This window comes from Crinia signifera, chromosome 2, assembly GCF_055691185.1.
Source record: "Crinia signifera chromosome 2, ASM5569118v1, whole genome shotgun sequence".
Lineage (NCBI taxonomy): Eukaryota > Metazoa > Chordata > Amphibia > Anura > Myobatrachidae > Crinia > Crinia signifera.
Window position 1 is genome coordinate 62168335 of NC_139218.1, and position 144179 is coordinate 62312513.

The window sequence follows — 144179 nt, forward strand, 5'->3', positions numbered from 1 at the left end:
TCCTGCCCGGCTCCCTATGCAGCCTCCCCCTGCTCGGCTCTCTATAGCCGGCATCCCCCGCCCTCTGTCATCCCCCTGCACGGCTCCCTCCTCCTGCAGCTCCCCGGGGACCGCATATGATAAATCCATGCGATTTATCATATGCAAACCTTGGCACATCAAGTGCCTAATCGTGTGTCCCCCTCCCGGGGAGCTGCAGGGTGAAATCAGGTCCGACTTGTCCTTAGGACAAGTCAGACTAATGTATGGGGGCCTTTACACTTCCAACCTGGCACATCTTGGAAGCAGAGCGGCACTGCAGGGGCAGACAGGGTGGCAGTTTAATAAACTGTCCCAAAAAAAGAGAAATGCTAAAAAGAGCAAAAAATACAAAGAGGTATCGGCCTTGTCATGACTGGTGGTAGCAGCTTCAGCACTTCTATCAGGTTGCTGAGCTCCCACTATTTCCTCCTCCATCATCCTCCAAAAAATGTGTTTTTATTTTATTTATTACTTTTATTTATTTTTCTTACTTTACACTGGACACAGCCTGTCACACTGGACACAGCCCCTTGGACACTGGACACTGCCCCTGGACACAGCCTCTGGACACAGCTCATGTACACTGGACACAGCCGTCACACTGGACACAGCCCCTGGACAATGGACATAGCCTCTGGACACAGCTCCTGTACACTGGACACAGTCATCACACTGGACACAGCCTCTGGACACTGCCCCTGGACACAGCTCCTGTACACTGGACACACCCGTCACACTGGACACTGCCCCTGGACACTGCCCCTGGACACTGGACACAGCCCCTGGACAATGGACACAGCCTCTGGACACAGCTCCTGTACACTGGACACAGCCATCACACTGGACACAGCCTCTGGACACCGTCCCTGGACACAGCTCATGTACACTGGACACAGCCGTCACACTGGACACTGCCCCTGGACCTTGCCCCTGGACACTGGACACAGCCCATCACCCTGGACACAGCCCCTGGACAATGGACACAGCCTCTGGACACCGCCCCGGGACACAGCTCCTGTACACTGGACACAGCCGTCACACTGGACACTGCCCCTGGACACAGCCCCTGGACACTGGACACAGCTCCTGTACACAGCTCCTGTACACTGGACACAACCCCTGTACACAGCCCCTGTACACTGGACACAGCCCCATGTACACTGGACACAACCCCTGTACACAGCCCCTGTACACTGGACACAGCCCCTGTACACTGGACACAGCCCCTGTCACACTGGACACAGGCCCTGTCACACTGGACACAACCCCTGTACACAGCCCCTGTACACTGGACACTGCCCCTGGACACAGCTCCTGTACACAGCTCCTGTACACAGGACACAACCCCTGTATACTGGACACAGCCCCTGTACACAGCCCCTGTACACTGGACACCGCCCCTGTACACTGGACACAACCCCTGTACACTGGACACAAACCCTGTACACTGGACACAGACCCTGTCACACTGTACACAGGCCCTGTCACACTGGACACAAGCCCTGTCACACTGAACACAGCCCCTGTACAGCCCCTTGTACACTGGCCACTGCAGCCCCTGTACACTGGACTTGTGTACAGCAGCCCCTGCAGACCCTAATTGAGTGAGCAGCAGCAAAATAATATATTATTATTATAGCACAGCACACAGCACAGAGCATAACCACCCTCTTCCCTCTCCTATGCTGAGTAAAGATGGCGGGACGCGCGTGCGTCTTATATAGAATCCAGATCCCACGAGAATCCGACAGCACGATGATGACGTTTTGCCTCGTTTTCGGTCCGGAATTTAAGCGGGAACTTTCGAGCCGGCTCGGATCCAGACTCGGATTGCGATATTCGGATCTGTCGGATCCCGGAGATCCGGACCCGCTCATCTCTAATATATATATATATACAGTTGTGCTCATAATTTTACATACCCTATCAGAATTTTTGATTTTCTGCCCATTTGTCAGAGAATATGAATGATAATTCACAAACATTTATTTCACTCATGGTTAGTGGTTGGGTGAAGCCATTTAGGGGGACATTTACCAAAATGGATTCGTAGAAAAAAGGTGTATTCGTAGGGAGAAATACACCTTTTTTTTACGAATTTGTATTTTCGGGATTTACAATCCCAAAAATACAAAAATTCGTAGTCCTAAAGATGGAACATTCGTATTTGTATTTACAAATACGAATGTCTACACCATCGATAGAATACGACAGAAATCACCATTCAAAAGAATGGTGGTTTCTGATTTACTAAGCAGCCGTACTAATAATACGGCTGCTTAGTGGTGTAAAACACCCACGCAAATACGACAGGAAAATAGAACACCATTTTCATGTCGTATTTGCGTTTTAGCCTGCACGGATCAGTCAGATCCGTGCAGGCTACAGTGTAAAAAAATAGAAAAATTAAATAAATAAAAAAAAAAACGGCGTGGGGTCCCCCCCACAGCCGAAACCAGCACCAGGCTGACAGAGCCTGGAGCCGGTAATTAAAAATCAGGGAACCCGACAAATAGGGGTTCCCCGATTTTTAACAACCAGCCCCAGGCTCCTGCTCTGGGGCTGGTTCCCAAAATACGGGGGACAAAATGACTAGGGGTCCCCCGTATTTTAAGAACCAGCCCCAGGCAAAACCAGCCAGCAGGCTAATGCCACAGCCGGGGGGAGACTTTTTATGCAAGTCCCCCCGGCCAAAGCATTAACACTACCGACCAGTCAGCCTGGCCAGGGGCCCTGGGGGAGTGGGGACCCCCCCAATAAAGGGGTCCCCCCCCTCCAGGACTTACCTGACCAGGCTGAAGCCTGGTGCTGTCCTCGATGCCCCTGGGCGGTGGGCATCGAGCTGATGGTATGGTGTAAAAAATAGAATAAAAACCATTGTCTTTTACTGGTGAACTATGAGTCCCAGCAAGCCTCCCCCGCAAGCTGGGACTTGGAGAACCACAAGTCCCAGCCTGCGGGGCATTAAAGGGCCCGCTGGGTCTTGTAGTGCCACAGTAAAAGAAAGAGTTAAATAAACACACTGACACACGTGAAAAATAAAAGTTTAATACATACATAACACATACATACTGATACTTACCTTTCTTGATCCCGTAGGTAGCCCTGGTCCTGATGTCCTGTGTCGTCCATGTCGGCTGTCTGCGTCGTCCTCCAGGTCCATGTCGACGGTCCGTGTCGTCCTCCAGGTCCATGGCGGGGTCCGGGTCCGAAGAAATCCATGTTGGAGCTGTGGAAGGAAATCCTACTCACCTGTTCCTGCGCTGAAGAAGTCTTCTCTTGATCCGACGTAGTCCAGGTAATCTTCACAGCTGTCGCCGGTCCCCGCTGTCTGCGCTGTCTCTGCATCGCGCTGAGGAGAGATGCTGAGATGTTTCATATTCGGCGCCTCTCCTCAGACTGAATTCTATTGGCCGCCTAGCGGGCCAATCAGGAGCCGACTTTCTCGGCTCCTGATTGGCCCGCTAGGCGGCCAATAGAATTCAGTCTGAGGAGAGGCGCCGAATATGAAACTTCAGCATCTCTCCTCAGCGCGATGCAGAGACAGCGCAGACAGCGGGGACCGGCGACAGCATGAAGATTACCTGGACTACGTCGGATCAAGAGAAGACTTCTTCAGCGCAGGAACAGGTGAGTAGGATTTCCTTCCACAGCTCCAACATGGATTTCTTCGGACCCGGACCCCGCCATGGACCTGGAGGACGACACGGACCGTCGACATGGACCTGGAGGACGACGCAGACAGCCGACATGGACGACACAGGACATCAGGACCAGGGCTACCTACGGGATCAAGAAAGGTAAGTATCAGTATGTATGTGTTATGTATGTATTAAACTTTTATTTTTCACGTGTGTCAGTGTGTTTATTTAACTCTTTCTTTTACTGTGGAACTACAAGACCCAGCGGGCCCTTTAATGCCCCGCAGGCTGGGACTTGTGGTTCTCCAAGTCCCAGCTTGCGGAGGAGGCTTGCTGGGACTCATAGTTCACCAGTAAAAGACAATGGTTTTTATTCTATTTTTTACACCATACCATCAGCTCGATGCCCACCGCCCAGGGGCATCGAGGACAGCACCAGGCTTCAGCCTGGTCAGGTAAGTCCTGGAGGGGGGGGACCCCTTTATTGGGGGGGTCCCCACTCCCCCAGGGCCCCTGGCCAGGCTGACTGGTCGGTAGGGATGAATGCTTTGGCCGGGGGGACTTGCATAAAAAGTCTCCCCCCGGCTGTGGCATTACCCTGCTGGCTGGTTTTGCCTGGGGCTGGTTCTTAAAATACGGGGGACCCCTAGTCATTTTGCCCCCCGTATTTTGGGAACCAGCCCCAGAGCAGGAGCCTGGGGCTGGTTGTTAAAAATCGGGGAACCCCTATTTGTCGGGTTCCCTGATTTTTAATTACCGGCTCCAGGCTCTGTCAGCCTGGTGCTGGTTTCGGCTGTAGGGGGGACCCCACGCCGGTTTTTTTTTTTTATTTATTTATTTTTCTATTTTTTTTTACACATTGCAGCCTGCACGGATCTGACTGATCCGTGCAGACTGCTAGAAATAATTCGTATTAGCGGCCGTATATACGGCCGCTAATACGAATTCCTACGACATCGGTGGGTTACAAAGCAGTCGTATTTGACTGCTTTGTAAATCCCCCTCCGGAACACGACTTTGCATACGACTTAAACAGTCGTATGCAGTCGTAGGGAAAATACCAATACGAAAAACTAGGTTTTTCATATTGGTAAATTTCCCCCTTATTGTCAATCAACTGTGTTTACTCTTTTTAAATCGTAATGACCACCAAAAACAACCCAAATGAACCTGATCAAAAGTTTACATACTCCAGTTCTTAATACCGTGTATTGACCCTTTTTTTTTTTTTTTTTTTTTAAATACTTTTTATTGTATTTTCAATAAACAATAAACAAATGTGTACACCTCAAGATAGAGTTAACACAGCTTAATGAGAACAACATTCCTACAAGAGGGCTTAATCAGCTTCAAAATTATTCTGAATAAGAAGTATAGATAAGGCCCGATGTACTACATCTTTCAACAATACTAAATCAAACTAGAGGGGGAAGGGGAAGGGGGTGGAGAGGATGGAGGGGTAGAGGGGGAGAGTAGAGGGGGGGGGGGCATGTACTCCACACAATAGAATTTTAAGGGAGCCTGCCCTTGTTTGGAAAATACAGGTTTGGCATGTTATCTGAGAGGGGTTCACCTTCCATCACACCGAGTTTCCTGGCAAAGAGAATGTGGCGAGAAGGATACTGGAAATAACAATAACAATAAAGAGTCCGCGTGGGCGACCTCGCTAGATGCCTAGCCCAGCGGACTCAGACAGTCAGGGACATATGTAAAGTCTCATTAGCTAGGAGTGATTAAGGATTGGTCCTGGACGGTTTAGGTGGGGCTATAGAGTTCCATGTGAGTAAGTCATTAGAGCGTAGGATTTTATCTCTATCGAGTGGGGTCAGTGTTGAGATATAGTGATCCCATTTTTTATGGAATCTAGCGGGAGATCCCGCTGGTAGGGAAACAAGAGACCTCTTATCAAAATACAGTTGCTGTAGCATCATGATGTGTAGTTGTGAGATTAAGGGAGTGGTCTTGACAGTCCAGTGCTTCAATATTAATTTTTTGGCAACAGTAAATAGCATTGAGAGCAGGTAGAATAGTGGTTTGACAGTTAAGTCTGATTCCCATTCATTAAAAATTAAACATAGGCTAGCACTAGGAGATAGTTGCAGATTCACAGAGAAATGAGTGTTAACAAACAGATATATTTTATACCAAAACCTTCGAATCTTGGGACAGTCCCAAAGGCAGTGTAGGAAGTCGGCCCGAGATCTCCCGCATCTGGAACACTGCGCTTCCACAGAAGGGTCAAAATGAGCTCTTGTTGCAGGAGACATGTAAGCTCTGTGGGTGGTTTTTATGTGGACATCTTGTAAATAAGCTGAACCTAATAATTTTAATGTGGGGGCATAGTTGGTAAATAATAAGTCAGCTGAGGCTATGGATGGTATGTCTCTCTCCCAGGCGCTGACGAGTGTCTGAAAGGGTTGTCTAGCATGACTGTGGATAAGCGGGTCATAGATATGTTTCAATTTATATGTGGAAGATTTCCACCGCTGTAAGATTTTAAGGATTGGGTTAGAGTCCCCTGGGACAGGGTTAGCAAGACGTAGTGATAGGACATAATGTCTGGCTTGCAAAAACATGAAAAAATGTGAGTTAGGGAGTCCATATAAATCCCTTAGTGCTGCAAAGGTGGTTATAGAGCCCCCCGGGTCAAACATCTGACTCGCTGCACACAGCCCCCTCTCCTTCCACTGGTAAAAGAGGTTATTATTCAGTGAGGGGGGAAAGGAAGGGTTGCCCCAAAGGGAAACAGACGGGGAGGTGGTATGGTTCTGCCCTAGTTTTTTGTGAACAGTAATCCATGCCAAGAATGTGTCCCGGAACAGGGGGTGGTTGAGAATTTGTGTTGGGATGAGAGATTTTTTCGTGTGTAGAAGAGCATTGAGTGAGTATGGAAAAACTATATCTGAATCTAATGTGTAGTCCGTGTAGGTGCTATGGCCTAGTATCCAGTCAGCTGCGCAGCGGGTTAGAATGGCCAGGGAGTAGGTGGAAAAGTCGGGTGTACCAGTTCCTCCCTCTTCCTTGTGAAGCACCAACTTGTTGAATGCAATCTTAGGCTTCTTTCCTTGCCATAAAAAGCGAGTGGTAGCCCTCTTCAGACGTTTTTCCTCTGCTGTAGAGATGTTAAAAGGAAGGAGCTGCAGTACATAAAGCAGTTTGGGAAAAAGGATTGTTTTGACCACCGCGATTCTACCTAGTAGCGATAGGGGCAACTCCATCCAACCTTCCATTTTGGTAATTATTTTTGAGATTGTAGCTTTAAGATTAAGATCATAGATATCGTGGGGGTCCCTTGGTATCTGTACCCCTAGGTATTTAAAGTGGGAACTTGTAATTGTAAATGGAGAAATGGCGATTATTTGTGTAAGAAGGGAGGGAGAAAAATTTAGAGGGAGCAGCTCTGATTTAGTTATATTGATCCTGTATCCCGCCGTTGAGCCAAATTCGGCTATAAGTCTTAATATTTCTCTGATAGATGAAATTGGGTCTGAGACGAACAACAACATGTCGTCGGCGAATAGTGAAACTTTAAGTTCCACCTGTCTGATATGGATCCCCTTGTATAAGTGTGAAGCTCTCAAGGCCATCGCCAGCGGTTCCAGGGCAATGGCGAACAGAAGGGGGGACAGCGGGCACCCCTGTCTGGTTCCCTTCTCAATAACAAATGGGGCAGATAAAAAACCATTGCATGAGATCTGGGTATGGGGGCGGTGATACAGGACCTTCAGGATCTGGATAAAATTTGGGGGAAAGCCGAATCTGTGTAGGGAATAATAAAGGTGCGGCCACTCAATAAGGTCGAAAGCTTTTTCAGCATCTAATGAGATTATGGCTCGGGCAGATGGCGAGGGGTTGTGGGGGTTAGGAGATATTGCAGCGATGACCTTCCGAACATTTTGGTTGGAGTGTCGCCCTGCAATAAATCCTGTTTGATCTGGGTGTATGATTGAAGGTAAAATCAGTTTAAGCCTGTCAGCGATAATTTTTGCATATAGCTTATAATCAAGGTTCAACAGGGATATGGGGCGGTATGAACCTGGCAAAGATAAATCCCTCCCCGGTTTTGGTAAGATTTTTAATATTGCAGTGTTAAAGTGAGAGGGGGGGTTGGAAGTGGAGAGCAAGGCATTAAATACTTTGAGTAGAACTGGAGCTAGGAGGGGAGCCAAGAGTTTATAAAATTCCCCACTGTACCCATCTGGGCCTGGGGCTTTATTGGGCTTTAGATGCTTGATAGCTTTTTCTATTTCTTCCCGCATAATGGGAGATGTAAGAGTGGCAGACTGCTCTGAGGTAAGCGAGGGGAATATCAAGGAATCCCACATGGGGGAAGGGGAAGGGGGAGGGGCAGCACCACTGGGTCTGGAGGGGGAGGTATCAGATCCTAAGTTGGATGGAGTTATGGTGGAAGAATAGAGTTCTTTGTAAAAATTTTGCATAGTTTGGGCTATTTCCTTGTTATTCTTAGTCAGGTCCCCTGAGGGGGTCCGAAGAGGGTGAACCACGGCTGGTTTCTGGGAGCCCTTCAGCAGATTGGATAAAAGTTTGCCTGACTTATTGCCATAGCGATGATATTTATGAGAGACAGCAAAGAATTGCCTGTCACCCATTTCTGCTATATATCCTTCTAATTGTGTTTTGGCCATTAGATATTTCTGTTTAGCCAGGGGCGAGGGCTGTAGTTTAAAGTCATGGAAAGCATCAGTGACCGAAGATTGTAAAGATAAATAATTTTGAGTGTATTTTTTATTAGAGGCTGCCGTGAAGGACAACAACTCTCCCCTCAGAACTACCTTCAGGGACATCCAAAATAATATTGGGTCTGCAGTAAGGTGATCTGAATTGTTACCGAGATAGTCCTTCCAGGCCGTCTCCAAGAACTGTTTGAATTTGGGAGAATTAATGAAACGGGAGGGAAATCTCCATATTCTAGTACAGCCCTGCTCTTTGGGTAATTGAAGTGTTACTGAAACCAGAGCATGGTCTGATATTACGATAGGGGCTATGTGTGAGTCCTGGACCAGTGGAAAGAGGGAATGGGAGACAAATAGAAAGTCAATGCGAGAGAGGGAGCCGTGTGCAGCGGAAATACAGGTGAAGTCCCGGTCCACAGGGTGGAGGGTTCTCCACACGTCTATCAGCCTCAAGGACTTGATCAATAAATTTACCCCAATTTTAGGCAAGGGGGGAGGTGTTCCCCTAATAGTGGACTTGTCCAGCACCTGGGAGGAAACCATGTTAAAATCGCCGCCTACTATGAGATTCCCATCCATAAAGGGAGTGATAAGGGCTATTAAAGTACGAAAGAAGGGTTTTGAATATGGTGGAGGGGCGTAAACATTAACCAGTGTGAAAATTTGACCATTTAGTTTTACCGTGACCACCACATATCTGCCGTTAGCGTCCGCCTGTGAGCTTACAGTATCCAGTGCGAGAGATCGTCGGGCCAGGGTCACCACCCCTCGGGCTCTGGAAGAAAAAGAGGAGTGAGCAAGTACACACCAGCCTAGCATCTGCAATTTGAGTACCTCTTCAGACAAAAGATGGGTTTCTTGCAAAAAAGCAACATTCACATCATTTTTGGAAAGATATATCAGGAGTTTCCTCCGCTTAATCGGTGAGTTAATCCCACCTATGTTCCATGACCCAATTTTTAGTTCAGAAGTCATCCATTGTACCAGTGAAAGTGAAACCAGATGGGAGGTAAACCAATACAAAGCCCCTCAGCGGTCGTACTCAAAAGAGGTCTGACCACAGTAGGCATCATTTTGGCTGTCGTCATGCCCCCTGGAGGTTCGGCGGAATATATGGAGATACCAACAAGGCAAGTTAAAGGAAGGGGGGAAGGGAAAGAAGTTAAGGGAAAGAGGGACAGGAAAGTAAGTAGTATTAGAACATAGAGAGCCCCGCAGGTATAAGAACCTGGGGGCAGACTTCCTATAATGAACCACATGAATGCAAGTATGGGGTAATCTACCGGGACGTACCCAAAACCCTATCCCCCCACCCCACACCCACGCAACTTAATAAACATTGCATATTCATAACTTTTTCGAGTCCAGGCCTCCGACATCATCAGTCCTTTTCGGGAGCATGCTGCAGTGTGCGGCCATATGTGAGAAACAGCATATTAAATATATGTGCCCAAATGGTAAGATACGCCATTAATAGACTTTAGCCTTGTGTCATTGAAGCCTGGTAAGGAGCAAAAAGAAATACAAAAACAAAAACAATCTGGAGGAAACATGAACCAGGGCTTGTAATGAGACCTATGGACCACATGAGTGACCCAGTCCAGTAACGCGATATCCAAGCAGAGGCATCGTTCATATGTCACATGGTATGTCGACATCAGTAAAGGAACGGTTATTCTTGCGATAGTTCCCGAACTATTAAGTAATAATTGAGAGTATCGAATGACACGGTTATATAGTTCGTGAGGGCAGGGCGGCTGATCATAATGTTAAGAGTAGGGCTATAAGCCCGTCGCTGAGGGAGGAATCAGATAGCAATCCAAGTCAGGCTGGGTTATCCGAGATGTCTTCTGGAGAGGCTTTGGATATTTCCTTCAGATAGGCTGCAGCATCATTGGGGTTTGTAAAGTCTTTGTATGAGGTTCCCTCATATATACGGAGCTTGGCTGGGTATAATAGGCCGAATTTCCGACCGTCTGCGGCTAGGGCAGAACAAATGGGGGAAAACGCTTTCCTCGCACGTGATAGCTCCGCAGAAATATCTTGGAATATAAACAGCTTATTCCCCTCCCAAGTGAGGTTTTTGACTTTTCTTGAGGCGGACCATATTTCAGTTTTATGCAGATAGTTAAGACACTTAAATAGAGTGACCCGGGGTCTAGGTCTGTTGGGGGTAGGTGCCGGTCCCACCCTATGCACCCTCTCGATAACCATGTCCTGGCAAATTGCTTCAATCCCCAGTAGCGAGGGCAGGGTGTTTCTTACAAAATGAGCCAAGGCAGGGCCCTTAATTGATTCAGGCAGGCCGACCAATCGGATATTATTCCTGCGTGACCTGTTCTCGAGTTCTTCTACCCTGTTCCATAATTGATAACTGTCCTTAGACATTTTAATTATGTCTTGCTGGGCAATTGCCATGTCATGAGCTACAGCCCCAATTTGATTTTCAGTGGAAGTCACTCTCTGTGTCAGCTGATGTAACTGTGCCGTGATATCCTCAACTGCTCTGTTAAGGAGGGGAGTCATCGTGGCTGTAATAGCTTCCACTACCTCTCTGTAAGTCACTGGGGTGTCCAGCCCTTGTCTGGTGTGTGTCCCCTGGGCTGTACCTGAGGTTGTGGACTTCTTTGATGCTGGTAGTTGCGATTCTCCGGCATCGTCGGGCGCCATGTTGCCTGCTGCCCTCCTACGATCAGCGCGCGGTGTTTGCGGCGTCTGCGTGTTCTGTGGGGCTAGAAATCGCTCCATCGGGGTTCCCCCACAGCTGCGGGAGGTAAGGGTGTCGGGACCTGAGTCCGTGGAGGCTCCAGGAGCCGTTAAAATAGCGTAGGTGCGGGCGGGTGGACGGAGCTCAGGGAGGGAGCTGTTACTCCATCAAACCCGGAAGCGGAAGCCGTATTGACCCTTTTAACATCAATGAATGCTTGAAGTCTTTTGTGGTAGTTGTGGATGAGGCTCTTTATTTTCTCAGATGGTAAAGCTGCCCATTCTTCTTGGCAAAAAGCCTCCAGTTCCTGTAAATTTTTGGGCTGTCTTGCATGAACTCCACGTTTGAGATCTCCCCAGAGTGACTTAATAATATTGAGATCAGGAGACTGAGATGGCCACTCCAGAACCTTCACTTTATTCTGCTGTAGCCAATGACAGGTCGACTTGGCCTTGTGTTTTGGATCATTGTCATGTTGGAACGTCCAAGTACGTCCCATGCGCAGGTTCCGGGCTGATGAATTGCAAATTTGGGATTAGTGCCCATAATAATGTGCTTTCTATAGTTACTTTTAGCAATGTTGATTCAGACCTGCATGCACAGATCCCAAATCACCCCCTTCCGATGGTGGGGTTACTGCACATGCGCATTGTCGGCATTCCGGGGTGGACCTCTGACATTTCATGGGCATGCCCACAAAACTGGTGGGAGCATCCATAGAAATGTTGAGAGTATCCAGCTGAATGTAGGCTTTCCTTTGCCTGTTAGGGACGGGCACATGATGTCGGCACCCACCCTGAACTAGCTTATATGTATGCAGCCACCAAGCAACATCTGGGTCACACGGTGGCTGTGATTGCCGGGGAGTGGAGGAAAGATGATTCGATGGTAAGTAACCAAATGATTTCTTCTCTACGCTGGCGCTAGTGAACAGATGTGTACCCATCCGTTCGCAGCCTTGCACAGGCACAAGGACAGCAGGGGGGACATGCGATCACTCGGTTGCTGTTATCCCGCTCGCTGGGCTCCGAAAATATGCAGTTCAGTGAGCAGGTCTTAATTGGACCCATAGAGTAATGCACTGAGCTGGTACACGACACAACCAGCCTCTTAAAACATGCAAGGGATACAAAAACGTAAATGCAACCACATTTTTCTGCAGTTCAGTAAAGTGAATTTTTTATGAGCCACAGTTGGACTAATGTTCAGGCCTGGATTGGGAGTTGCCTCTCCGCAGGTTAATACAGGGTGGCCGATTCAGACAAGCTCATAGCAGTCCGAATTAACCGCTTCCCCGATGTTTGGGGTTTGCGCATGCACATCCAAGTTTATGCGCATGTGCAAACCCCTGGAGCGAATGGCTTTGGCGAGTTTCGCACTCGCCGAGCCGTTCACTCCAGAGGGGTCAAACATTAGAGGACACCAAGCCGGAGCAGGGGAATGCCCAACATTTTATGGGCAACCCCATTAAATTGCTGGGTTTTCCCCAGGCAACGCAGGCTGGCCAATGCCTGCTTGGGGCAGGTGGCTGATGTCAGTGCCCGCCCCCTTTTCAGCCATCTTCGTGTGAAATATATGTCAGTTTCGCCAAAGAGGGGGTGGCCACAGATGTCATGTGACATCATCCACACGCCCCCAGCAGGCATCAGCTCACCTGCATTCCCTGGACCTGAACTTCCAATGTTTCATGTCCCTTGTGACAATTTCTCATGGATACAGAACTAATACACGAAAGTAAACAAACATCTACTGTACATACCTTTATAGTTACTGAAGGCCATTCCGTCCAATTATATCACCAACACGTCCAATGATATCACCAACAATATTACTGGCTTCCCGATGCTCTTCTGGAACCCACTGAAGTACTCATTTTCATTCTGACAATCAAATGAAAACAATGCACAATGCCAGGGAATAAGCAAAATACATTACTGTAAAATATCTATGTAGGTCAATGGCTCTTCCATAGCTTAATAATGAAGATGCCAAACACCTGATTGCTGACCTCATCATATAATACACTCATCTAGCATTTTTTCAACATTACACTCATTTAAGCCTCAATAATTATAAGTAAGGTTAAATTCTAACTGATAATACTGTACTGTATCTGTTAACAAAGAATTATACAAATAAAAAGAGGTAAGCTGTTTATTTAACCATAAACAATGAACTGCTTGAGCTGGAGAATCCATTTGGATTCTTTCTGCAACAGTGTTTAAGCTCTAGGACCCCACAAGTTACCGGAGAATGGCTGCCACACATGTGTGGTCAGCAGTCCCACATGCATGGCAGCATTATGGAGGCAAAAAATATAATGCAAGTATACTGGAGTAACAGACAATTTTACTAACTCCTTGGACTCACTGACGGAGAGAACCAAGAAGTCATCAACCTGATGGTCAGCAACATGGAGTTGCGACCCCATGCTGAAATGGTTGCAACCCCCTTTGAGAATTTGAGAACCGCTGCTCTATAGGATGGTGGAACCCAATCAATCATTTTATATTTCAATCTAGAAAGTTATGTGTGTAACTTTCTGATGAAAACTACTAAGAAGTACCGGTAGTTGAAACAGCTGTCAGGTTACAGCTGTCTGTTTGTGCAACTATGTGTGTACAATAAACATATTTTTCTTCAACCAACAAATCCGTGTGCCGGTACCATCCTCGCTTGCAAGAGGGGAGTAAGTGCTTTTATATATATATATATATATATATATATATATATATATATATATATATGATGAAAGTAGTAATCAGCGTCCGGGGTGTCCTGTCCACATCATAGTATACATAGACCTTTTGCAATCAGCAAAAAAAGACGGCACTTCCAAATAGAAACTTTGTTAAAAATTGCAGTGATACATAATAACTCCATCAACGTTTCATGGCCCTTAGGCTTGTCACCTTCCCTGCACCTGCACTTTATACCTATACTGACCGCATCCTGACGAAATGTTAATGGAGTCACTTATTATTATTTATTTATCACTGCAATTTTTAACAAAGTTTCTATTTGGAATTACTGTGGAGTGCTGTCTTTTTTTGCTGATTGCAAAAGGTATATATATATATATATATATGTATATATATCTTTTTTTTTATATATATAGCAAGTTTGATGGCGGTAAATCAAATAAGTACACACAGCACCATGATTTAGCAACGTTTCAACTCTTTTATTCTGAGTTTTTTTCAAGCCATAGTGCATAGTACAAACCACACTGTTTAAATAGCAAAGGTGATTACACTTGACCCCTCCCATATCCGGAACGCAGCCGGTGGGAGTGACGTCATCCAACAGCCAAGACATAGTAATACAAAAGATACAATAAAACAAACAACATATACATACATAAAAAAGTGCAAAAATGTCAGCATATGCCGACCATATAAACGGACACATTTAATAAAGCATATATCAAAAATTACAAAAGCTAGAAATCCCGTCAATAGAAAAGATGCAGTCAGATAAATATAATCATCTGTAACAGATCACAGGATACTGGTACTGTTCGTTCCGTGTACACCTCTAAAAAAAAACCCTGATGAAGCCTCTGTAAAAGGCGAAACGCGTTGGGTTGTTTTTGGCATCTTGAAGGAACAAATGCTTCTATGAAATTTTAAAAATGAAATTTTAAATAAAATATTGTTGTTCAATCAGAAGCTGTACACATTATTTTATGCTGTGTATAATCACATGTCAACCAGGTGGTGGAATATAATTCAGCGCTCTCTATATTTCATTATCTACATTTCTCTTTTCGTCTCCCGCTAACAGGGGTGACTTATAGAGTAGCTGCTCTCATGTGGCGCACTTGGGGTCATCACAAATTTATATATATATGGAGAGTTCCCCAACCTGCCCTCAAAGGTTATAGAGCAGCACCTCTGAAGGAAAGGAGTTTCAGAGGGTGCTAAGAGATTATGCAACAACTGTATATAAGCAATGTTTAATACATTAAAAGATTACTTTCATAAAAAATAATAACATAAAAATTGCCCTTTGGGCAAGATGAAAAGCAAGTACAATTCACATTCACATATATAAGTAATGGGTATTCCAATGTCTTTTGGTAGATTGATATTGGGATGTAAGGAGTGCAACGCGTTTCGTCATTGTCATGACTTCCTCAGGGGCAAAGATGAACCGATAGACTGTAAATTTTGATATAGTGATGTAAATACAATATTCACAGTAGTTGATACATCAAAAACATTTAAAAATTCAAACAGAGCAAAAATCATGAGCACGAACAGGTTAGAGAGGGAGAAGAAGGCGAAAGACCAGCACATATTTCACCATGGAGGAGTATATTTGGGAACCATTCTGATTGAGATTTAATCAATAGGTGGCATGATTTCATTAAACATAATGCACCTTTATCTGTGTTATAAATCCAACGTGTAAACAAGAAGAGGAAGAAGATGCTGCCTGTAGAGCACAGGCAGGATATAACTTCCAGTGTCCAATAAATATATATGGAATCAACCTATGGTAAATTGTATATAAATCTTATAAAGTTCTTACATACCATTGATGAAAATCCTTCTGGGAAAGAGGTATATGCTCAAATGAGCTGAGGGTCTAGGACCTTATACACAGCCAACTGCTGTACCTATTAAATGAAATTGATGGCTATATTCAGTGTATGTACATATACTTGTAAGTGATGGAAAAATAGCCATAGACTAGCGAATATGAACTAGCTATAAAGCCAAATTGGGTAGATGGCTATAAGACCTTATAGGATACCACAGTATTAAAGATTGTTTACAAAATATCTGTGTATAGAAAAAATTATATTACGTTTTTATGCACCTGAGAATACAGTACTATTTTGTTCTAAGATTTAAAGGGCCGAGCATTATATCTATCAATAAAAAAAAAAAAAAATGACGATTTCCTAATGGCGCTCTTATCACCTGCTGTGGTTGGTGTAAATAGTAACAGTCCTCTTTATTGGATCCTCTTTCTTTCTCCTCTCTTCATGTTCTCCAGAGAATATATATGGAGAAAAATAACAAGAGAGAGACGAAAATAGTGTAGTAAATCCAAACAAAGTTCAATAAAGGATGTAAGTCCTCTCCCTATGGGTAGTGTAGATTCTCCTTTTTATGGGGTCACCACAGTGTCTAGACTTGAAGGGTGGTATACACGAAGCTTACATTCAATCATATGTTCAAAAGCTCATAAAGGTATCTTTATATTGCTTGCATACATCACAAACACAGATTATAAATAGGTGCTCATTCAATCGCTTACATCAACTAGTCGTGTATCCTCCTATAAGGGTTTCTTTGAAAAAATTCCTTCCAGCTCCAAACAGGTTTCTTTTTATGCAATGTTACCAATAAAAATGTTTAAAATACATAGAGAGGTACCACATAAGTTGAAAAAAACAGTATACAAAGGTTAACTACAAAGAGGTGAAAATACACACGCTCACCCCAAGCAGATCCTGAACTTTATATGTGGACCTCCTTAAAAACATGTACCAGCACCAACGCGTTTCAACATTACATAGTCTTTTTCAAGGTGAGTATACACAGCTAATCCTGGTCTCCTTTTATCCCATCCTAGGTAATTAGCCCGCCTCCAGAGGGAGGATCATTCTTCCATAGACCAGAAGTATCTTAAAACTTTATTTCTATACATAATATGGTATAAACAGTACCAACCTAATGAACCGATGTGCCCATAGTGGATAGAGCTCCTCACGAAATAATGAAAGTGGCTTAATAAGTGGAAGAAAAATGATAGAACAGTGGTATGCGTACCACACTAGTGAACCACATATTCCGGCAGATCTTATTTGTGGTCCAATGTTATTGTGTTTTCACAACATTGGCCAGGCCGCATGGGCATTTGATCACATAAATCATGTATTTATTGTAATAGCTCAAGACGTGTTTAATGGCTATTTTAGTCCCTAAGGAGGTTATTCTGGTTGGTGCGGTCCATTCCAAATTCTTTCAGAGCTAACCGAACGCCACGCTGTGCGGACATTGTAAGAAGAAACGCCCACAGGTCCTCCGCATTCGGACGGACTCACTCTGTAAGAAGAGGGTGTGTTTTCGGACAACATCCAAACCGTGCGTTGGGAACACAAAGATTCTGCATGGTCTTACAGCGTCAGAACGGACGGGAAGCTGCCCGTACGCACCGATGCGGGGTATTTCCGCAAAACTCACGACTGTTATCTGAACTCATACATCTGCCACATGACACACTTATGCAATTAGCCAACCTCATTGGTTGGAATGTTTTGGTTGGTCCCCCTGTTGCCCTCTTTCTGCTACCATTACTGGCTGCGGTTCTTGAAGTGTTGGTCCTATACTTTTCTTGTGAAGCCACCTGATGTGTTCCTAATGATTCTGCTGTGGCTATGTATGAAATGATAACAATTTTGTACATTTTTGTTTTCTTTTCTAATTATTATTATTATTATTTTACCTTTTTTTTTGGCATTTGCCAAATAACATGCTATAAAAATCATATGTTTTCCTCAAATTTAATAACTGTTATTTTTACCCCCAAATGTGTGCTGTTATTGCTGAATGTAAAAGTGACATGTACAATTAAATTAGTGGTACCAGTTTCTGGCCATTGCTTGCAGTGTAAATGTGGGTAAAATAGCAAGCATGCAGTGGTGTTTTCAGCTTATATTTGTGTATTGAGTGTCCATTTAGGCAGCAATGCTTCCAATTGAAGCTATGAAAAGAGTGTAATTAATCACTAATAAGTAGAGAAGTGTATGGTATTATGTTCAGCTGAGAGTGCTTCAGGTGCGGGCGTACTAATTGGGCGAACCGAATGCCTAGCACATGAACAAGTGGTCTCCGCAAAGTGAAACTTACTTATGAAGACCGCATATTTAATGCGTGTTGTTTCGTTTGCAGTCGGTGTGCTGTCTGAATGCATGCCTACCACAGTTAGTGCACTCCCTCGTGTACGCCCATATTTACGCCCAGTTTTCCCCATTTTGAATCCACGCCCTTGTGTAGGTCCGAATGATGCCCATATTACGCCCATATTTAAATTCGGTGCACATTTGTGGACGGTATTAGTGAGAATGAGTACGGAGACCATGCGTCGCACATGCGCATAGCGTTGCCTACGCAAGCGCAGACGGCGAAAACGCGTGCTCTGAAAGAATTCGGAACGGACCGCACCAACCAGAATAAGGCCCTTAGTGAGGATGGGTAATATAATGCCCTGTTTCTAGATGGTTACAGGCCGTACTACCAACACACCTATTATAACCCAGTTTTTTGCTTCAAATATGGCTCCGTGTTTCGGGATTTACTTTTGTCACATCATTCTTGACTAGCAAGTCCTTCAAGTTCCGGCCTATATTCTGACAATTTAAGTCTCTAGTATGTTGTAGGGTTGCCAAATGAGGGTCATTTTTAATGGTCAGCCAAAGTCTTTTCGCTACTTTTAAAAATGATTGACTAGCCATCGAATATTGTATCACAAAAGGTAATATCTCTTCCGTTTTTTTTATCTTTAGAAATCAGGCATTGTCCTCTAGAGATTGGTAATGCTAGTCCCCCCTGTCACTTGCTGAGCATGCCCCCAAAAGTGGCAAAATGGGGCATGGCCTCGCTGAATGATGTGAATTGCAGGTCACACCTCTTTCTGTCAGGTCACGCCCCCAAATTTCTGGTTACTTCTCTTTTAAGTAAGGCTCAGCTGGAAAACAGTTAAGCAAACTACAATATTGTTTTGTGCAAAGGGTAAAGAAACAATTAAAATATACATGTAAAATAAAATTTAGTAACTAAACATAGACTGGGATCACTAACTCTTCTAATTTCCGCTGAGAAAACAGCATTATATATTGATGGGCACTTTGGCAGAGTATTGTATGCAGGAGGGGAGGTAGTTGTGCAGCCTGCACCTGCTCCAGATGGAACATCTCTCCATATACAGTACTTTATAAACAATAGATATTATCATAAAAATGTTAGCGCTTTCTTTGATTTTATATTCAGTTTTCAAGTACTAAATATATGCTGCATTGAATATGGAATTTCTTTATAATCGATTTCTTTTACAAAAATCAATAGGGTGATTTGCTGTTCAGGGAACAAAATACATGTCTTTGAAACATTGTTGGCATGCTAAATTACCAGACATACTATGGCTCATTCGGCTGTAAGCCTGAATGTGCATAGGACTGCAATGATAAATGGTATTCCCTTCTGGTGAAAGTGAGTAAATTATAAATATGTTCTAGATAAGAGCTTGTGCCCACATGTGATCTTCCTTCCATGGGAGCTAGAAATTGCCTGAAGGTAACTTCATTAGAGACAGGGAATAGTGCTGCACCTGTGATTACCAACTCATAGACAAACATAGGTGGGGGGGTTCTGGTTGCCCAGAAACCCCCATCCTCTTGGCAGGTGGATCAAATTATGACAATAGCAGTGGTATATAATACAATTACTGGAGTTGTCACCACATCATGCAGTGTAAGGGACAGAGCGGAACTGCTGCACATGCCCAGTGGTAGTAACTGCTTCTGCCAAGTTTGCTGTGTCTTGCAAGAAAAAGGGAAGGGAAGAGGGGAGAGGCCGAGGGCACTGGGCTATAATGACGGAGGGTAAGAAGGCGTACTCCAATCAATGTAATAAAATATAATTGTGTATGATATAATTGTGGAGGTGCTCCCTGGGAGTGGGGTAATCGTAATAAAAAGTTTTGATATCCAAGAGAGGATATCGAAAAAAGACTCCCGGGTGGGGCACAGCCTTCTAGTGAAAATAGATTACTGTTAATACAAACTTTATTAGTTAAAACATGGCCCTAATAATGGGTCAAGAGAAAACAAAAGACAAAAGACAAACAGATAACACTAATGGACAATGTACATGAGAAGATGGTGAAATATTATTTCAAAATATATCTGTCTAAGGAAGGTTCCAATCAATCACGGTGTATACCTATACATATATGGAATCCTAATAGACAGTAAAAAGCCTCAAATACCAATATATATTGGAAATAAGGTCAACATTAGCTAGGTTCAGTAAGTAATAGTATTTCCTGTAAGTGACAAATCTGTCTAGATTGGATCGGTCTGAGTAACTGGACAATGACAGTATAATATAAATATAGAGACACCTGAGTATAGGTATGCTAAGGGAGTCGCTGCTGCCTGTGCATGTGATGTTAGTCAGTGAATGCGCAGTTGAGCGGACTCCGAGAGCGTCACAGGTGTCAGAATATAGATAAGGGAGTTTCTACTGTTTCCAGGGGTGACCTGTCTGGCTCTGTTATACAAAGTACAGCGCAGAGTCGGATCCAGGGTCCCCCAGAAATGAGAGAACCCTGAATAAGAATAGAGTGTAAGGCACTCCTCCCTGTCCCTGGTGTTTGCTGCTATCCTCTGTGTACAGAGTTATCTGTAGTGAACAGAAGTTGAGCGATACCACCCGGGTGGTGAAGTGTGGAAGGAAGTCGAATATGCACGTAAATGGGTGGTAACACGGTTGCTTGTGCAGGATACAATGAGATCAGAGACAGTTTTGTAAGAAGAAGGATGTCCAGCATACTCAGATTAATGGTACTGATGTAGATATTCAAAATATCATGACCAGACTATCAAATTCAAACAAAGTGTAAAATGCCTGCAAAGGAGGGTTAATAATAAATGTGTCCTAATTGGGCTGAAATTGGTTACACTAAGAAGATGTAACACAGAGCACAAGTTTGCTGTGTCCTCAGTCAGTGGACTGAACCAGAGAGCAGTTGCCAGGCAGAAGAGACAGGAAACTTACCATGAGGTGGGAGAGAATGAAAGTGCAGTACTAGTTCTATTAAGTTGTGTATTAATTCATTATGGTATGTTTAACCTTTTCCTGACAACTTATTTATATTATTTAAAAGTTTGATACATCCTATACTAAAGTATAGAGATATATAGTGTTAAATATTAGTATTGTATTCCATACAGTATCCAGTGTATTAAAAGACCAGTGTGTACATTATTGTCAAGGGGTCATAACTAGGTTCTACTAGCGCTCCCCAAGACTCTTGCTCAAATGTTCCAGTGGAACATTTGTGGACTGCATTTGGAAACCCCCCTCTAGAAATCCTGCATTTGCCACTGCAACTGCCTAATGAAAGGTACTTGTACTGCCCCTGCAATACCCAACTGCCCTGATCCACAAACTAAAGGTCTACAATAATGATTGTGTCCAACTTTCCCTTCAACTCCCCGGCAGTCCTTGGTGGTTTTTGGACACACAATGTACTCACAACCCATCATACAATCCAGCTGCTGCATATGATTGGTCATCTCACTGCCCCTTAATGGAAAAAGCTGTCACGATTGGTTGATATTTGCATTGGAATTGTGGATAAAATGATGCGATTAGCATAGAATTGCATAATTACAGCCTGCCCCCTCTTCTAGTTTCAGGAAATCCTCCATTTACTATTTAAAGTGATCTCTGCGGTCCAGGGGCAAAAGCAGGATTTTCAGAAGGGTGGAGCAAAGCACGGAGATGGACACTTAGGTGACCCCGTATATGCAGGGTCAGTTAAAGTATTATAGATAGACCAAATTTATATAAATAATAATAATAATTATAATAATATATATGACACACACACGTGTATATATATATATATATATATATATATATATATATATATAAAAAACAACAGTGTAGACCCCTGGGCATTGCAATGTATTGGGGCCCCTACCGATCCTCCAGCGGTAGGGGTGGGGGAAGCTTTGGTGTCCCGCGGGTGGTAGGGGGTATTATATCAACCGCTCAGCATGTAGGGCCTGAATCAGTAATTTCCACTAAATATCCCTTCACTGTACAGATGGTGGGAGATGGGGTGGGAGAAGGGGGCATTGGGATGAATGAAGGGGCCCTGATACATAACTTCCAGGGTGGTAGAGGATGTTTAATATGCAGAGGAGGGGTGTATAGTGGAGTGGGCTTATTATTCATAATTTTCTGGTGGGAGGACAGCTTGCTTGACTGTAGATATCTCCAGTTTTCGGAACTAGATTTCTTAGATTTTAATGGAATTAAAAACTAGAGAATTCCACCTACCAAATGGTACTGGGTACTAGGGGATCAGAGATCAGGAGGCAGATCAATCCACCAACGAGAATATAAAACTACATACCAGGTGTGTGGAGCTGAAGCAGTAAGCAGCTGCTGCAGTGGCGTAGCTAGGATTTTTGCGAGCCCGCCGTTATAGGAGGAGCCGCCCCCCCCGCTAGGTCTTCCAACCGCCCACGTAGAGTTTAACACCCCCCCTTACCCCTCTGCCGCCGCCGCATTCCCGCAGCACAGATCTCCTCCAGGCTCCGGACCGTCTCCTCCTGACGTACAGTGCTAATGAAATAATACCATCACAAAATGGCTGCCCCCTAATAGCAGACAGATTTTAAGGATGCTAGAGGAGGCCGCCGCCTCCTCTAGCATCCCTACAAAAACTGTCTGCTGTTAGGGGGCAGCCATATTCTGAGGGGCGGTTTTCAATAGCACTGTACGTCAGGAGGAGACGGTCCGGAGCCTGAAGGACTGGAGATCTGCACTGCGAGAATGTGGTGGCGGCAGCATGAGGAGGGGTAAGGGGGGTGATTAACTGTACGAGGGCGGGCGGATGGGAGGGCGAGGGGAGGGGGCCGCGCTGTCTGCCCACACGTCCCGGCCAGCCACACACAGCGTAACATAGCCCCGCAACGGAGACCGGCGCCCACAGTTACTCAGCGCCTCCCCGCCATGGCGGGGGCTGCGGGGATATAGTTACGCCACTGAGCTTCTGGAAGGCTGATATCTCTGGTTGTAGGAACAGTAGAGCCAAGCTCCTAGTGTCCATCAAAGGGAGAGAGTCCCAGCTTTTGGAATATACCCTCAGAAAAACTCTGTCAGACAGAACCTGAAATATCTGACTGGGAAGGGCAATTAACAGGCTTGGATGGGGACCACTATTTTGAAGTCAGATATCTCCGGTTCCCAAGGGCCGATTTTTAAAATTCTTGTACCCCTGGAAAGAGGGGACCCTCAGCTTTCAGCCTAGGGTCCTTAAACTCCTGGGGGGGTTTCTGGGTACTCAGAAACCCCCCTGCCTCTGCTACTGCGGTCCATATTGTTTATTGCTAACTTCAAAATCACTTACTCATTATATTTCCCGTGTCTGGAACACCTATTTAGTACATGGGGCCTGATTCAGAGATGTCTGTATATCTCTGATATTTTGTGTATTGCACAGCCACAGGATTTTTTCTGTACTGCACATCCACGTGTTCTGCTCATGTGCACAGTGCCTGCAAACCGCAGCCTGATTGTGTCATCGCAACAACAATGAATGATACAAGCATGTTGGAGTTGTCTATTACCACAAGACACGCCACACCTCTGGCAGCTAAGGCATATTTCCACACAGCAGTGAAGTCCATAGATGCAGCTGTTCTGCTACTGCATCCATCGGGTCCATAACAAAGTAGACTTCCCTTTCTGCATGGATAAACACAGCATAAACCAGAGGCTTAGCTGGGAGTTGTAAAGAAACTCAGGGATGTGCGGTAAGGTAAATGGCTGAGGAGTCCCAGGCACGTACCAGAGCCAGATTTGCACACAATATATGTGCCATTGAGTACATACCAGCATTATACACATGTGCAGCAGTATACACTGCTGGATATTCGATGAGTTTTGATAAGAGATGCCATAGACTTTTTACTCTTGAGTTTTGACTATAAAAAATATTAGAATAATAAAAATAAGAATTTTTCAATATTTTATTAGTATTTTTGACATATTTAAAAAATTCAAAACTCCGGCATATACGCTAGTATGACAGGAAAGGCTGTGCCTCACCCCACTGCACGCCACTGAAGAAACTGTATAAGCAGCTCATGTGATGAGCCCTCTATGGGATTAAATACAGTAGCTTAAAGGAAATGTTCAGAACCATCTTCATGTGTCACCTTTTCCCATGACTATGAGCCTAATTCAGATCTGATTGTTAAACGCCTTTTTTCTCAAATGGGCCATACCATGTTGCAGATGTGGCAGATGTAACATGTGCAGAGAAAACTCACTTAAATCTAACTCTCTCTGCACATGTTACAGTACATTTGCCCTACCTGCAGTGCTATATTGTTTTGTCCATTTGAAAAAAACGTGCCTACTGTATTAGACCCTACCAGGGGCGTAACTAGATATTCGTAGGCCCCATAGCAAAAGTTTGTAAGGGCCCCCTATTTAGCAACTGATGGTGATAAATGTATGTAAAACATATTACTTAGATAATAAACATGTGCCCCTTTCAGCTCCGGACCCCATAGCAGTCGCACCCCTTGCACCTATGGTAGTTACACCTTTGAACCCTACTGTATGTTTGTGTTCAGAGCTATCACTAGGTGGCAAATTGATTAAACAAGAACATACGTTTATAATGCTATATAACCCAGATTATGCATTTTTTTTAAAGCAAAAATAAATATTTTTTTCCACAGCTGATGTTGCTAAGACCTTTAAAAAAAATTAAAGGTACACAATTAACTTTCTAACTCATTTTCCTGGCTGTTGCTCCTTGATCATAATTTAATTAGATTCCAAATTCTCACATATTCTGAAATTGTTGGTATGGTTATTCTTGTGGATTTCATTGTTCTCTGTGTGATAACCAGCCTAATTTTCTGCCTTGCTTATTCTGCTTTCCAGACAGTCTGAACGATTTGTTCAGGCTGCCTACTATGTGTTATGCCTGGAATTCACAGGTCTCTATGCTACAGTCATTTGTCTGTTGCGACAGTATGAACGTGCTGGTTTAGGGAGTAAAATGAGGAAACCACTAGAAACTAGTGTTATATTAGGCACTAATAGAGAATTTATTATTATCAATAATCAATAAAAAAATGTAAGAAATATACCCATATATGCACATAAAAAAATTAGGACAATTCTATTCAAGCAGCAGACCTCTAATGTACAAGTGTATGTACAATAACTGGACCTTTGCTGTATCTCAATATATTGGACACAGGGTAGGGACAGGAAAAATGCAAATGGCCATTTATCAGCATTTTTTTCATGACACCCCTAGGATAAAAGTTCAATTAAATAAATGCTTAAGGAGGGCTCTCCAAAAAAACCTTTTTGATGAACATAGGGACCACCTCCATAGATGAGTGTGTTAACCAATGGGTTTATGGTAAAAAAAAAAACAGCAGATGATTCCTTAAAGTTGAAAGAAACCTTTATGTGAACACCACTCACTTTTGTGAGGGTACTTGTGTATTATCACGGCGCCCATTACGTAGTTTGCGTAGTGGTGTATTGAAAATACCAATACACCAGTACGCTGGCTACGTAACTTACGTAACTTGTTCAGGAGCTGTGATAATACACAATGGTTCATATCCCCACTCTCCACGTGGGGATACGCCTGCGCTCGCCACGCTTCGGGCTTGGTGGCTCACTGCGCTCGCCACACTTTATAAAATGAACTCCACGCCCTCGTGGATACTGGGGGTATGACGTGGATAGTGGGGAATATGATGTTGTTAGTGTGTGTGTTTGTGTGGTGCTTTATACTTACATGTCCCCTCCTGCAGCCCTTGTCACTCTGCCCCGCTGACCGGTCACTGTGCGCCGGTGCCAGATCCCCGCTCACCAATGTACGCAATTAGCGTGGTGCCGCTGGGGGAGCAGGGAAACCATGTGATGCTCCCCCAGCGGCAGTATGCTGAATTTCCTACAGTGCTGCCGCCTTAGCCCAGGACGCGTCTCCCCTCCGCCGGGTGCTGGTGTCTGCTGGGTGCTGGTGGTATCTCCCCCCTCTGCCCGCCCGACGCTCATTCCCGCCACCCACCCTTCCGCCCCAGTAATTATAATTGCACATATTAGCAGGGCGCCTGGCTACGCTACACTGACAACGTAGCCTAAGGTACGTTGTCAGCTTAGTGTAGCCAAGCGCCCTGCTAATACACAAGTACCAGAGAGTCATTTGGTTCCATCCTCCAGTTTAATCTAGAGATGTGACCAGACACTAATCAAGGATTTATTTTGTCTTCCTGGGACTCAAGTGATAGAATTTTGTGGAGGATCGTCTTCACCATATATGTGACAGAGCTAGTTGTGGAATATTTATTTGTAGTTTTAAGCGGATTTTAAGGGGGTGGTACCCCTACGTGTTCCATAGCTGCAGTCACTACGGCGCAGGTGGCATATTACCTTTTTTGTTGTTTGCTGATTATTCAAAATAATTGTCAGATTAATTTTTGGATTGACAATGTATAAATATTATGTATATTTAAAAAATATTTCATATCAAAATTCAAAATATGTACACACCCTAGTTTACAGTGCATTAATTACATTTAATGGACTTATAGATAGACATGAAACTTACATGGAAAACAAATATATGCAGGTAAATCGTAGAATTGAGAAATTTACAGCCTAATTGGCGTATTGATGACATATTTTCTGAAATATAATTATCCCTGAAAGTAGGCAGTGTTCATGCTTGATTTTTAGATCTACAGTTTTTTTTTTTTTTGGACATTTCATTCACAGCCAATAATTTGCAATGATTCTTTAAAGTGGCTGAACAGATGGCCTAGGAAATTGCTCTTTGTGTAGTAAGCTTATTAAAATGTGGTGCATAAGGATTGGAGAATTGAAAACAAACAGCGCTGTACTGTATGGACATATGCAAAGACAAAAAATTAATTGCTGTTGTTTTAACCAGACACAAAAACTTTAAATTACGAGCAAGTCTTATCATTGAAAGCTTGTTGCCTCTAATTGAAATGGTGCATGTCCCTTCTTTGTAATCAAGCCATTGAGCATCTGTTTACAGCAGACAATTTGATGTGTCTATAAATTCCATGGTTAGATGTTGCTAATGAATTTTGTTTATAGCTCTGCCACCCGGGAAATTAGCATTTTAAAACTGGTGCAACCTTTTTGAAACGATTAGTCCATTTTTCTGCGCTGATGTCAAGGGAGAGAATGTGTTCTGTAAAATGCTTGATGGCTTTACTACAGTTTTTATAATAAATACTTTGGATCTATTGAACACTACCTAGTACAGATGCCAATCAATGGCGGCTTTTTGTGTTGTTTTCTGAAATGTAACAAAAAAAAGAAAAAAGATAAATATTTTATTCGGAGCTAAGTAGAGGAGAATTGGAGAATAATTATTTTACATCTCAGGTGCGGGAGGCAGTTTATATTCGCTGATGTAATTGCATAGCATCAAGCTGGTTTGCATAATGGTTTGAGATAAATACAAACAGATTTGAAAAGAAATCAGAAAAATCTGCTCTAATAGAGCAATGTATCTTTAGAAAGCCTTCAGATTTAGGGCAGTATTCAATGCGAAAATTCTCCGTGCACGGCGAGCATTTTTTTTTGCTCGCCGTGCACTCTCCGTGTTCCGGAGGGCTCGTTGCCTCTCCTGCTGCCACTATTCAATGTTTATAAGACTCGCCGCCACTCGCGGCGAGTCTTAACCCCTGCAGCGGACGAGCGTCCGCAGCAGGGAGCTGACAGGGACGTGGCATCCAGGGAGATTAAAGTCTCCCTGGATGCCACAGAACATATGTGAGGGTAGGGGGCCCCCCTGGGACCCAGGCAGCACAGGCTGCCCCCCTCTATAGCCAGCGGGGGACCCAGTATTCACTGTACCCGAACGTGCTTCGGGTGCAGTGAATATATGAATATCTAATGAGCGGCTCGAGCGCTCTGGCCCCCTGCTGGCTGCACTGTGTAAAAAAAAGAAAAAAAAAAAAATGTAAAAAAATATTTTTTTAAAAATTAAATATATATTCATGTGCGAAAGGCACATGAATAAAAATAACATGGCCCTCCACAGAAAAAAAAACCTGATTTTTTGACACCAAAATTAAAAAAAACACCCTTTTAGTTTAAAAGTTCACATTCCTGCTCTCCATCAAAAGATGGAGAATTTCTTCACGGAGAGAGACGGCGAGAATCACTAAGAAAGACGGAGAATATTTCACATTGAATAGGGTGGCTCGCCTTTGGAGAAAAAAAACCTCTCTCCACGGCGAAAAAAGCACAAGTTCTCCACAAAAGACGGAGAACTTTTCTCATTGAATACTGCCCTAAATATAGTCACAGCTGAAGGCAAATTAACCATTTACTTTTTATAATTGCCTGGCTGTTTTTTAAACTTCTGCGCTGAGCAAGCACTTAAGAATATATAAAATCATCCAACCTTACAGGTTCCATGGGTAGGATACTGAAAAAGATATAAAGCAATAAGGATATGATCTTTGGAGAATAAGGTCCATTATACTCACAACTACTTTGCTGGACCTGGACGTAATATATGTTCAAGTATCTATAATGTCAGATTGTCTCTCTATATATTCACATACGAGTACTTGATCTTCTTAAAGATATAGGGCGGGATGCACAAATACTTATACAATAATGCAGAAAAATTGGGTTTTTACCGCATTTTGATATGCAGGAAACCCCGCTTCTATGATGTATCGCCATTTGCACCATCGGACCACTGAGTGACCCAGAATGACCATTGCAAATTAGAGAAGGGGGCCATAAGCACTGTGTCAGAAGATGCCGTTGCTATCTGCTACATGTCCCCAAAATGGTGGTGACATGCCTGTGTTTTAGTGCCACTCTATGTTCTGTGTATGAATGTGCATGTGCTCAGTGGGGTGCATCTCATGATATGACCAGCTAGGGAGCAGTAGCACATACAGTAAGTCAGGTTTACACCTGGAGCAATATTTGTAGCAGAGATAACATAGAGATGGCGTTGAATTTTTATTTGTATTACCCTATTTCTGAACACTATAAGAATATAATTGTGTTTTATACACACGAGATTATAGTGTAATTAATGTATGCAAATATTACATTCACAATGTCAATTTAATTAAATACAAACACGATTACAAGAGGCATATTCATTTGAAATGAAATCAGCTAAATAAGATTAAATACAAATATCAATTATTATCCTTTTATAAATTATATCCTGCCGCAGTCCAAATTAAAGTCTATATTAATTAATGAATATAAATGGCTGTGAATTCACCTAATATATCAGTCACACTATCATTTACTGAGGTCAATTGAATTGTCCACCCTAAAGGGTCTGCATACTGGCGCACTTCCTCACTGCTATCATCATCATTCACGCATCTTGTTGCACCAGTCCTTAAGCACATAAAAGAGCTAGGACAGATACACATGTGCCTCTCTGCAGGTAAGGCTCAATCACAATTACTTGAGCTTGTCTTTAGTGTATTCAATCAATGCTAGACCATGGGCGTAACCAGGGCCAGACTGGCCTTCTGGCACTTCTGGCAAATGCCAGAAGGACCGATGGCCTTGTGGGCCGATTTTGTGGAGACTGCAGTAGTGTCGCTGATGCCTTCTGGACTTTATTGTGCTCCACACCGCCCTACTGTGTCATTAGCATATTGACGCCATGACGTTGCAGCGTCATGACGTGGCCTCCCCTGAGCCCGCTGCCTCTGTCCTGGACTTATGGCCATCACTGTGTGCCGTGCCGCCCTGCATGTCTTTTGCATTTGACATTTGTCATGATGTGACTGCACCTGATCCACCGGCACCGCCAATGCCATCCATTCTGAGGGGGAGCTGAGGGGTTGGGAAAAGCTGCACGGCACCACGGCGGGGTGCTATTTAAGCAGAGGGACGGGCAGAGCCAGTCAGATGAGTGGTGTAGTCGAATCCTGTTGTGCTGCCAGTGCCACAGACTGCAAGACTAGCTGCTACTAGTAAGTGTCCTGCGCTCTTGTTTTGTATATGACAGTCCGTAATGGACATCACAGTGTGTACCATTCTGTGTAATGGTTATTACGGTGTGTGTCATAACATGTAATGGTCAATACAGTGTGCGGCAATGTGTAATGGGCATAATGGTGTGTTCCATAATGTGTAATATGCATAATGGTGTGTTCCATAATGTGTAATGGGTATTAAGGTGTGTGTGTGATAATATGTAATGGGCAATACAGTGTTTGGCAATGTGTAACAATGGTGTGTTCCATAATGTGTAACGGGCATTATGTCCTTTTTGTGATGCCATGCCTCCTTTCCATAAGGCCATGCCCCCTTATTGCCACGGAAGGGTCACGCCTTCTGCAGGTGGGCCTGTGAGCTCAAAATGCCAGGGCCGATTTCTGCTCACAGTACGGCCCTGGGCGTAACTATCAGAGGCAATGGAGGCACCAAGCCCTGAAGGGGCACCTGCATTCAAAGCAGCATCTGTGTGGTTCACCTGTAGTTAAGTGGGACAGGAGTCCAGCTAATATCTGCAATATGAGACAGGATGGCTACTGCCTGGTACCACTCAGCCTGTGCTGTAGCAAGCAATGCTGCTGGACTCTGAGATTATATGCATTGGAGAATTCTGAAACACAACATATTTGGGTAGGGGGGCATTAAACTCCAACTTGCCTCTGGGCGACACAGATAAACTTACGTCCCTGTGCTAGACCACCACTTCCTTCCTCTGACTTTCTGCACTTTGGGCCTAACATCATGGATCCATTGTTGCAGGATTGCTTTATGGCTTACGGCTGAAAAGATCATTATTCATTTTTTATTGTCTCTAGGTATGCCTGGTTGATCTGCTACATAGCCAAAGATTACCCAAGGTTACGTGCATCGAAATGTGATGCCCAGGACTGGGGTGCCATATATATGTAGGTCGGAACAGAATTGTCTAATATGAGGGCATTCCCAAAAATAATGTATTATGTCGGCCTCTGCGGCAAGACATTTGTGTAACCTGCAGTGTCAGATATGCCCATTAAATGTCTCCTTTTGGGGTATAATATCATATCAACTATCTGCTCTGGATGGAAGCAATCTGGAAAGCCCATTTGTGGTAGTTCAGTATCGGGATCAATCTAGACTCCGATTTTTGAATAAATTAGAGATGTAGAGTAGGAGCGTATACGTATGAGTCCATAGGATTGATAAAATCAGAGTCCTGTAATTTAGGCAATAATGTCTGTATATAATGAACGGCTTGGGCGTAGTAAAAAACGTGGTTAGGGCTAATGTTAAATTTCTACCTCGCCTTATCAAATGAGAGTGGCGTTTTAGAAGAATTCAAATGGTCACAGATACCCAAGATACTGTGTGAGCGCCAGGAAGTAAGCGGCAGTGCAGTGGTTCCTAGTTGAACCTCTAAGTTGCCAACTAGCGGAACAAAAGGGAAGTGCAAGAATTGGAGACCAAGAGATTTTCTAGACAGCCTCCATGCCTGGGCAGTACAGCTTAACAGGATATTATCTGCGTGAGGGATTTTTAGAGTCATGGGTAGAATAATCAGTGAGAAGAAAATGCATCATGGGGCCAAAAAAAAAAAATACCACCAAAAAATAAAAATATATTAATGTGACGCTTCTAAACAAAAAAAATATATAGATACTTCAAGTAATAAAAAAATAGACTTGTAGACACCTCCCCCCCCCCCCCCCAAAAAAAAAAATACCCTATTTATTTTATAAGTATGGTAGTTGAGTTGACCTAAAAAAAATGCAGAGCGCAAAACGGAGAGCCATACCAAAAAAAAAAAAACGTCGAGCAGTGTTCTCCATTTTTTCATTGAATACACAAATGGCGAGGTATAATAATAATAATAATAATAATAATGATATTTATATAGCGCTTTTCTCAAAGTGCTCAAAGCTTTTCTCAAAGTGCTTCACCATTGTCTTTACAGCTCGAAATCCAAAACACGCTTAACCGTAGATGTCAGTGAATTGCTTGAGTAAATAAGTACGTCTTTAGTCTATTTTTAAAGGATTCTACAGTGGGGGCTTCTCGCACTGTGCGAGGAAGAGAGTTCCACAGAGTTGAAGCAAGAAAGTTGAAAGCTTGACCCCCAGGTGAATGCAGGGAGATTCTGGGTACTGTTAGTAGTTCTTCTTTAGTGGATCGTAGTAATCGAGTAGGAGGTACACAAAATTTTCCATAAGAAAGCAACGGCGAACAATGGTGATGACCAGGCGGTGAACAGGGCAAAGCCCTGTTTTTGGCGAACCGGGAGCATTGAATAGGGCGAGGTACATTTTTTGAAAAAATATCCTTCTCGCCACAAAAAAGCGAACTTCGACGGAAAAACAAAACAAAATTGGAGCATTGAATACTGCCCTATGTGTATATGAAACATAAATGCATTTCATGCTTATACTTGGGTTCCATCACCAAGTATGGTATGTAAATATTTCAATATATGGAAAAGTCCAAAATAGTTCTGATCCCAAGGATTTCAGCTATGGAAGACTCAACCTGTAGAATAAAGAAATTAGCATGAGTTAATGTAAGGCCAAAAAGACACTGTCGAGCTAAAGATGTACAGTTTTGTTAAAATATACTTTTAAAATCATGTGCTTTTATTGAATTGTACTTCATACATGGACATATTAAATTTTTGTTCTATGGCCATGGAGCAACCACAGAATATTGCACACCCTTTCATTCATATAAGATATTTTTAAGATAGTATTTTCACTAATATTGAGCATGCTTTACACTATTGCTTATTACGTCAATTCAGCTGGGCTAATTGACCATCTGACCTGTCTATTTTAGTTTTATTACATGCAGCCTACTATATAATTCACTTTCTCTTGAATTACCTAGGTTTTAAAATCCACAATGGTATAGTTTGTGGAAGTAGAATAAGCACTGTTGCTGGGTTTTATAGAGGCTGAAGTCTTGATCCCTCTTATAGTTCCACCCCCATTGTTATAAAAGAAACATTTCAAAAGATTCAAAGGCTAGTGGATATCATGAAATTGTTAAACTGGTTGGAATACTAATTGCCATAGAATATGCTGACAATGTATAAATAAATGTTAATTACTAAAGAAATAATGAGACATGCATTTTGCTTTTAATACTGATGTATTGTAAAATTTTGATTAAATATAGCTGTACTATGATTATTTTCTAATGTTTTATGTAAATTTCCCCTCTATATAATTCTGCCCAAAGTTACCTTATATGTTATGTTGGCTATAGAACAGTTTCTGTAAACCAGAAAAAAACTATGAAGTGACAGAAATGTACAGTTGTCATCGGCAATGGTAAGATACAAAATGTGTTTAATGAAGACAATTGTGTACTGTAGCTGGCTTTCCAGATGGATACAAGAAATTACTTGTATAACCATCTCTTTTTCCCTAGAGAACATTATTAATTTAGCATTGTGTATACAGTATGCTCAGTTATTTTTATTATTTGCTATTTCTTTCCAGGTGGATTTTCTGCTTAACCCTTAACATTTACAGATATTAATATATAAATTATTCACATTTTACACAGTGCTGTATTCCTCCTGAGGTAAATATACACATACAATAAAGTGTCTAAATACTGTTTCATAGAATGTACTGCTTTAGAAAACAATGTTATGGATTTTAGATTTTTTATACATCTTGACCGTTTTTTAGTGCTGCCAGACCTGGGAAAAGGAATATAGCTGTTTCTGACAGTAGGAAGAATATTAACACTGGTAAATGTAATCTCTAATTATTAAAAAATCTCAAATTAGTGTACACCCCCCCCTACCCCTGAAAATTGGTCAACGCAAAAAAGCAAAGATATACAGTGCTGCTGTACCAAAATTATACGTGGGGGCAGTGGCTTAACTAGAAATTCACTGGATGCATCTCGGCACTGTAGGGAGTCACCAGGGGAACACTGACACACACCACCACACACATTGCACGGGCACACTAACACACATACACATTGCATGGGCACCAGGGGCACAATGACATACACAAACACACACATTGCATGGGCACCTGGGGCACACTGACACACACATTGCATGGTCGCCATGGGCACACTGATACACACATTATATGGGCACACTGACACACACATACATTGCATGAGCACCAGGGGTATACTGACACACACATTGCATGGGCACAAGGGGCACACTGACACACACACACACCCTCAAATGGCATAGGTACCAGGGGCACACTGACACACTCACACACACATTGTATGGGCACCAGGGGCACATTGAAAAACACAACTACATATTGCATGGACACCAGGGGCACACTGACATACACCCACACATTACATGGCCACACACATATAGTATGGATATAGAGGAACCAGGGGCATGCATCCCCCCTTCCTCCCAAGAAGAATACCTCCATTCTGAGCTGCCTTTCTGCCTATGTCTCCTCACAAGCAGCTCGACTGAGGAGTACCAGGAGCAGTCAGGCTGTCAGAGGGCACCGGAGCACTGCTTACCAGGAGGCGGCAGCGGGACTTGGAGACTGCGCCTTGCTGTTTTGTTGAGACGGCAGGTCAGCACGATGGAGCTTCGGAGCCGGGGGGGGGGGGGGTTTGGTGTTTTCTATCCTTTCTCTGGGACAGAAGGGGGGAGCGGTGCCAGCGGACTTTGTTAGCAGCTAGCCTCTGGCTTTTCACTGAGCCTAGTAGCTTGTGGATCCCAAAGATAATATTTGCTTTGTCCCTCTGCAACCAGGGGCGGATTGGAATGTAACACCAGCCCGGGAAATTTATGGAAGCAGCCCTGGGGGCGACGCACATCCCTCATATGCCCAGCACATGCCCCTACATCCCTCATATGTCCAGCACATGTCCCCACATCCCTCATATGTTCAGCACATGTCCCTATAACCCTCATATGTCCAGCACATGTCCCCACATCCCTCATATGTCCAGCACATGCCCCCACATCCCTCATATGTCCAGCACATGCCCCCACATCCCTCATATGTCCAGCACATGTCCCTATAACCCTCATATGTCCAGCACATGCCCCCACATCCCTCATATGTCCAGCACATGTCCCCACACCACTCATTTGTCCAGCACATGTCCCTATAACCCTCATATGTCCAGCACATGTCCCTATAACCCTCATATGTCCAGCACATGTCCCTATAACCCTCATATGTCCAGCACATGCCCTCACATCCCTCATATGTCCAGCACATGCCCCCACATCCCTCATATGTCCAGCACATGCCCCCACATCCCTCATATGCCCAGCACATGCCCCTACATCCCTCATATGTCCAGCACATGTCCCCACATCCCTCATATGTTCAGCACATGTCCCTATAACCCTCATTTGCCCAGAACATGTCCCCACACCACTCATATGCCCAGAACATCAATTGTTCACACACTCCCCATAACTTAATACATCCCCAATGTATATTAACTCAAATTGTGAGCAAGTTTAGAGATCTCCTCAACTTACTTTTTTTGTTTTGCTGCCTGGATCCCTCCCATACACAGCAGGGCAGACACGTTGGCCGCAGCAGGATGGGGTTGGAGCGCGCTGGGGACCTGGATGCTGGATGCCATGCCCATGCGACGCTCGTCGCTGAAGCAGCAGGGGGCGGGCGGCCGCGGCGTCGGACACTGTAAGGGAGGGGACTGAGTCTGACAGGGAGGACGGATGGAGAGACCCGGCGCAGCGGCGCCAGCGCGCATAGCACTGCAGGATATGTAGAGTGTAGAAAAGACCTCACACATACACCAAGACACAGACGGGCCCACGGTACTTTAGCGCCTCAGTAATTTTGGGGGCAAGCTGCCCCCTCGCCCCCCCCCCCGTTCCGGCGCCCATGGTGTGGACCCTAAATATCCCCCTACCGAGAACTCCTTCAGACAGGCACCTTATGTATCCTCCTCCCTCTGACACTAATAACAACTTTACAGCCCCCCCCCCCAAATCTCTCTCCACACACTGACAGCCTACAACCCACATGCATAACATACACAAAACCCCTTCTCCACACTAGTGCCTGGCCTCACCGTGGTCTCAGCAGAGCAGACGGCAGGCTCAGCTGACAGGCAGCATACGTTACACAGGCAGACCAGACGTCGGACCGTGGCTGACATACAGTAGCAGCCAGGCAAGTCATCTCTCTCCTCCGGGGGTGGGCTCAGTCTGGGAGGAAGCACTGCTGCAGCGTTTTCAGTTGTCAGCTGCACAGTGCTCCTCCGTCCTCTCCCAGAATGCCATACTCAGTGTACAGCAATCTGGGATACAGGAAGACTAAAAGCATCGCAGAGGGGAGCTGCTCTTCCGGTCTTGAAGCTTGTATTAACTACTGTGCAGCGCTGCGCTACTGTCACACCAAAGTAAGTACCGCGGGAGGAGCTGCTTGTGGCCGCGCACATGCGCAGAAGCCCTCCCGCGGCCATTTTGACTATTGAAAAAACGGGTCAGGTGCGCATGTTGCCATTTTTGATATGGGCAAAATGCCGCGGCCCAGTCAGAGGTTCCAGCAGCCTGTTTTGGTCGTTTACAGGCCGGCCCACCGGGAAATTGCCCGGTTTCCCGCCAGGCCAATCCGCCCCTGTCTGCAACCACCTACTGTATATTGTACTGCTACACTGATTCTATTTTATATTTATGGACCATGTAATCGCTTTTTGTTGAATGCAAATGAGACTGGAGCAAAAGTAATGTAATACTCCTTTATTTGTTTCTATATATAAATGTACTTTTTATTTGTACTTTATAAAAAATCAGTCTCCCAAAGGCCTTCAGCCCCACCAAGGTAAGTTTTGCCCCAAGATAAGAAAAAAAATAACACTCATACTGTACACGCAATGCTAAAATAAGCTTTAATTGAATAAAATAGTGTACATTTCTTTATTAACCCTTTGAGTGCCAAAATCTCTGTGAGAGATGCGCAAACATATCCGCTAAAAATGCCAACATCTATGTGAGAGATGCGCAACATATGAGTGCCAACAGCTCAGAGAAAGATATGCAAAATATCAGCTAAAAATAACAGTGTCCCTCACATATATACATATACGCTCTCTATATACAGTGCACACACTCTAGAGACCTCATTCAGACCGAGCGCTGAAACACCGCCCCCCCGCTGCCGCTGAATCCCCTTAGTAACATGCAAGAACATATATGTGAACACACCCTCTCAGATACGGCCGATGGGGAGAGAAATCATTGGATGGTCAACGACCATCCAATGATTTCTCTCCCTTTCCGAAATAAGAGTCAGTCTAAACTGACTTTTATTTCTACTGGAGTCCGCCCTGAGCAGGGAACACCAGGCCAGGGGGACGCCCATGAAATACTGGGAGCTCCCCTCCAGCTGCCCCCTTCCGTCCCTTTCCCTCCCCTACCTGTGCAAACGCCTCGGCAAGAGTGATATTCGCCAAAGGCATTCACACAGAGGGTTTGCATATGCGCAAATACACGCATGCTCAGATCCCCCACCACCATCGGAATGGGGCCAAATTCACCCCGTTCCGATCCAACGAGAATCACCCCCTAAATACAGTACTTCACTGTAAAATAGTGTCCTATGTGTTTACAAAAATCAATGACTAGGTCAGGTGACCTAAATAGATAAATGAAATGCTAAATGTTAAACACAAGTGAAGCAAAAGCACTAAAAAAGGTTAAAATGGTTAAGTCAATAACTATTGAAATAAAGTATAGTGCCAGTAATAACAAGCGCATCATAAAGAAGAGTCTACAGTTGGCAGCCGTTCCTGGCGCTTAGTGACAGTACCAGGTTATAATTGCTGTCCCTGGAAATATCCCTATCTTTTTATATAATAGCATTGCTCTTTTTCTGCATAAAAAAAATTACTTTTAACAATTATTCTTATCAGCTGGGTTTCAGACAGTACAATAATATCTATTGTAGAGAAGTATTTGAATTGTCTTTTAAACTATCTAATGACATAATGGGCATTGTCATGCTCTGAGATCCAGTGAGACTGATATAGTACAGGGGACATTTAGATACCTTGACTCAAGAGTGAAATGACCCTGGAAACTATTTGAAAATGTTAGCAACCATGACAAGCCATGATAAAACACAAGTTCTGAATACAGCTTGGTAATGCAGCGTAAATGAGAATGAGGAATAATTTATTGTACCAAGAAAATACTAGTAAATCCAAGGGAGCCATTATAACGCAAGAAAAAATAAAAAGTCTCAAGGTCACTGGGATATGAAAGGGTACACACATTTAATCATCTAGAAACATGACACTGAGTTATGTGAGTTTAGTCTTCAAGGTTGTGCAATCTGTAGTTCATGGATCCAAAGGCTTCTAATCGAACTAGTAGCATATTGTTGTCCCACCGCTAGGAGGTTTTGCTGTCTGCTCAATAATCATGCCCTTATGCTTGTGTACCTCATGTCTACAGTATCCCAAATGACTGGAGAAAACATACAGTACAGTATATGGGACTTTCACCCTTATTTGGCCCTAAACATGATCGTGGTGGAACCAAAACATATTTTGGTGATGTTTTAGTAAATATAAAGGTGAGCCTGATCTCCCTATAGCTGCTCTGCCCCTTGCTACTGTATACATTTGGATAATAAAAAAAAAATAAGGTTACACAAATGAGGGGGTCACACACTGGTGTGGATGGCCATACAGACATGGGGTAGGGTCATCAACATACACACTGACCATGTAATAGGAGCCTCGCATGCATCCCACTGAAGTTTAGGGACATTTCCTGGCTCTCCTTTCAAAGGAGACTTTGGGCCAGAAGTGATAAAATGGAGAGTGATAAACAGCCAACCAATCAACTCCTGCCTGACATTTTTCAAACACAATCTGTGACATAGCAGAGATGCTGCTCCAGATGACAGTGCAGCAAAAGGTGAGTCATTATTGGGTTAATTAAGCTTGTAAAATATACATTTCTCAATTAGTCATTAGGTGTGTGTGTGGGGTGCCATAGAAGGTCACAGTTTAATGCCCCTTTCCCACTGCAGCCTTTACACGGTAATTTGCTGTTTTTTTAGGCTTTTTAAATGGGTACAGCTGCAGTGGAAAAGCTCCAGGTTGCTGTACCCGTTTAAAAATACCGTGTTTTTTTAAACGGGTAAAAAGCAGTGTTTTACCCGCTTAAAAGCCGTTTTTTCGGCAGTGGGAAAGGGGTAGCCCTTTTACCCGTTAAAAAAAAATGGCATGGGCCCCCCCCCCCCACTGCCGTAACCAGCACCAGGCTGAAGGAGCCGGGGCTGGTATTAAAAAAATCAGGAAACCCGACAAATAGGTGTTCCCTGATTTTTTACAACCAGCCCCAGGCTCCAGGTCCGGAGCTGGTTCCCAAAATAGCGGCCAATCAGGAGCTGCTAGGCCGCAAGGCGGCCAATAGCGGCATTCAGGAGGCGGAGCCGCATGATGTACACAAACACCGTGCGGCACTCAGCTGTTCGCTTGGTTCGCTTGTCGGTTTGTTATTTTGCAAAGACCCCTTCCCTGGACTACGTCGCCCTGGGACAGGTGAGTATAGTTTCCTTCCACAGCTTCCACCATGGATTTCGTTGGATCGCGGATACCGGACCCCGGACCAGGACACCGGACCCCCGGACCAGGACCGAGGGCTACCTACGGGCTCAAGATAGGTAAGTATCAGTATGTGTGGGCTGTGGATGTATTCAACTTTTATTTTGTCAGTGTGTTTATTGTACTATTTATTTTACTGTGGAACTACAAGTTCCAGTGGACCCTTTAATGCCCCGCAGGCTGGGACTTGTGGTTCTCCAAGTCCCAGCTTGCGGGGGAGGCTTGCTGGGACTCATAGTTCCCCAGTATTAGACAATAGTTTATTCTATTTTTTTTACACTTTAATCAGCCTGATGCCCACCGCACAGGGGCATTGGGGACAGCACCAGGCTTCAGCCTGGTCAGGTAAGTCCTGGAGGGGGGGGCCCTTCATTGGGGGGACCCCACTCCCCCAGGGCCCCTGGCCAGGCTGACTGGTCAGTAGGGTGATGCTTTGGCCGCGGGAACTTATATCATAAGTGTCCCCAGGCTGTGGCATTACCCTGCTGGCTGGTTTGGCCTGGGGCTGGTTCTTAAAATACAGGGGACCCCTACTCATTTTGTCCCCCGTATTTTGGGAACCAGCCCTGGACCTGGAGCCTGGGGCTGGTTTTAAAAAATCAGGGAACCCCTATTTGCCGGGTTTCCTGATTTTTTATTACCAGCCCCGGCTCTTTCAGCCTGGTGCTGGTTACGGCAGTGGGGGGGGGGGGCCACGCCATTTTTTTTTAAATCCCCCCCCCCCATCTTTACACTGCTTAAACGGGTTTTTAAACGGGTAAGTGTGAATGTGACAAAAACAGCTTTTAAACGGTAATTTACTGTTTAAAAGCTGCAGTGGGAAAGGGTCTTTATGGCTCTTACCCGTTTAAAGACCCTTTTTTAAAAAAAAAATTGTGGTGCTCAAGACAATTGACCCCCCCCCCTTAATATAATAATTTGTTTTACTTTGAATGTGCACTATAACACAAATTATTAGATATACAAACCTAAACCCTGTACTGGTTGCTCCAATGCGAACAAATCCTTTTATTCTCTGCATTCCGTATGCCAACGTGTCAGCGCGAGGCAGATAATCACGTGTGCGGACTGACGCTGTGGATTGGACTTTGTACTGAGACAGTTCCCCTATAAATAGGCTCACTGTTACTACTACAGCCATACTCCTTGAAAAAGGACACATTGGTGTCCGAAACGCGTTGGAGCAGGCTGCACCTACGGACCAGGAACTTTGGAGGAGGAGTGTTTCTCTCTGTGGACTGACGCCGTGACCACCCGGGTCATAACATCTGTCACCGCTTAAGCCCATATAGAGAGCCTTTCATCTGGTTCTCCATCTTAAATGGTAAACTCCACCCCTTCTCCTTACTACTGGATCGGTGCATTTTTTTAATCTTGATTTGTCTGATTTGTGTGTACATAATAAAAGTGGTATTGCGCAATAGTTGTTCTCCTCTCTTCCTATGTGGAAATCCATGGGGATGGAGTGTGTGCTGACCTGGAGTATGAGAATGGTCCAGAGTTCCTAAAATCTATCTGTCGTTATTTTGGAGAAGAGGATCGCCACTGAATCCTAAGGGAAGTGTGGTAGAACCTTTCTGTGAGCGCTAATAGTGAGGACCAACACCCACCTGTATCCTTGTGATACTTACCTTTTTTCGTGTCAAGTCACCGCCATTGGGAAGGCGGCTAGGGGTTTGGACTTTACAACCAGCAGCCATTTACATCATTGTTGTTTTTGTAGTCTGCGCAGAACCGCGGTGTTCCGTTTGAATTCCTTCATTACAATACAGTATCTCCCCCTTTCACAATGAAATATATTAAAGTGACTCAACCAAACAACTTCCCAAAGCCTCTAATTAAACCCTTTAGTTAAGTACCAAAACTGTCATTATTTCAAAAAAATATAAATTGTAATATGGAACAGTTCAAAGCAAAAACAGATATGCCCAAATAATGTAACAATATGCCCAGCTGTGGTATATTATTTTGACATTGAAAATGTTGACCCCCGAATGCTGACATGGTCTTTTGAGATTCACAATGCCAACATGTGCACTACACTGTCAAGTGCCATGTTGACATTGTACATGTTGACAGTTAGCATGCCAACATAATGTTTTCTTAGAATGCTAACCCTATGCCTAATTGCAGCCTAACTCTAACCACCACTGTACCTAACCCTAATCATAAACTGAAGATTTAACATAACCCTAAATATGTAATGTTAACATTCCGACTGTCAACAATCAGACATTCAATATTCTGAATGTGGACATCCAGACCATGTTGACATTCTGGTGCTGATATTCCAAATGTCTACATAATGACTAAATACCATCTGTCCAAATTGTGACTGTTGTAGTCTACACCAGGGTTGGCCAAACCTGTCCTCAAGATCTAACAACAGTTCATGTTTTTCAGGCAACCTATGGATATATAGTAGGAATGAATGTAGCATTATTGAAAATGTGACCGTTAGTAAGGACTACAGCTGTGCACCAGCTAGGTGATTTGGAAAATGTGGACCCATAAGTACTGTAGATCTCGAGGACTGGTTTGGCCATCCCTGGTCTACACTCTATTTGCCTATATCTGTGACTGTAGAGCATAAAACAAGACTATTGGCAAGTGCACCCCAATATACCCAAGTACTGGGCTGCCAAGGAAGACTGTCCATGCCACCTTAATGTGTAGAAACACTCCTTCCAGAGATTATGGTGGCACAGATTCTCTGAAGGAACCAAATATACATATGATGGTGCTTGGCCATGCCCCCTTAAAAGTAATAGGCACTAGTGCTTCCATGGCACTCTTGAGTGGTCGAAGAGATAGATAAATAAACGGCTATGGTTGTAGCTACAACCTTCTGTATCTTTATCAAACCAAAGCAGTAAATAAATGTAAAACAAAGACAAGTTTAAAACAAAGCAACGGTGCTTTAAATAAAAAACAACAAAGTTTAATAAGATGTTTTAACCGACTAAAATTATTTTATGGTCTCATGATCATCTTTAATAGACTATGAACTCTTCAGTACTCAAATCAACTGCAATAATATCCAGACACTGTCAGATGCCAGCAGCATTATATGCAGCCCCTTGTGTTTTCAGTATTTGTGTGAAAATAATAATTAAAAAAGATGAATCTCTAGATGTTTCAGTATGGAAAGCTTTGATGAATGATTTAATTAACCTCTTGCATAAAATAGTGGCATGCTCACAATTCTCAGATGATGTTATCTCAGTGCTGTTTCCAATGTACTTTGAAACCACGTGGCAAAGCAATGTGTGACCATGATTAATTCTCTTTGATTTTTATGTAAGCAGGATTTCCTTATACGGGGGATCCAATGAAAAAATGTGCTACTGGAGAAACTCTTGAATCTTGTACTGTGTTCTTCCTCAGCCTCCTGGGTGGTATTTGCAAATTCAACAGCTGCTGTTTGCCAAAGGACAGTTTTTTTTTAATTAAAGCATTTATTTAAGTTTTACATTTGTATGCTCTAATCTGGATAGATGAAATATATGTAATAAATCAATTTAAAGGCCATGTTATACCTGACATTGTATATGTAAACAGCAGGATTATTACATTGTTTTATTTTTAATTAAAAGGAAACAACATATTGATGGGTTTAAAAAGAAAAACTTTGATAGAATTGCTTTTAAGGTACTGTAGGTAAAGAACAACAAGTGGGGCTGTAATAGAAATTAAATATGCAATTTATTAATGAATAAAACTGTAAAATATCACATAAAAGGTAGAGATAAAAAAATAATGTGTTGACTAATGACCGTAAACACAAGTTGCAGAAAGTTACTGGAAATGTTCTGTTCCTATACCGCAGCCAAGAATATTAGGATTTTATGCAACAAGCATGATAAGTTTTGGTTTAGCTCAAGTGGCTGAAATGTGCCCTGTGGGTATAGTTAACAAAAACTGCTAGAGGTGTTAATCCTGGTAGGATAGCATTGCAGCAATGAATCCTCAGTTGGTGCAGTGGTGGTGCCGTTGAAGAGGTACAATTGTAATCACATCTGGCATAATGGAAGACCCTGGGGGAGTGGGGAACCCTCAATAAAGGGGTCTCACCCTCCAGAAAAACCCCAACCCAGGCTGAAACCCGGGCTGTAGTCCGGTGCCCCAGGGCAGTGGGCAGCGGATTGATTTTATTGTGTAAATATAGACCAATAAACTATTGGGTTAAGCTGTGGAACTACAAGTCTTCCCCACATGCATGGCCTTGGTGAATCACAAGTACCAGGATGCTGGGCATTAAAGGGCCTGCTGATACTTGCAGTTCTTCAGCTTAACCAATAGTGAAATAAATCACACAAACACATTAGAAAAATTAAACTTTAATTCATACTACATTCACTCATCCATACTTACCTATGACATCCACCATAGACCTGTCCTCTTCTCCAGTAGAATCGAATAGGGTACCTGTGGACGGAAATTATCCTCACCAAACAATGCGATGTAGATTGAGTCCACATTGTTCCATGTAGCATCCAAGGGTTAAAAATAATAAACCGCTGTCCCATTACTATGGTGAACATGAGATGCCCCGAGTGTGTTTACACTTGGTGCTCCTCCCCCAAACAGGAGGAGCTCCAGGGGAGCTCCGCAGCTGATTGGCTAGTTGCAGCTCCATAGCAATCCCAAGTTAAACTTTAACATGGGCTTCTATGGAGCCTCTAAGAGCCAATCAGATGCAGATCTTCCACTAAGCCCACTGCTGATTGACTGGGGGAGGAGCCAGTGTGTGACATCACCAGCAAATCCCCCAGATCAGGGGAGGAGCCCCAAGTGTAAACACACACTTCTCAAATTTGTATGGACATGGGACATCTTTTTTTTAACCCCTGGATGCCTACATGGAACGAAGAGGACGCAATCTACTCCGGATTGGTTGGTGAGTATAAATTCCTTCCACAAGTACCCTAAGGATTTCTACTGGAGAAGAGGACGGTCTACATTACAACCTATATGTAAGTATAGTGATTGTAGTATGGATAAAAGTTTTATTTTTCTAATGTCTGTGTGTGGTTTCACTAATGGTTAAGATGTGGAACTACAGGTACCAGTGGGCTCCTTAATGCTCCGCACACTAGGACTTGTGGTTCTCCAAGTCCCTGCATGTGGCGGAGGATTGCTAGGCTTTTTGGTTCCACAGGTTAACCTAATAGTTTATTCATCTATTTTTTACACCATTCCAGCTATCAGCCTGGTGCCCACCACCCAGAAGCTCCGGGGACAGTCCCGAGCTTCAGGCTGGGCAGGGGTAGCCTCGAAGGGGGGACCCCTTTATTGGGGGTGGGACACTCCCCCAGGTCCCTGCCAAGGCTGATCAGTCAGGGGTTAATGCTTTGACCAGGGGAACTTGTATAAAAAGATTCCCTCGTCTGTGGCATTAGCCTGCTGGCCGTTTGGGCCTGGTGCCTGGTTGTCCAAATATGGGGGGAACCCTATTAATTAATTTTGTCCCCTGTATTTTGGGAACCAGGGCTAGCCCATGAGTCTGGTGCTGGTTTTAGAAATACGTGGGGACTCTCTTTGTTTTACACTGGGCAGCATTGCATGGATCTTACTGATCCGTATGATGCTGGCGTTTTGTTCTTATTTAGTGGCCATAAATACAAACACCAAATACACCAAATACGGATTGCTACAATGGCAAATACAGTATGAATATGGAGAATACGGCAGCTTTGTAATTTTGCTGTATACTCCATTTGTATTTGTGGGTCGTATAAGGCTGTTCCTGTTTGTACCCGTTAATTAATTTCCCCCTTAAAGTCAAATAGAATGCTAAGCGCATTGTTAAGCACATGTTCACCATAGGACACCCTCATAAGCTCTTACACTGGCAACTCCAGTCCCTTGCAGGACTTCTTGTGCACAGTTGTGTTCCATGTAACAAGCAATACGCATGGTTGAAATTCTCACCAATTCAGCACCAAACCAGCAGGCCTCTTCAGGAATCATTACAGCAGTCATTGAAATGCAGTAACTCTATGCACTGTACTCTGTTTCACATATCTCAGGTGTTTGGTACTTGTGGGAACTTGGCTTATTGCAATCGTGTGATTTGTATTTACTTAAGCAGCTGGCTTTGATGCATACAATATGCTTGTCTCTTCCTGTAGTTAATAAGACTAGGATGTTGCTCTGTCTAGAAAATATAGAAAAGCAATGCAATGGGGCCCCTAGTAAGTAAATGCTTCCATACATTTTACAGATAACACAGAGACATGTCACTCATGTCTGAACTTCCCCCAGCTCTAATTTCTATTACACAGAAATTAGAATTGAGGAAGAAGAAACTAATGTTTGAATTCATGTGAAATACTGTATGTAAAAGCAGGGGCCTAACTAGGGGTTATCAAGCAGTGCCGTTACACAGAGGTCCTTGCTTTTGGCTTGCAGGGTGCCTGGAACTGCACCCTGCTGATGCTATTGCTTCTTCATTGCTGCCATCCTTTGGATGCTTCATGCATGCACTCTGCAGTATATTGAGTTGCTGTGAGCATCTTTATGAGACGCTGACAGTGCTGCACTTCCTGTGCGGTCAGTCCCCACCCCCTTTGAGCAATGTAATGGCATCACGCATTTGGGGGTGGGGGGGTTGGGAGGCAGGGCTGTCAGATGTCATGCTGTATCTCTATTATCCCCCTGGCACAAATGGTCACATAGAAGAAGGCAAGTACTTGAGCAGAATGTGGCAATGGTCAGCAACTTAGAGGAGTCTTGAGCAAAGCTCATTGGTCACACATCTTAAAACCAAGCAATTGCAGTGAATCTAGAGATCAGCAAAGTTGCATTAGCATTTCACCACAATCAAATTTTGTGGCAGAAAAAGACTGCCTCAAAACAGTACAAAAGCCCTGGTGTTACATTCTGTAATTGTCTGTATTTCACAATACAAAATATTTGAGGATTCGTTTTTTTTCTCTATAGTCTATGAACAGAGCAGTGACAATGACAATCAACTGACATGGTGGGGGAAATTTACTAAAGGAAATTGGAAGAAAATTAGGTGTATTTGTATGCAGAAATACACTTATTTTTGATATTTACTATCCCGAAAATACGGCAAATCGTTTTCGTATTGATGTGCTATCAATACGAATACGAATTGCCGTATTTTCGGGATAGTAAATGTCAAAAATAAGTGTATTTCTAAATACAAATACACCTATTTTTTACAAATTTCCTTTAGTAAATTTCCCCCAAAATATCTGGGTTCTGTGGTTGGTGTTGGACTGTGGACACTAATGCCAAATTCACAATTTTTTGGGCCAATGCAAAATTCAATTCATATTTATTTTGATAATGTCTATACTATATCCAGATGTTCAGCATAAAAGGAAGGTGAATTGTTATTGGTATTACCAATATTTTCTAGCTGTCCTCTTGCCATCTGCGAAAGCTACAGTACTGTAGGTTATGTTTACACAGTTCTCTTAGGGAATTAGGATTATGGTACACTAATTTTGATGTGTACTGTTATCTAAATATTCACAGAGAGAAAAGGGCAATAAAATGTGTAATTGTTATCATCTTAAAGTTATCATGAAATGCTACTGCTATGTGGCATAAAAAATAGTTATGTTTTATAGAAAAAAAATAGTTATGGATCTGTCACTGTGTTTGCTGTTATTCTTAACAGATGAAACTGTAATTCAGATATAAAGGGGGGTATTTAATCTCCCGCCGCTGTTCCCGACGGGGGAAATACTGTAGCAGGGGGGCCCTATTCAATGATGTCTTTACCGACAGCATTGAACAGGGATCGAGGTAGAACAAGCCCGACTTTAGAAGCTGTTGGATTGTCGCAATCCCACCCACAGATCGACAACCCATGGCCGTTTATGAAGACACGCCCACTTTTTGCTGATCAGCAGGCGGCTCATTGAGTCTCGCCTGCCAATTTGATGTCGGGCAAAATGCAAACGGTCACGGATCACGGCTTTCGGGAGGGATCGACAGCTGTGATCCAGAATTGCATACCCCCCAAAATCAGTTCAACAAATGGTGTATTACCCCTGCAACATATATTGCAAAACAACACGAGTTGACATATTTTTGTCAGTGCTTTTCCATGTCACACTAGGTACATACCGTACAGTAACAGAATATAAAGTGACTTGCAAAACATTTAACTGCCTAAAAAAAAGTGTCTATTACAAATGACTTACAAATTGTTCCAGACAGTGTGTTTTATTGCAAACCAGTAGGCTCTTAATGAAAATTGTCATTATTTATCTGCAGTTTACTTTTACAAAACTATAATGTACAATTCCTGCTTGCATAAGCAATCAACTCTTGGGCTGTGGAACTGCCAGGTATACAGAGATGAAAGTTACTGCCCTAATACCGGGCTTTCAATAAACCACTAGCTGTAAATCATTCTAAAATGTCAGCTTACAAAAAGATCACCTAATTCAAATAAAGTTGATCATACTGTGAATCGGGAGGAAAGCAAAGAAAATGAAGACAAGAAAAATGCTACAAAATAATATTTGAGGGCTTTAATACATACTTGCCTTCTTTTGAAAACTAGTTTCAGGGAGATTATAGTTGGAAGTAGAATTTGGAACAGTGACACAATTAAGGGGGCGTGTCATGCTCAATCCAAAGGACGTGTCTACTTTCATATATGGACAGATTGTGAAAAGAGATTGTGAATGTGGCACCTAGAAGCTTGGGTGTGTACTGCTACATCTGAGAGGAATCTTTTAAAATGACTTACAGTATATACAAATGTGGATGAGCCCCAAAGCAGTTAGTAAGAGCTACTATACTTGCTGGGAAATGGAGCTGATGATTCAGTGTAAATATATCTGTCTCATTGCTTTTTTCCTAACAAATCTAACAAATGCAATTGTGAGGAAGCTGTACTATACAGTAAGAATTAGGCACAAGGCTTTCCCTCAAAACGCAGCATTAGAGAAAGAATGAGAGTTGTGAGGGAAGACACAGAGAGACTAACAATTACAATCTGAGATGAGGGTAAACCAGTCAACCATATAAAAGAGCTCTGCATACATCTAGCCTGTATGCAGGGCCGGCGCTACCCACTCAGTGGCTCCTGCAGTGCAGGGAGGCGCCGGACTGAAGAGGCGCTCAAGCCCAGGGCCGGCGCTACCCACTCAGCAGCTCCTGCAAAGCAGGGAGGCGCCATACTGAAAAGGCGCTGTCTCCCTCCCTGCTCTGCTAAAGCTGGCTCAGCCCTCACTGTCACTGCCTCCTGCACGCTGCCCGCAGTGCCTCTCTGACAGCAGGCGGAAGTATGGAGAGGCTGAGCAGCTCCCTAAACTGCGCACACACTGTCCTCCTCCTGCGACCTGCCCCCTCTTCCTCACGGACACTTGCGCTGAGGCATGCAGCGCTGTCTGTGAATGCATGGATGACATGTCATGTCTGGATCCGCCCCCTACCTATTGCTCCCTGTGCCTGTCAGCTGTTAACCAAATGACGAACAGGCAGCAGCACCGCCTCCCCTTCCTTCCCTCTTCTCAGTGTGCTATGCCAGTGCCACTGCCAGTACTCAACACTCTGCCCCCTCTATCTCCTCCCCTCTTCTTCCATCTCCTCCTTCTCTCCCCTCCTTTCCCCCTCAGTCACGAGTGCTGCACATACTTTTTGTACTGCTTTCGGATAGCACACACATTGCATGCATGCCGTGCGATGCGATCTAGCCCATAACGTATGCGATTCTCGCAGCGTGTATGGGCACCTTTAGTGCCTGCAACACAGCACTGAGATGGTGTATGCATGAATGTACATGCAACCGAGATCCTCCATAGGATCGCATGTTGCATACACTCCCACAATCGGGCTGCAGCTTTTTGCAATGGCAATGTGAAAGGGCGCAAAATGTATGGTTTGCAGGAGGGCGCCGGACACTCTAGCACCGGCCCTGCTCAAGCCTCTCCCTGCACTACCACTCTGCTTCTGCCGGGACACGGTGCCTCCTGTACTGTGCCTGTCATACAGACAGCAGTGCCGGAAGCACAGCACCAACGCATAGCTGACTACCGCATCGGCCATCGCTTAATCAGATCTTCCCCACCGCGAGTGTCCCATTTACCAGTATTTTCAGCAATAGCCTGGACACCGCTGGGGCAGCGTGACATGCGCAGGACATGCCTGGAGCTGCAGCTACAGCATGGACCAGCCCTGCTTTCTCGTTACTGCCTGGGGTAGGTGTACTGGGCTGGCTGCCACCAACCCCAAAACTGCTGGGAAAGGGGGAAGGGGTAGGTTGTCTGGTAATAAACACTTGCTGAGTGCTTTCAGCCTAGACCACCAGGGAAAGCAGAGTTATAATAGATAAACTGCTTATTTTAAAAGCAATTAAATATGCTTATCTAAAACCACACAAAGTAAATGTAAGACATCATTATATATATAAATTGCCTGACCCTAACCCCCTCCTTGCCTCAGTACTGACAAAACTGCTATCTACCTTTACCATATAAGTATTTAATGGTAACTCCGTGGCAACAAGCATGAAACCCCTAGTAAGGAGTATGTAACCCCTGTATTTGAGCAAGAAACCCCTGGCAACGAGCATGTAAATCCTGGCAATGAGCATGTAGGTAAGCGCCACTTATGTGGCATAATATATAACCGGCATTACGGTGTGTGGTATAATATGTATTAGGCATTATGGCGTATGTTATAATATGTAATAGGCATTACGGTTGTAGCATAATTAGTAATAGGCATTACAGTGGGTAATAACATGTAATAGGAATTTGGTGTGTGAAAATGTGTTATGGGCACTACGGTGTGTGGCAATCATGTGTAAGAGGATTTATGGTGTCAATTTTGCCGCGCGCCTAAGGCGCGCACTTTCACTGGTTTTAGTGTCTGTGTGTGTGTGTGTGTGTGAGGGGGGGGGGGTACCAATTCGTTTTCAAACACAGGGCACCAAAATGTCTACATATCTAAGCCCATTATGTGTTTTTTCATTGTGCACCTTCAGCAAGCATTGAGGGCACAAATTTTATAGTTTGCAGGGGGCGCCGAACGCCGTAGCACCTGCCCTGACTGTATGAATGATGTAAACATTACATTACATTACCGAAGAAACATACTGTACTTCAAAGGCTGAAAACATCAGAATGACCCAGCTAAAATGCAGGATAAGGTTTTTTGGTCCAATTAAAACTGCTTTTGAATTGTTCAGACTTAACATTGCCTATTCATCAGCAAACACCATTCCAGGATTGAAGTACAGTACTATGTGGCAAATAAATAAAAAAATATGTATGTACAGTATGTATGTACTGTATGTATGTATGTATGTATGTATGTATTTGTTGATAAATGGAAAAGGAATGAGGCAATAGTTCTGTCAATGTAGTTCTTTGGGTGTGTGCATGCACAAAGGGGTCAATTTACCACCATTCACATCTGAGGATGCAGATGTGCTGTGATAACATCGGCAAAACTTGCAATGTGACAATTGATTAAAAAGGGTTTGGTGTGGCTATACGCTTAGGAGTGCAGTGCAGAAATCTGTCCAAAATCTTACAGGGACTTCCTGAATAAATGTAAAAAATAAAAGGATAGTTGCATCAGGGGACAGGACACTGAAATAATTATTAGGGTGGCAGGTGACCTAGGGCATGCTCTGGTTTGATGAAGAAGTTAGCCTGTTTAAAGTTTCTTAGGCAGGTGGAGAGTCAGATGGGAAGGGGTAGAGAATTCCAGAGATAAGGAGTATAGCGGCCAAAATCTTGGAGGCAGGAATTGGAGGAAGTAACCAGTTGGCAGGAGAGGTGGCATGCATTTATGGAGAGTAAAGAGAGATAAATGCATAAGTAAGTGGGAAAGGAATAGTAGAGGGCTTTGTGAGTGTGAGGAGCTTGAATTGTATTTTGAAGGGGAAGGGAGCCAGTGTTGGACTTCTAGGAGAGACAGGTACACATAGTACATTTGGAGAGGAAGATGAGGAATGGAGCATTTAGGATGGATTGGAATGGAGAGAGAGAAATTTTGTGAGTGGATGAGGGTCTTTGTAGTATCTTGAGTGAGAAAGTGTTTGATCCTTGAAATATTATTGAGGTGGGAATGGCAGGACTGTGAGAAGTTCTGGATGTGTGATTTAAATGAGAGGAAGGAATCAAAAATAACACTGAGGCAGTTTACTTGGGTGTTAGAGGAGATAGTTCTTCCATTAATATATAGTGAAATTGTGGGAGGTGATGTTATGTTGAAGGTTTGGAAGATGGACTTAGACATTTTAAGTTTAGGAAAGAGCTGAGACAAGCAAAAAGAAATACAAATGAGGAGAGAGAGAGGTCAAGAAGAATAAACAGGGAGTAGTGTCCCTTAGAATCTGCAGCCTTAAGATTATTGCAAACCTTCGTGAGGGCAGTTTCAGTGGAGTGGATAGGATTGAAGCCAGTCTAGAATGGATCAAGCAAAGAGTGGGAGGAAGGAAAGGCAGTGAGGCAGTAATAGACAATGAACTCAAGGACTTTGGAGGCAAAAGGTAGGAGAGAGATGGGTTGGTAGTTGTAGAGCGTATTAGGATCAAAAGTAGATTTTGTTAATATTAGAGGGATAAGTGCATGCTTGAAAACAAAGTGGACAGTATCATATATGTAATGGAGGTATTTTATAGGAAAGTGGCTGGTTCAGGACAGGAGATAGAGAATAGTAGACAGAAGTGTGTCAAGCAGAGGGGATAAGGAATCTGTGTCAATGGCCTCAATGTTACACTTAGTGTTGGTAGCCTAGGGATGCAGAGGTGGAGAAGCAGAGAGGAATAAGTTAAAAGAGAGCAGGTGATAGTCAGAGAGGGGGAGTTGGATAAATCAGAAGTAGCACAACAGTGAGTAAAGACTAGATAATTTTTGTTCCCACTTACAAGGGAGGGTGAGGATGATTACTGGAAGAGACAATGAGAGAAATTTACTAAGATGTGTATTCTCACAGCTAAGTATACAATTTAATTGATGGGGGCGGGACCATGGCTGTGAGGGAGTGAGCAGGGGGAGAGAGAGCTCCCTGGCTGAACATCCGGGTGGAAAAAATCCATGCTATACCCATGACTGGAGCAAGGCACTCGGCGTCCACACCAGGAACTGACGTAGCCTTTGAGTGAGCGCAGCAGCAGCCCCGACCTCTCTTGTGAGAGGGGAGATGCCGGGTAACTGCACTAGAGATGTGCAGGTTTTGATTGACTCTGATTTACTCTGATTTCAAAGCAGGATCTTATTGGCTATCCCAAATCACATGACAGTTGTTGACAATTGATAGCCAATAAGATCCTGCTTTGAAATCAGAATAAATCAGAGTAAATGAGAACCTGCACATCTCTAAACTGCACTTGGGGACCAAGCGGTATCAGAGACTGAGGACGCAGCGGTATACAGGCAGCAGTAAACCGGAGCTAGAGGAGACTGCGGGGCAGCCGACTGGGCTGTTAATACTCAGCAGTGGTGACTGATCACTGAGAGGCAGAGAGTAGGAGCTGGACAGAAGGCTAGCTGAGGGCAGAATCGCACAAAGGAACCAAGAGCAAGCAGACAAGGACTGGAGTCAGGTGGTGCAATAAGGAGGCTGTGCATCTAGAGAATGGTGTAGTATTGAAATTTTTCATCCACTTTACATGCTTGAAAAAGTTTTTGTCTGTACCTGCTTACTAAGCTCTCTATACTGTAGAAAGCACCTGATTATCTAGTTTGAGTGTATACGCTTGTATCTTCCCATCAAGTCTCCTCGAGAAAAGCACTGGTATACTATATCCACATATTCTTGCCTATGCCTGCTTGTTAAGTCTCCCTAAGAATGCACCTGCATACTAAGTTTGGTCATACAGGCCTGTATTTGCTTATTAAGTCTGCTTGGGATAGCATTTAATTTATTAAGTTTGACTGAACCGGCCTGTATTTGCTCAACAAGTCTGCCCAGAAAATACCTGCTTATTGAACTGGCTTGGATCTGCATATTAAGTCCGCTTGAAAAAGTTCACACTTAATAAGGCCGCCCATACCTGCTGATATTTGTCTGTCAAGTCTGCCAGGGAAAGTTTCGGCCTATAACGTCATTCTGAATCGCCTTTTCCCAGCTTACTAAGTCTTACTGAGAAAGTACCTGTTTCCAAGTTTGCCGGTATTGGCCTGTATTTATATATTAAGTCTGTCTGAGGAAGCCCTTGACTATTAAAACTGCCTGCACCTGCCTATCAAATCGGCTTGAGAAAGCATTGGTTCACTGGGGCCTGTTGCTAGAGTGGACATGGAGGTGAGCTGGGCCCTATATGGACAGTGGTTGTGGGCAACTTGCAATTGCAATCTACCAGTAATATTGTATTCCAGGCCTTAACACCAGACAAAGGTATCAGGAGCAATGGAGTAGTAGTAGTACGTTTATTTATAAGGTGCCGCAAAGTGTCCACAGCGCCGTACATAGCAAACAAAAAAAACAAATTACAAAGTAACGTACAGGGTGTGTTGAAAGATACAGTATAAATAGGGGTATAGCTGGTAGAACTAAAATCAGCATCAGTTCAGAAGTAGGTGTCAAAATTGTCAAGGAGACTGAAGATGAAGTAGAGGAAGGGAAGAACAGGACAGGCGCACAGGTGAGGTAATGAGGTAGGGTGAGTACGTGAGGAAGGAGGGCCCTGCTCATAAGAGTTAACATACTAAAATTAGGTGGGTGGACGAACGAAATACAATAGGATAAGTAGGAACGGAGGGAAACGGAGGCAGGATAGGAGGATCAAAAGAGGTTAGGAGGAGGGATAGGCTAGTCGAAAAAAGTGGGTTTTGAGGGAGCGCTTGAAGGAGGTAAGGGAATCAGATAGCCTGATGGGTGGCGGGAGATTGTTCCAGTGCAGGGGGGCAGCACGAGAGAAATCTTGGCAGCGCGAGAGAGAAATGGAGTAGAGGCTGCATGAGTATATATCAAATTTCAAGATAAAGAACTGAATCTCTGTACTGTCCCTGGACCTATAAACAATAAAACTCTCTAGGCATATCATTTGCCCTGCTGTAAAAGTTGCCATCTTTACTTTGCTGTAATGATAATGGGCAAAACTGGCAACACATCGGCTGGAGAAATATGCCCGAACACAACTTGGAAACACTTCACAAACACCGAGCTCCACACCGTACTCCACCTGCTCAAAAGTAAGAGCCCTAAATTACACTTCAGCAGGTTTTGGAGGCAATAAGCAATAGCGAGCAGTGGCTATCTGAAAAAAATTAATGGAATACAAATAGAAATTCTATCGAGCTCAAAGTGACAAACGAAAGAATTTGTCACTCAAAGGGTTAAACCAGGAAGCAAAGTGATGAGGAATTTGATGAGAAATGAGATCTGCAAACTAAATACATGCGAATGAAAGGTTTGGAGCAGTTTTTCATGAAAATTGTCAAGTATTTTTATCTATTGGAATTTTAAAACTGTAGCATTAAACCTGTAATGCCATAAGATTAAGCTGTCTATATCACATGTTATACCTTCTGTAAGCTGCTTGATAGAAGTAATACATTACTCCAAGCGGTGGGCCAATTTAAAAGGTGGGCCAATAAAAGTTAATTCAATTCAATATAAATTCTGTTATATTACTTTTATATTTTTATTCATTATATACAGACTGCGCATCTGAAAAGCTACATAAGAAAATTGTAATTAAGGTTTCCTTTTACAATTAATAAATATTTGTACAAATGGGAAATTGATTAATAGTTTTACACTTTAAGCATTTACAAATTATTATTCAGGCCTAATTATTTTTACAAACAATAAGAAAAATTCTCCCGAACTTTAAAGAAAATAAATTGAATGAACTATTTTAATTATTTTAAGATATACTGTATGATTAAAGCAAAATGTACATCCTGCAATTAGCATTAAATAGTAGTATATTCAAAAGATCAATAATCTTTTTTAAAGTATTGAAGAGATAATATTTTATATAAAATGTGTTGATTGATTATATTAATTTAATGAAAAAGTTTATTACTTTCTAAACTCACAATCTCCAACGTCATGGTAAGGCTCCTGTCTCTTCCTCCTGGCAGCTACTCTCTGGTTGCATATTATGCTTCTCTAAAACATATTATTTAGAACTTAAAATTTTCACTTATGCTCTTTTGGGTCCACTTTTTCTTTCATCAATATCATTACTTTAGCAAGACTAATAAGTTTAATCACATATTTAAGGGTTAACTCTAGGCAAAATTATGACAACACAATAAAACATCATTCAGATGTTTGCATTTGTGTTCTTATCATTAGAACAACACTATCTTCAATTTGATTGGCTGCCATGGTCAAAATTTTATATTCACTTATTTATTTTATAGACACTTCATTTTCTCTGTTTTGTGTGGATAGATTTGGGGGGTTTCATGTCAGCAATGTTCTCTGGGGCAGAGCTGGATGAATCTTTTGCACATACCTGTATGGATGTTCTGATCTTATTGTAAATACAGCCAACTTGCATTCTAATTGGCAGGATCTTTAGGTCTCCTTGTGGTGGATACACCAGTATTTACATAAAATACAGAAACCTCAATGACCTGTGTTCTGTGACACTGTTTAATTCACAGTGCAAATCAAGGTTACTGGAAATATTTTGTTAAATTGTAAATTACATGTCACTATGTACTGCAATGTCTCATCAGCATTTGGTTCTTCTGCAGAGCCTTCAATTTCTGAAACATTTAATTTGTGAAACAAAACATGAGATTTTTTTTATCTCTACCCTCTCTTTACCAGATAACACTGAGAACATTTTAAATGTCTTTATATATAATATGACATATTCTCAATTATTCTTTACAGAATTCAAAATCCTTCATGCATGATTAATACAAGATATTTTCTTAAAGCTTTTCTCTAAAGATTTCATTTTTCTTAATAACAGCAAACAAAAGAAAAAGTAAGTGATTAAAAAATCTCTTTAACAATTTTTTTATCCTTTTAAGATATGCGGCTAAATGTAATAGCCTCCGAGTTTGGTCTTTGTGCGGGATGCCAACTGAATTCAGAGGTTTTTTTAAAGGGGCAATCATTTAAAAGACAGGCTTTTTTTTCCTTCTTAATGACTGCCCCTTTAAAAATCCTCCAAGTCCTGCTTGCATCCTGCACAGCCACCAAATTCAGAGATAAGATACTTTATCATGTCAAATAATTCCACACCTATTGATCAGAGAATACAATAAATCCGGTATATGTAAAAGGGTCTGAATTTTACAGAAGTGTGGGATGTTGGCCGATCGATTTTGTAAGCGGCAATCATTTACAAGGCATGGTTTAAAAAACATCAGCTCAACTCAACTCAAGCATGAAGTTAACCTGATCTGTAATTGTAGTACAATCAAAAATGTTGCATGTTTAATACTGTTTGGCATATTCAAGCATAATATATTGGGTCAACCAAAAAAACAACAAATGCCAAATCACAAATACAGATGGAGCCGGCTCCATCTGTTCCCGCGCCCGCCAGAACCCTTTCAATGGCGAGCGCCGGCGATAGGGACTGGGACGCGTGTGCTTCTCATGCGCGCGTGTGTCCGAGTATTACGGCAGCTGGGCAGCGTCTCCCTGTCTGTCTTCGCTTCAGGGAGACACTGCCCAGTTCGGGGGGGTCGGGCGGTGAGGGGGACCGGCGGCGAGTGGGACCGGCGGCGACGGCGGGGAGGCAGCGGGGACCGGCAGCAGGCTCCGTTGCCACGGGGTATGCAAGCGTCCCCTGGCAGTAGCCGGCCCCTGCAAAGATGTAGCCTGCTACAGTACATCTGTAATGAAACTATATAAATGCATCATAATGTTAATGCAAAAAAATTGTATGAAGTAAGATAATGAGAGTACAGTATCAGCAGCTACAGAAAACAGATACGGTGCAGGAGACTCAGGGGAAATGTACTTAGATTGAATTCATACCCATTTGATATATGGCCGGGAACCAGTGCCTGGCAAATTTAAAAACAGCTGAATTCGGTTGATTTGCCATTTTTATGAATGAATACACCATTGATAAACTCTGCCTTATATGGCCATAGAGTTCTATCTGATCAGCTAATTTACAATCATTCATACTGCTGACTTCGGCTAAAATAAGAAAAAAAAGGAGTGCAAAACACATCTAAAGTCGGAAATGGAGCCTAATGGAACATGAACGGAACCTGCATCAGCTGCATGTCAGCTGCATGACATCCGTCCCCCGTCCCCCACCACCACCCGCTGCCGCATCTCCTCGGTAACATGCTCAGGGATGTACGTGAACGCATCCCCTTGCATGCGGCCGAAAGGGAGAGAAATCATTAGATGGTCGCTGAACATCAAATGATTTCTCTCCCATTCAGAAATAAAAGTCAGTCTAAACTGACTTTTATTTCCATCTGTGTCCGCTGAAGATGGGGCGGGCGTTGATGTCATGTGATGTCAGCCGCCCGCCCCCAGCAGGCATTGGGCCATCTGCGTTTCCAGGGTAATGCCCAGTGTTTTCATGGGGATGCCCATAAAAAATGCTCCAGCCCTGTCTCCGCCCCCTGTCCACCTCTGGCCCTCCCTCCCCACAATGAATGGCAAGAAGAGTCTATAACTCACCAAAGCAGTTTGGTGTGGGGTTTGCACATGCTTAGAAATGCGCATGCGCAAATCCCAACCGTCGGGGCTGGGGCCGAATTTGAATTGCTATGAGCGATCCTGAATTGGCCCCAATGTACCTTTTATGGCGATCGCTTACAGTACTATCCCTTGTTTAGGAAACAACAAGAGATCCTTTTAACTGACAAAAATGCGAAGCATTGCTTATAGGTCATAAAGGTTTCTTACTGTAGATTTTCTTAACATATTACATAGTTTGAAAAATGACAGTAGTGAAAGGCTCCTAACATGTTCCATTAAGTGCACTTAAACATATTTTTTATTCAGTAGGTTTTAAAATGTTTTTATTTTTTACATTTTTAAGTATATTGAGTGTTCAAGGATAAGGCACCCTTAACACTGATATCCAGTGACAGCTAGTCAATGAAGGGAAAAAATCAGTGGTGCCTAAGTCTTTTCCCTCGCACTAAATTATAGAATTAATAGGCTTTTAGAGTAGACTGGCAGATAGTTACTGCGAATAAGACAATTAAATATGGGAAGGCACTTTTCTCAACACATTTCATTTTAACGAGAGGCTTTGAAACTCAATAAATCTTTTATTTTTTCTCTCCTTGCTTCGTTCTCTTAATTTTCTACAGGACATCATGCCTTTATGAGAATCACCTCAAAAGAAAATCATATTAGATGATGCTTCAGAATTTTCATTTAATCTTATGTAGGATCAAAATGAAAGTTTCCCTGTCTACGCAGAAGCCCATTTTCCTCTGTCTGCAAAGTATTTTCATCAAACTGTGAGTCACCTGAAATAGAAAATAAAATACAATATTGTGTTTAATATCAACCTGCTTTATTAGATATTGTGGCTCTAGAGTCATTTTACAGTATTCAATTGTTGTATATATAAAAGTGCTGCAGGTCACACTACCATATGGAGCAGGCTAGAGTCCCATTAACTGTGCCACAGAAAGTAGCAATAAGGGAAATGCAGCACGGACGGTGTAGTGGTTAGCATTACAGCCTCACAGCGCTGAGGTCATGGGTTCGATCCCCAAAATGGCACAACTGTGCGGAATTTATATATTCTCCCCGTGCTTGCGTGGGTTTACTCTGGGTACTCCGGTTTCCTCCCACAATCCAAAAATATACAGGTAGGTTAATTGGCTTCCAACAAAATTAACCCTAGAATGTCTGTGTGTACATGGGGTAGGGAATATAGATTGTAAGCTCCACTGGGGCAGGGACGGATGTTAATATTCAAATAATCTCTGTAAAGCGCTGCAGAATATGTATGCGCTATATAAGAAACTGTTAATAAATAATAAATAAATAAATGCTGCGAGCACACAGCTAGGTCTGTTTGTTGAATGGTCCTACAAATGAGGTATAACACCAACAAGATGGACTCTGTTATTCAAAATGGAGCACACCTACATACAGTATGATTGGCCATATCCTAGTACCACAGATAAGGGAGAAAGGGTTTACTTATCAATTCTGTGGGTAGCTTTGGTGCATTATTCACTTTAAAAAAAAGTATACTTGCTGTTTATGCAAATTAAAAGGATACTATAGGCTAACATTTGCATAGTGATAGCTGTGATGCTTAAAGAAGTCCTTTGTGAATAGATAACTATAAACATTAGGTAAGAATTGACATGTCCACAGATTTGTGCAATTAAGATATCCTTCCGGTAAAGAGCTTTAGGTAAAGGTTCATCTGTTTGCTTACTACTCATGGATGGCCTTCAGCCTGCAATAAGGAGGGATCCGAAGAGTACCACTTCGAAAGAATCACAGATGGCCCATAGGTTACTATATACTAACAACATCCTCAGGTGGCTTCAGCTATCAGGACCAATCAATGGAATAATAAACCTGACTGCTATAGCAGCCACCACACAAACCATCCACATGGCTATGCTCTTGAGTAGCATTCCTATTCCAACCATTCTTTTGGGAATAGTGAATTGAAGGGGGCAGTTGATATTTACAAATTCTATGCATTACAATCTGGCGGTTGATGTTCAAGTTGTTGGGTGTTGATTACTGCATGAATGATTTATCCATGCTACTGGTAGTTGAGGAAGGACTGTTTATTTCAACATACAGTATGAGATTACTCTTTCCATGAACCTCTTGAATGAACATGCTGCAAAAAACAAAACTGGGAGGATGTACTAAAAAGTTAAGGTCTTTAAGTCTACTTTGGCATAACGATGGCTACAGATGTTTTAACAAATGATTTGTGGACTGGGGTACAAATAATTCCACATAGAAAATTTGGAATTTTTTAACTCTTTTGTCCAGGCATGACAATGCTTTATCATCAGCATAAGATGGTGCTTGTGGTAGCTGTTTTACTTGAACACAATCAGGTGCATTATATTGTTAAACTCCAATACAATATTATTGTTATGTCATTATTGTCAGAGCAGCATTTATAGTTACTGTGTACATGATTTTCAATTTACATGTCTAACGCAGGGGTAGCCAACTCCAGTCCTCAAGATCTACCAACAGTTAACATTTTCAGGGTCTCACATAGGGCCTTATTTTGGTCTGTGCGGACGGAGCCGAATATGCGGACAGGACCGTGCGTCCTAAACCCCGCCTTTCGTACGGATCGCTCACTCCGTCCGAATGCGGTAAGAAGCTGTCCGAATGGACCGCAAGTGTATTACTCATGAATACACCTCCTCCATCTCAGGGAACCTCCCCCATCATTCGATGGTCGCAGACCGCATGCAGGACCGAGTGGTCAGGCAGCTTCCGCAACCTCAGACCACACGGGCATTTCTCCGTGCAAAAGCAGGGATCTGGGCGGGCAGCTGACATCCGGCAATGTCATATGTCCGCCCCCTACACGTGCGTCACGACCGCATTACCATACGTACGCCCAGCGTTTTCATGGGAACACCCATGAAACGCGGGGTGTAAACATATGGTAATAAGCCCAAACAGCCCTTCACGCCCCTCTCCACCCCCTGTTCGTAGTGTACACATTTCATGCGGAATTTGGACGTGCTTCCCGTTCGCACATGCCCAGAGACGCCTCTGCACATGCGCAGACACAAAACATCGGCGGACCGACCGCACGCGGACATTACCGCACCAACCAGAATAAGGGCCATAATCACACGTCATGTAATTATCTCTACCTGTGGATCTTTTGTAAAATGTCAGTGAGTAAAGAGTGCACCTGTGCACGTGCTAGGTGGTCTGGAAAACATAAACTGTAGGTAGCTCTTGAGGACTGGAGTTGACTACCCCTGGTCTAATGTACCATCTTTACAACTGTGTTAGACTCCTACATACAATGGACATCCTTAGAGTTTAGGATTCTCTGATTGCGCAAATTGTTATTCAGTCTAATTATACTTTTTTGTCCTGATGTGTCTTAGGTACACTAAGTAAAAATCTTCGGACAAGTACATGATTTCTTGAGGGAGATTCCAAAAGGAACAACTGTTCTTATACTTTCTTTCTAATATACAGAACATTATATTTACTACTAGAGTTTGCCTCAGTTGTCAGTCAAAAGCAGAAGAGTATATATAAGTTCCAGGTCCAGATGGCATACACCCAAGAGTTCTTATGGACCTAAACTCCTAAATAGCTAAACTGATATACTTAATTTTCAGAGATTTAATTTTATTAGGCTCAGTACCAAGGGATTGGTGAATAGCAGATGTGGTGCCATTGTTTAAAAAGGGAAATAAATCACAACCATAGAAGTATAGACCTTTAAGCCTGACATCACTAGTTTGAAGGGTATATTAAGTTTTATTATTCAGGATTACTTAGTGTGCAATCAGATTATTAGTGGGAACCATCATGAATTTGTGAGGGATAGGTCGTGTCAAACTCATCTAATTAGCTTCTATGAGGCAGATAATGGAAATTTAGACCATGGCAGCATCGTATACTGCATGTGGTCTATTTAAATTTTGCAAAGGCATTTGATATTGTGCCACACATGAAGTTGGTCTATAAATGAAGGGAGCTGGGTCTAGGAAACAACATTTGTACTTGGGTCAAAAACTGGTTGTAGCATTAGGAACAGAGGGGCAGATGTATTAAGCCTTAACAAGAGATACATTCAAGGGTGATAAGGAGAGATAAACGTCCAGCCAATCACCTGCTAACTGCCATGTTACAGGCTGTGTTTGAAAAAAGTCAGTAAGAAGGTGATTGGCTGGACGTTTATCTCTCTTTAGCACCCTTGCATTTATCTCTAGTTAAGGCTTAATACATCTGCCCCAGAGTGTTGTGGTAAATTGGTCAAAAGATTAAAATGGTGTAACGCAAGGATCTCTGTTAGGGCCACCCATTTATGTTATATATTTTAATGACCTTGGTGATGGTTTAGTGAGCAAAGTTTTCATTTTTGCAGATGACACTAAACCATGTAATGTTGCAAAATCAGTGCAGGATGTTGGGGACTTTAATAAACTGAAGGATTAGGTGGCCAAATAGAAAATTAGGTTTGCCATAGATAAATGTAAGGTTATGCATTTAGGGACCAAAAACAGGTATGCAATCTATAAATTAAACATAGTAAATATAGGGTAAATTGGAATCTTCAATGGAGAAGGATTTGTGGGTGCTTGGACCAATAAAGTATTAGCATGCATAAAAAGGGGCATACTGTAGATGCAAGGGAAGGCAATGTAATTTCCACTACATAAATATTGTACTCCATTAAAAAAATGGAACTAGAAAGGGTTCACAGAAAGGAAACATTTGATAAAGGGTGTGGAGTCATTGAATTATGAGGACACACTAGCTAATTTAGGCATGTTTACTTTAGAATTTGGATGTTACGCTGCCCACAAGGGCACAGGGAGCAACTGTTGGTAGATGAAGGCAGGACGTCAGGCGTGAGGCAGTAGCCGAGACCGCCGGTTAGGACGGCCACAGCGGATGCTACGCTAACTCTGTTGAGTCCCTGAGGCAGATGGTAAACCCCTGCAGAGCTAGGCTTCACCTGTGGCCGCCGCGTCCGAAGGAGCGAGTTAGGCCCGCTCCGACCCTGATGCAGTTAGGTCTTAGGGATTGACAAGGGGTAAACGATCGCCAAGGGGTACCCAAGAGGACCACCAACTACCGGGCCAAGCTGGAAACAGACCCCTGACTGCCGGCACCTGGCCAAACCGGGATGCGACCAGGTCTCAGACACAAGGAGACCAAAGAGGAGTCCCCAGCCAGATACGCCACAGGGACAGTGACTCCCCAAAACAAGGATTACTAAAGGGGACACTCCCTGCCTGAAAGACTCTACAAAGGACACTAAAGAGAGAAAGATCCAGAGGGAAAAGAGGGATACAGCCACGGCGGGCTACAGGATGTTGAAAGAAAGATAATAATGAACCCACGGAGGGGCATGGCCACGGCGGGCCACTGGATGTTGAAAGAAAGATAATAATGAGCCCACAGAGGGGCACGGCCACGGCCGGCCACTGGATGTTGAAAGAAAGATAATAATGAGCCCACGGAGGGGCACGGCCACGGCGGGCCACTGGATATTGAAAGAAAGACCAAGGCTCCACTGGAGCACTTACGTGACCCACGAGAAGATGAAGACTGTGGGCCAAGCGCAGGCTCAAGCTGAAGCAGGACTCAGGCAAAATACTCCAAGGAAAGCTGGGAGACGAGGAATACCCTGGAAACAGATGACAGGAACAAGGACCGAGGACTAGGTAGCCACGGGGACCGGAATAAGCTGGCTTACTGCTAACTGGGCAGAAAGCTATAACCGGCGTCTGTGCCCAGCAGACGCCGGCTATTTATTTGAAATTCGCGCCGCCTGACTGACGTCAGGAGCGCGCGTTCTCGGCGCCGCCGGGCGGAAGCTCGGGGAAGTTGCCTGTCAACGTCCGGACGCTCCGTCTCAGAGTGAGGCTTGGGACGCTGCCCGGCAACGTCCCCGGCCACGTCACTCTGTGCCGCATCTGCCGTCCGGGTGCATTGCAGCCCGGACGGTGGCGTGTAACAATAGGACTCTAAGAGAAGATATGATTACTAGAGGTTTTAACATTACTATATTCTATTTTTTCCACCAACCCTGATATGTTGTCTGCACCTTGGTTATCCCATTGCTTGATGATTTTGTTTTGTTGTTCTGACCTGTTTAATGACCCTTATCATGGATTCCCACTACTGTCACTGCTCACTTCCTAAAATGTTGAAAGCTTAAAAGAAGAATGCCAGATGTTTGCATAAAACAGACTACCTTCCATGGCATTTCACTATCCCCAGTGAGTTTTGTGCTAGTGTTCCATGACAGATACCAAGAACAATCCCTTTCAGCTGGATATAACCTTTCCAGCTGACAAACAATACAAAATTCATAACAAATAATTAAACTAACATGAGCGTAGAAGTGTATTACTTAAATTCTCAGAGTCATTTCAGTGAAATAAATACATCAAGCATTGAAGTCAGCAAAAAAACACGATCACAGAAACAGGCAAAGAAGGTGAAACTCAATTTTCCAATCCAATATCCCTGCAGCCTCTTTGGCTTTGATAACTAATGTTCTCTTGGTAAAACAAATACACTTTGCTTTATCAGTGGAAATAGGTTAGTAAATCAAATATTTTAAAAGGAACGCCTTAGGTTGAAATAGGAAAGTTTAATTGAACCAAACCAAATTTTTTTTACCGCTATCACCCACTCTAAATGCAATTTTCAGATTTCGTTTTGATGTTTAATCAATTCTGACTGCTAAAGTGCAACTTGATAAATTGTGGCTAATCTACTTTATTTCAGCAGGTTGCTCATATTTAGGTCTTTGGTTTTGTCTTTATGGCTTGTTTATAAAGTCACTGGAATGATATATTTCTTGATATGAAAGCTGATAGAATCAGATCTGCATTACTTGGATTTATTCTCTAATAAAGCATAGGAAGGAACACATCTCTATGTTTTCTCTGCCTACAAATGCATTTACAGGTTTCATTGTGTACAATTAATTAAGAGTGAGGACACGCTACTGTATATACAGAAGGCAATGCCAGGAAATGCATTCTGGATAGTGACAGGTATATACTTAGTACAGGAATCCTAGGCCAGCAGAAACAGACTCGGCCAGCTCAGATTGGAAATTGCAATCATAAGCATAAATATGGCAAACCTAAAGTGGCCTGTGTTTTAATAGGGCAGTAAAAGCTAATACATAGATTAGGTAAAGCATTGTGAAGTGGAACAAGTTATTTGCAAGTGATTGGTATACAGTAGTAGAAGTGATTTGCTAAATTGTTTCAAAAAATTGTTTTAAAAATGTAGTGCTTAGAACTACAGTAGTTATTTTACTCTGCTCAATTGGAAAATACATAAATAAACTTTATTCAAGGTGGACACATGACAGAGTGGATGTAAATCAGGCTTACTATATGCTATGCCAATGATGGGTTAATCTAACAAAAAGACATAAAGACACCTGTAGTGAGAGTTCTAATCATATTAAGAAGATCTCATGCTGATTTTTATGTCTGTTTTGATACCATTTGCACTTACCTAACACAAGGTGCAATAGATGCAATAGATAGGTACAATAGATAGGTCTCCAAACAGGCATCCAACAGTTTTACTGACATGCACCCATTGAACTTTTCCAAGGTGAGAAAGCGTTATTACAACACAGGTCTGTCTCTACAGATGTAAGTGTAAATGAAAGATCTGCTCAACAATCAGGGGCACACACAAACTATGACTGCCTGTGGGTGCTGAGAGTAGAGAGCAGAATTGCCGGAGCTTCCGGACATCAAAGCAGAATGTTGGGCCATGGAATGTGCGGCAGCTCCCCCTTGGCCACCAGTAAGCCTGCAGTGAGCAGAAAGCTTGGTATTTTATGTGTTAAAAAGAAGATATATTGATTATATCCCCAGAGACATAACCGGTCCAGCATAAAATAGTTCTATATAAAATATGAATTTATATTATATGAATATAATCAGTAGGTTAACAAACAGATGTTGTTAAATACACTTATTAAAAAAAAAAAATAGTTCGGCAAAACAGTGACACAAAACTGTGAAGACTAAAGAACACAAAGCAGAAGCAATATGGTGACATGGACTGCTAAGAACTCTGAAGGTACTTTTATGGGATGGACAGATTTCAAACCCCTAGGAGAGGGTCAATTTCAATGTAAAGGTACAATTTTTTTGCATGTGCGTAAGATACCTCAGACTTGCCATGGTGAAAGTCATAAATTGGCCCTTGCAAGTTGTGGTTATCATTTTGCTTAAGTCGAGTAGTCATTGAGAAGCTTCATCTTTCTTCGGCTACCATGATACATTTTCTGTATATGAAGTAGGGATGTGCACCGGACACTTTTCGCGTTTTGGGTTTTGAGTTCTGATTACCTTCAGGTTTTGGGTTCTACTGGGTTTTGCCAAAACACACAATCAACTTTTTGTTTTTTGGGGTTTTGGGTTCTGATTTTTTTATTAAAGCATAAAAAACACTAAATTTACAGAATGTAGGGTTTTTTTGCTCCTAAGTTATTATTTAACTCAATAGCATTCATCTCCACTCATTTCCAGTCTATTCTGAACACCTCACACCTCACAATATTGTTTTTAGGCCAAAAGGTTGCACCTAAGTAGCTGGATAACTATGATAAGCGACATAAGTGGGCGGTACAAACACTAGACTGATACGGCCCACTTAACATCACCCCTGGACTGATACGGCCCACTTAGCATCACCCCTGGACTGATACAGCACACTTAATAGCACCCCTGGACTGATATGGCACACTTAGCATCACCCCTGAACTGATATGGCAAAAGCTTCACCCCTGGACTAATACAGCACACTTGGCAGCACCCAATGAATTATATGGCAGACTTGGCTCACCCCAGGAATTATTTGTCAGACTTGGCTCACCCCTGGAGTGATATGGCAAACTTAGCATCATCCCTGGACTAATACAGCAGACTTGGCTTGCCCAGGAATAATACGGAACAGATGGTGGCACCCCTGACATGAAACAGCACGCATGGCGGCACACATGGAATTATACGGCACAGATGGCGGAACGCCTGTACTGATACAGCACACATGGAATTATACGGCACACATGGTGATGCTCCTGCAGTAAAAAGAAAAAAAAAAACTTTTTTATTATTTTAATAAAAAAATGGCAGCACCCCTGGATTGATACGGCAGACTTAGCAGCACCCCATGAATTATGCAGCACACTTGGCTCACCCCTGGACTGATACGGCACACTTGGCAACACCCCATGATTTATACGGCAGACTTGGCTCACCCCTGGAATTATATGACATACTTAGTATCACCTCTGGATTGATACAGCACCCTTAGCAGCACCCCATGAATTATACAGAAGACTTGACAGCAACCCATGAATTATATGACACACTTGGCTCACCCCAGGAATTATGCGTCACAAATGCGGGCACCCCTGACCTGATACAACACACATGGAATTATACGGCACAGATGGCGGCAACCCTGGACTGATACGGCACACATGGCGACAGACATGGAATTATACGGTAGACATGGTAACATTCCTGCAGTATAAAAAAAGAAAAACTTTTATTCCTTTAATTAAAAAAAAAGAGCAGCACACCTGGAATAATATGGCAGACTTAGTAACGCCACTTGAATTATACGGCACTCTTGGCTCACCCCTGGACTGATATAGCACATTTAACAGCCCTTGCAGTAAAAATAAAAAATAAACACCCTTTTTTTCTTTTCATAAAAAAGGGGCATCTCCCCATGTCTGATACAGGACACATGGAGGCACCCCTGGACTGATACGGGACACATGGGGGCACCCTTATAATTATACGGCACACATGGGGGCACCCCTGGACTGATACGGGGTAACGAGACACATGCGGGCACCCCTGGATTGATACCGAACACTGGGCAGCACAGCTGGACTGATATGGCATGACACCCCTTGCACTTTAAGAAAAAAAAAACCTTTTTTATGTCAATAAAAAAATGGGGGCAGCTTCCCTGGACTGATACGGGACACTGGGCACCCCTGGAATTATACGGCACACATGTGGGAACCCCTGGACTGATACGGAACACTGGGCACCCCTGGAATTATATGGCACACATGCGGGAACCCTTGGATTGATATGGGACACTGGGAAGTACAGCTGGACTAATTTGGGACAGCCCTTGGGGGAAAAAACAAACAAACTTTTTTTTTCAGAGAGCCCCTTAAATGTCCCCCACAGTAGTCCCATATAGCAGCCCCCTTTAGTAGTAGCCTTGGTAATGCCCCCTTAGTAGTTGTAACCTGAATAGTTTTCCACTTAGTATAGTTTGTTTCCCCCTCAGTAGTTCCCCCTTAGTAGATATATAGTAGAGATGCACAAAAGTTCTTGCACTATTAGTTCCCCCTTAGTATATGTACCTTTATATTCCCCGATATAAACAGTTGTCCCCCTTAAGCAGCTTTATTTTTGTTCAATTATTAGTTCCCGCTCAGTATGCCCCCCCACTGTGGTATTTTGTCCCCCATAGCTGTTTTCTCATGTGCAGACAGCACAGACACATCTGTGCTGTCTGACTTCCACTTGCCGAATGAGGATGGCGCCGGAGCCGGGTCTTTTATAGAGATCCGGATCCGACGCAGGATGATGACGTTTCAGCCTCGTTTTGGACTCCGGAAGATGGTGGGAACCGGCGAACTCCTTGGATCTGGCCTCGGATAAGGTAAGTTCGGGGGGTACATATCTCTAGGATCCGAACCCGCTCATCTCTAATATGAAGCTGACCAAAAATGTTAAGCTCCTCTTATTGTATTGTGTCTTTAATTATAGTGGATATATATATATATATATATATATGGGCAAGAAAGGAAAAAGCACTCCCTCGGTCTTCCACTACTAGCAATAATCAGCCAAACACACTCGTTGGTAGTGCTAACGTTTCGGGGTTTGATCCCCTTTATCAAAGCAAAAAATCGTGCATAAACACAAACAGTGTACAAAGCTTACCTATATGGTGAACTGGGGGTCTACCCCTCCCGGGTGTACGCCACGCATTGGCCGCCCGCAGCCCGAGCCGCCGTGCCGTCCTGGGCCGGAAGTCAGCGCCTGTCAGCTCTGCGTCACCTCCGTCCTCTCGTGCTGCTCGGCCGGCTCTTGCTGTGATTGGTCCGCCGCATGCAGCGCGTCCCGTTGCTAGGGGACTCTGAAAAACAACAACATAACGTGAAATATATAAGTGAAGCAAGAACAGTTACATTATTGGACTGTATAGAGGCTGCATATAATGCAGTGTGATAACATGTGATATAACACAATAAAGGAGAAAATGAGAATAGTAATGAAAAAAATAATGAAAAAAATGCAAAAGATCACAAAGCTATTTAGGGAGAGACATGAACATGAATTACACGTCATATAAACATATTGAACGTTAATTGTTCATTCAATCCGCGGGGACTGACGGTGTCCAATCTGTATATCCACTTGGTCTCTATTTGGAGAAGTTTTCTCCCTCGGTCACCTCCTCGTATATCTGCTGGGATGTGATCTATGATCATGTATTTCAGGGATGCTAAACTGTGTTTTGCCAGCGCAAAATGTTTAGCAACAGGTTGTTCATGATCATTTTGAGCAATTGCGGTGCGTATGGCATATCGATGGGCTGCCATTCTCTCTTTAAACGTCCTGATTGTTTTGCCCACATAGCAGAGTCCACATGGACATTTTATAATATAGATCACATAAGAACTTGAACAGGTGACGGGAAAGTTGATTTTGATTTTTGCCCCGGAATGTGGATGAGTGAAGAATCGGCCAGGGGACATATATCGACAGGTGGTGCAACCCAAACATCGGTAACATCCTCCTGGTCTCATTTGTTCCGTTGGTAGGCGTTTGGAGATATCAGTTCTCACCAGCATGTCACGGATGTTGCGCCCTCTCGTGTAGCAGGGCATGATACTCGAATTTTTTAGTATTTTCAGGTCTTTGTCTTGTTGGACCATAGGCCATAGATTTTTTGTAGTTGGTCTGACAGTAGGATCTGCTGCATTGAATCCACGTACCCAGTGAACTCTGTCTTTTTGATCTTTGTCAACAATTTTGGTCTGTAGAGTCTCCTCACGGGTGACAGTCTCCAGTTTGGCCATAGATTGATTGATGGTTTCCTGGGAATATCCCCTATCCAGGAATTTCTTGCTCATCATGTTCAAGTTGTTAGATAGTCTCTCTGGTTCGCTTGTTATTCTCTTTACCCGAAGCAGTTGTGAATATGGGAGACTTTTTTTGGTGGCAATAGGATGGTGACTGTCAGCTGCCAGCAATGTGTTCCGATCAGTGGGTTTGTAAAAGATGTCGGTTTCAATTTTCCCATTTTTGATGTATATATTCACATCTAAATAGCTGATAAGCTGTTGGTTCATTTGGTATGTAAATTTGATGGGACAATCTAATTCATTGATGTTGGCCATGTGTTGGTGAAATGAGGTCTCTGTCCCTTGCCATAACAGTAGCACGTCATCGATGTATCGACAATAGAAATAAATGTCCTTTCTCATTTCAGAATTCAGAAATAATTTCTGTTCAAGGAAGTGCATGTATATGTTTGCGTACGAGGGTGCGACAGGCGAACCCATCGCACACCCCGTGCGTTGCTGGAAAAACTCCCCATTAAACATAAAGAAATTGCGATACAGTGTAAGTTTCAGTAATTCCATCATGAAGTCTGGGTGAGGACCCTGATATAGCACATCGTTCTCCATCACCGATCTCATCGCTGCCATGCCATCATTATGGGGTATGCTTGTATACAAGCTCGATATATCGAGCGAGCATAACCATATGTTGTCAGGAATATCTTGTAAGGCTTTTAATTTATGCAGGAGATCTGTCGTGTCCCGGAGATATGTTGATTGTGCTTGGACACATGGTTGAATAAAGTGATCTAACACAGTGGCAACTTTGCTGTAAATCGACTCTCGGGCCGATATAATCGGCCGTCCCAGTGGATGGTGTAGATCTTTGTGAACCTTAGGCAGACAGTAAATAATCGGTACCCTTGGGTAGTCTGTTTTCAGATAATTTCCCAGTTCAGTGGGGATAGTGTTATCTGCAACAGCTTGATCTAATAACGTATCCAGTTCACTTTTATATTTGGCAGTGGGGTCTGCAGTCAGACGATCATATGTCTTGGCATTATTAAGTTGGGAGTAGACCTCCATTTTGTAATCTGATAGTGGAAGCAGAACTATTCCCCCGCCTTTGTCTGCTGGGAGAATCATGATCTCCTCTTTCATCCGGAGCTCTTTAATGGCTTTCCATTCTTCTCCTGTGAGATTGGAGAATTTGGATTGAGATTTTTTCTGTTCATCGTTGACTTGAAATTCGAGGGTTTTAATAAAGCTCTGTATGGCTGTATTGGCCGAAGGAGGGTCAAACTTGGATTTGTTTTTGAATTTTGAATATTTATTAACAACCGTAGTTGTGTCAATGTGCTCCTTAAAATAATCACGAAGTTTTAGCTGACGATGTAGTCGGGACGTCTCTAATTTCCATTGGAAATCATCATATCTGCAAGTAGGTATGAAGGAGAGTCCTCGATTTAATACCTTGGTCTCTGCAGGAGATAAGGTTACGTCTGTCAGGTTGAAGACAGACGTAACCTTATCTCCTGCAGAGACCAAGGTATTAAATCGAGGACTCTCCTTCATACCTACTTGCAGATATGATGATTTCCAATGGACCCGCGTCATCACAGCGCGCCTTCAGCCGACGTCCAGAATCGCCGGCCGGCTTCAGGACGTTGCTGTACTGTTTACCCATCACCATGGTAACCCGCTAGTGACATATAACAAAACATCTAAAAAGAGAAAAGTACAGGGTATCGAGTTAAACATGTAAGCTCAATACAATAATAACCGGCCGGCGATTCTGGACGTCAGCTGAAGGCGCGCTGTAATGACGCGGGTCGCACAGGGTCCGGGACCGGACATGCCTTCAACTGGGCGGCAACACTGCAGGGTGATGGGATATAAGGTGAGCTTTTTGATATGTTTATTGTTACTTCTCCTGACGAAAATCGTGACTGATTGAAACGTTGAGAAACATCTTGCTGTCTCGGTGTAATTTCTTTAAAGAGCTACGAGTGCCGCTTCATCTACAAATCTGTTTTTTCCCTTGGGAGCTGGCGGGCACCGGGCCGCGTTATTCATTTGGGGAGTGCCGACTCGAATTGCAAGTATATATATATATTTATTATAAATGTTATACTTCTAACACAGTTTGTAAACTGATCGGAGTTGATTGGCTGGTATTTAACCTCTCGCCAACCTTTGACAAGTATAACCCATCGTATCTTCTTTTAGCAGCAGAGCAAAGTACCTATTTGACTACAGTGTACAGTACCTAGTATGATAGCAGTATTACAGATTTGTTCTTAGTATGCCAATAGTGCAGTTTCATAGGAAATGGAGAACTCAGATGAGAATGTTTCAAGTGCATATTAGACTGTTCATCTTTGTGGATTGTTAGCAGGACAGAAGTTCAACTTGTGTGCAACTAGAATTGCTTCTATAATTTATAACCTTTGACTGCAGGTTTCAGCAGCTGAAAAATTATGTTAGTTTGCTAATAGGGGATATCACACTATAGTATATTGGAAGTTATGAATCTGTTTAATAGACTAGGATTAAAAAAATGTAATGCAATATGAATTCTGCATATTTTTTTTCTTTATTGAGACACTTTATCTTAACATTTAAAAAAAACTATATTTTTTGTTTAGTGTGTTTAGTGTGAGTTAACCAATGATTTTTCACATATTTAAATGTCTGTACAATTGACAATCTGAACAATACAATTACATTTTGATTATACATATTTTGCTTTGTGTATTATTTGTGTCAATAATAATAACCATACTAGATAACACATATAGTTTGTTTTTAATCTACAAACCAGGTATACAGTATTATATGATAATATATTGTTCCCAGCACCTGGGGGTATATAATCAACCCTTACTTTAACTGAGATTGGTGGGTCATTTATTGCCATTCTGGTCAAATACCTGGTAGTATTTTTCAGACTGTGATTAATCTGTTTTCTAACAGAAAGTGGGAGGGTGTCAATGTAAGGTTCCCATAATGAAAATAACCAGAAAACCCTCTTTTCTTTTTTGTAATAATGTTTCCGTCCAATCCATATGAAATATATAATTGAAGTTAGCCATAAACAAAGGTATTTGTTTAGGAGAAATGTTTCACCATCATTACAATATTGTTTTATGACCTGCTCTACTAAGTGCCATCAAGAGTTTTTCGCAAGTTGAAATTATGCGTTGATTTGGATCAAAAACTCCTAAATGTGCCCATTCAGGTGTAAATGGGACCTGGTTAATAAATTTTGACCTGCATATCTGAGGGTTATATGCCAAAAATAAATATTGAACTATGGGGCAAGCCCAAAGCCAATGAAAGATATCCGCCTCTTCTGGATGACATCTTAAACAGAAATGATTATCAATAGTTCCCATATGGAAATGCCACAATGGAGAAAAATAAGTATAATGAAGTGTATTTAAAAATAATTATGTTTATATACTAAATTGTGCATATTTAACACAATTTGCCCAATCTGAATATAGCATTGATAAATTATCCTATACATTGTTACAAGCCCATAACTAGATATTGTATTGCTAACAGAAAACATAAGTACAGTATCCTTATGGAGTTCAACTGTTCTTGAACTCATGATGTTCAACTAGCACAGTTTGTCCCTGTTGTTTTCCCATAAGTAACCAAATAATACATGTCAATTGAGAATCTATCCTATCACAGTTCACGGAAAAGAAAGAAACCTATAAATCATAATCTATATTCATATATTTAGCCCATGAAAGGTGATGTTTCTCCACCCCTCATTCTTCTTTGGTTGTTCTAAGGCAGTGATTCCCAACCCTGGTCCTCAAGTACCCCCAACAGTGCACGTTTTCCAGGTAACCCGGCAGGTGCACTCATTATTCAGGCACATTTGAAAAGATCCACAGGTGGAGCTAATTATAGCACTTGTGATTCTGTATGGAGACCTGCAAAACATACACTGTTGGGGGTACTTGAGGACCAGGGTTGGGAACCACTGTTCTAAGGGAAATGCACTGTACATACTGTATATGCTATTTGTAACTTTTGACTAACAAAACAATATCACTCTATTTTTTATGTGCTTGAACTCTGAAGAGATCAGAATGGATACAAAACATAACGAGCTTTTGTCCTGCTTTGTGGCAAGGTTTACATCAGCACATGGGTTTACAATGCAAGATGGTGACTTTTCCTGAGGAGCAGAAGTTTGCACAGGCTAAAAGGAAAAGTTCTATGGATTAAGATCATTCTGTATTTTGCTACTTTAATGGAAAACTTAACTTCCTAAAAGGACCCATTTTACTTCACTTGAAGCTGGCACTCTTTCTGTCTCTTTCTGTCTCATCCTATACATTAATTTAAGAAGGATGCATTTTTGGGTCTTCTGTGGAGAGAGGCACATTTCTATGTGCACTCCAACAATGTCATTTTTAAGCCTCAAAAACTATATTTTCTAATTCTTGTTTATTTTATATTATTAAATGTATTAATTAATGAATGAGTGAATAAATGAATCAATCCACATATGAAGCAAAAGTTACCATGCTGTTTTGGAAAAGAAAAAGTAAAATGTTTAATTTAATGGAATGTATGTTAGGAAGTTGGATGATAATGTGCCATGTATGCATTTGCACAGCAATCCAACTCTATGACTTTCCACCTTTTTCCAATGCTGGGTTATTTAGCGTGCTACTGAAAATGCACTTTACAGTACTAGAAAATCCTTGTTGATATACCAAGGCAATTTGTAGTGTGCACTAAAGACATGCTGACCTACTCTCCAGGAATGTCTGGATTCACAACCCCCAGAATCCCATAAGACCTAGTGGCCCACCCCCTTTCTGGTTCTTACATCTAGTCATGGGACAAATACTTGTCACTGCTTTTTGAAAACCCTGGAAAGAGGCCAGAGATTTCCAGTATTATAGCACAATATTCTGCACAGAATACTCAAAATACATTGTATTATTACTGTATTTACTTATTAATTGTTTCTTATATAGCGCACACAAATTCCGCTGCGCTTTACAGAGAATATTTGAACAGTCCCTGCCCCAGTGGAGCTTACAATCTATATTCCCTTGGTTAATGGTGGATGTGGGGACCTTGCAAGAGGGATGCAAGTAGTGTTCATTCTAGCACCCGCTATATTTGAAAAGCCATGCAGTTTCTCGTCCCTGCCTGGGGTGTCGCTGTCTGCTGTGGTGTTTCTACCACAGGTCTGGTTTGCATATCAGTGCTGATATACAGACCACACTGTGCTAGAACCTCTACAGCAGACAGTGACACCCCAGGCAGGGAAGAGGAACTGAATGGCTTTTCAAATATAGCGGGTGCTAGAATTAACACTATGCAAGTAAAGGCTGATTAAGTCTTTTTGGGGCACTCTTTTTGAAAAGAGTGACCCAAAAAGACTTAATCCCTTATAACTAAGTTTTCCTGAACTTATACTGGGAGCACCACCAACCCTGTTAACAGGCATTTGATAGCCTTGATGAGCTCATGTTGGTTTTCAACTAATACAGATAAAATGCTTACGAGCATTTTTTTGTGTGTGGACTCACCCACATCTATCCTAGAAATCTATATTCCCTAACACATGCACAGATGGAGCGCTTACCACCCAGCGGGGGTCTGGCGGTCGGATCACCAACTGACAGCCGCCAGAAGCCGCATCCCCTTACAATGGAGCTCCCCGCAAGTAAACACCACTCGATCCCACCTCCCCATTCCTCCCCCCCCCCAACCCTGCCTGTCTCCCTGAAGTGGAGACGGGCAGGGTTCGCGTCCCCTGCCGCCTGGAAACTGGGATGCATTCTGGCGAGCCCCGGTGATGGCTGAAAAGCGCTCCATCTGTACCTGCACACTCATTCATTCTAGGGTTAATTGTTAGAAGCCAAAAATACCATATGTATATTTTTGGGAATGTGGGAGGAAACCAGAGTACCCGGAAGAAACACACAGTATTTTCATTATTAATATTCCCAAACTCTCAATTTTCTAAATCCTAAGAAAATTGGTTTTAACATCAATGAGCAACTACGAGGTCTCATATATTACAACAAAACTACTGTCGTTTCTAGAGATAAACATGGTGGGACTGTAAATACTGTCCATACTCAATGATGCAAAAATATAATTGCAGTATTAACAGTAAGAACATGAAAATATTTAAAATATTTTGTAAGACAATGGCTGAGCTTGTCTTAAATTCATAAAAATAACAGAACGTATAGTAGAACAATGTAAAAGAGTGTTTCTGATAATAAAATATACAAGGTCTCCGCTGACTACAGAGAAACAATAGCAACATTCTGTTATTATGCAATGCTTCTATAAAGTGACAAAGAACAAAAGTAATGGCAGCAATTAGGTCTTTCAACATATGCGCTCTTCCTCCGAGTACGTATCTGAATTCCTCTCAAATTTTCGTACCGGCATAAAATGTCAACATAACTAGTAAATCAGTGAGAGATTGAATCAGTTTCACAACATGATGTTTACTATTCTGGGAGCAGAGCATATACAAAAGGTTATGCGGCATAAATTGATACATGGGCACCATTTCAGCAGCATGCTTTTAAAAGCATATTTCTATAGGTCTGTGCTGAAAGGTTTATATCAGCCTTTGGGAATTTTCTTGTAAATGTCCTCATAATAGCAAAAAGGTTTCTATACAGCAACTGATAATATATTGCAATGTCACCTGATATCCTATTTGCCCATTACCCATCGCTACTTTCCTCGTCAGGTTGCCCTCAAAGCACTGCAGATTAATCAGGTTGGCCATTGAAACAATTGGAGATGTCTGGTGCAATTTTGTTTGATATAACCTTAAAAAGTAATGGTCCTTCATATTGAGTAGCCCAAGAAACTAAGACACTAAAGGTTATTGCAATTTGCAATGGGCACCGGCCTAAATGAACATATATAAAAACAGACATTTAGTGATTCTGTGGGAGAAATTTATCAAAGCTAGGAGGGAGATAAAGGGGGACATTTACCAAAATGGATTCGTAGAAAAAAGGTGTATTCGTAGGGAGAAATACACCTTTTTTTTACGAATTTGTATTTTCGGGATTTACAATCCCAAAAATACAACAATTCGTATTCCTAAAGATGGAACATTCGTATTTGTATTTACAAATACGAATGTCCTACACCATCGATAGGATACGACAGAAATCACCATTCAAAAGAATGGTGGTTCCTGATGTACTAAGCAGCCGTACTGATAATACGGCTGCTAAGTGGTGTGAAACACCCACGCAAATACGACAGAAAAATAGAACACCATTTTCCTGTTCTATTTGCGTTTTAGCCTGCACGGATCAGTCAGATCCGTGCAGCCTTCAGTGTAAAAAAATAGAAAAATTAAATAAATAAATAAAAAAAACGGCGTGGGGTCCCCCCCACAGCCGAAACCAGCACCAGGCTGAAGGAGCCGGGGCCGGTAATTAAAAATCAGGGAACCCGACAAATAGGGGTTCCCCGATTTTTAACAACCAGCCCCAGGCTCCAGGTCCGGGGCTGGTTCCCAAAATACGGGGGGACAAAATGACTAGGGGTCCCCCGTATTTCAAGAACCAGTCCCAGGCACAACCAGCCAGCAGGGTAATGTCACAGCCGGGGGACACTTATGATATAAGGTCCCGCGGCCAAAACATTAACCCTACCGACCAGTCAGCCTGGCCAGGGGCCCTGGGGGAGTGGGGACCCCCCCAATGAAGGGGTCCCCCCCCCTCCAGGACTTACCTGACCAGGCTGAAGCCTGGTACTGTCCCCGATGCCCCTGGGCGGTGGGCATCGGGCTGATTATGGTGTAAAAAAAAAGATGAAACTATTGTTTTTTACTGTGGCACTACAAGTGCCAGCAAGCCTCCCCAGCAAGCTGGGACTTGGAGAACCACAAGTCCCAGCCTGCTGGGCATTAAAGGGCCCGCTGGCACTTGTAGTTCCACAGTTAAAAAAATAGTACACAAAACACACTGACACACTTTTAAAATAAAACTTTAATACATACAAAGCCCACACATACTAATACATACCTATCTTCTTTCCGTAGGTAGCCCTGGTCCTGATGTCCTGTGTCGTCTTCTGGATCCATGTCGACGTCCTTCTTCAAGTCGACGTCGCTGTCGGCGATGGCGTCCGGATCCGACGAAATCCATGGAGGAAGCTGTGGAAGGAAACCATACTCACCTGTCCCAGCGCGACGTAGTCCAGGTAAGTGTCTTGGCAAAAAAACAAACCGAACACCCCGAAACCAGCCGGACAGAGAGCCGCACGGTACTCTGTGTACATCGTGCGGCTCCGCCTCCCGAATGCCACTATTGGCCGCCTTGCGGCCTAGCGGCCAATCAGGAGCCGCTAGGCCGCAAGGCGGCCAATAGCGGCATTCGGGAGGCGGAGCCGCACGATGTAAACAAACACCGTGCGGCTCTCTGTCCGGCTGGTTTCGGGGTGTCGGTTTGTTTTTTTGCCAAGACACTTACCTGGACTATGTCGCGCTGGGACAGGTGAGTATGGTTTCCTTCCACAGCTTCCTCCATGGATTTCGTCGGATCCGGACGCCATTGCCGACAGCGACGTCGACTTGAAGAAGGACGTCGACATGGATCCAGAAGACGACACAGGACATCAGGACCAGGGCTACCTACGGAAAGAAGATAGGTAAGTATTAGTATGTGTGGGCTTTGTATGTATTAAAGTTTTATTTTAAAAGTGTGTCAGTGTGTTTTGTGTACTATTTTTTTAACTGTGGAACTACAAGTGCCAGCGGGCCCTTTAATGCCCAGCAGGCTGGGACTTGTGGTTCTCCAAGTCCCAGCTTGCTGGGGAGGCTTGCTGGCACTTGTAGTGCCACAGTAAAAAACAATAGTTTCATCTTTTTTTTTACACCATAATCAGCCCGATGCCCACCGCCCAGGGGCATCGGGGACAGTGCAAAAAAGAGAGGGTGTGGATCCGCACAGACTTAATACATATTTGATCTATTGTACTATAACCATTAGTATGACCAATATAGTGGACTACTCAATTAATAGTGGTAGTCTTGGATTGGTGGTGCGCCCAACACATCAGTATTTGTAACTGAGTAAGAGGGAGGTTGTATGCAAGAGGCATACAGAAAAAGACAAATGTGCCTTTTTGGGCGCACTCTTTATTCAATAATTTGATATGATTAGTTCATTTAAAACATAGCTTTTATTGGCTTCTTATTCTAAAAAATTGGGAGCATTCCTTACTTTATGGTCATTTGATGCATTATCATTGACCGTCAATCCAAGAAAAAAAAGGGGGGGGGTCACATACAACATTTAGACAGGACATCAACAAACATTTGAAAATGTGCTAGACTTCTAACTGGTCCTCACGTGTAACCATTTAGTTCGTGTGACCTATCACAATAATCAGGTTGTAAATTTCCTGTTTGTAGTTTATTATAAAAACTTGTGTGTAATCAAATTGCCTCAGCAAAAAAATATATATTATTATATAGCAGCGGTTCGCTCTGCCGCACACGCTCAGTCAATCTCTCATGCTCATCTGTTGTGGTATATTGGGGCTATTGTCGCTTATACTTGAAAGGGGAAAATATCCCAGTCCAATAAGTGGACCTGAAAGAGGTATGTACAGTCACCCGTGAAAAGATACTCCAACAACCGGTGGCTCCTAAGCACCTACTGTTCAATCACCCGTCTAAGTTACCACCCAGTTTGTTCACCAGGAGTCACCTCTCTGGCTACTAGACCGGCCCCTTGTTGGTGCTGCTGATATCAGGCCTATAATGGGGTATATTGGTAACCTCTTGGACTTAGTGTTGACTGAGAGTGCCTGGTTGGTTGTATCATGGGAGTTATAATAAAATGCACTTCTGCTTTCCAATACAGCTCCGTGAGTCACCCTGGTGCTTTTCAGTATTGCAGGGAGACACAACGGGCTGGATGGATGAGAGAGTGTTATAGAATGGGTGAATGAGTGGCAGTTTGTCAGTTTTACCATGAATTGGCACTTCTGCTGTCAGAGATCTGCAAGCATCGAATCTCTAATGAGAGAGTCCCAATTAAATGGACATCCTACTGACATGAAAAAAATAGAAAACTTTAAGTGAGTTAGAAAAAGAGACAAAAGATGAAAGGGTGACACATGCAACCAGCATGAAACCCCAAATGGGCATCTAAGGGTTACATTTTATATGGAAAATTGTTTTATATCAGGTTATCCAACAATCTATTACAGCTCCTGGATTATATCTAAAATGGGTACAGTGAATCTCTATGCACATATATTGTTATACAGACATTTGAACCCGGTGTGGTAAGAATGGTGCTGGCCACTTCCACTGAGGCCTGTAGGTGCACCCTGTGGGCTTATCCTGTGATTATACACACACAGTAGTCTCATGCACGGATTGTCCACTGTAACCACACAAAACAAACCCTTGGAGAGAGAGTTGTCTACAAGTAATTATCATAAATCTTTGGAAATGACTACCATCACTAATCTTTTTATACTGTGGCTTGTAGAATGCCCACTATGGTCTGGTACCGTGATTAGGCACACATATATCTCCTGAACTACTGTCCACTGTAAACACACAGATTAAACATTTAGAGAGATAATTGCTCTTCTTATCTACAATAATTGCAGTACATCTCTCAACGTGGTCTAGATCACTGATATCTTTCAGTACATATATTGTGACAATACTCAATATTCATTAATACATATATCAGATACTCTGGAGTCAACAGTATCCACACAAAGAGAGCATATATAGAGCTTAATTGCTCTCAGACATATAGGTCCAAAACGCTGCAGAGAAAATGAATGAAAAATGACTATAGACACTTAAATTGCATCTATGAGTGGTATAGACTTAAATAGACAATATAGTGTCAATGAGATATTGATTAACTATTAAGGAGTCTAAGCTGTAGTAAGAAAAAATCCATGCATGTAATCACATGAAAACCCCACTAACCGTGAGATTTAGACATATAAGCAAAATACAGGTAGCTGTTAATGCTGTGCTTAATAAGAATGGTTTGTACAAGCGTGGAGCGCTTTGAGCAATGAAGGAGGCTGTGGGCTCCCACCGAGTACGACTCTGTGGAGTCAGGTGCACGCACGCTCAGCTGAGCTGCGGCCAGGTTACCTGACAGCGTCCGCGTGTTGTTCCCCAGCCGGGGACAGAAATTCTGGATGCGGCGGCTGGATGGTGCGGCGTGTGCTCTCAATCTATGTGTGCTGAGCAGGAGATGGACTCAGCGTGTGTAGCTGGCGGTGGCGGGTACGCGTTTCGCCCGTTGGCTTCCTCAGTCCGCCATCTTGCTTGTGGGCTTGCGCCCACTTCTTATTCCTAACATGGAATTCAGCTATTGGTTGTTCCTTTGATTGATTGCTAGTGGAGCCTATGTGATTGTGGCTTCCAATGTGTGATGGTCTACGTTACTTAGAAAGGAATACTCTTTTATGTAGATAGTTACTTACTTGTTACATTGTATTATTAAGTTTACACTATCCTGTATCTCATAACGCTCTGGATCATTAAGGTTTTAACCCTTGTGGTAATTACCACAGTGGGTTCTTGGTTACTGAACAGTCAGCAAATAGTACAATAATCACTTGTAATAGTGCACTAATTTACCTTAATTTACATATAATTGTGTCCATTTATCATTATTTTTTTTATTTTTTTATTTTTTTGTTTAAACATTTTTATTGAGTTTTAAAGTTTCCAGGTGTTTGCATATAACATAATCAGCATATCCAAGATATTACAGCAACATTCAGCATGGTAAGTTAGAGCTGTTCACGTATGAGAGTGTTTACATAAAACATTACATAAAACATTACATAAATGGAGCAAATGCATCAGGATCTTGGAGAGATATCGGATTGATTAGAAGATTTGTCATAACGTTAGACCCATCTCTCATATTATGTGGGATAAGCTCCCTTTCTTGTTGCATGGGTGATTAAAAGTCTCATACAAATAATTTCGATATCCTAAAACATACTAATCTAACATTATCAGAAATATTAACTCTATTATACTTATGATAGGTAAGATAGAGAGAGGATAGAGGGGGAAGAGTGGGATAGAGAGGTAGGGGGGGGGGGGGGTGTCTAGGCATAAAGATTTCATCCCAATTCTGCTGCCGTGTCTCAGAGTTTCTACTACTATCTGCTACTGTAGCCCAAACTCAAACCCGTTGATAGGGAGTCGAAATGCTATTTTATGGTTAGCATTGAGAATCCATTCCATGTTGGGAGTGTGACCATTTTTGACATGAACTAAGATAGGTCTACATTTCAACATTATTATAATACAATCCTAGCACTTTAACATTAAAGAAGTAAAGTAGTAAGGTAGTAGGAGACTGTTCGACTTGTAGTTTTGTCTCGATACATCAGGCTGTTATGGAGTACGATACTTGGTTATAAAGAGGGGAGTCGTTATCATACGCCTCTTCTAGCATGAGTGTCTGGTATTTAGGTCTGTGTATAAGTCAAAGTATACCAGTCCGATACATCAAAGGAATTTAAAAGCCTATTTTTTAAATCAATGTCCAAGGTAGATATATACGGGTTCCATTTTTTGTCAAAGAATTGGGTGGGAGTGGGTAGTCGTTGTAGCATATGTTTCCTATCGAAGTATAGATGTTGTAACATCATCTTGTGGAGTTGGAGAGTTGATGGAGCCGTCTTGACTGTCCAATGCTTTAATATGAGTTTTTTCGCTATAGTGAATAACATAATAAACATTGGGTATAAAACTTTGGCGGCTGGGATACCGGCCCATTCACAGAAATTCAAACACAGGCTCGCTAGTGGAGAGGGCTTTAGAGACAGATTAAAATTGGAATTGACAAATAGATATACCTTGTTCCAGAAGCGTCGAATTTTCGGGCAGTCCCACATACAATGATAAAAATCTGCCCGAGATCTCCCGCACCTTTGGCATCCCGCGCCGACTGCTGGGTCGAAGTGAGATCTTATGGATGGTGACATGTATGCTCTATGTATCGTCCTTAGATGGACTTCTTGTAGATATGCTGAGCCTAGTGTTTTCATGGATGTAGTGAAGTTGTGTATTATCATATCAGTAGAGGTGATCGATGAGATATCTATAGTCCATGTTTGAGTGAGTTTCTTGAGGTATGGTTTGGAAGGAATGTTGACTATGAGATCATATATGTGTTTCAGCTTGCATGGTTTTGTGTGCCATTTTTGGAGTAGGCTAGACACAGGGGAAGTGGGCTTAGAAGTCTGAAAATCTATATGAAGCGAGGACACATAATGCCTTGCTTGGAGAAACATGAAAAAATGTGTGTTTGGTAGATCAAAATTGGCTTTCAGTGTTGAGTAAGTTTGTATGGTGCCCCCTGGATCGAATATCTGATTTGCCGCGCATAGCCCCCTCTCTCTCCACTGCAGAAAAAGAGCATTTGAAAGGGATGGGGGAAATGAAGGGTTGCCCCATAAAGTGACATAACGTGAGGAGGAATGGTCGCTTGCTAAGTATTTATGAAGTTTAATCCAGGCATTGTATGTATCATGGAATAGGGGATGATTTAGTATATGGGGAGGAATGAGGGACTTTTTTGAGTGCAGGAGGGCGTTGGGTGAGTAGGGATGGAAGATTTCCTGATCTAATTGGTTATCTGTATATGAGTTTTTACCCAGGATCCAGTCCGCTGCACATCTTGCCAGAATAGAGATTGAGTAAGACGTAAAGTCAGGGGCTCCTGCACCTCCATTGTATTTGTCCATTACTAATTTGGAGTGGGCAATTTGGGGTTTTTTGCCATGCCAAACAAAGTGGGCAATGGCTTTCTTGAGACGTTTTTCATCTTCAGGGGAAAGTGCAAAAGGTAATAATTGCATAATGTATAGGATTTTGGGGAAAATTATAGATTTTATTACAGCTATCCTGCCCAATGTGGAGAGGGGAAGATCATGCCAACCTTGGATTTTGAGTATGATTTTTGAAATAGTCTCTTTGAAGTTTAGGGCATATATCGTAGTTATATCCGCAGGTATTAGGATTCCTAAATATTTGAAGTGGGAGGTATTGATTTTGAAAGGGAGAGCTGCCACTGCCGGATTTAGGGGCTTGGACGAGTAGATTGGGAGGAGTTCCGACTTTGACGTGTTTATTTTGTATCCTGCTGTTTGGCCAAATTCATTAATAAGTCTGAGGATCTCTTGGATAGATGGGAGAGGGTCAGATATGAACAGGAGCATATCGTCTGCAAATAATGAGACTTTAATTTCCTTTTTACCTATAGGAATTCCCTTGAATGATGGTGAAAGGCGGAGAGCCATGGCGAGTGGCTCTAGCGCGATGGCAAACAATAAGGGGGATAGGGGGCATCCCTGCCTTGTACCCCTGCCTATAGGGAAGGGATCAGATAGGAGTCCATTGCAGGATATCTGGGAGTTAGAATTTGTATAGAGGGTATTAAGTGTTTTGATAAATTGTTCAGGGAAACCAAAACGATGTAGGGTACGGTATAGATGTGGCCACTCTATCAGGTCAAATGCCTTTTCGGCATCTAGGGAGAGGATGAAGGCATCGTCAGGATTGGAAGGTGGGTTATTTTGGGTTAATGCTGCTATGACTTTACGAACATTTATTGAGGAGTGTCGGCCTGTGATGAATCCAGTTTGGTCTGGGTGAATTATGGAGGGGACAATTAGCTTTAGCCTGTCTGCAATTATCTTCGTTAGTAACTTATAATCTAAGTTTAAAAGTGAAATGGGGCGGTAGGACCCTGGTAGTGAAAGATCTCTTCCTGGTTTGGGAAGAATTTTAATCACTGCTGTGTTGAAGTGTAGGGGTATTGTGCCTGAGGTCAGTATTGAATTAAAAAGGTCTGTTAAAATTGGGGAAATTTCATTTACCATTAATTTATAGAAGGAGCTGCAGTATCCGTCGGGACCAGGGGCTTTATTGAGTTGTAGGTGTTTGATAGCGGATGTAACTTCCTCTTCAGTTACTGGTTTGTTGAGAAGAGCAGACATGTCTGCTGATATGGTAGGGAAGTCAATCTGTTCCCAAATAGATGAAGGGAGAGATGTGTGGGCTGGTGTATTTGGGGTGATGATGCTACTTAATTCGGGGATGGGGAGGGAAGCGGTATAAAGTTCTTTGTAAAATAGTTGCATAACGGATGCTATCGCTTCGTTGGAGTTGGTTAGAGTACCTTGGGGAGTTTTTAAAGGGTGTACTATTGAGGGTTTGTTTGAACCTTTTAAAAGGTTTGATAAGAGCTTGCCAGCTTTGTTTCCGAATTTATGGTATTTGTAGTTTACTGTAAATAGGGATTTGTTGCCTACCTCTTCTATATAGTTTTCTAGATGGGTTTTTGCCAGTTGATAACTGGTCTTGTGAAGTGGGGTAGGGTCTTTTTTATAGGTTTCAAAAGAGTCTGTTAATGTGGTTTGCAATGACAAATATTGTTTGGTGTAGTCTTTGTTCGAGGCTGCGGTGAAGGAAAGAATGGTTCCTCTCAATACAGCTTTTAAAGTCATCCAATAAAGAGGGGGGTTAGCGTGTCTATGCTCTTCATTATGAAGATGAAACTTCTCCACTTCTGTTTTTAAAAGCTCTTTAAATTTGGATGATTTCAGGAATCTGGAGGGGAATCGCCAGGAGCGTGGAGTATTAGGTTGATTAGTAGTTTGTAATTCCATGGATACTAGGGCATGATCAGAGATGATTATGGGGGCAATTGAGGATGTGGTGATTTGTGGAAAAAGAGAGTGGGAGACTAAAAGGAAATCTATTCGAGAGAGAGAGCCATGCGCAGCAGATAGGCACGTGAATTCTTTGTCCGTGGGGTGATGTGATCTCCAAACATCTATCAGACCCAGAGTTTTTATCAAATGATTAACTCCAATTTTTGGAAGTGAAGGTGTGGAGTTTCTGACTGTCGATCTATCCAATGTCTGTGAGGAAGTCATGTTGAGGTCGCCCCCAACTATGAGGTTAGAGTCTATGTGAGGGGTGAGTATTGCTATTAATGTGCGGAAGAATTGTTTGGAATATGGAGGAGGTGCGTATATGTTGGCTAGGGTGTAGTGTTTACCTTCATGTTCAACTTCAGCTATAGCATATCTTCCATCTGAGTCAGCGTCGGTGCGGGTAACCTCCAGCGCGAGAGATCTTCTGGCCATTGTAACTACTCCACGAGCTCTGGAAGAAAAACACGAATGAGCCAATACTACCCAGCCTAGCATTTGCAGTTTTGGTATTTCTGAGGCTACCAAGTGCATTTCTTGAAGAAAAACGATGTCCACCTTAGACTTATTCAGGTATACCAACAGTTTCCTACGTTTCATGGGAGAGTTTACTCCTCCCACATTCCAAGTGCTAATTTTTACTTCAGAAATCATGGTGTGTACCAATGGAAGTATTGGAATGGGGCATAATTTGTGTTATCAACGCGTTTGGAGTAAAATCTATCTGAAACTAGCAGGCATAAAATTATGACATTTTTGGGGTCAATATCTACACCTAGGATCGGGTGACGGGGGAAGGGTGGGGTGTGGGGAGGGAAGGTGATAGGAGAGAAGGAAAGAGAAAAGATAAGAGGAAAATACAGGAGTGTTAGTGTCCCACCGATTGAGATATCTGTGGGGTGACCTCCTAGGGAAAACATACAAATTAACTCTAACAGAGAGTTTTATCAAAGTAAGATAACCGGTATCTAACAAGGGCCACGTGAGTCCCAACATATTTAACGTTTAAACTTGTCTAAGCCCTGTTTTTCTAGAGCCATCATGGGGGGGGGGGGGTGGTGGGGATAGGATGTGGGATAGACATTACAAACTGCAGGTGATTGGGTTAAACCCCTAGTATCATTGGGTGTCCCACTTTAGTTGTTACCATATGAGCTTGACAGCAAATATATTAGCAGTGGCTGGGGTAAGAACTTGTGGTTGTCACATCAAAGTTAAAGAGGAGCTTAGCCCCAAGGTTTTTCCGACGTTCAGAGTTTTAATAATGAATTTGTTGCCGTGTCCATTTGGATCATTCTCATGACAGTAGGAGTCTTATTAGACTACAAAGAGAGGTTGAATATCATAAGGGGGGGGGGGGGGAGAGGGAGAAGCAACATGGCAATGTCTAGGTGGATTCATCTGTAGTTCAACAGAATTTGATATACATTCTCAGTGAGGAGTCGATTTGGGAGGTAGCGCTGGGGTATCAGAGATGTCTTCTGCCCTTTGGTGGGAGAGTTCTTTGAGGTAGTCGGATGCGTCTGCGGGATCTGAAAAATCTTTGAATGTGTTGCCATCGTAGATTCTTAGCTTGGCTGGGTATAGGAGCCCAAATTTTCGGCCTTCTGCGGCCAGAGCTGAGCAGAGCGGAGAGAAAGCTTTCCTGGTTTTTGATAATTCTGCAGAAAAGTCCTGGAAAATGAACAATTTGTGGCCTTCCCACACGAGATTTTTGATTTTGCGAGAAGCAGACCAAATTTCAGCCTTATGCAAATAGTTGAGGCATTTGAAAAGTGTCACTCGCGGTCGCGGTCTGTTTGGGGTTGGTGGTGGGCCAACTCGGTGCACCCTCTCAATAACTAGGTCTGAGCAAACTTCTGAGATGCCTAGAAGCGAGGGAAGGGTGTTGCGGACAAAATTGGCCAGCGCGGGGCCTTTTAGTGATTCGGGTAAACCCACCAATCTAATGTTAGACCTGCGTGACCTGTTTTCTAGTTCTTCAACCCTGTTCCAGAGTTGAAAGTTTTCTTTTGACAGTTTTATTATGTCCACTTGTGCTTTAGATATATCGTGTGAGGCAGCTCCTATCTGGTTTTCTGTAACTGTGACTCTCTGCGATAACTTCTGCAGCTGTGATGTAATATCATCCACAGCTCTGGTAAGCAGAGGTGACATCGTGGCATTTATCGCTTCTACAACTTCCCGGTATGTAACGGGTGTCTCCAAGCCGTGTGTTAAGTGTCCCCCTAAGGTGTTACCTTCTCCTGCCTGTTTCTTGTGCGCAGGGTAAAGGGATTCTGCAGCGTTGTCCGGCGCCATGTTGGTAGCCCCTCGCCGCTTGTCTGAACGTTGTTGCTGCGGCGGCGTCTGTGACGGCTGCGGTGCTTGTTGCCGTTCCATTTGCGGGGATCAGCGGGTGTCCGGGGAGGTAATGTGATGTAGGGCTTAGGAATAAAGAAGCTCCAGGAGCCTTTTAACGGTAATCGTTGGGACGCGTGAGCGGAGCTCAGAGCGGGAGCTCCGTCCTCATCAGAGCCGGAAGCGGAAGTGTCCATTTATCATTATTAATTAGGACTAAGTAGTGGTAAAGGCAGTCGACAATTTATAAGATTACACTTATAATAACAGTATATGTTGTTTAAGAGGGGATAAAGAGACATGGGTAATTCCCTGTTTTTTTGGGTTGACCTTGATATATAGTTAGTGACTAATAGATCAATTAATGTTGTATTTCATTTGCGGTGTTGTCTATAAAATTGATGCAATAACTGGGCATTGCTACCATTGGGGATCCACTGGAAGTAAGTGTGTATAATTGCATATACATTGTCAGATATTAATGGAAGTGTTTCAGATGAAATACATACATGCTTACATGTACATTACACATGGACGCATGTATATTCACATATACACATGCATCTAAATATAAAGATCTCAAGAATACGCGAAAAAATTATAATAGAATGATTACTAATATGACTGATAATAGAGTGATTACTAAAAGTGAATAAGAGAGAAGGAATGGTGCATGATAGTATTTTATAATACACCTGACTAAGGGAATTGTTGGTGGTATTAATAGGTAAATGCAGAGTGCATGTTTATTTCAAAGAGGGTTCCTGAAAGGTAAAAGTGTATAAATATGGTAATGATTAGAAAATAAAAAATGATGAAAAAATGATGAAGTGAGTATAAAAATATTTTTGGGGGTGATGCTGTACGTCTACTGCTGTGGGTGCATTCTATGTGAGGAGGCCCATAGAACTAACTATGTCTACTGGGGGAGTGAACGTGTGTGTCCAATGAACACTTCATATTACTACATATAGTATAGGGTGAAGTAGTGGGTCACGGTTAACACCGTGAACCTGTTACTTGGTGTGTATTTGGTGACTGGGGAAAATCACACTGTATCGTGAGACCTGTTCTCTGTCTTGTGTGGAAAAAACAAAAACAAATAAAGTGATAAATACAAACTATCAAACGCGTGTATCGCAAAGTGATAACTGGTGATGTGATGGGTTAAGTTTACGTGGAAATAGCAGAACCAACAACTCATTGCTATGGATTGATGGGTTTGATAATGGAAATGAAAAAGAGAATGAGAAAAAATGGTCCTTATTGCAGGAAGGCTGCATAATTGATGTTATCATTCAAGCCCCCTGGTGTCAGAGACCCCAGAAGGAAAATCCACTTGCTTTCTTTCTTTAATAATGCTTGCATAAGATTTCCTCCTCTCAGTCCCAGTTTTACCTGTTCCAGACCCCAGATTTGGAAACCAGTGGGTTTTCCAGAGTGTTTATGCAAGAAATGCCGTGCCACTGTGGTGATCTGTCTCATTTTGGCCTGATCCGTGGTGGCATTTCTAATATTGCCCAGATGTTCCAAGGCTCTCTGTTTTAGCATGCGAGACGTCATCCCAACATACATCAGATGGCAACTGCATGTGATACAATAAATGACGTTTTTACTTTTACAATTAAAGTAATCTCGGATTGTCATGTTGTTACCGTATTTGTCCACCATTTGAGTTCTTTTACTTATGAAGGGGCAGACTTTACATCCTCCACAAGGATAACTGCCCGTTGTCTTTTTTACAGTGGTCTGAGCGCTGGTATAATGGCTTTGTACCAACTGATCCTTTAGACTAGGGGCCCTCCTCCAGCTCATGTTGACCTTTTGTCCAAGTTTTTCTGCAAGGTCCTCGTCATTCAATAGAATCGGCCAGTGTTTCTGCATGATCTGCTTGATCTCCTTCCATTCCGAACAAAAATTACCTACGAATCTAATGGTACTTTGTTCTTTCGTAGCGGACAGGTTTTTTGCTTTATAGAGTATTTGGTCTCTAGTTGTTACTGCGACAGTTTGTCGTGCTCTCTTAATAGATCTCATAGAGTATCCTCTGTCCTTTAGCCTCAAAGTAAGATCATCACAATTGGATTTGTAGGTAGCATCGTCGGAACAATTCCGTCTTAGACGTAGGAACTCCCCTTTTGGGATGTTTGCCATTGTTGGGGGGAAGTGGGCACTTGTCCTGTGAAGGAGACTGTTGGTGGAAGTTGTTTTACGGAATAGTTCCGTGGCGATCTTATCTCTGCTATCCCTATATATCCGGAGGTCCAGGAATGGTATACTGGAGGTGTTGAATTCAAAAGTGAATTTCAAATTCAGATCGTTGTCATTTAGTGCCTTGATGAAATTGCACAAATGTTCTTCAGTGCCATTCCAAATAATGAACACGTCATCAATGTAACGCATCCAAGTGGTGATGCAGTCCACAAATTGCTGATTGTTCTCGCCAAATGCCACCTCTCGTTCCCACCATCCAAGGAAGAGGTTGGCGTAAGTGGGGGCACATGCCGCCCCCATCGCCGTCCCCCTTCCCTGGATGTAGAAATGGTTGTTAAACAGGAAGTAATTCCTGTGCAGGACGAAACTCAAGAGATCCAAAAGAAAATATTGGAAATCTCCCAGTCCCTCCATCGACAGAAAATATTTGACGGCTTTAACTCCCAAGTCATGTCTGATGCTGGTATATAGAGCCTCGACGTCCAGACTAACCAGAATTTCATTCTTGTCTAGATACACGTCATTGAGCTTCTTAAGGACGTCTGCTGTGTCCTTTGTGTAAGATGGTAAAGAGACCACATGATGCCGAAGATGGGTATCAAGGAAGATACAAGCATTTTCTATCAAAGCACCATTGCCTGACACAATAGGGCGTCCTGGGGGTTCTTGCAGGTTCTTGTGAACTTTCGGTAACATGTAAAAAGTTGCTGTTCTGGGGTTCGGGACCTGTAAAAATTGGTGTTCTGTTTTGGTAATAACATTGTCTCGTAATGCACCATCGATGATCCTCTCATACTGCGTCTTAAATTTTTTTTAGATATAATCCAGGAGCTGTAATAGATTGTTGGATAACCTGATATAAAACAATTTTCCATATAAAATTTAACCCTTAGATGCCCATTTGGGGTTTCATGCTGGTTGCATGTGTCACCCTTTCATCTTTTGTCTCTTTTTCTAACTCACTTAAAGTTTTCTATTTTTTTCATGTCAGTAGGATGTCCATTTAATTGGGACTCTCTCATTAGAGATTCGATGCTTGCAGATCTCTGACAGCAGAAGTGCCAATTCATGGTAAAACTGACAAACTGCCACTCATTCACCCATTCTATAACACTCTCTCATCCATCCAGCCCGTTGTGTCTCCCTGCAATACTGAAAAGCACCAGGGTGACTCACGGAGCTGTATTGGAAAGCAGAAGTGCATTTTATTATAACTCCCATGATACAACCAACCAGGCACTCTCAGTCAACACTAAGTCCAAGAGGTTACCAATATACCCCATTATAGGCCTGATATCAGCAGCACCAACAAGGGGCCGGTCTAGTAGCCAGAGAGGTGACTCCTGGTGAACAAACTGGGTGGTAACTTAGACGGTGATTGAACAGTAGGTGCTTAGGAGCCACCGGTTGTTGGAGTATCTTTTCACGGGTGACTGTACATACCTCTTTCAGGTCCACTTATTGGACTGGGATATCTTCCCCTTTCAAGTATAAGCGACAATAGCCCCAATATACCACAACAGATGAGCATGAGAGATTGACTGAGCGTGTGCGGCAGACCGAACCGCTGCTATATAATAATATATATTTTTTTGCTGAGGCAATTTGATTACACACAAGTTTTTATAATAAACTACAAACAGGAAATTTACAACCTGATTATTGTGATAGGTCACACGAACTAAATGGTTACACGTGAGGACCAGTTAGAAGTCTAGCACATTTTCAAATGTTTGTTGATGTCCTGTCTAAATGTTGTATGTGACCCCCCCCCTTTTTTTTCTTGGATTGACGGTCAATGATAATGCATCAAATGACCATAAAGTAAGGAATGCTCCCAATTTTTTAGAATAAGAAGCCAATAAAAGCTATGTTTTAAATGAACTAATCATATCAAATTATTGAATAAAGAGTGCGCCCAAAAAGGCACATTTGTCTTTTTCTGTATGCCTCTTGCATACAACCTCCCTCTGCATCGGGGACAGTACCAGGCTTCAGCCTGGTCAGGTAAGTCCTGGAGGGGGGGGACCCCTTCATTGGGGGGGTCCCCACTCCCCCAGGGCCCCTGGCCAGGCTGACTGGTCGGTAGGGTTAATGTTTTGGCCGCGGGACCTTATATCATAAGTGTCCCCCGGCTGTGACATTACCCTGCTGGCTGGTTGTGCCTGGGACCCCTAGTCATTTTGTCCCCCGTATTTTGGGAACCAGCCCCGGACCTGGAGCCTGGGGCTGGTTGTTAAAAATCGGGGAACCCCTATTTGTCGGGTTCCCTGATTTTTAATTACCGGCCCCGGCTCCTTCAGCCTGGTGCTGGTTACAGCTGTGGGGGGGACCCCACGCCGATTTTTTTTTTAATTTATTTATTTTTCTATTTTTTTATACACATTGCAGCCTGCACGGATCTGACTGATCCGTGCAGACTGCTAGAAACATTCGTATTAGCGGCCGTATATATGTGCCGCTAATACGAATTGTTACATCATCGGAGGGTTACAAAGCAGTCGTATCTGACTGCTTTGTAATTTCCCCTCCGGAACACGACTTTGCATACGACTCAAACAGTCGTATGCAGCCGTAGGGGAAATACCAATACGAAAAACTAGGTTTTTCATATTGGTAAATTTCCCCCATAGTACCAACCAATCAGCTCCTGTTGTTTTCCAAACACAGAAGCTGATTGGTTAGTACATTATTTATTAAAACAAATCAGGCGCAATGTTGGTCTATCCCAGTAATCCCCTAATTGGTGGGATGCCTCAAACTCCACTCTAATATCAATATCAAAAGTGCTTTTACTGATATATATGTGCAGCTCCCAAAAAATGACACTGGAAATCAATCTAGCAAATGATATATCTTATGCCAATATGTTACAACATAAAAGTCCTCCAATAATAATACTGTATGAGTATACAGACCTTTTGACTGTCGACCTACCCCCCATGTTGACCTAATGACCCTGTTGACCTAATCCATGTCGACCTAGACCTTCCTGCATGTTGACCTAGACCAGGGGTGGGGAACCTTAGACCCGGAGGCCATGTGGGACCCCCGTAGCTGGTCTGAGTGGCCCTCCCACTCGCCCAGCGACTTTGCCGGGAGTCAAGTACAGGGGAATTCTTGCGAGAGGTCGGTAGATCTCACGAGATTCCTCTTAATCAGCAGCAGCTGGAGACTGTCAGTCCTATCCAGCGGCAGCGTGGGATGGCTGCAGCAGGACAATTTGTAAGAGAAATGGTACTTGTGTATTTTGGAGGCGCCCCCGATCTCCATTGCGCGATGTTTTAATCGCATCGCATGCCATGCACCCGATGGCATGCGATGCGACGCGATTTTTGCCCCCTATGCGATGAAAGATTGTATAAGCACCCTTAAGGGTGTTTTTAAGCACCCTAATGGGTGCTTACAATGTTAAATGCACCCCCACGCCACCCCCCCACTATAAACGTGAACCCGAAGCGGGGTGAGTGCAGCGAGCCCGCGAGGGGCGGCGGTACGACCTTTTCATACCCCCACTATCCACGTAGGCGTGGAGTCGAGAATAGAAAGTGTGGCGAGCGCAGCGAGCCACCGAGCCCGAAGCGTGGCGAGCGGACGCGGATACCTTCACAGGTATCGGAGTCCCCTCGCGGCCTTCACAGGTATCCATGTCCCCTCGCGGGGCATGCTGCGCTCGCCACGCTTCGGGCTCGCCACACTTTCTATTCTCAACTCCACGCCGACGTGGATAGTGGGGGTATGAAAAGGTCGGAGGACGCGTACCGCCGCCCCTCGCGGGCTCTCTGCGCTCGCCACGCTTCGGGTTCACGTTTATAGTGGGGGGGTGGCGGGGGGGGGGTGCATTTAACATTGTAAGCACCCATTAGGGTGCTTATACAATGTTTAATCGCATCGCATTGTATGGCATTGTATGCCATATACAATGTCATACAATTTTAAAATTGTATGGCATTGTACAATATCGCGCGATATCGCGTCGCATCGCATACCATCGTATACCTTATGGTATGCGATGTGATGGGCGCCGCCAAACTACACAAGTACCAGAGACATTTTTATATATGGCTACCGAAGGATTTTTTCCCCATACAAATGGCCCTTGGCACAAAAAAGGTTCCCCACCCCTGACCTAGACTCATGTCGACCTAAATGCACGTCGACCTAATGGTGTCGACCTAATGACTGTTGACCAAAATGCTGGTGACCTAATGATCCACACCCCACCAGAGCAGGCATTCCCATCCACAGTCCACAAGAAACACTAACAGTGCAGGGTTTTGTGATATCCAAGCTTCAGCACAGATGGTTAAATAAAAAAAAACTCAATTACTAGTTAAGTCACCTGTGCTGAAGCCTGGATATCACAAAAACCTGCACTGTTAGTTTGCCTTGAGGACTGAGGTTGGAAATACCTGCACTGGAGGAAATTTTAAAAGATTACGCTCATAAGCCCCTTTCTTTCTGAGTGATATCCTATATTGTCTATCTATCTATCTATCTATCTATCTATCTATCTATCTCTCTCTCTATCTCTTTATCTATCTACCCAGGGGCGGATTGGGGACTAAAAGTGGCCCTGGAAAATATCTGGAAGTGGCCTCATGTGGGCGGAGCCAGCATAACAATAGGCGGCGCCACAATAGGCGGCGCCACAACCAGTAGCGCCGGGTCTTATATTTACTGCAGCGTATGGGGAGAAGGAGGTGGGGTGGGAGGAGGTGGGGCCGCAACCAGCAGCAGGGCCCTGTGCAGCGTTGCCCCCACTAATACATTGCCCGTCAGGGGTGGCTCCAGAACAAAATTACAGGGGGACACCATAACAGGGAAGGGAGGGGGGTTATTTGCACATGTTTCCAAAACAGTTGGCTTAGCCTCAAAACAAGGGTATGGCCTCAAAGGGAATGACGAGAGACAGTGGGTAACAGTGGACAGATAATGAGAGAGGCAGAGGGTGATGTCTTGGAAAGGCAGAGTGACAGGAGAGAGAGGGAAAACAGGGAGATAGTGCCACAGGGGAGAGGTAGATGGTGATGCAGTGGGTGATGGGGAGCGTTAGAGAGAGTAAGGTGGCTCCTGGGAGAGACATAGGGAGCTAGAGAAGATGGAGGGATGGGAGTGAGAGTGGGTGAGAGGTACAGTAGTGGGGACAGTGAGAGGGAAGAGGAGTGAGTCAGTGAGGCACAGATAGCGAGGGGAGAGTGAGATAGAGGGGAGAGAGGAGGTGAGTGGAAGAGAGAGAGGGGGAGAGAGGGAGGGGCCGCAGGGCTGGTGCAGGAGACTGGGGTTAGAGGAGGAGAGGAGGTGGTAGAGCAGGAGATGGGGTTGTAGAGGAGGAGACATGGGTTAGAGGAGAGGGGGTGGTAAAAGGGAGGAGAGGGCATAGAGAAGGATAGGGGGTGTAGGGGAGGAAACAGGGAGTAGATGAGGAGACAAGGGCTTAGAAGAGGAGAGGGGGTGGTAGAGGAGAAGACGGGGGTGGAAGAGGAGGAGACGGGTTTAGAGGGGGTGGTAAAGGAGGAGACTAGGGTTGTATAGGAGCAGATGAGGTGGTAGAGGAGGAGAGGGGGTGGTAGAGGAGGAGACAGGGGTGGTTGAGGAGAAGACTTGGGTGGTAGAGGGGAAGATGGGGGTGGATGAAGAGAAGGAGTGGTATAGGAGTAGAGGGGGTGTAGAAGAGGAAATGGGAGTGGTAGAGGAGGAGAGGGGGTGGTAGAGGAGGAGATGGGGAGAAGGGTGGTGGTATAGGGGGAGAGTGGATGGTATAGGAGGAGAAGGGGGTGGCAGAGGAGGAAAGGGTTGGTATAGGAGGAGAGGTTGGTGTAGAGGAGGAGAGGGGTGGTATAGGGGGAGAGGGGATGGTATAGGAGGAGAGGGGGGTGTAGAGGAGGAGAAGGGGTGGTAGAGAAAGAGAAGGGGGTGGTAGAGAAGGAGAGGGGGTAGTAGAGAAGGAGAGGGGGTAGTAGAGAAGGGAGAGCAGAAGCAGACAGGTGTTTGAAAGTTACAGAAATTACTTTGTGATTCCTAATCCTTCCTCCCCCAAATCAAAGTGGCGAGTGTACCTCGGGCAGCTCTCCCTCTCTTCAGCACTGGGCCTCCTTCTCCCACACTGGTGCGCCAGGCGTCTTGTCTGTTGTCCCCTGAGAGCCTCAACCTCCTATCTGCGCTGCCGGGCTTTTTCTTATGATCCCTGGCGCTGGGCCTCCTCCTTCCAATCCATGGTGACAGGCTTCCTCCCTGACATCCACAGTAATGGGCCTCCTCCTGATCCGTGGTGCTGGCATCAGACGGCTGCATATCCTTGTTCGAGCAGGAGACTGGGTTGTAGAGGAGGAGATAGAGGTTAGAGGAGGAGAGGGGGTTGTAAAAGAGGAGAGGAGGTGGTAGAGGAGGAGAGGGAGTTGTATAGGAAAGGGGGTAGAGAAGGAGAGGGAGTTATATAGGAAAGGGGGTAGAGAAGGAGAGGGGTGTAGGGGAGGAAACAGGGGTTAGAGGAGAATATGTGGGGTGGTAGAGGAGGAGAGGGGGTTTAGAAGAGGAGGAGATGGGGGGTAGGAGAGGGGATGGTATAGGATGGGAGGGGGTGGTAAAGGAGGAGGAGATGGGGGTAGTAGAGGAGAAGGGGGTGGTAGAGTAGGAGGAGAAGGGGGTGGTATGGAGGAGAGAGGGGGTAGAGGAGGAGAGGGGGTTGGTAGAGAAGGGAGAGCAGGATGGTGTTACTTTGCGCCTCCTAATCCTTCCGAGTGAAAAGAGGGGTCGATTCAGACATGTTATTTTGGATCCAAATTCGGCCCTATCCCCGATGGTCGTGAGCCTGCACAGACCCTGGGAGCCAATGAGAGGGGGGCTGCAACAGGCATCACTGTATCTCTCCACACCCCCAGCAGAGGTATTCATGTGCTGAACCAAACCTCTCTACTGCCCCTCACAATACACGCTGGGTACCCCTGTCACTAATGCTTCCGGCAGCTGGAGTATCTGTAATTGGCAGACGGCAGTGGCTCCCATAATCAGTGCAGCAACGACAGCGGGTCCCTGACATTAGCGCCGTCGGTAGAGGGGGTTCCTGACCCCTCTATACCCACTACATCACTGACCGCTCTATACCCTACACTACATCACTGACCGCTCTATACCCACCACTACATCACTGACCCCTCTATACCCACCACTACATCACTGACCCCTCTATACCCACTACATCACTGACCGCTCTATACCCGCCACTACACCACTGACCGCTCTATACCCACTACATTACTGACCCCTCTATACCCACCACTACATCACTGACCGCTCTATACCCACTACATTACTGACCCCTCTATACCCACCACTACATCACTGACCGCTCTGTACCCGCCACATCACTGACCGCTCTATACTCACCACTACACCACTGACGGCTCTATACCCACTACATTACTGACCCCTCTATACCCACCACTACATCACTGACCGCTCTATACCCGCCACTACATCACTGACCACTCTATACCCACTACATTACTGACCCCTCTATACCCACCACTACATCACTGACCGCTCTATACTCTACAATACATCACTGACCACTCTATACCCTACACTACATCACTGACCGCTCTATACCCTACACTACATCACTGACCGCTCTATACCCTACACTACATCACTGACCCCTCTATACCCTACACTACATCACTGACCTCTCTATACCCGCGACTACATCACTGACCTCTCTATACCCGCCACTACATCACTGACCTCTCTATACCCGCCACTACATCACTGATCCATCTATACGCTACCCTACACTACTGACCCCACTATACTCGGCACCACACTACACTAGATCACTGACCCCTCTATACCCACCACTACATCACTGACCTCTCTATACCCACCACTACATCACTGACCTCTCTATACCCACCACTACATCACTGACCTCTCTATACCCACCACTGCATTACATACCCATCTGCACCCTATGCTACTGAACTCATATACTATGCACCCTATGCTACCCCCCACACACACATACCAACACACACACAAAACACTGACATGTATTTTTCCACACAATCACATGAAGACACACACACACACACACACACACGCACATTTAATGAAAGCAACAGGGCCCACCCACATAGGTACTTAAGTTACACATATTCTTACACACATAGACATACTTAGTCCATTCCACACACAAAGAGGAAATTCCCCCAGCACTGACATGTTTTTATTAAGTTAACAACTATTATAAGAGATATCCCAAAGCACTCACCCAGGCCTGAGGCCAGCAGGCAGCTCCTGTAAATGTGTGACTGTGCACCGTGGAGAAGGGAGGAAGGAAGGAAGCAGGAATTGAAGCTGCCCGGGAGGAGAGAAGAGGAGGAGCCTGAGGTCAGGAAACATGGGGGGGGGGGGGGGGCTAGCCTGCGTGAGCTCAGCTCATTGGTTGCACTTGCTGTCCCAGGGAAAGAGGGACTGCACTGCACAGCTGTGGAACATGGGCTACGTTCAGTCAGTGCACTCTCACTGCGTCTCAGTCTACTCTCCACACTGTCGGCTGTCAGAGAACAGTCAGGCTCAGCAGCACACGCTGCCTGCAATGCCTCCCGGCCAGCCACAGGTATACATATGTACTGCACATCTGCGGCCCCAAACAGTTGCACTGGCACCCTGCCCAGCACGCCACTGATGCTGACATCCCCAGCATCATGGAGCCGCGCTGCCGCTATATGAGGAGGCGGGGCTGCGTCGGAAGAGGAAGACAGCGGGTGGGAGGAGGCTGCTGAATGATATATTACACTGGGAGGGGACTGTATTTCGGCGGCCTCACTATGATCGGCCTCCCGGGAATCTTCCCGGTGGATATAATGGCCAATCCGCCCCTGTATCTACCCAAATTTTAAAATGACCATTTTCTCCAGCACTCTTATAACAAAGAACATATATTGAATAGCACATGATACTTTTGGGACATTCCAACATAATAGCACACCCTTTGGATCGAAGTTAAAATATGATTATGACACAAATGACCATGTTTACAGTCCTCTGCTGCCCTCTTAAATACTTCATTTGGCACCTCAATAGAATTTTATGGATATTTTACAGTGTAATGTGTGTCACAGAAAGCCCATTGCAGCTAATAAACTTCTAAAGATACTTTTCAAAAGAGGCCTGAAATCCCAGCAGAGTCTTTGCAGAAGACTATTTGATATAATGGGAAGAACTGGGAAGTATACTGTACTTAGAAAAAAGAGGTGAAAGATTGTTCTAACAAAAAATGCATTATCAAATAATACATTGATACTAGTTAAAACGAAAGCCGGTCAAAATGAGGTCTTAGTCCCTATCTGCTCCTACCTCCAGTTTTTGTCTTCACAGCTCCCTCTCTCCATGTCCAGCAAGTTTCAAACATGAAGCTTGGACGGACCCTCTGCTGCTGTTCCACGCTCCATTACCATCACCATCTCTGGCATGTGACCCAATCAGTCCACTTTACACCTACATCTGGATCTCACCATAATCAACATGACTGGAACCCCCACCCCAGCTCTGTTAACATCTACTGTGTAGGAATGCCACCTGTCTAAAAAGAAGCCGGATGCAAACGGAGGTAATATATAAACACCATAGTGTGGGGAGGAACATTTCCTATCAGCAACAATCTGCTATTTACAGCACTTACTCCATCAACAATTTGGAATCATGTTGTTGGGCCTCATAGGAAGGGACACTAGATCTGCCAGCCTCAGGCACAAAGGGTGACTATCACAAAACTATCGGAAACACACAGCAAAAGAGTTATGCACATATACAAATGTTAAAGGTTTAATTTTGTTGTTTATTATTATTTTTATTATTATTGTTATTATTATTATTTAATAAAGTAATTAATTTGTTTACTACATGCACACCTGAATTTTATTTAGCGCAACCTACAGTACCTGTGTTTTTCTATATTTGTTACTGTAGGGGTGTAACGACCCCATTTTGTTGGTTGCTGCTTGGCCAAGCACCTTGTTACCAGGCACCCCTAAGACAACAAAGTTATTATTTTCCTGTTTTCTGTTGCCGAACAGCACCTAGAAGCTGGCCGTGTTAGCTTCTAGCTGCTGCACATGCGCCAATCCCAGCACCTGTCATCATAGTACAGGAGCCGGGAATGCAAAGAGGCCAGGAGTAGCGGCGGCAGCAGGGGGGGGGGGGGCGGCATTGTGACCAGTGGCAGCCCCCCTCCTGCTGCAAAAAGGTACCAGCTGCCACTGATGCAGTGCTATTCTTATGTTAGGCAGTGTCGTTATTATAAGTCAAAGTATTCAGCAAGATGTCTCTAACCCCACCCAAATGTAACTCTCTCTGCATGTTACATCTGCCCCATCTGCAGTGCAACATGGTTTTGTTCATTTGAGAAAAAAAGCAGCTTTGCGATAAGGTCTGAATAACCCCCTTTACTTTAACTCCAGTGAGTTTTAGCAGCCGCTTAATCCCAAAGAACTCTGCAGCTGACACAACTACCATACATTGTCTTCCATTAATCCTGGTACATTTCGGTAAGCTCATATCCAGCTTCCTTCAAAGAACCTGCAACCTAATATTTTCTACATTTATGATTATCAGCCTTATCTGCATTCCATTGCCACTGTTTTCCCCACAGTAAACATAATTTTGCATTTACTACAACAGTATGAGACACTTGGTTCTCCTTCATTCCAAGGGATTGTTTTCTGTGTGTGAAACAGTGTCTTTGTACAACCAGGATGAAACTTCCAATGCAACAGAATTTATCTTTAAGAAAGTGAAATGATCTCACACTACAATGCTTGTAGCAAGTAAACCAGCTGAACCAAATCTGAAAATAAGCTTCGGTGATGAAGCTTGTGGGGGGTTAGCTGAGGTGCAAAAATATTATTTAGGCTTCCTTCCTCCACCCCAACAACAGTGGGTGACAGGGAGAGGCAGACAGTGGCAGACAGAGGCAGTGTCTGATAGGGAAAACAGTGGGTAGAGGTTAAGAGGGACAGCACTGGGCCCCTTAGTCCTCAGGGGCCCGGTATATTGTACCTGCTACACCAATGGTAGTTCCACCTCTGAGGTGAGTTCATTTCAACCTGTGCTGATGGAAGAAGTTAAAATTGTTCATATTTTGGAGCCCAAACAGTAGATGCTCACAAAGGTCCAAAAGATATGAGCCTTACTGAAGTGGGAGATAGCCATCAAAACCTTCATATGAAGTAAGGAAACTGCTTAAGTAAGTACAGCAGTTAATCACTTGCAACCCCCAACCACCAGTAACCCCTCCCCCCACCGGTCACCCGTTTGGATACCTGTACTTACTATTACAAGATGCATGATTCTCCTGTTCTGTTTCTACAATAGAGGCGGTACTGGTCTATACACCTAAGATGAGCAGACAGTACTGCAGGAGAAATAGGCAATGCGCTGCCTGTAACTTGTGGGATAGTGGCCTTATCACGGTGTGTTGCTAAGTGACAGTGTGGAAACACTTATAATAATATTCACTATGCAATGTATTATCAAAATGCAGTTGCTATTATGACGTCAGTAGTTAAATATTTTTTTATTACAGCGCATAGTGAATATTATCACAAAACCTCTGATATAAAAGACTTGTAGCCTAAGTTTGACATATACGTCCCTAGCTCCGAACTTAGAACTCTCATTTTTACTTCTATCATGCCATTGACCCTAAATTGGTTTTGCTTCCTATATTTAGACTATTATGGAATTACAGTATCTTATATTTGACAATACATTTATTGGCACATGCAGGGGAGGGTCGAAGAAGGGGTGGAGGGGCAGAGATATCAGTGTACTTGGCCCTAAGATTTCTGTTTCTGGTCCTGCTACAAATTCTGACATACAGAAGTGAGGTCTAAAGATTATGATGTTGGTGGCAGAAGAGAGGAGGAGTTGCCAGTGATGCATGCCAGTGCTGTTCTTCAAGGCTAAAGTTTAAAATGTTTCAAGCAGTGGTTGGCCAAAAGGTGTCTTTGAGAGGTTTAAGTAAAAGAAACCTTTATTCTGGAAGAAAGAAACAAAGAAAAGAACATTCTATGAACCGAAAATGTTTGAGAGAAAAATACTGTACCTTCCATTATTTGTAAGTCTTTGACAAGAGTGAAGATGAAGCATTCAGCCCGCGCAGGCTGCAGTCATTTGTACAGAGGTACTGAGGCAGTCAAGCCTAGTCAGGAGACCATGTCCATTCTGTACCTTCAGGAACCATGGAGACCCTGAGTCCATGGCCTGGACCATGTTATATGGGCTGGTCCAGGCCAGACCCTGTTAGAGACAGGACTGAAATCTGTGAGAGGCATTTTCTGTTGAGGACTATCTGCCAAAATAAATAAGGCAGTGAGATGGGCTAGAGGCAACGTTTCTCAAAGTCGGTCCTCAGGACCCCATACAGTGCATGTTTTCCAGGTCTCCTCACAGAATCAAGTGAAATAATTAGCTCCACCTGTGGATCTTTTAAAATGTGCCAGTCAGTAATGAGTGTACTGTACCTGTCGAGTGACCTGGAAAACAGGAACTGTGTGGGATCCTAAGGACCGAGTTTGAGAACCACTGGGCTAGACCATTTCTTATTTTCAGTTTAATTTATGTTCAGTGCTGGAAAAAAAACCTCCATTTCATATATTTTCCAGAAGATCTGTGTTTGGAAATAGAATTTACGGAACTAGAGACTACACCCCTCTACTGAGATAATTCCAGAAGCCAGATGGTCTTGTTCATCCACACAGATAGTAGCAAGGCAGCCTCCCGTCTATCTGCTTTTCACCCGCCTTTCATCTGTCCCACCCACGGACAGTTTACAGGGCAGGTTTTAAAGCCACCCCCCTTATTCATGGCACGCCCCCATAAGCCGTGGCCTACAGTTATATGCCAGGTTGCTTCACTGCCCCAGTCCATCCCTGTATATCTAGGTGTACATTTATAGTACATTGCATTATATTGCCGTTCATTTTCGCTGTACACTTAGTTTATGTGAAATATTCAATAGTTGATTTAGGATCTTGAAATCCAAATATCTCAAGATATCCTTAATATTAATAGCGTTTTGATTCAGTACCAAAAAATATTATGCCAAGGGACTTTGTCTACCACTAAGCAACATTTTTTTATGAAAGAAAAGTGAATGACTGAAAATAAAGTATTGGATGGAGCAGAGGGCTTATGGCATCTGTAGACAGTAACTAATCACAATGCAGTGATGTTTAACTCTGCATTAAAAGCCTCCTGGCAGAGAGATTACACAATCTGTAATCTCGGTGCATGACAGGGAGGCTGTCATGTTATGTTCAGATAGAGATTTGTACAGGTGATGGATTTAGCCTATTAAAAGTAGAAGGCAAAAAATGAAAACAACTCCCGCAGAGCACAAAGGAGCACTAAAACGACCTCTAAGAGAAGAAGAAATAACACCATTTTTATAGAAACCTCGGGAGCCCTACTTACAAGCGATGTAAAGAGGGCTCTTTATAAACAGGTGCTATTGTGACAAGGAGAATTTCTCATTGTAGCAGTAGCAGGAGCGGCCCAAATTGCCATCATTTATGAAGAAAAATATAGCATGGCTCAGTACACTTGTTAATGCGCAACTGAGGTTTTTTCGTCACACTGTGCATAAAACTGGAACACACCCCAACGAGTTGTGACACTACGAAAAATGTAACATATGTTTAGTATGACGCAAAGCTGCAAAGTTTTCATTTCCCATGAATAGTATGAACAAGGTACAAAAGTATCCAAAACAAGCAACCAAGTCTCTAACCTGCTCTTAGAATTTTCTAAGATAAGCTGATCCACAACAGCAGCTATAGAGATTTATGGGTCTATTCCAGGGGTCCTTAAACTATTTTGCTCTGGGACCCCATCAGACAATAAAACGAATTACAGGACCCCAGAAAGTTACTGCAGAAGGTCATCATGCCACATGTGTAATCAGCAGACAGCACATACATGGCAGCATTGTGGAGGCACACAATGATGGGAGGAGCCTAATATACCATAAGCTATCACATCACATGTGTAGTCAGCAGACAGCACATACATGGCAGCATTGTGGAGGCACACAATGATGGGAGGAGCCTAATATACCATAGCCTATCACATCACATGTGTAATGAGCAGACAGCACATACATGGCAGCATTGTGGAGGCACACAATGATGGGAGGAGTCTAAAATAACAGACAACTCAACAGATTTATCAGACTCTTTAAATCACTGACGCAACCCCATACTGAGAAGATCGGACCCACTTTGTTGTCAGGACCCACTGTTTGAGAACCACTGGTCTGTTCATTATCCCTTCATATACATTTTAAAATGTTCACCTACTTTTGTGGAAAGTATTAGGGCAATAATGATAAAGGTAACACAGGAAATATTACATATGGTGGTGTGAAATATTCTGTGCTATTTAACATTTCCTTGTTTTGTCAAGTTATTCTACAAACTTTCCTCTCTGCTACTACACCGCTTACACAAAGCTGTTCTCTTCATATACTAAGACAACTCTCTGACTTCACAATGGCATTAATGTGACTAGATCATATAGCCAGGGCTATTTTTCAGCAGGCTCCAGCAGGAACTGAGGCCCTTATTCTAGTTCACTCTTTCTGACAAAATATTTCTTAGATGGACAAAACCATGTGCACTGCAGGTGAGGCAGGTGTAAAACCCCACCCAAATTGAATTATCTCTGCACAAGTAACACCTGCCTCACCTGCAGTGCACATGATTTTGTCCATCTAATAAATATTTTGTCAGAAAGAGTGAACTAGAATAAGGGCCTCCGTTCCTGCTGGAGCCTACTAAAAAATAGCCCTGCATATAGCCCACTATAAACTTTCACCTGTCCAATCCACCTTGCAGGTCTTTCATCCTTCCCAATTATTATCAGGTGGTCTCCCTAGCCTGTTTCCTCTGTAAGTGGCATGCCATTATGGTTATTTTGGGCAATATTGTGCATTGTAAAAACTAACCCTATGATACAAGAGTCCTTTGACTGTGGAGTGAGGAGTGTTGTTTGAATCTTGAATCTGAAGAACGTGAGTCTTGGATACATTTATCATCAAGTAAAGCAGCCTAATGGCGATGTGAGAAAATGGTGCGAAATGTTCAATAATGGACAAACACAAGTGGATGAAGGAGATTGACTGGGATGCCCATCACTTTTAGGTACAAGGTTTTTTTTATCATCCACTCTACACTGTGCTCTATACTCTGATCCTTGCTCCAATGATTTTCAACACTTCTCTAAGCTCATAGAGATCCTGGGCAGAAAATATTTGAAAGTGATGATGAGTTAAAGTTCAATTCATCAACTGTTTTAGGCAAGATGTATTACACTTCAAAAATGATGACATGGAAAGTGATAAACCACTAGCCAATCAGCTCCTAAGTGTAATTAGGAACACATTGTGTAAAGTGACAGTTAGGAGCCGATTGGTGGTTGTTTATCACTCTTCATTTTATCACTTTTGGAAGCTTAGTACAGCTGGCCCCAAATAAGCAAAAAGCAGCCAAGTACAACAAGGGGATGCTAAAATTCATGTACAGATTTGATTAGGTTTACTATACTATCCCTACAAACCTGGACACTGATGAATTACACAGGTTCTCTGGCTGAACAAAACCAGGTGATATGAAGGCTTGAAGTCAGCCAGCCACAGAACCTCTGCAATTCATGTGTCCCAGTTTGAATTATGGTAGTATAGTATGGTCAGCCTAGATAAATATATCCATAGGTAACAGAGGTGATTACAGTAATGTGAGAAATTGTTATTGTGACTGTATTTGGTGTATAAAGCAAAAATCCAGATTACCATAATATTATTTGAAAAAAGGTACTTTATAAGCCACAATTTATCATGTCTGGAAAACCATCAGTTCACAAAAGTGCAAACAATAGTGAATAAATGTGCAAAAATAAATACTGACAACAAACTGAAGCATCATTCTGGAAGCCAGACTTCATCAAAGGACAGTAAAAAAACGACACCAAAATAGTCTGCCAATATGACTGTAGCCTGAAGGTCGTTTAAACAATATTTTTTATGAATTTGCATACTTTTATCCATCGGAAAACAAATATGTCACAGCCCTTTTCCCTAAATCCTGTAATCGCGCACTAGACTCTAGTACATCACGACAGTCTCCTAGCACTGCTAATTAGGGACTGTGAGGGGGTATTCAATCCTGGGTTATGACTGTTGAGCCGGCCTGACAGTCGTGGCCCGCGCCCGGTCCCTTTTGCTGGACTGCATATCGGCAGGCGGGATTCAATGTTCTGCCTGTCGAGTGCCAACAAGGGGGTGTGGCCATGAGAAACGGCCGTGGATCGTTGGGATCCAGCTGTGAGCTCGACAATCCATGGCCGTTCTGGGCAAAATGAGCCTGACTGCTTTTAAAGTCATAATTGTTTTGCCGAGCTGCCTGTTCAATGCTGTCAGGCAGGGGCGGATTGGGAATTAAAACCAGCCCGGGAAAAATCTTGAAGCAGCCCTAAGAGAGGGGGGGGGGGGGGGGGGGGGAGTGTTGTTGCGCGGCCTATCAATAGGGGTGTGGCCTATCAATATGGGGGTGTGGCCTATTCCAACAAGGCCACGCCCAATTTTTGCCGCTGTGAGGGCATGGCTAGTGGCTCTCTTAGCTGCTGGCTATGTCCCCAGCCCCTCAGGCTGCAGAATAGGCGCATGCGTACAGCGTTTATTCTACAGCCTGTGGGGCTGGGGAGATAGAGATGGGGGGGGGGGGGGTGACAGGGGGTCTCCCAACACAGTAGAGTGGCAGGGTGGAAGAGGATGCAGGGAGGGAGGGGGGGATGGAGGGTGCCGTAGAATGCTGGGAGGGGAGATGCAGAGTGGCTGAGAACGAAGGGAGTGAGGACTTACACAGGGTGGCACAGGACGCAGAGTGTGAGGGGGCATGGTGGCACAGGATGCAGGGTAGGAGGGGGGATGCAGAGTGGCAGGGGATGCAGGGAGGGGAGTCACAAAGTGGTGGAGGAGACAGTGATGCCCATTATAGATATGCCATACACCGTGATGCCCATTATACATATGCCACACATCCTGATGCCATTATACATATGCCGCACACCGTGATGCCCATTATACATATGCCGCACACCCTGATGCCCATTATAGATATGCCGCACACCCTGATGCCATTATACATATGCCGCACACCCTGATGCCATTATACATATGCCGCACACCGTGATGCCCATTATACATATGCCGCACACCGTGATGCCCATTATACATATGCCGCACACCGTGATGCCCATTATACATATGCCTCACACCGTGATGCCCATTATACATATGCCTCACACCGTGATGCCCATTATACATATGCCGCACACCGTGATGCCATTATACATATGCCGCACACCGTGATGCCCATTATACATATGCCACACACCGTGATGCCATTATACATATGCCTCACACCGTGATGCCCATTATACATATGCCACACACCGTGATGCCCATTATACATATGCCACACACCGTGATGCCCATTACACATATGCCTCACACCGTGATGCCCATTATACATATGCCACACACCCTGATGCCATTATACATATGCCGCACACCGTGATGCCCATTATACTTGTGCCGCACACCGTGATGCCCATTATACATATGCCACACACCGTGATACTCCATTATACATATGCCGCACACCGTGATGCTCCATTATACATATGCCACACACCGTGATGCCATTATACATATGTCACACACCGTGATGCCCATTATACATATGCCGCACACCGTGATGCCCATTATACATATGTCGCACACCGTGATGCTCCATTATACATATGCCGCACACCCTGATGCCATTATACATATGCCGCACACCGTGATGCCCATTATACATATGCCACACACCGTGATGCCATTATACATATGCCTCACACCGTGATGCCCATTATACATATGCCACACACCGTGATGCCCATTATACATATGCCACACACCGTGATGCCCATTACACATATGCCTCACACCGTGATGCCCATTATACATATGCCACACACCCTGATGCCATTATACATATGCCGCACACCGTGATGCCCATTATACTTGTGCCGCACACCGTGATGCCCATTATACATATGCCACACACCGTGATACTCCATTATACATATGCCGCACACCGTGATGCTCCATTATACATATGCCACACACCGTGATGCCATTATACATATGTCACACACCGTGATGCCCATTATACATATGCCGCACACCGTGATGCCCATTATACATATGTCGCACACCGTGATGCTCCATTATACATATGCCGCACACCCTGATGCCATTATACATATGCCGCACACCCTGATGCCATTATACATATGCCGCACACCCTGATGCCATTATACATATGCCGCACACCCTGATGCCATTATACATATGCCGCACACCCTGATGCCATTATACATATGTCGCACACCGTGATGCCCATTATACATATGCCGCACACCCTGATGCCATTATACATATGTCGCACACCGTGATGCCCATTTTACATATGCCGCACACCCTGATGCCATTATACATATGTCGCACACCGTGATGCCCATTTTACATATGCCGCACACCGTGATGCCATTATACATATGCCGCACACCGTGATGCCCATTATACTTGTGCCGCACACCGTGATGCCCATTATACATATGCCACACACACGTGATGCCCATTATACATATGCCTCACACCGTGATGTCCATTAGACATATGCCACACACCGTGATACTCCATTATACATATGCCACACGCCGTGATGCCCATTATACATATGCCGCACACTGTGATGCCCATTATACATATGCCACACCGTGATGCTCCATTATACATATGCCACACGCCGTGATGCCCATTATACATATGCCGCACACCCTGATGCCCATTATACATATGCCCACACCGTGATGTCCATTATACATATGCCCCACACCGTGATGTCCATTATACATATGCCCCACACAGAGATGTCCATTATACATATGCCACACACCGTGATACTCCATTATACATATGCCACACACCATGATGGCCATTATACATATGCCACACGCCGTGATGCCCATTATACATATGCCGCACACTGTGATGCCCATTATACATATGCCGCACCGTGATGCTCCATTATACATATGCCACACGCCGTGATGCCCATTATACATATGCCGCACACCCTGATGCCCATTATACATATGCCCACACCGTGATGTCCATTATACATATGCCCCACACCGTGATGTCCATTATACATATGCCGCACACCCTGATGCCATTATACATATGCCGCACACCGTGATGCCCATTATACATATGCCGCACACCCTGATGCCATTATACATATGTCGCACACCGTGATGCCCATTTTACATATGCCGCACACCGTGATGCCATTATACATATGCCGCACACCGTGATGCCCATTATACTTGTGCCGCACACCGTGATGCCCATTATACATATGCCACACACACGTGATGCCCATTATACATATGCCTTACACCGTGATGTCCATTATACATATGCCACACACCGTGATACTCCATTATACATATGCCACACGCCGTGATGCCCATTATACATATGCCGCACACTGTGATGCCCATTATACATATGCCACACCGTGATGCTCCATTATACATATGCCACACGCCGTGATGCCCATTATACATATGCCGCACACCCTGATGCCCATTATACATATGCCCACACCGTGATGTCCATTATACATATGCCCCACACCGTGATGTCCATTATACATATGCCCCACACAGAGATGTCCATTATACATATGCCACACACCGTGATACTCCATTATACATATGCCACACACCATGATGGCCATTATACATATGCCACACGCCGTGATGCCCATTATACATATGCCGCACACTGTGATGCCCATTATACATATGCCGCACCGTGATGCTCCATTATACATATGCCACACGCCGTGATGCCCATTATACATATGCCGCACACCCTGATGCCCATTATACATATGCCCACACCGTGATGTCCATTATACATATGCCCCACACCGTGATGTCCATTATACATATGCCGCACACCCTGATGCCATTATACATATGCCGCACACCGTGATGCCCATTATACATATGCCGCACACCCTGATGCCATTATACATATGTCGCACACCGTGATGCCCATTATACATATGCCGCACACCCTGATGCCATTATACATATGCCGCACACCGTGATGCCCATTATACTTGTGCCGCACACCGTGATGCCCATTATACATATGCCACACACACGTGATGCCCATTATACATACGCCTCACACCGTGATGTCCATTATACATATGCCACACACCGTGATACTCCATTATACATATGCCCCACGCCGTGATGCCCATTATACATGTGCCGCACACTGTGATGCCCATTATACATATGCCACACCGTGATGCCCATTATACATATGCCGCACACCCTGATGCCCATTATACATATGCAGCACACCCTGATGCCCATTATACATATGCCCACACCGTGATGTCCATTATACATATGCCCCACACCGTGATGTCCATTATACATATGCCCCACACAGAGATGTCCATTATACATATGCCACACACCGTGATACTCCATTATACATATGCCACACGCTGTGATGCCCATTATACATATGCCGCACACTGTGATGCCCATTATACATATGCCACACCGTGATGCTCCATTATACATATGCCACACGCCGTGATGCCCATTATACATATGCCGCACACCCTGATGCCCATTATACATATGCCCACACCGTGATGTCCATTATACATATGCCCCACACCGTGATGTCCATTATACATATGCCCCACACCGTGATGTCCATTATACATATGCCTCACAGTATGAACCTCTCTCTCACACTTTAGTTACCTTAAAATCAAGCTGGCTGGCACTTCATCTACTTCTTCCTTTCATTAGATGTGTGCTCCCGTGTAGCTCCGCCCCCTTCCACTCGTGTAGCCCCGCCCCTCAACTCCGTGTTGCTCCGCCCCCTTTCCAGTCCCTGCTGTCATGACTGATGACACATGAAAGTGGGTTGGAAGCCAGGGAGAGAGCTCTGTGCTGCCGGCGCTGCTGCCTCTAATGTAGTGTGACAGTGTACTGGCAGCCGGCAGCTACAGAGTCTGAGGACAGAAGCGGCCGGGGATGTACAGCAGGGAGAGAGACTCCCTGCGCAACCATCCTCACAGTGAGTGCTTGCCACACACAGAACCGCGGGAGCAGCTGCGTGCGGTCGCACATGCGCACCAGCACTCCAGCGGCCATTTTTATTTCTGTAATAGCCGAGGCTGCCCGCAGCCATATTTGTTTGGGGCACAGTGCTGCGGCCACGGCCGCCCGTTAACCGCAGAGATGGCGGTCTGCGGCCCCGCCAATGGGGTGAGCGGCCTTTTAGTGACTATTAGGGGCCGGCCCACCGGGAAATGGCCCGGTTTCCCGGTGGTCCAATCCGCCCCTGCTGTCAGGAAAAACAGCATTGAATAGGCCACCCCCGCTATTCCCCTCTTATGCTGCACCTAAAGAGAAAGAAGGGGGCCTGAATGGAAACTGCATGGGTCCCCTCCTCTCTTAATTCGCCCCTACAACCTGTACGCATCTCTGTTATACAGCACAAAAACATTTCAAGCTCTTTGATCTCTGATTTATAACCTGCTCAAATTTTCACTCATTTCCATTTCAAGCTTATATTTATCGACCATATTAGTTGTTCTATTCCTATTTATTAGAAATGAATACCCCTTTCACACCGCACTTGATAAACGATATATTGCCTTTTTTCACATTTCAAAACGTTTAAGGCTGTAGTGGGAAAGCGCCAGAGTTCATTTACCAGTTAAAGATAACCGGTATTTCAAAACGTTTAAAAAGCAGAGTCCTACACGGTTCAGAGCCGTTTTTTATGCAGTGAGAATGGCTCTGAAACGGTATTTAGTAAAATCAACAGATTACAGAACTGTGATAGGCTGTCCTCTGCATTCTGCCTTGAAACGTGTTCAGGGGATTAAACGGGTTGACTGATGTGAATGGTACTTAACGGTATTTAAAACGGTAATCTACTACAATGTGAAGGCTCAGACCCGTTTTAAATGCCGTTTAAAAATACCGTTTTTTGAAACGTTTTGTCAGTGTAAAAGTGGTATAAGAGAAATATCTCTGACTGCAGGAGGGTATAGAAATAATCTTGACAGTAAACTAATAAAAATGTGTTGTAACCCTGGGCAAATCCATGTTGTACTGCAGGTGGTGCTGACATAACATGTGCAGTAAGATTTAAATTTGGGTGGATTATATGTTTTCTGTGCAGATTAAATACTCGCTTCTTCTGCATGTACAGTAGCCCACAGATGTTACACTGCAATTTACATTTCAGTTTGAACTTTCACATCTAAATCTTTATGCACATGTTACATCAGTTCCAACTTCCACCTACTGTGCAGTATAGTTTTGTCCAGTTGTGTGCTTTTTTGCTTTGCCACTCTGAAGCAGACCCACAGTGCTGTTAGTGGACAGTCCCTGCAAAGGTGATTTTAGCCAGTACTCTAAGTGATCTGACTAGATGGCATAGAAATTAAGCACGGATCGCTCCATGTGTATGCCCCCAAGTGATAGTGATGTGTTATCTCGCACATCGCCATCGCCTGACTAGATCTTGTGTAATACAAGGTGTTACGAATAGCACTGTGAAGTGCACTATAGTGTACATGTTTACACAGGTGGAAAAATCCCAGCAGCCTCGGCAGCTGCACAAGCAGGCAGGGGCAGGTCACATGACTAGTGGTAGTTAGAGAGTACTCTGAGGTAACTGAAATGGAGGAAGGACTGCGCTGTGTCTATGAGCCCTGCTGTAAATGACTAGCTAACCCTCGGGTAAGGGGTAAAAAGGACAAAGTTTTGCCCCCCCCCCCATCAATTCCTCACCTGGTGGCCAGTGGCAGTGGTAGTGGCACGGCATCACCCGGCTCCTGCATCCCCTCGGTCCCGCTCGGTCGTGAGCACACATTGCAATGCACAGTGCAGCCTGCAAAGCGCCGAGCCTGGGACACAGAGGGGAGCGCCCGTATGATGCTGATCAGCGCTCCCCCTCTGTGTCCTGGGCTTGCTGCTCTGCGGGCTACCCTGTGTGGTGTGCGTGCCTGGCTGGCACAGGAAGCCGCCAAATGGGAGGCAGTGTGCAGACAGGGTGGGGGTGGCACCATGGGCAAAATGAGCTGCCCAGGCCCTTCCAGTTGCCAAGGCCAAGGACAGCTATACCCACGGCACCCCCCTGTCGGTGGCTCTGTATGTATGAGCCTTTACTTTCCTAAAAGAAGAGCACTACGGTATTTTATGACTGCCCTGATAATTGCCAACATACTGTAGGATCAACCTTTTTCTCACATAGGGGTTCATTCATCAGTTCCAGGCAAGAAGAACTGCATGATTTTTGATGCATAGTGCTGGAATCAACATTACTTTTCTCCTGCAGCAGTGAGAGTATCCTATTGGGCACTTCCCATACCTACCACATTCACTGTTCTTATGTCTCTGAGAGTACATTTTATGCTTCTCTTTCTAACCTTCAGTATGATTTGAACTAAAAATAGTCATGTTACACAAGTAATCAGTTTTCTTCAGTTCTACAGTTAACTTTACCTCAGAATTCTCTAGCTCAAACTTTTGCAATATAACAATGTCTTTTGTTACAGAAATCACATCTCCTTTGTTCTTTGATGTAGTATACAAAGTACATTGCTAGATAAATAGGTGTCCCACTGTATACTGCAAGTTTGACATAGCATTTAGCCTTTTTTGTTTCAGTCATCTTTCTTCAGCTTTTCCACCATAATTTCTTATTGGAAAATGGACAAAAAAGGTCAATTCATAAAAGCTAACTTGATGTTCTCTATAGGTAATTTGCACAGTTTCCTTGTGAACATGATTAAATCTGGATGGATAAATAGTATCTTGAGGGCTAGCTCTATGGTTACAAAAGCAAAGCATGAGAGGTATTTCAAACATGCAGCAATTTTTGTAGACAACTTGCACAGACCCAATACTATGAGCTGGCAACAGGAAAAAGATTTATGGATGCTGACTAAATGCACCCGCTCTTTTTAGATACTTCTTTTTCTGATTTGATTTTACGACAGGCATTAGATTTTCTTGGGTTGGGTTCTAAATCCCAGCATTCAGTGTCCCAATGTTTAGCAGCAGCCCAATGCCCAAAATCCATGATGGCATCCAGTATTTTAACCCTGAACTCACCCCTAACCCCAACCTATGCCTCCTGCAGCTGACCCTAACTGTCCCCTCCCACAGCCTTACTATACTGTAACTGTCTCTTCCTGCATCCTATACATAAACCCGCACCCACGCAACATCACCCTACTATGGGCAGTATTCAATGAGAATACTGACGACGTGCAGCGAATTCTGTTTAGGATTCGCTGCACATTCGCCACTGCTCGCTGCGTTCCGGAGCCTCGCCGGCTCCAGTATTCAATGAGTCAGGGGCTCACTGCCCCTGACTGGCGAATTTTAACTCCTGCGGCGATGCCGCAGGGAGCCAGAGGATGGCGGCACGCAGGGAGATGGAAGTCTCCCTGCCTGCCCCAGAACGTTTGTGGGGGAGAGGTGGGCTCCCCGAGTGCCAGGCAGCACAGGCTGCCCCCGGGGGTGCCAGCAGGGGACCGAGTATATTCACTACACCCGATAATGCATATGAAATGATCGGGTGCAGTGAATATATGAATATCTAATGAGCGGCTCGGCTCTGGCCCCCTGCTGGCTGGTCTGTGTAAAAAAAAAAAAAAAATATATATATATATATATATATATATATATACTAGGTGATTCATCGCGCCCTACGGGCGCTCTTCACACCGTCGTAAGGGGCTGCGCCCCCTTAATTTGTGAACGTTTGTATATGAGAAATATGGTTAGAATTGTATGAAAGATGCCCTGTATTGCAACTTAGGTGTCCGCGAATCGCGGGAGGGGGGGTCGCGGAGGGTGCCGCGAATTGCAGGAGGGGGGGTCGCGGGGGGTGCCGCGAATTGCAGGAGGGGGGGTTGTGGGGGGTGGATGCTGCGAATCGCGGGAGGGGAGGGATTGCAGAGAATCGCGGGAGGGGGGTCGCGGGGTGGGTTGCCGCAAATCGCGGGAGGGGGGTTACGGGGGCGGGGGTTGCGGCGAATCATGGTAGGGGGGTCGCGGGGGATGTGCCGTGAATCACGGGAGGGGGGGTCACGGGGTGGGGTGCCGAGAATCGCGGGGGTGTGTGTGTGTGCCGTGAATCGCGGGAGTGGGGGTTGCGGGGGGGTGGGGGGGTGTGACGCGAATTGCCACAAGAAAAAATCAACACAGAAAGGTCAACAAATGTAAATGTTGACATAAGTGTGGCACTTCATTGGTGTCCATGTCGACACATGAGAATGAATATGAAAACATTCAAAAAATGAAAAAAAAACCTTCAAAAACTCATGTCAACCTTTTTCATTGTCGACCATAGCCATGTCAGTGTTTTCCATGTGCAATTTAATTCTGGAGCTGCCGCGAATCACGGGGGTGCCGCGAATTGCGGGAGGGGGGGGGGGTCGCGGGGTTGGGTGCCGCGAATCGCGGGAGGGCGGGGTTCACAGGGGTTCCGGTGGGGGGTTGCCGCGAATTGCGGGAGGTGGGGGGTCACGGGGGTGCCGCGAATCGCGGGAGGGGGGTTTGCGGGGGGTGTGACGCGAATCGCCACAAGAAAAACTCAACACAGAAAGGTCAACACATGTAAATGTTGACATAACTGTGCCACTTCATTGGTGTCCATGTTGACACATGACAATGAATATGAAAACATTCAAAAAATGAAATAAATCTTCAAAAACTCATGTCAACCTTTTTCATTGTCTACCATAGCCGTGCCAGTGTTTTGCATGTGCCATTTAATCCTGGGGCTGCCGCAAATCGCGGGGGGTGCCGCGATTTGCGGGAGGGGGGGTTGCGGGGGGTGGGTGCCGCGAATCGCGGGAGAGCGGGGTTCATGGGGGTTCCGGTGGGGGGTTGCCGCGAATTGCGGGAGGGGGGGGGGGGTCGCGGTGGGGTGCCTGGGTGCCGCAAATCGCCGGAGGGAGGGTTGCGGGGGGTGTGACGCGAATCGCCACAAGAAAAAAATCAACACAGAAAGGTCAACACATGTAAATGTTGACATAAGTGTGGCACTTCATTGGTGTCCATGTCGACACATGAGAATGAATATGAAAATATTCAAAAAATGACAAAAAAACTTCAAAAACTCATGTCAACCTTTTTCATTGTCGACCATAGCCATGTCAGTGTTTTCCATGTGCAATTTAATTCTGGAGCTGCCGCGAATCACGGGGGGGGGGGGTGCCGCGAATTGCGGGAGGGGGGGTCGCGGGGGTGGGTGCCGCGAATCACGGGAGGGCGGGGTTCACAGGGGTTCCGGTGGGGGGTTGCCACGAATTGCGGGAGGTGGGGGGTCACGGGGGGTGCCGCGAATCGCGGGAGGGGGGGTTGCAGGGGGTGTGACGCGAATCGCCACAAGAAAAAATCAACACAGAAAGGTCAACACATGTAAATGTTGACATAAGTGTGCCACTTCATTGGTGTCCATGTCGACACATGACAATGAATATGAAAAAATTAAAAAAATAAAAAATAAATCTTCAAAAACTCATGTCAACCTTTTTCATTGTCGACCATAGCCATGTCCGTGTTTTGCATGTGCCATTTAATCCTGGGGCTGCCGCGAATCGCGGGGGGTGCCGCGATTTGCGGGAGGGGGGGGTTGCGGGGGGTGGGTGCCGCGAATCGCGGGGTTCATGGGGGTTCCGGTGGGGGGTTGCCGCGAATTGCGGGAGGGGGGGGTCGCGGGGGGGTGCCGCGAATCGCCGGAGGGAGGGTTGCGGGGGGTGTGACGCGAATCGCCACAAGAAAAAAATCAACACAGAAAGGTCAACACATGTAAATGTTGACATAAGTGTGGCACTTCATTGGTGTCCATGTCGACACATGAGAATGAATATGAAAATATTCAAAAAATGACAAAAAAACTTCAAAAACTCATGTCAACCTTTTTCATTGTCGACCATAGCCATGTCAGTGTTTTCCATGTGCAATTTAATTCTGGAGCTGCCGCGAATCACGGGGGGGTGCCGCGAATTGCGGGATGGGGGGTCACGGGGGTGGGTGCCGCGAATCACGGGAGGGCGGGGTTCACAGGGGTTCCGGTGGGGGGTTGCCGCGAATTGCGGGAGGTGGGGGGTCACGGGGGGTGCCGCGAATCGCGGGAGGGGGGGTTGCAGGGGGTGTGAAGCGAATCGCCACAAGAAAAAATCATAACAGAAAGGTCAACACATGTAAATGTTGACATAAGTGTGCCACTTCATTGGTGTCCATGTCGACACATGACAATGAATATGAAAAAATTAAAAAAATTAAAAATAAATCTTCAAAAACTCATGTCAACCTTTTTCATTGTCGACCATAGCCATGTCAGTGTTTTGCATGTGCCATTTAATCCTGGGGCTGCTGCGAATTGCGGGGGGGGGGGGGGGGGGGGTGCCGCGAATCGCGGGAGGGGGATCGCAGGGGGGGTGCCGCCAATCGTGCAAGGGGGGGTCGCGGGGGGGTCCTTTTTGCCGCGAATCGCGGGAGGGAGGTCGCGGGGGGGTGTTTTTTCCACGAATCGGGGGGGGGGGTCAGGGGGGAGGGTTTACAGCGATTCGCGGGAGGGGGGGGTCGCGGGGTGGTGGTTATGCCGCGAATTGCGGGAGGGGTCGTGGGGGGGTTCTTTTTGCAGCGAATCGCGGGAGGGGGGGTCGCGGGGGTGTTTTTGCTGCGAATCGCGGTAGGGGGGGTCGCGGGTATTTTTGCCGCAAATCGCGGGAGGGGGGGGGCGCGCGGGGGGGGTAGGTTTTGACGCAAATCGCGGGAGGGGGGCGCTCACCTGGTGGCTGTGGAGTAGCAGCAGTGCTGGGCAACATGGGAAGGCAGTGGGTGTCTGGCACTGTCTGTGGGCTCACTGGGCTGGTTCTCTGTCACATACCTCCCAACATGACCCTCTCCAGGAGGGACACAATGCTCTGTTTCTAGACTTCCCCTTAATGTATGATTGCCATCACCTGTTTTAAACAGGTTAATTTCTCAGAAAGGTGTTCAGCACAGATGAAGGCAATCACACATTAAGAGGAAAGTCCAGGAACAGAGCGTTATAGACACAGACACCCACTTTGAGTGACAGATGTAGCCAAATATATAGGAGATATATATATTTTAAAAATTAAATATATATTCATGTGCTTACAGCACATGAATAAAAATAGCATGCCCCTCCTCAGAATAAAATTCCTGATTTTTTGACACCAAATGTAAAAAACAAAACACTTTATTTTAAAAGTTCACATTCCACTTCACCATAAAAATATAGCGATTGCTACTCGGTGAATCATGGCGAAAAAACCTTGAAATGTATTCGCCATCTGGTCATTGAATAGGGAGATTTACCGTTTTAGTAAAAAATTCACCTTACAGCACAAAATCGCCATAAAAACATGGCGAATCAGCCTCATTGAATACTGCCCTATGACTGTTCGGATCCAGACTGCCAGGATCCTAACCGCACCCCATTTCTCAGTGATGTTAACCAACATATAGACATTTACTGATGCATCTGCAGGTAGCAGTGTTCCTACATCAAGTTAACCATCTCCCTTTTGAAGTATTACTTTAAAGATGGTGAGTTTTGCTACAGAGTCTACCATAAAATATCTATTTCATACCTCCTGGAAAGCTGAGAGTCCAGATTACTTTCATTTTATTGGCATGTTTCCTTTGTAAGCATGAGATGTCTCAGCGTTTGATTTCAGACAATAAACAAACTCAGAAATGTCTTTCATCCCCTTTTCATTTTATCGCATGGAGTCTTGCTAGTTGAAGGTACACTGATCCCTCTGGAGATCCAGAAAGGTACTAAGCATTTGCGGAATGGTATTTTTTTTAAAAGGGCCCCAGTTGTTGAAGATATCTACGTTTACTATCCTAAAGAGGATCATCTTGATATTTCTATAGCTGGGTCACTCTGATTTTATAATGGTATAACAGAAAGAAGCTATTAATGCAGATTTTTTGTCTTTGTTTGCTGAAAGTTTCCCACTTTGGAAATCTGAATTTGTATTATTGCAGTTATAAGTGTAGACATTCAAATTAGAGATGTGCAGGCTCTGATTTACTCTGATTTCAAACCAGGATCTTATTGGCTATCAACTATCAACAAATGTCATGTGATTTGGGATAGCCAATAAGATCCTGCTTTGAAATCAGAGTAAATCAGAGTAAATCAGAACCTGCACATCTCTAATTCAAATGCAGACATTTCACATGTACCTAAATCCATAACGCATAATCAGATAATAGGAAATAGCCCTTGGAATCAGTCTACTTTTCATTGCCATGCAATCTGCCTTATTTACTGCACATTCAATTCCCATCTGCATATAATTTTAATGTATTGGCTATATTGTGCATAGATGTATTCACATACACCTATCTTCAGCTCACACCATAGTATGGTTTATGATTTACCCATTTTTTTTCCGGTACTCTTTACCTAGAAGGGCGGCCATCGCGGGCATCACATGTACTAAAAAATCACATGCGATGCGACCGACGCGATGACCGCGATTTCCCATAGGGAACAATGTTAAATGTCCCAATTGACCCGATTTTCCATAGGGAACAATGTTAAATGGCCCACAGAGGCCAAATAGGCACCCTGAAGTGTGAAATGGCCCCCCCAATTGTTAACGCCACCCCACGATCAACGTCAACCCGAAGCGTGGCGATACGCGTCCTACGACCTTTTCATACCCCCACTATCCACGTTGGCGTGGAGTTGAGACCTGTGAAGCCCGCGAGGGGACGCGTATACCTGTGAAGGTGTCTGCGTCCCCTCGCGGGGCTCGCTGCGCTCGCCACGCTTCGGGCTCGGTGGCTCGCTGCGCTCGCCACACTTTCTATTCTCAACTCCACGCCGACGTGGATAGTGGGGGTATGAAAAGGTCGTAGGACGCGTACCGCCGCCCATCGCGGGCTCGCTGTGCTCGCCACGCTTCGGGTTGACGTTGATCGTGGGGTGGCGTTAACAATTGGGGGGTGCCATTTCACACTTCAGGGTGCCTATTTGGCCTCTGTGGGCCATTTAACATTGTTCCCTATGGAAAATAGGGTCAATTGGGACATTTAACATTGTTCCCTATGGAAAATCGCGGTCATCGCGTCGGTCGCATCGCATGCGATTTTTTGATCGCATGCGATGCGACTGACGCAATTTTTTTTTTCTTACGATGCCCACGATCAAAATTGTGGGCGCCCTTCTAGGTAAAGAGTACCTTTTTTTCTTTCTTCATTTTATCCAGGCCAAATCAATAATCCTAAATACCTATAGATGTGGCCATTCTCATCCTACCAAACGGCGCCTTTGACTGCGGCTTGCTGATTGTGGCAAATAAGTGGCTTTTACGATTAGCCTTTAAGCTGAAAAGGGACACATCTGTAATAGGGAGTGATTCGGATATAAAAGAAATGAGCACTCCTGCTGCTTATTTGGAATATAAGATATGGTAATACAGGAGGAGGTGTCTGGTATACAGTACCAGGCAAACGTTTGGAGACACCTTCTCATTCAATGGTTTTTATTTATTTAAATTATTTTCTACATCAAAACTATAAAAAAAAACACATATACTGTATGGAATTATGTTATAAACAAAAAAGGGGTTAAACAAATCAAAATACAGTATAGGTATGTTATATATTATAGATTCCTCAAATTAGCCCCCTTTTGCTTTGATGACAGCTTTGCACACTCTTGGCATTCTCTCAATGAGAAAGTCTCTGGGAATGGTTTTCCAACAGTGTTGAAGGAGTTCCCAGGTGCTGAGCACTTGTTGACTGCTTTTCCTTCACTCTGCGAACCAACTCATCCCAAACCATCCCAATTGGGTTTAGGTCAGGTGATTGTAGAGGCTGGGTCATCTCTATCACTTTCCTCCTTTATCAAGTAGCCCTTACATAGTGGAGGCGTGTTTGGGGTCATTGGCTTGTTAAAAAACAAATGATGGTTCCAGTAATCACAAACCAGATGTGATAGCATGGCACTGCAGAATGCTGTGGTAGCTATGCTGGTGTGTCCAAACTTTTGACTGGTGATGTAAGTAGACCCCTCCTGTACATATGTGCGAACCACATTGGATCACCTGTGACACCATTGGCAGGCTGCGTAACCCATGATGTTGCGCATACCGGTGATAACAATCCTTCACTTAGGCCATGACATCTCCTTTGGAAATGGAGACCCTGGCCTCAGCACTTCCACAAAAAAATGGATTGATACGCCTCTATTATTTGGAAACAGAGGCCATTGCATTTTTTTAGTCAAATGAATTTGCAGCCATACCATGGCCCTTATTCTGAATGGTGCGGATATTCCCGCATTCTTACGGAGCGGTCCGCACGCCACGGTGTTTTGCCGCGTGCGGCCATCGTCCGTAGAAACGCCAACGGGTCCTCCGCATTCGGACGGACTCACTCTTTAAGAACAGGGCGTGTTTACGGACGACATACAAACCATGCGTGTGCGGGAGAAACACTCCGATTCTGCACGGTATTACAGAGTATTACAGAGTATGCTCGGAAATACCGCATCCGAACGGGAGCCAAGCGGTGCTACCGCCCGTAAGCGGAGTATTTACGCCAAACAACCCACTATTATGTATCTTCTGCAATACATCACATGACCCACTTATTCAATTACCTATCCTCATAAAAAACTGCTTATTTTGAATTGGAATCAATTAGATGCCAATATATCCTTACAAGCATGCCTAACACATGCATTGCACACATTAACCCTTACAGCAATTTAAGTGCAATGGTTTGTATTAGACCCTGTGTAAAAGATTATAAACAATCTACACATATACTGTTTAATGTGCAAATAAAACCAACAACTGTGAACTTGCATAAACCATTTATTATAATACAAAATTAACATTTAAATAAAAAAATATAAAATAATAAATTAGATCAGGAGATCTCTGAGGTCCTGCAGATCGGCTAGTAATAGCCTCAAATGGTGCTCCGCCCGCAGGAGGGCCCCACGAACCCCCTCATCTGCCGGTGTGGTGTCATCTGTGGGCATGTCAAAGGGGCAAAAATTAGTCATGTTATTCATGCATACATTTCACATACTGCGACATAAATTGCACAAATGCTAGGTGACATGTGTGTGTATATATATATATATATATATATATATATATACAGTCCTCGTGGCGGCACTCAGATAGCAACAGCATTCAACTTGAGTAAGCACATAAATAACCTGGTGCCTTCCGTATAGCAGTTGTGATACTGCAAATATATTCTTCCGGCGGCGGCACTCAGAATAAAGCAGACACCACAGACTAGGGTTTTTTTTAGCCGACGTTTCAAGGCCGTCTGGCCTTTTTATCAAGGTGCAAAGAGATGCACCTTGATAAAAAGGCCAGACGGCCTTGAAACGTCGGCTAAAAAAACCCCTAGTCTGTGGTGTCTGCTTTATTCTGAGTGCCGCCGCCGGAAGAATATATATATATATATATATATATATATATATATATATATATATCTATGTAGAGAGATAGAGACACACATAGATAAATAGATATGACACATACATATATACATACATGCAAACTTATTTACTACATACTGTCTTTTTTTCCCTCTACCCTTTACTCTGCAGAAGACATAACACTCATAGTGTTTCTTCTCAGTCACAACCCACCCATGACTAACCAATGACAAGCATGTCATGGCCTCCGTCAATAAGAACTTGTCACAATCTGCTCAGTCTAAGTTCAGTGATGGTTCGTGGCATGGGAGTTATGCAAATGTCAGAAATACACAGTACACATCCTCAAAATCATAATTCTGTCTAAACCAACCTACAATTCTGTGACGGCAAAAAAACAATCGGAACTACAGGGGGTGTTTAGGTAGAGGAGGCTCCTGGGACACTGGCAACTTGTGACTCCATTCCAAGGTAGGCCGGGCCATACTCCATTTATAGCATACATCCTAGAGTTTATAAATAACATTCACCAACAATATAGATTCCACTATTTGATGGGTCATAATCTACACGTGCAGCAGGTGAATTTAATCCACAAATGATCCACTCATCCCTTTACTCCAGGATCCTGTTTAACTACAACGGTTATGTGGCAGTCAAAATGGAGCTCCAACCCATCCCACAAACCTGTGTAATTGAGAGGTGTCCTGGATGAAAGGGATGCCTTGGACACCCCATCTAACCCGTACCTGTATCTGTAGCTACCCACTTTGGGGTCTATATGAATAGTATTGGAACAAAATTTTTAATCAACAGTGCTACATAACAAATACCAGTACAACTACTTCATGAATGATGCATTATGTAAACATACCGATCTGATGGGACTCCGGGGCCTGGCACGCCTCCTCCCCCTCGGATTCGGAATCCTCTGGGGCAACCGTGGCCTCCTCAGCCCCCTCCTCCGCCAGCTCCTCCGCCACCATGACCTCGTCCACCTCCTCCGCCACAACCACCTCCTCCACCACCACCACCTCCTCCTCCACCTCCTCCTCCACCACCACCACCTCCTCCTCCACCTCCTCCTCCGCCACCAACACCTCCTCCTCTGCCACCAACTCCTCTTCCACCTCCTACACCACCACCTCCTCAGGCACCTCCTCCTCCTCCACCACCTCCTCCACCATCTCCTCCACTTGCTCCTCCAACATTTCCTCCTCCTCCACTTCCTCCTCCTCCACCCTTGCCGCCACCTCCTCCTCAGGGTCTTGGGCCTCCTCCTGGGCCAGGGCTGCCTCGGCCTCTTCACGTGCCTGTCGGGCTCGGGCTCGTGCTGTGTGGTAGAAAAAAAAATCATGGTCAATGTCGGGTCATTGGGGCACATGTATTAATCCATAACAAGACATACATGGAAGGGTGATAATGATGGCAAACGATGCAGGAAAGTAGCTCCTTACTGTTAATGGGCTCCAAAATGTGACATTTAAATTATTATGTGATTGTTAGTAATTTGTTCAAACATTACAACCCTGGCATTTATCAATGTGTAACACATATTAGATCTGGCACATTGTATGCATCAGAATCCTCAATGCTATGTCATTACATATAAAAGCCACATGACTGCATGTTAACCAGGAAGAAGCACACATAACAGTCTATGGACTTTTAAACCCATGGACACCCACTTATCATGAGACACATTTTATTGTTTATATATGCTATGTTGTAAGTGCGAAATTTCATAGCTAAAATACTCACAATCAGCAATTTCGCCCCTGATTTGCTGTAGCAGCTGGGGCTGGCGCCTGCGGAGGTCCGACCACCGCCTCTCGAGCTGCCCGATGGACCTCCGCACCCGAGTGCGGGTGTAAATACGGCGCCCTGCCACAGCATAGGCCCTCCGCTTATGGCGGTTACTGATAAAGGGCCCCGCACGGCCCAGCCTTGTCTCCATGACGGAGACCAGAACCCTCAGCTCCGCAGGTGAAAAGGGGTCTGCCCTTCGTGTCTCCGCCATGTTAACAATGGCATCTATCAACCAATCAGGTGGTGGCATTGGTTTATCACAGTTATTTGTGTTAATAACTTTATTGTTCATCTTTACATGAACAGCGTCTCTGCGCCAACACAAATGGTGACAAATTCGCATGCCTTCAAAACAGTAGTGCTGATGTATGGCAATGAACAAATCTGATATATATAAAACACAGTGTGTATGCACTTAGCAAATCCAATGACGCCTCGCTCCGCCAAGCAACGCGTGCTATAGCTTAGCAACGCATAGCTGTAGTTAGCATTACTTACTCTATGCATCTATGTGTATGCGTACATTTATGTTTAAAAGACACATACACATACTTGCAGGTATCCTGAGACCAGCATTATACACCAGCCCTGCCTGCCTGCCTGCCTGCCTGCCTGCCTGGGTGCCTGGCTGCCTGGCTGCCTGGCTGCCTGCTCCTTGAAATGTTGAAACATGTTAATAAATTCAAATATCATATATATATATATATATATATATATATATATATCTGCAAACAAATCATACATCAACACAGGAAAAAATCCCCAACACATTAGAGAATAAATCAATGTACTCACCAGTCATCAGGGATAGTATCAACTACAATAATGAAGATATAACAAACACATAAGATCCCTTGTACAAGGTATAATAATGAGCACCTATATTGAACTTCCCCCAAAACTAAGCACATATGATAAATATCTCCTATTTCTTTGCCATTAGGAGGGCAGGCTGGCTAATTTTCGTTTTGTAACACTGACAACTAACACACTGTACTTATTTGAAGGGGTGATTTTTACTAAAATTGGTGTGTTCTGTCAACTCGATAACATGTACCTGAAGTATCTTTGCGCCACAGAGTCCCGCAGCTGGTATCCCCTCCGGCATTCAGGGGCGCGGGATGGGCGCATGGGCGGATCTTGCGGCTCAGATGGTACCTCCCACTCATCAAAGGGTATCTTACGCCGCACAGCAATGTTGTGGAAAAATATACACAGGCCCACGATCCTCGACACCATTTGAGGCGCATATTGTAAGTCACCACCAGTGCGGTGGAGCACTCTAAATCGACCCTTTAAAAGGCCAATTGAGCGCTCCACCACTTGCCTGGTGGCAACATGCGCCCGATTGAATGCCTCCTGTGGGCCCGGTGCTGGGTAGCTGTACGGCGTAAGTAGCCAGGGCGTACATGGGTAACCGGAGTCACCCAGAACCCACGCATCACGGCCTTCCAGCTCTTGTAGTCTTTGCCATATCCCGGTTTGTCGGATGACATGAGAGTCATGGGCACTTCCGGGAAACTTCGAGTTGAAGGCGAGAATCTCCATGGATGGGCCACATACCACCATCACGTTCAGTGAGTGGAACAATTTGCGGTTCCTATATATCTTCTCACTTCGAGATGGAGGCACAAATGGTACATGGGTGCCATCCACAGCCCCTATCACATTAGGGAAGCCAGCAATTTGATGGAAGGCCTGCTGGCTTCTGCGCAGGGTCTCGGTGGCAAATGTCATGGCCATGAAGTGCCCCTTGCGCCTGAACATGGCCGACGTCACACGCCTCAGGATTCGGCAGAAGGCCGGCTGAGATATTCCAGCAAGTACTGCCACTACTTGTTGGAATGATCCTGAGGCGCAGAAATGCAACACCGCCAGCAGCTGTGTGTGAGGCGGAATTGCTGTCGTGATCCCGTGTAGAGGTTCCAGATCACTCTCAATTAACGAGAGCAGATCCAGAATTACATGTGGCGGTAACCGGTACCTAGTAAGTACCTCATCATCGGGCATAGCAAACAGAGTCACCCGTGTGCGATAGATTCTAGCACGTCCTGGCCTCCTTGGGCGACGAGTGGGGAGAGCCGCAAGTGCCCTTAGCCTCCTCTCCATGTAGCGCATCATTGCTTCAGCAACCTATAAAGAAATGAACATAAATACTGATGCACCTATGCACATAATGGCCATATCCGACTACAAATAGATTTGTATGCTTCAATACGTACAATAGATGGCCGCCCCATGAAATCCCGCAGATCCATTTGACTCTATAATGATGTAACAATAATATGAACTCAATACACACCGTCCTAAACACACAGATAAAGGTGTCAGCATTTTTTGCCGACATCATGTACTATGAGACATTTCATCTATTGCTGGGACATGTTGTCCTGCAATAGATGAACCCACACAGGTTTAAGACCTGTGAGTGAAATAGTGAACATGTGACATGTTGCAATAATGCGACACGCACTTTGCTGGCCCAACAATCTGTAGGCAGTGAGGCAATGGTGCATACATTCATACACTTACATTGTTAATGGATATCATATCTACAAGGAGCATGGAAGAGCTTACCTTAGACCCTGACAAGTCCAGATCTGGAGACAAATGATTCTAGCAGCCAGTCACTATTTATAGGCCTCTCACATGTGTGGTCTATAACAGTAGAGATGAGTATTGCATGACTTGTGGCCTGGATTATCTAAGGGATTGGGCTACTTTTAGCTTGCAAACAAACTCCACAATACCACAGTAGTCATGAATCAAATGTCATGTCATGCTAGCAAATAGCATGTGTATTGTGCAATAGTCACAGGTGTATCAGAAGATTCTATGCAATGTTAGCATTGGTGACCAGTATTTCATGTCGAACTTTCGCCAGGTTTTACACAATGGAATTTCCGCCACCGTATGCGGCGCGAAAAAACAGCGACGTACGCTCACGCACGGAACGCAGCTGCCGCTGATGTCCGCCAAACAGGATACACAAACAGTATATAAAGGTGTATTAGAAGGTGACAATGTTGTTGCTAACATGTCTGGATCACAACCAGAGGTGGACCCAGACCTGCAGCAACTATTTGACCAGATGGACTCCAGCACCACCTATGTGCCACTGCACATGCGGCCAGTGGGTAATGAGGAGGCTGCTGGCCCTTCTACAGCAGGGCAACCTGCACCTGACCATTCTACAGCAGGGCAACCTGCACCTGGCCCTTCTGCAGCAGGCCAACCTGCAGCTGGCTCATATGCACCATCAGCAGAATTGTTTGGAACACAACCGGGGACTTCACAAGGTAGTACCATGGCCAGCACTTCAAGTGCAGCGACACGTGACAGGGGGCGTGGCCATGGACGTGGCAAGGGGAGAGCCAGGGCAACAGAGGAAGCACCAAAAAAAAATAAGGCATATGAAGCACAGGAGCTTGCCATCCTGGTTCCCCGAGCACGTGATTGGATTGAGTGTCCATCGGAGAAGCTGACACACACACGCAGATGGAAGATTTGGGAACAGATAACGGCAGAGATTAATGAAGTAGCGCCACAAGTTCGTGAGACGGACCATGTGAAGAAGAGGCAAGTTGTTTTGTGATACATGTGCCCAGTAATAGCCAAGTAATGATTTAATTGATGCTTAGATGGATTTTGCAAATGGCCCGTGAGGTTGTTACGATACACAGACATTATTGACATGTTATTTCGTTGAGAGTTAGAGTAGGGTGATTGTGAATGTGTATTGTAACGGTTGATATCATAGTTGCATGTAATATTATCTATTGGACATTAATCACATGTCGTAATATGTAGCACAGAGCAATGGCTGCAACAGCTAACATCTGGAGTGACATGTATTAATATGTCAACTTACATTGCAGGTGGCAGGACTTCAAAACCAACCTGAAGAGGAAGATGACCAAGCGGTGGGAACACAGCCAGACATCTGGGGCCGGGCCCATGCCATCAGGGCTAGAGCTCACCCCCCTGGAGTTGATGGCCGAGAGCTGTATATCAGTTGAGGAGATCAGGGGGGTGAGCACGATGGATAGCGAGGCCCCAGCTGAAGTGTTTGCGTCTTTTATTGAAGGTAAATATTGGTCATGCCATAAACTTGTGCAAGTAATTATCTTAGAATGTGTCCTAATTTTGTTTATCTTTTTCCACAGACAACCCACCGCTTGGTGACGACTCTGCTCAGGAGGTGGAGGAGTCCGTGCCACCTGGCCCCAGGGGTAGGCCTGTGCAGCAGCAGCCATCGGACCAAGCCGATTTGGCCGCCTTGGCCAACATGCTTGGGGACATCAACCAGCAGGGAGAGTTGGCATCAGAACGGATGCATAGGACCGAGGAGATCCTGGCGAGCTTGGTCAGCACCCAGCAGGCCATCGCTGCGAGCATGCAGGCCATGGCTGAGTCACATCAGGCCATGGCTGCAAGTGCTCAGGTGCTGGCCGAGCAAGCCACCCGCCAAAATGATCTCCTCCTCCACCATAATGAGCTTATGGTGGAGCTGGTTACCAGCAACAGGGTCCTAATGTCATCCGTTTCTGGTGCATTACCACCGGCAACACTCCCTGCTGGCAGGAGGGGTAGACCAGCCAACCCCTCAACATCATCTGCTCCACCTGCCCCAGCATCTGCCCGTGCCAGAAGAGCTGCTGCACAGGCCAAGGAGCCTCCCAAGGCCAAACGTGGTCGCAAATGAACTTGTGGCTGCATTAATCTCCACCGTTATGTGGTCCCAAATCTTCCATTGTGCTGTGTGTGTCAGCTTCTTGTGTCCAATCACGTGCTGAGGGTAACCAGATGAGCCCTTGCTTCATATGTCCTTTTTGGTGCCCCTGTTGCCCTCTTTTGCCTGCCATTACTGTCAGCTGTACTTGAAGTGATGGCCATGGTACTATCTTGTGAAGTCCCCGGTTGTGTTCCAAATGATTCTGCTGATGGTGCATATGAGCCAGCTGCAGGTTGGCCTGCTGCAGAAGGGCCAGGTGTAGGTTGCCCTGCTGTAGAATGGTCAGGTGCAGGTTGGCCTGCTGTCGAAGGGCCAGCAGCCTCCTCATTTCCCACTGGCTGCATGTGCAGTGGCACATAGGAGGTGCTGGAGTCCATCTGTGTGCAATTATATTTGTTTTGTATTCTTATTTATTTTTGTACATTCCTGCCATGTTGTTTTTGTTTGGGATTTTTAATTTTTTGGTCATTGCATCACAGTGGCATTGACTGTGACATGTATAGAAATAAATTTGTTTACTTTACCAAAAATGTGTGGTTTCATGAGTACATGTCGAATACACATGTGTATTGCTAGTATTAATATTCAGTCATGTCCATTGTTAGCAGTTTTAAAGTGTGTGACAAGTACAGCATATGTGGGGGATTAGTACGGTTTCCTTGAAGCAGCAATGGTTTCAATTAAAGCACTGACAAGCGTCCTATTAGTGAGTAATGAGTAAAGGAGTCGATTCTATTGGGTTCAGGTGTTAATGCTTGTAGTCATTAGGCGTACGTTCGCCTACCGCATGAACGAGTGGTGTCCGCAAAGCAATAGTACACTTGTGGACACCGCACATTTCTTCCCTTTTTGATCGCGTGCATTCGGAGTGGTATCCGAATGTACGCCCCCCAACATAAGTGTACTCCCCCGTGTCCGCCCATGTTTCCGCCCCGTTTTGCCCACTTTGAAACTACGCCCATGTGTCATTCCGCATGACGCCCATAATACGCCCATATTTCCCGACTGATTGCGGGGAACAGTTTTGGACGGGATTTGGCCGAACAGGTACGGAGTCAAGGCGTGGCACATGCGCGTTGCGTTCTCCACGCATGCGCAGACGCCGTAAAGACGCGATCCGAAAGTATGCGGTAAAGTACGCGTCAATCAGAATAAGGGCCACGTCCGATGATGTAGGACCCAAATCCCCAAGCACAGTATGAATCCAGAGCATACATAATGTACTGTGCATCCTACTGTGCCTTGCCACCAGACATGAATCACTCCCCTACTACTTCATTATTAACAAATCAAGATTTAAAAGTGAGGAAAAGAAGCACAATAATGACAAATGTAGTAGGAAAATGTGGTATATCAAGAAAAATGATGCAGAATAGCAATCCCACCATCGGCCAAATGTAATAACCTACAAAATAAGCGACTTTGCAGGATATAACCAAACGTGGAGTTTTTTTTAAAGGGACAGTCATTCACAAGGCATGGGTTTGCCTTGTAAAATGACTGCCTCTTTTAAAAAAAAAGCCTTTAGAGTTCGACCGGCATCCAGCACGTCCGCCGGACGGAAGATATTACATATTGCCACAGAAGTCGTGCGCATACGAAGAAAAAAAGGATAGCTGTACAGTATGATTGATTTGTAAATAATTCCTCACCCAATACCATATGTATCAGTATCTATTTATTAACAGTTTCTTATATAGCGCACACATATTCTGCAGCGCTTTACAGAGTATAGTTGAACATTCACATCAGTCCCTGCCCCAGTGGAGCTTACAATCTATGTTCCCTACCACATGTACATGCACACACAGACATTCTAGGGTTAATTTGTTAGGAGACAATTAACCTACCAGTATATTTTTGGATTGTGGGAGGAAACCGGAGTACCCCGGAGGAAACCCACGCAAGTACGGGGAGAATATACAAACTCCGCACAGTTAGAACCCATGACCTCAGCGCTGTGAGGCAGTAATGCTAACCATTACACCATTCGTACTGCCCATCTTTGTACATCTTTCAGTATGGCTCATAAAGTCAAGAATACAAATACAAATGTATTGTCAGCAGCAGCAAATAACTTTTTACAGGTGAAATCCCATTGTATAAAAAAAAACATATTAGTGCAATTAACAGTAGAACAGTAATCCAAAATGACAACATACATGCAATAAAATAAAATAAAGGTACATACTAAAATATGCAATAACTGCACATATATAGATGGAGCCGCATTTATCTATACTGGTTTCAGCACGTTGTTCGCCGCTGCATGCTAAAAATAGGGGCACATGTGAGACACTTGCACACCCTATTCAAGGCAATGGACGTTCGAGTGTGCCCCATTTCGGCAAACAACATGCTGAAAAGGGTCACTCGGATGAGCACGGCTCCATCTGTACATTTAACATGCTGACAGCTGACGGAAGACAACATGTGAAAGTGATGGCTCAAATAGAATAAAATATTGTTGGTTCTCCTTAAAACCCTTGAATTATAAAGATCCAGAAAGGTTGGCAATGATGTTGCTTGCAATATCAATGATACACTCTAAGGCACACTGGGGCAGATGTATTAAGCCTTAACAAGAGATAAATGCAAGGGTGATAAGGAGAGATAAACGTCCAGCCAATCAGCTCCTTACTGACTTTTTTCAAACACAGCCTGTAACATGGCAGTTAGCAGGTGATTGGCTGGATGTTTATCTCTCCTTATCACCCTTGCATTTATCTCTTGTTAATGCTTAATACATCTGCCCCAGTGTTCCCTAGCAGTACAGTTGCCAAACCAGACAATACGTTTACCATAGTAGGTCTACTCACACCCACAGCCCTTAAATGCCTAAAAAAGAGAGATGTTGCTGAGATCTTTTAATTTGTTATATTACAGGACCATGCCAGGTCTGCAGACACCTGAGTGCCAATAAATGTTGCTGACTCTAATAGTTCTACATATACCCCATTAATAGACACTGGTGGTTTTCGCTTCACCTACTTCCTTCTAACCACCAATTCCTTAATTGTCCCTTCATTTAATAACAAACCAGTAAAAAAAGGTTTGTTGATCAGTTTGCTAAATATAGTATTATAGAGCTAATTTTAGAGCTAATATTTAGCATTGCTGTACTAAGGGCCTGTTTCAGCAAGGCTCGCTAAACAGCTGTTGCTCACAGCTTAGTAAACCCTGAAACGGCTTCTGCCGCCTGGCGGAACGTCTGCCCTGCCTGCTGCCGAATCTCCTCAGTAGCATTAGACGGGATGTACGCAAACACATTCCCTCGCCGAAGCGGAGAGAAATCCTTTCATAATCGCCGACCATCGCATGATTTCTCTCCCCTTCAGAAATAAAAGTCAATCTGAACTAACTCTATTTCCGTCTGTCTGCTGAAAAGGGGGCGCTAATGTCCTTTGATGTCAGCCACCCGCGGCAGGCATCTGCCTGTCCGTGAGAAATAAAAGGTGAATAAATCCTTCAACCAGCGCTCAAACAAATGACCAGGAAATTACTTCCCTTTTTTTTCCCCTGATTTCCCTTGGGTCCTTTCTTGTAATATTGCTGGCTATTTGCTTCTCCGTAATTGCAGCAAAAATAGCGTTAAATATGAAAAAGATAGGGAAATATCATCGCATAACATGTATTTAATTCACAGATGACATGTTAAAAATTACAGAAAAGCATAACAATAAAAACATCAATTCCACAAAAATGTAAACGGGCACACAATAAAGTGACACTGTGCAAAGGTATGGAAGGGTCGTTACCAGATGGTATTGAACTGCCAGGATATGAAACAGTTCAAAACAGGCATGAAGCGAATATGGATCCCGGGGTCACATACAGCATACAGCTCTGTTAGTAGGCAAGTCTCCTTCCCGGTCCAGCTGCACAACGTCCTCACCGACGCGTTTCGGATCCTGCTGGATCCTTTTTTAAAAAAAAAGGATCCAGCAGGATCCGAAACGCGTAATTTTTAACATGTCATCTGTGAATTAAATACATGTTATGCGATGATATTTCCCTATCTTTTTCATATTTAACGCTATGGACGTTCGAGTGTGCCCCATTTCGGCAAACAACATGCTGAAAAGGGTCACTCGGATGAGCACGGCTCCATCTGTACATTTAACATGCTGACAGCTGATGGAAGACAACATGTGAAAGTGATGGCTCAAATAGAATAAAATATTGTTGGTTCTCCTTAAAACCCTTGAATTATAAAGATCCAGAAAGGTTGGCAATGATGTTGCTTGCAATATCAATGATACACTCTAAGGCACACTGGGGCAGATGTATTAAGCCTTAACAAGAGATAAATGCAAGGGTGATAAGGAGAGATAAACGTCCAGCCAATCAGCTCCTTACTGACTTTTTTCAAACACAGCCTGTAACATGGCAGTTAGCAGGTGATTGGCTGGATGTTTATCTCTTCTTATCACCCTTGCATTTATCTCTTGTTAATGCTTAATACATCTGCCCCAGTGTTCCCTAGCAGTACAGTTGCCAAACCAGACAATAAGTTTACCATAGTAGGTCTACTCACACCCACAGCCCTTAAATGCCTAAAAAAGAGAGATGTTGCTGAGATCTTTTAATTTGTTATATTACAGGACCATGCCAGGTCTGCAGACACCTGAGTGCCAATAAATGTTGCTGACTCTAATAGTTCTACATATACCCCATTAATAGACACTGGTGGTTTTCGCTTCACCTACTTCCTTCTAACCACCAATTCCTTAATTGTCCCTTCATTTAATAACAAACCAGTAAAAAAAGGTTTGTTGATCAGTTTGCTAAATATAGTATTATAGAGCTAATTTTAGAGCTAATATTTAGCATTGCTGTACTAAGGGCCTGTTTCAGCAAGGCTCGCTAAACAGCTGTTGCTCACAGCTTAGTGAGCCCTGAAACGGCTTCTGCCGCCTGGCGGAACGTCTGCCCTGCCTGCTGCCGAATCTCCTCAGTAGCATTAGACGGGATGTACGCAAACACATTCCCTCGCCGAAGCGGAGAGAAATCCTTTCATAATCGCCGACCATCGCATGATTTCTCTCCCCTTCAGAAATAAAAGTCAATCTGAACTAACTCTATTTCCGTCTGTCTGCTGAAAAGGGGGCGCTAATGTCCTTTGATGTCAGCCACTCGCGGCAGGCATCTAGCGGGCATACAGCTCTGTTAGTAGGCAAGTCTCCTTCCCGGTCCAGCTGCACAACGTCCTCACCGACGCGTTTCGGATCCTGCTGGATCCTTTTTAAAAAAAAAAGGATCCAGCAGGATCCGAAACGCGTCGGTGAGGACGTTGTGCAGCTGGACCGGGAAGGAGACTTGCCTACTAACAGAGCTGTATGCTGTATGTGACCCCGGGATCCATATTCGCTTCATGCCTGTTTTGAACTGTTTCATATCCTGGCAGTTCAATACCATCTGGTAACGACCCTTCCATACCTTTGCACAGTGTCACTTTATTGTGTGCCCGTTTACATTTTTGTGGAATTGATGTTTTTATTGTTATGCTTTTCTGTAATTTTTAACATGTCATCTGTGAATTAAATACATGTTATGCGATGATATTTCCCTATCTTTTTCATATTTAACGCTATTTTTGCTGCAATTATGGAGAAGCAAATAGCCAGCAATATTACAAGAAAGGACCCAAGGGAAATCAGGGAAAAAAAAGGGAAGTAATTTCCTGGTCATTTGTTTGAGCGCTGGTTGAAGGATTTATTCACCTTTTATTTCTCACTGATTGTTATTTGGGGGTCTAGAAGAAAACCCCCTAGAATTGGTCCTTCCTAGCAGCTCATATTGTTTGCGCACTGTGGTGAATACACATTTATTGTATCCAATCTGCCTGTCCGTGTTCCTAGGTGAACGCCAAGCGTTTTCGTGGGGATGCCCATAAAATACTGGGCCTTCCTCTGCTCTGGCCCCTGCCTTTACGAACTTTCTGCACATGGGCAAATACCCACATGCGCAGAGCCGCACCATCGGTCCCCGGAGCAAATATGTTAAGGACCTAATGGTACTGAATCTCCCCCTAAATCAGGCATGTCCAAACTATGGCCCTCCAGCTGTTGTGAAACTACAAGTCCCATCATGGCTTGCCACAGTTTTGCTGTTAGGGAATGCTAAAACTACGGCAAGGCATGCTGGGATGTGTAGTTTCGCAATAGTTTGGACATGCCTGCCGTAAATAAACAGTTAGATATTTGCCATTCAATCTACTGCCAGAATAAAAGGAGGCTTTCAGCACTTCGGAGAGCGCACAGAAGAGCAAGGGGCAGACAGTACGTAATAGCTTCTGAATTTGATGGTAAGTGATTGCTGCTTTAAAAAAAAATTCTGAGTCTGACTTTCATCAACTCGGAAGCTATTACATATGCCCCATGTGAATTAAAAGCAGGAAAATATGAATAAAAAGCATGATAAAGTGTCCACAAATATCTGTGATGTAAATTGCTAGGATTATGTTTAATGCTGCTTGCACTTGCTGTACTTTATCTGTGCATACTGTCACTTTGCTTTCCTTTTCAGGTCAATTCTGTGTAATCCTTATGCCACTACAGAACACTAACACACAGCGAATAAATTATTATAAAAGATATCATATAACATAATCAATCAGTCAGTAACAAATGCACAATGCATGTCTGGGACAAAGCAGTGACTTTTCTTTTACATTTTACTAAGCAAAATTAGCAAAATGCAATATTAATTTAAAATAAGTTAAATCAAAATACTTATTTATTAATTCTCTGCGGCATGTCGTCCAGTAACATGGACAGTTGACAATATTTCAATGCAAATGAGCAAACATAGGGCATGCATATTGTGAGTCATCTGAAACAGCATAACATTCAGGCAATTAAAAGGGTAAAAATAGCTCTCCTTCATCTTACATAATATTGGCAGGGAAGTGATAAAGTAAAAAAAAAGTATTAATGGATGGATGTCAGATTATCTGCTCCAGTAACCTCTCATCCGTCTTTCAATGCATTATCTCCAATCCCTGCTGGCGGGAATTGCATTGAATTGAGAGAGGCTCTTCTGTGTGAATCCGTGACTTACTTCTAGACAGATGAGCTGTGTGCAGCCTGAAGCTTCCTGTTACTATATTAATATCTATTTAGCACAGGAATCAGGGGAACCAGCATATGTTAATACGGATTTAGGTTGGAAAATGCTGCTGCAGGTGCATTTAAAGTTTCAGCTTGTATCCATTGAATAATTACCTAAATGTATTTTATATCCACTATTACACAGACTAATATAATAATATATACAGGTTCAGGGCCGGATTATAATGGAGGCACAAGGGGTCAGTGCCCCTGGGCCCCCCTCTAGCTAGGGGCCCCCTGTGGTTGTCATGTATTTAAAAAAAAAAAAAAAAAAAGTTTTTATTTGTTTTTTTTAGCTAAAGGTTTTGTGCATGGGTGGGGTAGTGCTGCAGCTTCACCTATCTGCCAATGTGACAATGATTTATGGTGCTGAGCATCGGGAGCCAAGGCACACTGATTGCACAAGTGTGCAGTGCATTTCTGGGAGTTGACTAAGTCCCATGACACTTTGCACCAGAGGACAGAGGCTGAGAAGTTTGTGCTGAGCTCTGATTGGTGGAGCTCATTACATGCTTCTCAGGTCCATGGAGAACAGCAGCAGCAGCTTAGTCATGTGAGGGTTTTTAATCAGAGGCAGCACTAGGACTGTGAGGTCTCCTCCAGAGTAAGGGGCAGAGGGACAAATACAGGCTTTTCATGTGGTGTGTGTGTGTGTGTGTGTGTGTGTATATATATATATATATATATATATATATATATATATATATATATATCCCCTGCAGTTAACCATTGACCAAGTTTATTCTGCCTTTACTCTGTGTTTTGACAGTATAATATTCTCCCATGCAGTGTGCGGCCAGTAATGACAAGTGCAAGGGGGCCCCCCGGTCTAAAGTACCCCGGGCCCCCCGAAGGCTTAATCTGGCACTGTACAGGTTGAGTATCCCTTATCCAAAATGCTTGGGACAGGAGAATTTTGGATAATGGATTATTCCGTATTTCAGAATATTTTTATTCTGAATATTTTTATTTTATTTATTTCAGAGATGTATCTACCTTGAGGTATCTTGCATTTTTGTTGTACAAACACACCAAACATGAAATACACACAAATATATTTTATTTTTGCATGAAACAAGGTTTCAAAACATGAAACAAAGTTTGCGTCCTATCTCAGGCACTGTATTTGAATGCCAAACAATAATTGTCTTGCACATATAAAGTGCCAGTTACATATCATGTCCTCAGTAGTGCCAGTTACATATCATGTCCTCAGTAGTGCCAGTTACATATCATGTCCTCAGTAGTGCCAGTTACATATCATATCCTCAGTAGTGCCAGTTACAGATCATGTCCCCAGTGGTGCTGTTACAAATGTCCCCAGTTAGCTTTCTCGGAATGTTTGGTTTTTGGAATAATTTGGATAATGGATATTTGTATAAGGGATACTCAACCTGTATATACAATATATATAATAATAATATATAATAAACAATATAGTAGTAATAATAAAAAAAATTGGCCCTTGTAGAATAAATTCACAATTTGCCATGATCGCAACAAACACAACCCCTTAATTTGGGGGCTTTTCCGACCTGAATGCACAGATGCAAATTCGTAGGTCTGGTGATAATCGATAGACTGTACATGCGTATGGATCGTTTTTGGCCGTACGCAAGTTATTGACAGGAAGTCGGCATTTGTGGATGGTAACTGGACGTTTTCTGGGAGTGTCAAGGAAAACGCAAATGTGCCCAGGCATTTCAGGGGAAGGCGTGTAACGTCAGCTCCAGTTCCGATCCGACTGTTTCTAACGCAGCAGCCGAGCCGACTATGCATAGACTGCACAAACTGGAAAAATAATTTGATGGTGAGAGGCTTGCGAATGGGTTGCAGCAATTCGCTGATCCAGCAAATTTTGTGAGCTCCGCAGATCGTGTGGTTTGCATCGTTCTGGTGTGTACCCAGCATTAGGGTGGCAGATGCACCAATCAAACAAATGTTACCACCCCTCCAAGTCATGTCATTTGGTGGACCCCTGGTAAGGTGGTAGCAGTTAGAACCATGCTGTAATGAGGGCACACCCAACTACTGCACAAAGGTTACTAGTAATCTGGATACAGCAGGCTTTTAACTAAGTAAACACTGTACACAGTAAAAGTTTAGTATGAAAGCTTTACCGTTTAATTTCTGCATGATCAAAATAACATTTATTGTTTGTTTTATATATTAACATCAGATAGAGACATTCCCTTTCCCATCACCGCCCCCTCGCTCGATCCCTTATTCATATATTACCATTACTCTCTCATTGTTGTTACCACTCCCCCCCCCCCCCCTCTAATGTTATTTCAGTTCCAAAAAATTTTGCTGTCAAGATATACACGAAGTATATGACTGTCGGGCATCTAAACACAGCAAGACTTCTAATAATACTTAACAAGTGCTATATATTCATTTGTCTGTTTTTTTTCTGTGTGTTTTTTTTACAGTTTCACTGGCCAGTCATTTATTACAATAATACATTCATTCATATTATATTTGGATATTTAAACCCCTTCAGTTACTGGACCCAGTCACCTTGAAAAAGATCTTGGGATAGATGGAAACGGAGTGGACCAGTGAGCTATAGGTGGGGACCCATCTCTGGAATAAGGAGGACCATTTACTGCAGAAACGGGGCCCCATTCTTGACCATTCACAGCTGGGAACTCCCAATATCCTAAGATGAGTGCCCCATTTACTCTACATTATTAAATCTTTTCTTCTGACTTTTTGTGTCTAATAAATGGTGATTTTGATCAAATTCAGTACCCTTTGCTTTATTTATGGTTTCCACAAAAGGCATGTGACATTCAAGATGTGTATCCATCTGATAAACCTGAAATGTTACTACCATTGTAAGTAACTCATTAGGGGGGTTTCCCCCAAAGTTTATACAGGTATTCACTGATATTTAACAGAAAAACTCTATTGTAAGTGCAATTGAATATTACATTTTCATATGTATAAAGGTTACCAGCACATCTTCACCTCTCCCTGCAAATTACATCCTATGGATCACTTGATCTGGGAGACTTTCTTTAGATCCATATTGCTGTACCATTGAGAATCACTACATACACAACTACAATTAGATTAGAGGACTACAAGGAAATCCCCATTGGGTGATTTTCTATTTGTTTATTAACATCTAGCATGGGGCTCATTCATTCTTATTTTTATGGACACCATTTGAGCTCTACTTTTGTGTACTGGTGATCACAGATGACCAATAGACAATAACTTCCATGAAGGCACATTATTTGAGAGACCCCATCTCTGGACTTATTTACATTTTTTGTTGTACAGGTGTTATTGTCTGTTAATCATATGGATCAATTGGCATTAACTTCTAGAGGGGCTAACCATTAGATATGGAAACAATACTCATTCAAACAAGTTTACCCACCAGTCTGTAGGTGCCAAGTTGAAGGAGATTAGAATCTTAGAACCCATCCTCTGTACTACATATGTGTGTAAAATGTAGGCTACACCTTTCCATGATATCATTGTAGGATAAACTCCCTATGATAGTACTCTGCACATATTTACTAATAAATTTTACTTTAACCCCTTCCTGACACAGCCAGTTTTTGCCTTCCTGACAGAGCTCTTTTTTTCAAATCTGACATGTATCACTTAAGTGGGGATAACTTTTTTTTGCTTTTACTTATCCCAGTGATTTTGAGAATGTTTTCCCGTGACACATTGTACTTCAAATTAGTGGTAAATTTGGGTCGATACAGTCTGTGTTTTTTTGTGAAAAATACCAAAATGTCGTAAAAAAATGGAAAATTTAGCAATTTGCAAAATGTTAAATTTTCTGCTTGTGAGACAAATAATCATACCACTCAAAATAGTTAATAACTAACATAGACCATATGTCTACTTTATGTTTCCATCATTATTTCAACTTCCTTTTAATTTTTTTGGACACTAGGAGGCTTAAAATATGAATAGCAAATTCTCAAATTTTCAAGAAAATTTCAAACACTGATTTTTTTAGGGACCAGTTCAGTTCTGATGTGACTTTGAGGGACTTGTATGTGAGACACCCCCATAAATGATGCCATTTCAAAAACTGCACCCCTCACAGTATTCAAAACAGCATTTTGAAAGTTTGTTAACCCTTTAGGTGTTTCACAGGAATTAAAACAAAGTGTAGGTGAAATTTCAAAATTTCATTTTTTTTGCAGATTTGCAATTTTAATACATTTTTCTAAGGAACACAGTAGATTTTACTAGAGAAATGTGACTAAAAATTGATTCCCCCAATTCTTTTGTTTTCATAAATATCCTATATGTGGCCCTAGTGTGCACGTTGACCAAACCACAGGCTTCATAATAGAAGGAGCACCTACTTGATTTTGGAGCCTCCTTTTTATGAGATTATTTTTTAGGCACCATGTAGGTTTCTAGGCACCATAAGATGCTAAAAGTTAGGAACCCCCCCACAAGTGACCCCATTTTGCAAACTACACCCCTCAGGGAATTCATCTAGGGGTATAATGTACATTTCAAACCCCCCGGGGTTTCACCAATTGTGGTACAACTGGGCAGTGAAAATGAAAAATTAAATTTTTTTACACAAAAATGCAGTTCTGGCTCAAATTTTTTTTTATTTTCACAAGGAATGAAGGAGACAAAGCACCCCAAAATCTGTGCCCCAATTTCTCCCGAGTACGGCAATGCCTCACATGTGACCAAAAAATACCATTTGGGTGCATGGCAGGACTCAGAAGGGAAGGAGTGATTTTTGTATTTTGCAGCTCAGATTCTGGTGGAATTTTGGTGGGTGCTATGTCGCATTAGCAAGACCCCCAAAGCACCAATACAGTGGAAGCCCCCCACAAGTGACCCCATTTTGCAAACTACACCCCTCAGGGAATTCATCTAGGGGTATAGTGTACATTTCAAACCCCCAGGGGTTTCACCAATTTTGATACAACTGGGCTGTGCAAATGAAAAATTACATTTTTTTACACAAAAATGCAGTTCTGGCTCAAAATTTTTCATTTTCACAAGGAATGAAGGAGACAAAGCACCCCAAAATCTGTGCCCCAATTTCTCCCGAGTACGGCAATGCCTCATGTGTGACCAAAAAATACCATTTGGGTGCATGGCAGGACTCAGAAGGGAAGGAGTGATTTTTGTATTTTGCAGCTCAGATTCTGGTGGAATTTTGGTGGGTGCTATGTCGCATTAGCAAGACCCCCAAAGCACCAATACAGTGGAAGCCCCCCACAAGTGACCCCATTTTGCAAACTACACCCCTCAGGGAATTCATCTAGGCGTATAGTGTACATTTCAAACCCCCAGGGGTTTCACCAATTTTGATACAACTGGGCTGTGCAAATGAAAAATTACATTTTTTTACACAAAAATGCAGTTCTGGCTCAAAATTTTTCATTTTCACAAGGAATGAAGGAGACAAAGCACCCCAAAATCTGTGCCCCAATTTCTCCCGAGTACGGCAATGCTTCATGTGTGACCAAAAAATGGCAGGACCCAGAAGGGAAGGAGTGATATTTGGATTTTGCAGCACAGATTCTGGTGGAATGTTGGTGGGTGCTATGTCGCATTAGCAAGACCCCCAAAGCACCAATACAGTGGAACCCCCCCGCAAGTGACCCCATTTTGCAAACTACACCCCTCAGGGAATTCATTTAGGGGTATAGTGTACATTTCAAACCCCCAGGGGTTTCACCAATTTTGATACAACTGGGCTGTGCAAATGAAAAATTACATTTTTTTACACAAAAATGCAGTTCTGGCTCAAAATCTTTAATTTTCATAAGGTATGAAGGAGAAAAAGCACCCCAAAATCTGTGCCCCAATTTCTCCCGAGTACGGCAATGCTTCATGTGTGACCAAAAAATGGCAGGACCCAGAAGGGAAGGAGTGATATTTGGATTTTGCAGCACAGATTCTGGTGGAATGTTGGTGGGTGCTATGTCGCATTAGCAAGACCCCCAAAGCACCAATACAGTGGAACCCCCCCGCAAGTGACCCCATTTTGCAAACTACACCCCTCAGGGAATTCATCTAGGGGTATAGTGTACATTTCAAACCCCCAGGGGTTTCACCAATTTTGATACAACTGGGCTGTGCAAATGAAAAATTACATTTTTTTACACAAAAATGCAGTTCTGGCTCAAAATTTTTCATTTTCACAAGGAATGAAGGAGACAAAGCACCCCAAAATCTGTGCCCCAATTTCTCCCGAGTACGGCAATGCCTCATGTGTGACCAAAAAATACCATTTGGGTGCATGGCAGGACTCAGAAGGGAAGGAGTGATTTTTGTATTTTGCAGCTCAGATTCTGGTGGAATTTTGGTGGGTGCTATGTCGCATTAGCAAGACCCCCAAAGCACCAATACAGTGGAAGCCCCCCACAAGTGACCCCATTTTGCAAACTACACCCCTCAGGGAATTCATCTAGGCGTATAGTGTACATTTCAAACCCCCAGGGGTTTCACCAATTTTGATACAACTGGGCTGTGCAAATGAAAAATTACATTTTTTTACACAAAAATGCAGTTCTGGCTCAAAATTTTTCATTTTCACAAGGAATGAAGGAGACAAAGCACCCCAAAATCTGTGCCCCAATTTCTCCCGAGTACGGCAATGCTTCATGTGTGACCAAAAAATGGCAGGACCCAGAAGGGAAGGAGTGATATTTGGATTTTGCAGCACAGATTCTGGTGGAATGTTGGTGGGTGCTATGTCGCATTAGCAAGACCCCCAAAGCACCAATACAGTGGAACCCCCCCGCAAGTGACCCCATTTTGCAAACTACACCCCTCAGGGAATTCATTTAGGGGTATAGTGTACATTTCAAACCCCCAGGGGTTTCACCAATTTTGATACAACTGGGCTGTGCAAATGAAAAATTACATTTTTTTACACAAAAATGCAGTTCTGGCTCAAAATCTTTAATTTTCATAAGGTATGAAGGAGAAAAAGCACCCCAAAATCTGTGCCCCAATTTCTCCCGAGTACGGCAATGCTTCATGTGTGACCAAAAAATGGCAGGACTCAGAAGGGAAGGAGTGATATTTGGATTTTGCAGCACAGATTCTGGTGGAATTTTGGTGGGTGCTACAGTATGTCGCATTAGCAAGACCCCCAAAGCACCAATACAGTGGAACCCCCCCACAAGTGACCCCATTTTGCAAACTACACCCCTCAGGGAATTCATCTAGGGGTATAGTGTACATTTCAAACCCCCAGGGGTTTCACCAATTTTGATACAACTGGGCTGTGCAAATGAAAAATTACATTTTTTTACACAAAAATGCAGTTCTGGCTCAAAATTTTTCATTTTCATAAGGTATGAAAGAGA

General features: G+C 43.9%; 1 protein-coding gene across 1 annotated transcript; it reads right to left on the bottom strand.

Annotated features, from left to right (window-relative positions):
* Nucleotides 1-58708: 58708 nt before the first annotated feature.
* Nucleotides 58709-98835, bottom strand: LOC146058746 (uncharacterized). The gene is made up of 3 exons (XM_083170980.1): nucleotides 98758-98835; nucleotides 96548-96802; nucleotides 58709-58842 (listed from the first exon to the last, which is right to left on the bottom strand). The coding sequence occupies exons 2-3, from the start codon at nucleotides 96780-96782 to the stop codon at nucleotides 58754-58756; spliced, it is 324 nt and encodes a 107-aa protein (XP_083027106.1). The 5' UTR covers nucleotides 96783-96802; nucleotides 98758-98835; the 3' UTR covers nucleotides 58709-58753.
* Between the last annotated feature and the right edge of the window lie 45344 nt (nucleotides 98836-144179).

Bases quoted from the DNA above. Each gene is read 5' to 3' on its own strand.
- LOC146058746 (XM_083170980.1), bottom strand. From the start codon at position 96,782: ATGCAGCCGTCTGATGCCAGCACCACGGATCAGGAGGAGGCCCATTAC. The intron at 58,843-96,547 runs GTACACTCGCCA...TTTCTATTTCAG, and splicing joins GAGAGGGAGAGCTGCCCGAG to GTGACTCACAGTTTGATGAA.